The sequence below is a fragment of the Pelecanus crispus genome, chromosome 5 (genome assembly GCF_030463565.1).
Source record: "Pelecanus crispus isolate bPelCri1 chromosome 5, bPelCri1.pri, whole genome shotgun sequence".
Taxonomy (NCBI): Eukaryota; Metazoa; Chordata; class Aves; order Pelecaniformes; family Pelecanidae; genus Pelecanus; species Pelecanus crispus.
This window is the reverse complement of record NC_134647.1, coordinates 33,235,863-33,365,297: the sequence shown is the minus strand read 5'-3', so window position 1 is coordinate 33,365,297 and position 129,435 is coordinate 33,235,863. Positions and strand designations below refer to the sequence as shown.

At 38.6% G+C, this 129,435-nt stretch overlaps 4 protein-coding genes across 6 annotated transcripts; 1 reads left to right on the top strand and 3 right to left on the bottom strand.

Moving 5' to 3' along the window:
- Window positions 1-31,914: 31,914 nt before the first annotated feature.
- Window positions 31,915-51,150, top strand: CCDC150 (coiled-coil domain containing 150). The gene is made up of 23 exons (XM_075711451.1): window positions 31,915-32,060; window positions 32,355-32,572; window positions 32,663-32,841; window positions 33,428-33,496; window positions 33,740-33,856; window positions 35,304-35,433; window positions 37,039-37,082; window positions 37,948-38,040; window positions 39,012-39,119; window positions 39,660-39,781; window positions 39,970-40,147; window positions 40,492-40,560; window positions 41,085-41,177; window positions 42,402-42,485; window positions 45,683-45,852; window positions 46,246-46,339; window positions 46,988-47,157; window positions 47,852-47,978; window positions 48,583-48,765; window positions 49,342-49,410; window positions 49,490-49,651; window positions 49,987-50,073; window positions 51,067-51,150. Exons 1-23 carry the CDS (start codon window positions 31,915-31,917, stop codon window positions 51,148-51,150), a joined length of 2,796 nt encoding a protein of 931 aa, XP_075567566.1.
- A 6,220-nt stretch (window positions 51,151-57,370) lies between these two features.
- On the bottom strand, window positions 57,371-78,335 carry GTF3C3 (general transcription factor IIIC subunit 3). Its single transcript, XM_075710205.1, has 18 exons — window positions 78,192-78,335; window positions 77,043-77,145; window positions 74,354-74,550; window positions 73,811-73,934; window positions 73,105-73,296; window positions 72,691-72,856; window positions 71,484-71,631; window positions 69,662-69,734; window positions 67,362-67,465; window positions 66,564-66,735; window positions 65,900-66,102; window positions 65,186-65,287; window positions 64,143-64,278; window positions 63,231-63,468; window positions 62,680-62,870; window positions 61,895-62,019; window positions 58,928-59,080; window positions 57,371-57,996 (listed from the first exon to the last, which is right to left on the bottom strand). The coding sequence occupies exons 1-18, from the start codon at window positions 78,309-78,311 to the stop codon at window positions 57,874-57,876; spliced, it is 2,670 nt and encodes an 889-aa protein (XP_075566320.1). The 5' UTR covers window positions 78,312-78,335; the 3' UTR covers window positions 57,371-57,873.
- Window positions 78,336-80,570: 2,235 nt separating this feature from the next.
- Window positions 80,571-82,468, bottom strand: C5H2orf66 (chromosome 5 C2orf66 homolog). Its single transcript, XM_009477944.2, has 3 exons — window positions 82,426-82,468; window positions 81,700-81,844; window positions 80,571-80,753 (listed from the first exon to the last, which is right to left on the bottom strand). Exons 2-3 carry the CDS (start codon window positions 81,820-81,822, stop codon window positions 80,571-80,573), a joined length of 306 nt encoding a protein of 101 aa, XP_009476219.1. The 5' UTR covers window positions 81,823-81,844; window positions 82,426-82,468.
- Window positions 82,469-92,871: 10,403 nt separating this feature from the next.
- Window positions 92,872-115,891, bottom strand: PGAP1 (post-GPI attachment to proteins inositol deacylase 1). Of its 3 annotated transcripts, none has more exons than XM_075710877.1 (24): window positions 115,750-115,891; window positions 114,520-114,680; window positions 112,878-112,930; window positions 112,633-112,699; window positions 111,074-111,179; window positions 109,256-109,311; window positions 109,092-109,175; window positions 107,274-107,323; window positions 105,824-105,875; window positions 105,488-105,562; window positions 104,596-104,671; window positions 104,239-104,312; window positions 104,104-104,155; window positions 103,316-103,382; window positions 102,335-102,443; window positions 101,935-101,973; window positions 100,764-100,857; window positions 100,055-100,145; window positions 99,636-99,833; window positions 97,622-97,764; window positions 96,584-96,610; window positions 94,327-94,543; window positions 93,867-93,971; window positions 92,872-93,010 (listed from the first exon to the last, which is right to left on the bottom strand). In XM_075710877.1, the coding sequence occupies exons 1-24, from the start codon at window positions 115,874-115,876 to the stop codon at window positions 92,872-92,874; spliced, it is 2,262 nt and encodes a 753-aa protein (XP_075566992.1). In that variant the 5' UTR covers window positions 115,877-115,891. The 3 variants fall into 3 exon arrangements, with proteins under 3 accessions (XP_075566992.1, XP_075566990.1, XP_075566991.1); XM_075710875.1 differs by lacking the exon at window positions 96,584-96,610 and adding an exon at window positions 95,827-95,877 and having other exon boundaries at window positions 94,327-94,550; window positions 97,632-97,764; XM_075710876.1 differs by lacking the exon at window positions 96,584-96,610 and having other exon boundaries at window positions 94,327-94,589; window positions 97,632-97,764.
- Between the last annotated feature and the right edge of the window lie 13,544 nt (window positions 115,892-129,435).

The following is a 129,435-nucleotide window of genomic DNA, read 5'->3' as shown; positions in this document are numbered from 1 at the left end:
TTAACACCCACCTCAATACCATAAACAAACAAAAAACACCCACCCAAATTCAATTACGGAAAATAAGGGTAAGATTTTAAACCTGCAATTAGTCCACCTCTTAGAACATCAAGTCTGACAATTTGACTTTATTTACCTATTTATTATAAAGACGTGCATAAACCAACTCCAGAAAAAACAGCTTTCCATAATTTGCAATATTCAGTACGTTTCACACAATGCCTAAGGAGAAAAGAAAACCCTCCCTCTCTCATAAAAATAGCCTGCATCTTTGGTATCAGGAACAAAACACATCTAAACTGTTCAGTCTAACTAAATGTGTGACACTGAAACTAAGGCAAGAAGTGGAAATTGTTGGAATTCCGTGGAACATTAAGGAGCATGACAATTTACAGCTGCTGAGCAGCAGCACCCTGGTGTTTACAGTGGCCCTCTACATTAGCCAACAGTTTCATAATGAAAAATATCAGTCTGTCACACTTAACAGCCCAACATAACACATACTTATCCAAGTTCAGAGCAAGTTCATAATACACACTTACTCAGGCTAATAGAATGTGTTTCTAAACGTTGAGCTAGGTCTAAGTCATATTTTGCTGGAAGTTATTTCATTCTAAGAAAGTCAAAACACCTTTTAGGAAATGAAACAGTGAAGCGGTGTCGTATCTACACACAGAGATTATTATTAGGCGAACATTTGAGACAAGAATGCCATGTAAGACAATCATGAAGTCTTAACATTTATTCTAGTTCTGATACTTAGGTACACATGCTTATAAGATCCTACCAGCATTTTGGGAAGACCTGGACATCACTCAACATGGCATTATTTAAATATAAGAAGCTAGTTGTTATATGAAATAATATATGTGTGTGTGTGTGGTTTTTTTTTATACAGACACACAAATATGAAACAACAATATGCAATAAACTTTCTAAAGTATTGCTTTCTCATAAGTGACAGTGGCTTCTTGTTTTTCTCTAGGTAAAAAGCATGTAATTGGAGCTTTTTCTTATTCAAAAACATGCAGCAGCATCTTTATGGCTACATCTGCACTCGTATGCAGAACAGGCCAGGAAACAAATGCTGAAGCCATGCAGTACAGCACACATGCTAAATGCTCTTCTCTCACAAAATGGGGCTGTCTTATACATAGTCCATTTTGGCATAGCCCCTGGTCCATGGCTTTCCCTGAACTGTGCCTCGCTTGGGCTGCTGACACTGGCCAAAACCATGCCAAGGAGCCCACTAACAATTAAACAGTGCCACAATCCTGGGACAGCATTAAGTTCAGGCTCTAAGCCCACTCACACAGCAGGTACAGCCATAGTGTTACTGACCCCAATGAAAGTTTTGCAAGTCTCAGAGAGCCCACCACAGTTACATTCGTAATCTTCCTATTTTCCTGTGCAATACAAGTATTTGGGAAATTATTTTCCTTGACAATATTTATGTTCATGAAGACAATGTAGACATTTTTATTAGAGCAGTGAATCAAGAAGAATAAATTATGGTTTTTATGTAGCTATAACTAAATTCTGAAGAGATAAGTTTACAATCTCTACTCTTGATATTTCTAGTGGACTAGAAGTAAGAATCCTAGACTCCAGAATCGTTTAGGTTGTAGAAGACCTTTAAGATCATCCAGTCCAACCATTAACCTAACATTACCAAGTCCATCACTAAACCAATTAAGGGTAGAGTAATAATTAATTTCATCTTTCCTGGCTTGGTGGCTGGATTATTTTTTAATGAAAGTAAAAACTAGGAATCATTAAGGTTGGAAAGGACCTCTAAGATCATCAGTCCAACCATCAACCCAACACCACCAGGCCCACTAAATCATGTACCAGACTGCCACATCTACACGTTTTTTGAACACTTCCAGGGATGGTGACTCCACCACCTCTCTGGGCAGCCTGTTCCAATGCTTGACCACTCTTTCTGTGAAGAAATTTCTCCTGATATCCAATCTAAACCTCCCCTGACACAACTTGAGCCCACTTCCTCTTGTCCTATCACTAACTACTTGGGAGAAGAGACCAACACCCTCCTCACTACAACCTCCTTTCAGGTAGTTGTAGAGAGCGATAAGGTCTCCCCTCAGCCTCCTCTTCTCCAGGCTAAACAACCCCAGTTCCCTCAGCTGCTCCTCATAAGACCTGTGCTCTAGACCCTTCACCAGCTTTATTGCCCTTCTCTGAACACGCTCCAGCAACTCAATGTCCTTCTTGTACTGAGGGGCCCAAAACTGGACACAGTATTCAAGGTGTGGCCTTACCAGCGCTGAGTACAGGGGGACAATCACCTCCCTGCTCCTGCTGGCCACACTATTCCTGACACAAGCCAGGATGCTGTTGGCCTTCTTGGCTACCTGGGCACACTGCTGGCTCATGTTCAGCCGGCTGTCAACCAACACCCCCAGGTCCTTTTCCACCGGGCAGCTTTCCAGCCACTCTTCCCCAAGCCTGTAGCGTTGCATGGGGTTGTTGTGACTCAAGTGCAGGACCCAGCACTTGGCCTTGTTGAACTGTATGAGTACAGTTGGCCTCAGCCCATCGATCCAGCCTGTCCAGGTCCCTCTGCAGGGCCATCCTACCCTCCAGCAGATTGACACTCCCACCCAGTTTGGTGTCATCTGCAAACTTACTGAGGGCGCACTCAATCCCTTCATCCAGATCGTTGATAAAGGTATTAAACAAGACTGGCGCCAAAACTGAGCCCTGGGGAACACCTCTTGTGACTGGTCACCAACCAGATTTAACTCCATTCACCAGAAGTCTCTAGGCTCGGCCACCCAGCCAGTTTTTTACCCAGCGAAGAGTACACCTGCCTAAGCCATGAACCGCCAGCTTCCGTGGGAGAATGCTGTGGGAGACAGTGTCAAAGGCTTTAGTGAAGTCCAGGTAGATGACATCCACAGCCTTTCCCACATCTACTAGGCAGGTTACCAGATCATAGAAGATCAGGTTGGTCAAGCAGGACCTGCCTTTCATGAACCCATGCTGGCTGGGCCTGATCCCCTGATTGACCTGCACATGCCTGTTGAGCGTACTCAAGATGAACAGCACCATAATCTTAAGAAATAACTCTTTTTATCAAACTCCCAGCTCAAAACAGATTCAAATCTGTAATCTAGCAGAAGAACAACAAGATCAACCAAGCAGATTAGCTGTTTTTAAAATGCATCTTAACTAAAGAAAACACACAGCTTAACAAGCACACCTTTTGAAGCTAGAACATTGTAGCCTAGCACTATGAAGCTCACATGCTCTTGAGAGAACGAAGTTAAGGAATCACACAAAGATGGCCATATGCCTTTTTGTGACAATCAGGACCCAAAGGGAGTTGCTAGTTTTGGAATTTTTTATTGCTATTTTGCCAATACTCAGCATCTGTAATATCTAATTTGGTGAACCCCTTGATATGGGGCACCTAGTGAATAATCACTTTTGAGAGTTTTTTCAGCAGGATCCTCACAGACCTCGCTGCTTCCCACCAGGCTGGGGCTGATCCACTCCACCCACGGTAAGGTGCTATGGCTTCAGCTGTCATATTCATTCCTGGCAAACTCTTCTTTCTTACTGTGGTTACTCTATCTGACAAGGATCAGTCAATGTTTTCCTTTTTTAAAGATGCTGCTGGTCATTCCTGGAAGAAAATGAATTTTACTGTTGCATGCTTTGGGCTCATCTAATTACAATACTAGCCTTCAGGGAATTTTTAAACTAATGACATTGTGTTTGTCAAGCACATAAACTTTTAATCTGATTTTTCACGTGGATCCTAGCCAATGGATCCTGGCCACCACAGCACTTAACAAAACACATTTGACTGTTCTCCATGCAACATTTAGATAGGCTTATTATCGAAATGGTCATTTTTGTTACCTAATATCTTTCTCTGGCGGTCAACACAAGGCATATAGGCATATTGACAATGTTATTAAAGTTTTTATGACTAAAAGTCCACAAGTCAAATCATGTGTGTGCATATACAGCTTCACAAATGAACAGAGGCACTTCAAAGGAAAGATCCTCTTTCAAAATTTTCTTTTTGTCTTTCAAACACAATTATCTATTTTTTTTTCAAAACTGCATATTTCAGGGCAAATTTACTAAACAAATTATGAAATACAAGTATTATTGTCTATTAAGCAACTGGTATCAGCATACCAGTCCTCCCCAATCATAAAAAAAATACAGTTGTGACACAAAACTGTGTAAATGTAACATCACACAAAATACTAGCACAATCAAGATAGTAGTCATAACTGTCTACATCCAAACCAGATTTAGCCTCAGTCACTTTCAATTTTCTCCCAGTACTACAGGGTATCATGAAAAGAAGGAACAGGTCTCCACACATGAGACGGAGAAATATGAAGGTTATGACTCGCCATCTGCCTCAAAATCTAAATTCATACATCCTGTCAGCAGAACTTGGAAACCTAACACCAACATTATTAAAACAAATAATAGGATACCTAGGTGTTAGAAGGGATGACTGCAACACGTACAGTTGTAACATGAGTGACTACATCTTGAACTAACATTCCAGGGCTTGCGTTTCCAATTCACAATCTGACTGCAGTCTTTTATCACTACTATTCAGAAGTTTTAACAAGATGCTCGGAAGACAGCATGCAACTACTCTGCTACTTTCACCAAGTATGCAGTCAATTTTAAGAAAAGACACAGGTTTGAAGCACTGTCTACATTTCTGTAAAAAATATTAAAAAAAAAATTAAAAATGTTACTTGAACTCTTCTACAAGTGCTACAGTATCTTAGGATCACATCGTACTTGGCATCTCATCCCATAGAGGTGCCCTTGTAACATGTGTCCACACTGCACAAAGCTTTATCACCTTTGTTGATCAGATTGCCAGAGAAATGGGCATTTTCAACCTTTTCTTCAGTATCACTGATATTCCAACTGATCACAAACAGGCTGCCATGGAGGAACATCACAGAGGCCCTGTATCACTGTCTGTATGAACTGTGCACAGTTCACTTCAATTTCAATGGAAATTATGTGGAACTTTTCTTAGATACTAAACTCAAATATCAAAATAATTTGTAACAATAATAGTTAATCCCATTCTCATGTCTCAAAGGGCCCTGATATGATTAGGTAAACACCTCATATACCACCATTAGCTTCAATGTGCCAAAACACAGGCTCACAAGGTACGTCTCCCTTCCTTTTAGGTTGGAGGACTTCTTTCAGTTCCATCTCTTGGGCAACAAAATTCATACACTTCCTACTGGTGAGTGAGTAACTTCAGCCTCTCCCCCTTTGCAATACAACCAAAACATCAGCAATGGATGATGTGAAGACAAAGGCTATGACCGTGCCATGCATGATGACAGCAGAATCAAACAAAACTGGCTCAGCTACTTAGAGCATCCCATATTATGAAAGGCAGCATTGCTGGATATGCTCTCAAACAAGAGGTTTTAAACATGCTACTTAAAATTAAGCACATATTTACATCTCATTTTCAATGATTAAGTAAAATTACCCAAATAGGTGTTTTGTCACCATCTCCCTCGTATCAGTACACATTAGCCAATGCAGTAAATGCAATAGCCTAAGCATCCTGTTTCTGCCTGACTGAAGGAGAGTTTTTGAAAAAACAAAATACTGAGTTGGATTAAAAAAAGAAAAAATGGAAAAGGAATTACACTTAATTATTCAAGAATGTAATCTGCAGATCGAGTCCCATATGCAGAAACCCCCCTATTTTGCAGCATATCGGAGCTTTAGCTGCAGTTAAAGAATGTTGGCATGTAAAGGGGGCAGGGGGGGAAGTTAATTTTTTTCTCAGTTAGGCATTACTATTTAATCTTATAAAGGGGGCAACACAAAATTCATTCTATTTCTTCTCAGAAAATCTGAGAAAATAGTATATTGTTTCTGGCTGGCAGCCACTGTACTATCATAGGGCTTCTTAAAGGTGCAACATCATGAATTCTACGAGGTTTGAAAAAGCACTGGAAGTGTAAAACAAACAGAAATGTCCATTAGCTAAACTGACTTCAAAAATAAATAGCAAGATAGTAAATAGGTCATTAAGGAAGGCAGAGGGTCCTTGCAGAGACTGGCAAATGCTCCAAGCAAAACCAATTCCATAGTGCCAACAAGACTGACAGATACTCCAGAACTTTGCACCGGCATCACCAGAAGGCTGTTTATAAAGACAGATGAATGGAAGGAAGGCTTTTCAACTACAATTCTGTGAAGTTAAACTACTATTAAGCATAACTTTAAAAAATGGTCTCCAGTCAACCATATGAGCTCCATGCAATCTCAGAGCCTGTTTTAAGGTGGTGTCTTTAAAGTCCAGCATAAGATATAAATAAGGACAGAAAGATACACACACGCAGACTAGCGTCCAACATCTGCTGTGGTATCTCCAGCTGACGTGAAAGCATCCACATTTTTGGAAATTTAGAGGCTGAACAGCTGCAGTGATTGAAAGGCAGCATTAGGTTTGTTCCTTTCATATGCTAATAATGACATCATACCTTATGGCCGACGCTGCAATCACACACTATCCACTTATAAGGAAATTTTTTCAAAGGAGTCTAAGAACTGGGCAAGCTGCTCACCTGCATATAAGAAGTTGTTTCTTTAATCCATCCACGACACAGATTTCTTTCTGTTCCTTAGTGCTGTGAATAATTACTACTGAAATATTTGTAACGGTCTGACTTTTTTTAAAAAGTATAACAAATAATATAATTCTTGGGGGAAGAAGAAAAAAGATCGACAGAAGTTTCTGAGCATACAGGAAGCAGCCCTGGACATTTATGAAGGGAAGCAAGGTAAGGCCCCTGCTGGGATTTCAGGTACAGGAGAGATTCAGGGCTGAATCTCTTACAAACATTCCAATGCAATGTAGTGTAGTGCAAAGACTCCTTCACGCAGCATCGGGGGCGGGGGGGGAATGTTATAAACACTCTCTCCATGCTCCTGACACATATACAGCAACAAAATAAGAGATAATGAATTATGTAATTATTACTGCCTACATACACCACACTCCCTGTATTTTGACATCATACAGCCCAAAAAAGAATTTTTAATTTTTTTTTTTAAAATACCCTCATGGTTTGTAGTGATGGGCACAGAAAAGGTTAAGAGAAAACAACCCAAGTGTATCTAGGGAAGAAAAAGGGGGAGGCAAAAAAAAAAAAAAAAAACCAGACCCCCCCACATCAACAAACAATCCACAGAATGGTGAGAACATGAATATAAGCCTGTTTCCCCCCCCCACCGTCATTGTGCTGTATTTCGTGCTCACAAGTATAGAAACACGCATTAAATACCACGGTTTTGCAACAAAACAACACGCTTGGAATCTGCAGTGATCTTTCTTCCCCACCACGGACACTGCTACATAAAACCTGGAGAACAGCCTTACGCATAAATAAATAAATAGACTAAATGGCAAGGGGAAGAAGAGCGGAGGAAATAAACGCGGCGCGCAAAGTGCTGAACGCATTCTCCAGGCAGGAAACGAGTTATAATTAAATGGCCCAAAAGCGATTAAAATACAGCCACGGGGAGCCCTGCGGGGCTCGGCGGCAGCGCGCCGCCCCAGCCTCCCGCATGACGGGGCACCGGGCGGCCGCGGGAGCGAGGGAGCGGAGCCCGGCGCGGGGGCAGCGGGCCCGCCCCGAGCCCCGGGGGTGCCGCGGGCGGGGGCCGGGGGGCCCGCACCTGCCGCGGCACCGGCGCCGCCCGCAGAAAGCCCCGCGCCGGCCCCGCCGCGGCCCGGCCCCCGCGGCGCGCCGCCGCCCCGGCCGCCCCTCGGGCTCAGCCGCGTCCCTCGCCCCCGCGGGCGGCTCCCGCCGGCACCGGGCGGCCCCGCGGCCGCGGCGGCGCCCACTCACCTCGCTGAGGCGCGCACTGCGGCTCCGCGCCCCGCGGCGGGCTCCGGGGGAGGGCGGCTCCCGCGCCGCGCCGCTGCGGAGCCGGGCGGCGGCCGGAGTCACCCCGTCCTTGCGGCAGGCGGCTCCCGCCGGTGGCGGCGGCGGCCCCTCCGCGCCCACGGCGGGGCGAGCGCCTCCCCGCGCAGGGGCGCCCGCGCCGCCCCCCGCCCCCGCGCCGCCTCAGCGCCGGGGCCGGGCCCCCCGCCCCTTCGCCGGCCTCCGCCTCCGCCCCGCCATCTCGCCCTCGATCGCCCACAGCCGCGGCAGCACGGGGCCGGGGCCGGGGCCCCGCGGGCCTGGGCGGCGCCGGGGGCGGGTAGCTCTCCGCGGGCAAACAAAGCCGCCCGCCCCCGGCGACGGCGAGGCAGGGGGACGCAGCCGCCCCGCCGGCGGAGGGGGGCCGCGGGGATCCCGCCAGGCCGCGGCCCGCCAGCCGGCCGGGCTCCGTGCGGGAGCGGGCTGCGGCGCCCAGCGCTGCGGGGGAGCCCGCTCCCCACCGAGACCCGCCCGGCGAGCCCCGGCCCGCGCACCCAAAATAGGTAAATCCGGTCAGGCTGGCGAGGAGCCTTCCCCGTGCGGCTCCGGGGGGAGGTGGTCCTGCAGCTGCTGCATCTTAAGCGCGGTTTACGGAAAGCACCACTGAAGCGGTGCTTTGAACTGCCGGTTGCTTTTTTCACTTCACGTACAGTTGTCAGCACTGACAATTACCGGTGTCATCAACGTGAATTCAAAGCCAGCCTTTATCATTTTCCCAGTGTCAATTATCCTGTCTATTTGAAAGCAGTTAGGTGCAATCAGCTCTACATTTCCTACTTTTTCGGCAATTTCACTTGTGCTTTGTTCATCGCGATGAATTCAGGAATGTTTTCATAGGAAAATGCGGTGACAAAAAATGTAAATGGCATGAAAACTTAAAATGCACACAATGATTATCAGAGAACCAGAGATGTGAAACACTGCAGAATCACAGCCCAACAAAAACACAGTCATGCCGATAACAGAAAAAAATGGGCACGTTAGACTTACTCTTACATGATCCAAGTCCTGGATGTTACTATGAGGCAACACCTCATGCTTTGTTTTCTTTTCTGAGTCACATGAAGGAAAAACCTTCCCACAAGCAAGGAGCGCATCACTCCTAATTCCTTTGCATTCTACATCTGTTTTCTAAATTATACATATATATCTACCAATATATGGGCTACTGAGTGGGTTTCTGTAGACGCTGTCCCTCCAGAAGAACCAGCTGACAACTATATTAAATTAATGTACGTCAAGATACAAAATATATTTTTTTTATAGCTTATAGCATATTCTCAACGCCCTGGGCTTGAAATCCTTGTTGTATTGAAGCCCACGGCACTTTTGTCTTGGGCTTCAATAGAAGGAGGGAATTCGCTGTTCAGCCCTTCTGTACGATAGCAGACAAACTGCTCCAGATACGAGCGTACGTGGCTGTATGCCAAAGTAGGTCAAGCTATGAAAGTCATTAACACTCTTCCATCTATGTGCCGCTTTAAAACTTTGTTTCGGTCCTTTCCGGTGGATTGCACATGTATTGGCACTTACAGTGTAGTTTAAACATGCTTAGTGCACAAATGATCAGGGTGCAACTGATTAGTCTTACACAAATTTTCCCTGACTCCTTATACTTAAGAGAGTACTACTCTGATGTATCATTGCAATAAATCTGTTTGGATTTACATTAAAGGCTCAGATTTGGATGGTCATATATAGGTTAGTGGTGATTTGGGCATTCTTAGATACATCTCTCTCTTCAGCGGTACCTTGATTTTGCATTGATAATATAATGCCTATTTTACTTTCTGAAACAAGATGAAAAGAGAAAAAAGGATGTGTAATGCCAAGAGTTTCATAACATTTATAATTATTTGTGCTTTGTTTTTGGTTATCGTGACATTTTTATGATAAGATGAGAAACTGAGAAAATGAAAACCGTTAGCTAATGAATTATTCTCAGTGGATTTGCAAGCTGTAAAAGCCCTTCGACAGTGTGACACGAGTGCAGACTGTCTTTAAGTTAAGACTTCTCATCTGTCAAATTAAAAAAACTACATAAATCACACACTGGATTTTCATGTTTCTCTCCCTTAAAATGGATTTTGAGAATGTTCTTGCACCCATACTAGAAAAATCCTATTTCCACTGAGCAAAAATGTTAATTCATATGCATCTTTAAATCCCCTTGACTTCCCCCCAAACACAAATGGCAGCAATCACAACAATAGTAAAATATAAAGTATTTGTAGAAATTCAGCACTACTGCTTTCCAGTAATTACAAACCTGTTGATTCCTATGCTTATATTTCTGATATATTCACATGTATGTGATGCTACCAGGCATAATTCTTTATTAACAGTTCCTGTGTCTTTGGTATGTTTTAGGATTCTTTTCTACTTTCCCCAGATGTAACTCTGGCTGTAACTGAATAGAGTTGGGTCCACACTAGAAAATAAGCACATTTCATAGAGGACTTGCTACTTCTGTCTTTATGGGTGCTTACACACCTACAGACACTATGCTAATAAGGAACAGGCTAACTTTTCAGAGCCATGCACTGAGGCAACGGGCAGTTAACCTTCAACAGACTCAAAAATAAGAAAACCAGCCTGTTTTGCTGGAGCAAACAGCTTTCTTTTCTCCTCTTTCCAACTCTATTGCTTCCCCCCCCCCCCCCACCTGGATCCATCTCATCTCTCCTTTGCCAAAAAGTTAATATGAAAGAAACCAATGTGACAGAAACTCATGCAAAATCAGCTTTGCCCAAGTGGGTATTCCCACTGTCTTCACCAGGGCTCTAATAACATTCTGTAACAAAAATGTGCAGTGTACAATGCATGGCAGCACCTTTCCAGACTGAGAAATATCTTTTTAAAGTTAAGTTACAGTGTAGCTGAGGCAAAGCTATTATTGGGTGAAAGTTGGCAAAATTATATTACTCTCACCTAGAGATTAAGACCTAAAAATAGCTGAAGTAGTTCTAGAATACTCAAACTTCCAAAGAATGTTTGTGTTATGTTCTTGGAAAAGGTTTCACTGGAGAAAAAACAATTTTCAGTCATTCCCAGAAGTTATTTAGGAAAAAAACTGCAAAATGCTATGAACCGTAAAAATCTTTTACCATAAAAATAAATTAGACATTCAAAATTTCTAATTAATGCCCTTAAAGTTCTGTATATGATGAGAACCTATGACATACTGACATAAGGATGCACCCTCTATAAAAGGGACTTTCAGCTGCTGTAACTTTGGACATTGGTAACTTAACAGAAGAGGACATATACTTAACACAGTTCATTAGACATTAGCATCAAAAAGCAATATACATTTTGCCTGGCAGTGTTACTTAATTCCCACACAAATACTTAAGAGACGAGTACAGAAAAAGCAAAATACAACTTTTCAGCAAACAGTAAATAAAGAAAATAAAGCAGTATTCCAGTACTTCCCATCTCCTTTCTCTTCCTTTTGGTTATCATTCAGAGCAAACAAAGAAGGACTGGATGAATTATTACTGAAGGTCATCATCTAGCACCGTCTGATCAGCAGTAGAGTGTATAAAGAACAATGGCCTTTGAGAGGGTAACTTTCCTATACAACAGCTAGAAGCATTAAAAGACAAGAAATGCCGTTCTATATTATATGAAGAGTTCATATTTTCCCAGCAATTCAATTCTCTGCAAGACAATGGGCCAAGCTCAATACCCAAAATTAGAGTCTCTTTGCCATGACCGTTAAAAAGCCAAACATAAAAAGGCTAAAAGGATCAACTGGAAGAACATTCACATGGGATGGAAATGTAATGTTTCACAAGACTTCTGGACAGATTACTGTGCAGCAGGTGAAAGTATTTATTGAAAGAATCACCCTAGGTGCCAAAATCTGCAGGACATATTCTCTGGCCTGTCCTGCCTCTTTTGTACCGCACAAAAGACTTAATGAGAGTGAAAACCATCTGCAGCTCCCCAGCTGGGGATTTTTGTGATATAAAAGAGTCCCTGAGTGACTGTGGAGTTGTCCACCCCGTGGGAGGCCGCACGCCCCTGTGATCTGAGCAGAGAGAGGGGAGGGCACAGTGAGGGAGAGCACGCCTGGGGTTTGCTGCTCCAGCCGCCTGCAGCTGGTCCATGGGCCCTCGGGAGCTGTCGCCATCTGGTACTGTCTGGTGCCAGAGCAGGCATTTATCCAGCCAGAGAGCCAAGGAGCTTCACAGCAGCTCTCCGTCCTTCTGGTGTACAGAGAAGAGACCCACTGCCCCGGGCCATCTGGGCTAATCTGGTTAGAGCTCAAATCTGCAGACCCTAATCTGGCAAAACTCCCATGGATATCTCTGAGCGCTTACCTGAGTTGGCCTTCTGGTCTTGGGCCTAGACGAACATCAATACATAAAGCAAATAAACACCTGGCCAAGCTTTGATTTAGAAAAAATTAAACCATTAATGAGAAGTATATTAATTGCAAATAATAAAGCAGTCTCCTACCAATAACATTTTATGAAATTATGGAAACAGTTCTTGGGTACAGAAATGAAATCTGCTGCAATTCCTAATGCTTCCAGAGAGTAACTGAAATGTTCATGAAGTTCACTGAGTTGGGGTTAAAGTTATGGTGATAAAAGCAATTTTCAGTTTCTGTTGGCCCTTGAGGAGATTTAACTTTAGAACTGTACCCTTAGGAAAGTAACAGAGGATTAGATCCATACATACTGCATCCGAAGTCATACTGAAATGTCGCTTGTAAAACACACTTTCACAATCTTGCTATTTGACTTATAACCGTGTCAGTCAAATCTGCAGAGAAAGCCTGCAGTATATGTAGGCTGTATCGAGGTAGTACGTTACAGTATCAATGGATCATGCTTTTGTAAAATCAGGAAGCTTCCATAACTGAAGAAAATGAACACATTGTTTTGGGATATTCTTGCTGAAGCAAGTAAAACGAATCTGTGGGGAAAGAGTCCATGCTGAGAAGACAATATAAAGATTGTGAAGTTATCAAGACATTAGTGAGGCTGAAAAGAGGATCACCAATCTGTATTAGAACTCTGGAGAATTTAAAGAGCTGTACTGACAGTAGTGGAACAATTCCTGGTTTTCCCCAGTGAAGGGAGAGCAAAAGAGGCTCAGGCAGGTGGCACAGAACTGCCGCATCACTAATATCACTAGGATTCAAACCCCAGAGTATTTAGCTGGTACCCTTCTTCACCTTAGTTTACACCTCTCTAGACCATAACAATAGTTATTTGAATTACATAATAGTCTCTTTAGAAGTCTTACCACTTCCCACAACAGCAACAATTACCACGTAGATGCATTTAGTAAGCAAATACAGCAGATATTAACTGAGCGAGCTATACTACCAATGAATTTTCTTTAAATGATTTGAAGAAAGCAGTAATTTCTTTGGCAACCAGGCAGCAGGTTACCCTAATGACATTAATTCCTTCTGCATCCTACATAGGATTGAATGTGGAATTAGCAGAGCTGGACAATGCTCCTGCAGCTGTTGCAGAAATAATGTACTTGTCACTGTAAGTAGAAGCTTCTCTTCAGGGGACACTTGTGCTTCACTGCTTTTTATCAAACAGGGTAACACGAATATACATTTCACTAACAGGCTTGATCAGCAATGGAAACTCATCTTATCGTGAACTGAGAGAGAACTGTCAAAGACTTGAGCCACATTTATCCTGCACAGAACAAACAAACATTAATACTAGAAAAATAAAGCCACTCTGAAAGCCTGAAGAATCAACAAAGAAGCTTTTTGCCTGTGTCTAATCCAGCTAAACCTTCTTAAACTCCCATTCAAAATAGATACTTGACATGATTTCCATCCACAATAGCTTTCTTACCCATTTTATCTTCTTGCATTTATGAAAGGACTATATGTTTATATTTAAGAATCCACAGAGTCCTCTAAAGTACAGATACTGTTATTTTGGCTAAGAATTCAACTCAGAATGGTGCAAATTACTAGAGCTTTACCTTCCACAACACTTCTGCCAATTTCATAGATAGCAGATTTTCTTTCAGTGACTGCATAATATACAAATGATGGTGACCTTAAAGCCAGTGTTCAGTCAGTTTCCTGTGTAGAAGCACCACCATAACCATACCTAGTACCTTTACAAAGATAACTGCAAAATCCTAACAGCCATGAATATAATCTCACTCCCTGTTGAGGCTCAAAGCAAAAGAAAGAGCTTGTATTTTGATATATTTACCTTGTTCTTACTGCAAGGTGTTATACAACTTCAATGTTAATTTGCACCTGGCATTTTTTCCTTGGCATCACATGGAAAGACAGCAGAGGCAAACCATTAGTTCGTAACAATGGCAACATACATTCCATGAGAATATAAATCTAACTTACTCTATTTTTTTAATATAGTGTAAGCTATCTGACCACCCTGAAATGTTGCAGCCTATCCATTCCTAATATATATTAATTTAACAGCAGCCCACTGGGCAGCTCTACTGTGTGAGTCAACACTTTTGTTCATAAATCAAACATTCAGAAAACAAACATGGCAGTAGACAGAGGTCTGTAGGTGTAACTCTCTCTTAGAAAGTTTACATAAAATGTAATATAAATAACTTTTTTAAACATGTTCCTCTGCCTTATAAAAGAAAGGTTTTACCCAAAATTCTTACTCAGATTTCCAACATCTGTTGTATGTATTACAAAAAAATTAAGCAAACAAAAAATTAGATTTTTGAGGCTTATAGATTCTGAATACCTAGACCTGGTGATGTGGTGGTGTAGCAACCAGTTTGACCAAGAATGTGGTCCTCAGCTGAACAACACATAAAAATAAGGGCTTCAAACTAAAGCCACAATGAGGCATATTAACATGCCACAAAGTGCTTGTGCATTAAACATGCACTTAAATCCAAACACAAACTTAACTGCTTAACTGAAGAGGGACAAATTTAAACACGCACTTCAAGTTAAGCCAAACATCAACAGGCAAAAACATTGCATGTATCTGTGAAAAACAGTCCCATTCAAAATTTAAAAACTGCTCAGGAGAAGTGTGATGACACACATACAGAAGAAATTATAGCAGCAAAGACCATTAGAGGAAGCAACAATATTAGAAATCTTCACATTGACAAAGAACAGTAAACATATATTTGGGTTTACAGAGTAAATAAAAATACAGTACAGAGCGTAGGAAATAAGGCCCAAATAAGAACTCCAGAGCGATCAACAGTACAGCTAACTACTGAGCCTTGTACCCAAATCACTGTCTGTGTTATCTGTAGAAACAAGAGTGGTAGTGTATACTGCTGCACATTGCTGAATATGCATGAACTCTTGTTCATGTAATCTGCATACTGGAGACTAGACCTGAAGCCCTGCAGGTGCTTTGGAAGAGCAGAGCCAAGAAGAACAGGAGTTCTTGAGACAAACATTAAAAACTCAAAGATAAGAAAAAATAGTTAGAGTAAGACCAGTCCAGAGTATCGCTGCACGAACGCTCTAAAAACTGAAGCATGGAGAAAATAAATCTCTACAAGTATTTACAGTTTTAAATATTCTGATACGCAGATGACACACTGCAAGGATATCTGGAGTGAAGTTTGAACAGATCAAATCCCCTCTTATCCTGGCGTATTTGGATCAGGAATACCCATCAGGTTTCAGCTAAGCTTACATCACTGTATTAGGCAACCATTTAAATCCCATGCAAAATTTTGGGCTGGTATGTGATTTCAGAGCAAGAATCCAAACTACCACATGGCAATTATTCCAGGAGTACTGAAACCACATACAAGCTTTTCTCTCACTGATGAATGTGGGTTTGGTTTTATAGCAACGTTACTAAGTTGAGGTAGGCAGCACACTGTTCTACATTTGTGGCCTCGCCTACTGTGCTTTATACAAAAACTAAAATGTTGTCTGTCTTCTTTATTCTACAGTGGAATGCACATGGCATATCATTCTTGCCATGTCAACACCCCTCTGTTGGTTTTGGTTGACAGGCACAAGCCTTAGTTTTGTGTTTTACCACAACAGATGTTTGAACAAGGCAACTTTAGAGACTTCACGCACACTCCATTTATCCAAACTTTGTAATAAAGACCCACTTCCTAATCTCTGAAGCAAAGTACCGAACCGTGTATTATGAAACTTGGATTTATACATTGACAGGCTGAAAGTACGGACACAACAACACTGCCGGTGTACTACACAATGACAGGTATCCAGATTTCCATAGTAAGGTTTTGCCTGATGATGGACTGATGGCATCATGCACTTGCAACCTGTAGGAGCTATCCTCCATTGCCTCTATTCTCCATCTTGTATGAAATGCTACCTCCCATTTTTTAGTGAAGTCTGAATGTGTTGTACAGATTGTAACTATAGATTTTTAAAGCAAGACTGCATCAAGTGCTATCATTATTCTACGAAGAATAATCCTGCAATGCCAGAGTGCAGTCTACACATGCAAAAATTTATCTCACCCTACGGACTCTAGTTCAGGGGACAAAGATGCCATTACTTGACAACAGATACTGGAGACATTTGATCATGTGAGCTAGGCTATGTAAGTGATCTGGTTATTACATGACCAGATTACTGCAAGGTGAGTATTCTGCAAGGTGAATATTTGTACCTGGATTTTACCAGTGAATAGGAAAAGGACTCTAAATTCTGAAAAGTCTGTTCTAATCAGATTTGAATAGCACACTTAATTCTAAGCTAATGCATCTTATTAAGCATGAGTGGAATTAATTTCCTAGTGAAAAGCTGAATGCAACAGGAAAAAAAAAGGGAATAAATGCTACTTAGTTTAGCCTTGATGGCTAATTCATGGTACTTCACTATGCTATTATCAAAGGTGTCTGAATAACTTCAGTAAAGTGCTATAATATATTACTGCAGAAAACATCATCTCCACATAATATTCCTATGAATAATGAATGCTATTTAGGCATCAAGCCACCGCTTTCACATGAAGTTATAACATTACTTCCACAAAGACAGGTGTGACATTCTGAGAAAAACAAAATATTCCAGGTAATATAACTATTTCAGAATCATTATGATTACAACTTGGTATATTTTGGAGAATATCATTAGCGTATATTTGTTAAACCTCTTAATTTGCCTCAAATTACACATGATTTGGAGAAGCTTGCTGAAGCTAGTATTTATTTCGGGTATTGGGTCTATTTTTTTTCTGAGAAGTGCTAGGTTGACACATGAACAGAAAGTGGCAGGAAAAGAAATATTGTTTCTCCCACAGCAAGCACACTAATATAAAGCTTAAAAATGAAGCAGCAGCAGCACATTTGTGCTTAGACCTTTGAACTGCACCATATGGTTGACGCTCAATTAAGCAAAGATTTATCAGTCCCTGACTGGAATGTGTCCAGGACTCGCTATTTTCTCAAATCTTTGAACCAGAGGACTAGAATTGAACAGACAATTTTCTGGACTCACACAAGATACCATACACTTTCAAATCTTTGAATGAAATGAGGAAAATTTAATGTATATTTTCTTGGGTATGCATGTCTAGATTTTAGAATGAAAATATACTGGTGCTGTAAAAGCTACAAAAAGGCGGTTCATGTTACAGCTTTAGCCAAGTTAACATCTCACCACCATCAAAAAGGTGAGGTCCAAATCCCTACCAATTCTCCTCAAGCAGTCCCATCGCTCACTTTACATCTGCTTTAGCAACGACCAAATTGCATGGCAAAGAATGTTCTATTCACTACAATGACAGAGTACCAACCCAGTAAGACTGTGTATTTTATTGCTGAGTTAGCAAATTGAGTGTGTTCACCATGCAGTCCGAGCGGCACAAGATCTGGTATGACAGACAGGTTATCCCATGAATGGGAAAAGAGCAAGGGAGAAGGGAATGAGACAACTTCTATTTGAAAGCACAACATTGTTATTTTGACTTCTAATGTAAACATTAACTGTTTTCTACTCCCTGGACACTTTGCTTCTGCTTTTAGCTGTATGCTTTGTAAGTTCATTTACATCACACCCAAGTGCAGCACTAAATTCATGAACAACAAAGTCCATGACTTCAAGTCTAAAAGTGCTAGGAGTGGAATAAGAAATAAGAACTTCAGAATTAATCCAGCAGGAATTTTATCCAAGTGAGTACTGGAGAGGATATCAAGATATGGAACGTAAAATGTTGTGACTGCACAGGAAAAGATGTAACTTTTTAACTCAAGATTGTATATTTCATTTATTTGATAATGGACCCAAACACAGATATAATATTAGACTGAAGTTGGTCATGATTTTTTTCCATCAGATTATTTGAGGCATTAGAAATGTAACAAGAAAGTTGTTTACAGTGAAAATCCTAACCCAAAATTTGGCAATAATGAAGTCAGTCAAACTTTTATGTTAAATTGTAAAAGCTTAATTTTAAATTCCATGTAAGACTCTATGGTTAAATTCTGCTTTTATAGACAGATGGTAGGTTTCTTTCTTTGCTTGTTTATTATAAATGTACTTGAGTGCATCTATTCAGTTCACTGAAAAAAACCGAAAACATAATTTGCAATATTTTAATCCACAAGGCTTAATTCCTTTGCAATCGCCATTTCAATGTAACAACAGATTTCACTGTCACTATTGCTACAAAGGGATTAAACTTTCCCTGTTGATTTTGTATACTGGGGAAAAAAAATGTAATTGAAGGGTTCAATTGGTTTTGTTTGAAGTTTTTTGTTTATTTGTTTTTCCTTTTCATAAGTGTCACCTCATCATGGCAATTCATATTTTCATAAATGTTGGAATATTCTTCTACTATAATAAGACTATAAAATATTGCTGTAGCCCTGTTTTTCCATGTCACCAGTTTACTGAAACCTCATGGAATAGTAAATAACTTCTAACATAGCAAGTGTAATGTGGGAATGAATAATACTACTTAAAACCAACTTCAACTGTAAATTTACTAGCCGCACTATCGAAAAAGTATATTTACAGCATTTAGGTGTTCACCTAGTTTACAGAATAATACTGGTGCTTTGCGAATCATGGCTATTCTATTTCCATGACCTTTCTCAATGTGCTCCATTAAACTCTTTGATCAGAAAAGATGATCTTTCTTGATTTGACAGATTAATGCAAACTTTATTACCTTAACAGAGGGGCTCGACAAAAACTTGACTGCTGCTCTAGCATTAAGTGTTTTTAGCATTATTATTATTTTACACACACAGTATGGTTCAATAAAGAAGCTTCAATTACTTTGGCAAAACATAGCCTTTCTACACTGATAAGACACTGTAGGAGACTGCTAGACACGTTCTTAGCTAGCTGTACATTAAGGGACAAATGGAGATAATAAGTGATTTAGCTGGAGTTATTCACAGAACAGCACCTTAGATGGAACCCAAGAATTCTGATATCAGATTTGCAATTAGCATACATTGATATGAAATATCTGACATTATATGAGCACCTGGCCACCAAGTTCTAGTTTTCCGTTCTACAGCACAAAGCTACATGCTTTCTATAGTCTGTTTGCACTGTGTACATTTAGAGTTTTCCTAATTTTTTTCAAATTTATTGGAAAGGATGGGAAGGAATAGAGAGACGTCATCTAGTACACTGCTTCCAAACCTTTTTTAAAATCCAAGGACCAGATAGTACTTTGAGGAAAAAAAATCAATGGAAAATATTGTCTTCTTTTTTTGGTGGGAAGGCATGTGATAAACATTCAGCATTTAGGCAAAAGAAGTTGTACTAAATTAAAATGTTACCATATGTACCATCTTCATTTAAAATATTAATTAGAAAAATTATAATTATGTGGCCTAATTCCTGACTTTGCCTGTCAGAAGTCAATGACACACAGCTGCTAACTCACACAAAAATGTACTTGTATGAGGTTTTATTTTGCTTGTTGTAACTGCCATTCTTTACACATGATGAGGTCATCATCTCTTGTGTAGGACACCACCAGGGTCTGTGGACCATGGATTTACTCATATAGGTCTAGTCCATCCTTCTGCCCTAAGGTAGACTGAATTATGATTGAACCACTTCTGAGATATTGTAGACAGGACATCGGACTAAATGATCAGAACCACAAAATTATCTTTTGCCACAAATTCTATAAAGAATAGTGATTACCCTGAAAATGCACAGGGAGATTACGGCATATTATACACTTTCGGTGTACATAGTTATGAATTCTGATTACAAAATATAATGGACAAAAAATCTGTCCTAGTAAACTCAGCTAGTAAGTGCTACAGACTTCAGTAAAAGCCAACATTTCATTCAGCCTGTATTTTCTATGATTCAGTAATTTTGACCCTACAGGTAAGAATCTGTGCTCATTGCATCCTGCAGCCTATCAGTTACTGAAAGATATTCCAACTGTGCGGTATTTTTTTAAATGGTCTGAGACTGCCCTGTTGAATGTACTTGTACATTCCTTCCATAATCATACAAATCTTTGGAAGTGGCCAGAAGAGTCACTTACAAAGTCTCCAGTGCTAGAGTACTTATCTGTGTTATTAAAAAAATCAGGAGAAAAACATCAAATTCTGTGTGGTGTGAGCAGGCTGTCAAAGGTCAACGTTAGCAGAAGAATTTTAATGTTCTCTTTAAATAAATAGTATTTATTCATCAATACTTTTTTTGAGCAGGAACCAGGATGTTGTCTGCAGTTTGACGTAGAGAGTTAAGAACATAAAATCTGTCAGCATTTAAGGAAACAAGGTCTGAAGGGAGAAATAGTATTTTATAAAGCAGTATTTAGGGCAATTGCATTTTAAAATAATTAAATACTGCACCATTGGAAGTACAGAAAACCCCAAATTGTTTGTAAATGCAGTTAAGCCTTTTAATCAGACCATCACCTTTTCATAAGTACATCAACAAAAATAACAGCCAGTAGAGAAAAAGAAAACAATTCATATTAGAATATTGCTTCGATAGATTAACTTCAAGATTTTCAAAACAATAAGCAGAGTGAGACATTTTGCTGAATGTATTAAGTTTTGAATATAAATTAAACTCTGCTACTCAAGATAGCTGCATTAATATATGTTACTGATGCAAGTTGTTTTAAGAGGTGACAGACCAGATTCGATTCTCTGGTGTGGAACTGGTATTTTGCACTGCGCTCCAGTGTACTCCATTAGACCCACAAGGATCCCCATGTAAAATGGCTGCTAACAGTGTAGGTTATGCTCCTCTCCTTTTTCCCTGCTGCGGGCATAAATCCAGGCTCAAATCCCCCAGTCCTGTGGTTCAGTCCCCACAGGACCACTATAAATTTCAAGCAGATAAATGACACACTCCCTTCCACTGATGAATGAATTCTGTACAAACTGGACACAAGAATTTGAAGTGAAAAAAGGCAAGCTGTATTCTCCTTTTGTGCATGCACGGTTTACAGCATGTGTCAGTCTGCAACTCCCAGAATTTGGGCCATGCTCACCAAAGCCATGCAGGAGTCTGTGGTTATTCACACAAAAATAGCACAGCACTTCAAAGAGTGCACAATGCAGGTTTAGTATATAATAAGGCAAAATCCCTCCCAAAATATATGCTGGCCTTTGATTATATTCAAAAGAAAATGTTCCTCGTAAGGATTGCATAAACAATTCCTGAACTCAAATATAAAATGTTAATTAAAATTTAATGTATCCTGTGTGATGCTTTTGTTTTCTGTGCATCTCTGGTTTAAATCAGAGGCTAGTAATCTTACTATAAGATGGGGCTCTCCTACTTTGTTGTTTACTTGTTCTGAAGGAGAAGTCGTTCTTCCAGTAACAAACTGAAAATACAACATTTACCTCTCTTATCGTGTCAGTGTCTTACCCTTAGAGACTCTTGTACTTCAAAAATAGGCCAGCAGATACATTAAGCTTACGTCACTGGCATCAAGGCAAGAGGCAAACCCTTACTCAGAATTTAATTCTATTTTATAAAAAGCACTTAAATAGGATTTACAGCTTTCAATTTTTTAATTTAAAAATAGGAAAAAAGTATTACTAACAGCATTGCTATTGATTTAACAACTGAAACTTGTGATATTACATATTGGGATTGGAGATTTTCAGCCAGGTAGCCAGAATGTATAGAAAGTCATAATATGGAAAACAATAAAAGCTATTATAAGTCTTTTTGCATTCTTAGAATGGTTTTCTTAGATTAAAAATCAACATTTCCACTGCCAGCTCCTAAAGCATGAGAAAAGACAGAACTCTACAAAGAACAGAATTTTTCTTTCATTTTCACAAAATTTATGCAATTGTTTCACACTGTGTTGAATTACACAGATGTAAATAAGGAATGTTACTGTTTGTAGGAGTACTACTGAGAATCTGTTTAAAATGGATTCAAACACCTAGCAGAATTCACTGTACTCTGCTTACATTAAATATTGCTTCTCAGCAGGAGTGTAGGTCACTTCCATAATCTAAGTGTACCAAATGTTCTGGTATGATTTAATTTCATTTCAGTGAAAGAGTGCAAAGAGTGACAATTGAAATAATGACAAACATTTCTGTCATTGCAGGACTATCATGTTTCACAGTTTTAGATGTTATTTAGACTTGTCATATATCTTTATATCTGTTGAAATTTATGCATTAACTTGTCATGTACAATGACACTTTGATTACACTTCAATTCTGTATTCTTTCAGTTCAGTGCCTGAAAAGGGGATATTTGTCTCTGAAAGGTAAAAAGGAAAGAATATCTAGTGCCACATTAGGTTTTTAATGCTAAACCCCTGAAGATATGGAGCTGGTCTGATAAGCTGATATGAACTAATTAATTATTCTACTCCCACATCTCAGAGTGAAACAGGAATGATATCAAAGAAGTTCTTGCAAACTAACATTTTTTATTATCTTTTACAACAGTGGCCACACTGAGTTCTTGCTGGGCTTTTGCTTTTCTAATTTCCTCCCTGCATGACCTAACAAGATCCCTGTACTCTTCCTGAGTTGCCCACCCCTTCTTCCAACGGCGGTAGACTCTCCTTTTTTCCCCGAGTCCCCGCAAAAGCTCCCTGTTCAGCCAGGCTAGTCGTCTTCCCTGCCGGTTGGTCTTACGGCACACGGGGACAGCCCGCTCCTGTGCCCTTAAGACTTCCTTCTTGAAGAAGGCCCAGCCTTCCTGGACCCCTTTGCCTTTCAGGACTGTCTCCCAAGGGACTTTCCCAACCAGCATCCTGAACAGGCCAAAGTCTGCCCTCCGGAAGTCCATGGTAACAGTTTTGCTGCCCCTCCTTCTTGTCCTTCTAATTTCTTAGTACTGTACACAGAAGCTAAAAATGATAAATTGTTGCACTTTGGCTAATAACTTCTTGCTGAAGTAAACCTGAGTGCCATAAAAACATTCTTTATTTAAAGCAATATGACTTTTACATACTCCTAAAGGAGCAGATGCCATCTCATATTTTGCAGACTTCTCAGAGAGGAGTTGGAAAGCAAATTGACATATTTTCCAGATATTGATTGTCCCATGGTCTAGTGCTCTACAGCCTGTTTCCTGATTTCCAAAAGTGAGAGTTCTGATTCAGAATCAATATACCACTTCAATTGCCATCTTATCAGACCCTTCTTCAAGTGAATTAATAGAATACAGATAAAATGCCAGTTACTTTACAAGTGTTCCACACTGCTCATATATGTGTTTACACACTAGAAATACTAATATTATCTATTGGAATATTCATTAAGATAAAGTTTGAGAAGAATATTATTTATTCTGTCCACAAAGTTGTCTAGAAAAGACTGACAAATAGTTTTGCATCCTCTCTTTTTTAGAGAATGTGAACCTTCATAGCCAGAAAATTGTACATGATATATATACATCATGTTCATTTTTTAATTACTGAAATTGTAAGACATTGAAAGGAAAACCAAAGCAGAAGAAGCAGACTTTGGGTAGGGTAGAGTAGCAACCCCACACCTCCTGGCTGGGTGGCTGGATCATTTATAATGAAAGTAAAAACTAGGAATCACTAAGATTGGAAAGGACCTCTAAGATCATCAGTCCAATCATCAACCCAACACCACCATGCCCACTAAACCATGTCCCAAAGTGCCACGTCTACCTGTTTTTTTGAACACTTCCAGGGATGGTGACTCCACCACCTCTCTGGGCAGCCTATTTCAATGCTTGACTACCCTTTACGTGAAGAAATTTTTCCTAATATCCAATCTAATCTAATTTAACTAGAGACTTCTTATGTGCCTACCAAGTAAAGACAGAATACAGCTGCAGCACTTGTATTTATATTTCAAATGTTTCTGACAGTGTTCTGAACTACAGGTACTGGGATTTACTGTAAAGATAAACTACATGTGAGAATCAATCAGATCTGTATTTATACACATCCAAAGTTCAAGAATTTTTTTTGTTCAAAACTTTCAGTCTGGGCTCAACAGCACAGAAGAAAAACAGTATTCTAGGAGAAAGCAATAGGACGGAAAAGAATAGTACCTAATAACTCAGTGTGTCCTATCAAAAAGTGGGAAGACTTAGTTAAATAACAACTTAGATACAAATTTATTACTGTATTTTCTGCATATATGTATATACACACACACATACAGACAGAATCATCTCCTTGCATGTTTCTTATTAAAGACATTAGTCTTCATACAAAATCTGATTATTTTAGTTTATTTGGTCCTAGTGTCTACATCCTTGAACTCATCATTCTCAGTGTGACATCATCATCCGTCATTCTAAAGGTGCTAATGGTATTACACAGTAACTCAGACAGGGAAACAAACAGAAGAAATTTAAATTACTCATACCAATCTGAATTCTGTTTTCATAGACTCAAAGAATCATAGAATCATTTAGGTTGGAAAAGACCTTTAAGATCATCAAGTGCAACCATTAACCTAACATTACCAAGTCCATCACTAAACCAATTAAGGGTAGAGTAATAATTAATTTCACGTTTCCTGGCTTGGTGGCTGGATTATTTTTTTAATGAAAGTAAAAACTAGGAATCATTAAGGTTGGAAAGGACCTCTAAGATCATCAGTCCAACCATCAACCCAACACCACCAGGCCTACTAAACCATGTCCCAGAGTGCCACGTCTACACGTTTTTTGAACACTTCCAGGGATGGTGACTCCACCACCTCTCTCGGCAGCCTGTTCCAATGCTTGACCACTCTTTCCATGAAGAAATTTCTCCTGATACCCAATCTAAACCTCCCCTGACACAACTTGAGGCCATTTCCTCTTGTCCTACCACTAATGTCTTGGGAGAAGAGATCAATACCCACCTCACTACAACCTCCTTTCAGGTAGCTATAGAGAGTGATAAGGACTCCCCTCAGCCTCCTCTTCTCCAGACTAAACAATCCCTGTTCCTTCAGCTGCTCCTCATAAGACCTGTGCTCTAGACCCTTCACCAGCTTTATTGCCCTTCTCTGAACACGCTCCAGCACCTCAATGTCCTTCTTGTACTGAGGGGCCCAAAACTGGACACAGGGTTCAAGGGGCGGCCTCGCCAGTGCTGAGTACAGGGGGACAATCACCTCCCTGCTCCTGCTGGCTACACTATTCCTGACACAAGCCAGGATGCTGTTGGCCTTCTTGGCCACCTGGGCACACTGCTGGCTCATGTTCAGCCGGCTGTCCACCAACACCCCCAGGTCCTTTTTGGCCAGGCAGCTTTCCAGCCACTCTTCCCCAAGCCTGTAGCGCTGCATGGGGTAGTTGTGACCCAAGTGCAGGACCCGGCACTTGGCCTTGTTGAACCTCATACAGTTGGCCTCAGCCCATCGGTCCAGCCTGTCCAGGTCCCTCTGCAGGGCCATCCTACCCTCCAGCAGATTGACACTCCCACCCAGTTTGGTGTCATCTGCAAACTTACTGAGGGCGCACTCAATCCCTTCATCCAGATCGTTGATAAAGATATTAAACAAGACTGGTGCCAAAACTGAGCCCTGGGGAACACCGCTTGTGACCGGTCACCAACTGGATTTAACTGCATTCACCACAACTCCCTGGGCTTGACCACCCAACCAGTTTTTTACCCACCAAGAGTACACCTGCCTAAGCCATGAGCCGCCAGCTTCCCTAGGAGAATGCTGTGGGACATGGTGTCAAAGGCTTTACTAAAGTTTCACAAAACTGATCTTAGTAACAAGAAAATTATTCAAGGAAGAGCAATGAAACACTGGTAACCACCTAACGTTTTTTTTTTTCATGATATACACAAATTATCTCTTGGACATCATGAATGGAATTTGGTTGCTTACAGAGACTTGTCTGGTGGCATTTTAGACAACCTCAAGTATCCCAGCTGGCTTCCTTTGGCTTGGGACCCCTTATATTTTGCATGACATCTGTTAGCCTTGTGAGAATATCTTCAGTGGACTGCAGTATCTAAACTGGCACTAGACTTCTATGTTTAGGCACCTCAAAGCCTAATCTATACTCCATTTTGCTTTGGTCTACACTGTATAAAATAAATCAGAGTATTAGCACTGTATATGAATTTTACACTGCTGTAAAAATGACAAGATAAGCAGGAAACAGAAAGACAAAAGTGGTCTTCTGCTGATTAATAATTTAATACAATAGCATCTTCAATGAAATGTTAACTTTATGTTCACTGGTTTGCATAAACATTCTTATACCATACTCGCAAAAAAAGATTCATTCTGTCAGCAGTACTGATTTAACACTCAAGCTGGATATCTAAGGATTCTGTTATTGTCTACCTACATTGTTGACTATTATCCCTCCTTGTCTGAGACAAACTGTCAAACTGAAGAAATATTGTGTTAGCTCACTACAAAAAAGGGGAGGAGGGGAAAAGGATAGCAGATCAGAGGCAGGTAAGCAGAGAGAGAGAGAAACAGAACATTGTTCTTTATCTGGTATACAAAATAAGGATTATCAATACCAGCAGCATAATGAGGAAAAAATATGTTATATAGAATTCTTATAATGCTATATTATTATGTAACATATCTAATAATATACTTACTGTAAGACTATATAGCAGCTAATAACACTAAGCCAGGGATGATCTTTTCATGACACTCTACTCAAAAGTTGGTCTCCAGCTTTCCTAAAGATCTGACAGGTTGCTACAAAGAACAGATGGATGCAAACGGACTGGGCAGCACAAAGTACAGAATTACTGCCAGTAAACCACCACAGTGGTAGAAATATACTGATAACCTGAATTCTTACCAAGTTTTGCAGACATAACAGTGTAGGAGAGTTTTAAGGATGGATCAAAGAACAGTGCTTTCAGCATGCTTATGTTGCTACCCTTCTAAGTGTGCAAGTGATGAAAATAAAAAAAAAAAACCCACAAAACCACACATATGCTTGTATGAGAATTAAATTAAAGCATGCTGGAGTCCAGCAGCATGGGCCAAGCAAAGTCAGGAGTTAGTATCTCATTAATGATAAAACATACCAGACAGGATGAAGAAAAATCATGAAGGGTTCTGAAGAGGAAATGTTCAGCTAATAATTTCTACAGCTTGTATCTGATGCAATAAAAAAGAGCAATTTAGAAGAAGGGGACAAACTAATCGAAGCAACACTCAAGGAAAGCAGACTTACAGCAGTGATAGAGTTGAGGCTCTTACTCCTACAAAGTACCTTTCTTTGTGGAATGCTAACTTGGACAAACTGATCCAATTTAGCAGATTTGATTTATCCCACCTCTCAATTCAAACTTGCAAGTTCCATCTACTCCATTCTCTTGTACCATCCAAGGAATTAAAAATAGAGACCTTTGTACTAGTGTTTGCTTTCTGATCTACCTTCATACCAAAGTGTTCGGCATAAGCAAGTAATTGAGTGAGATGAAAAGAATTCCAAAGACAAGCACTGCAGAAGTGCTGGCAGCTCAGACTCCACCTTGAACAAAGACTTCAGTTCTGCCACAAAACAGTAGAAGGAATTAAAGAAAGATCAACAAAACTATGAAGAAGGAAAGTATTTTACATATGCTGGAATAAAACTTTGTCAACTAATGACAGTTGTAGTACATAATTATCTTTAAATACATGGCAAATCAAAGTAGAAATGAAAAGAAATTATCAGAATAGTAAAAAGGCTATAACTAAAAGAAATGCCATTACAAGGAAGGAAAATGTAACAGAACCTTTAAGCAGTGAGCTCTATTGGAACACGGAAAAACCTCCCAGGGAAAGCCCCGTTGCCTGACAAACTCAAAATCAGACTGAAAAGCTGATTGGAGACAATAAACAAAAATTAATTGGAGCCATAAAACTGCTGAAATAATGAAAACATTATATGAATTACCCCAGTTTTTTTAAAATATATAATTTACATGAAATTTTTACTGAGATATGTGAGCTGCTATACATGTCACACGAAGCACAGGTGTTTTGGTAAGAAACAAAAGTACACTTGTGCTCTTAACCACAAACCAAAATGTTCTTCTATCCCATTTTAGCTTGGAACTTTGTGCAGCAATGATGATTCCACCAGGCATGTATGTAGGTGGCAAACTATGCAGGAAATGATAGTGATGTGAAGAGAAAAGTAGGTGGTCTGTTATCATGATGCACTTGCCTGCTCCATCTCCTATTGCCATATGAATGATATTAAAAATAAAAGAAAATATCATTTTTAGGTTATTTTGAAGACTCCTGTGAAACTGTTGGGCAGGATATTTGAAGCAGAAAAGGACATCAAATTGTTTAACTTCAGCTTTAAACACACAGTTCTTTGATCACAGTCATCTTCTTAAAAGTCTCCTATGGAAAACATGCTACAGACAGTTTGATGTATACGTTTTTTATATGAAGTTACTCTTACTGAACTACACACCAACTTCTGAAAGTAAAATAAAGGATGTGAATAAAAAGCTCGGATCAATCAGTTCTTTTAATGCAAACTAAATTAAGAATCGCGTTTGATCTGTTTGTTTCAAAATTTATACAGCGCCTTCAGAATTAACTATCTGTCAAATATTGTTACCCTACCCCAGCTCATGAAAGGAGCTCTGAAGTGTGGTTTCCATTTGACCTACATATCAGTTGCTCTTTTATGTTCTCACTTCCTATATATACTTGTCTACTGCATAAACTAGGCATCCCTATATTGCCATTGTATCAATATCCTCTGATTAAACTGCCTAAATACAACACCAGTAGTTACTGAGAAACTATACGATAAAAACAATGTTACTTTTAATATTCCATGTTGTCCTGGTTTTGGCTGGAACAGAGTTAATTTTCTTCCTAGCAGCAGGCATAGCGCTGTGTTTTGGATTTAGGATGAGAAGAATGTTGATAACACACTGATGTTTTAGTTGTTGCCAAGTACTGCTTATGCTAGTCAAGGACTTTTCAGCTTCCCATGCTCTGCCAGGTGCACAAGAAACTGGGAGGGGGCACAGCCAGAATAGTTGATCCAAACTGACCAAAGGGCTATTCCATACCATATGACATCATGCTCAGTATATAAACTGGGGGGGGGGTTGGCCGGGGAGCCGTGATCGCTGCTCGGGAACTGTCTGGGTATCGGTCGGCGGGTGGTGAGCAATTGCATTGTGCATCAATTACTTTGTATATTATTATTATCATTATAATATTGTTGTTATTATTATCATTACGATTTTACTTATTTCAATTATTAAACTGTTCTTATCTCAACCCAGGAGTGTTTCTCACTCTTACTCCTCCGATTCTCTCCCCCATCCCATCGGGGCAGGGGGAGTGAGCGAGCGGCTGCGTGGTGCTTAGTTGCTGGCTGGGGCTAAACCACCACACACGTTATTTAGGCATCTCTTCCTTAGGTGAGAAGCTTAGGAGTTATTAATTTATAATTTTTTAATTTCCTTTTTCCCTAGTGATCTTTATATTCCCTCACATCCCACGTTTCTTCACAAGCCTCCTGGCAAGAACCCCCAGGCAAAGGCTTCCTGGATCAAATTCTCAAGCAGAGCAATGACATCTTTACATCAGCCGAAGATCTTTTTATTACATACATGTTACTGATCAAATGCAGCGTTGGCCTGTCTGCAGTGTCACTCTTTGCTCAGAAAAGCTGCAACTTTTCCTCCAAAATAAAACAGTCATGCCAAAAGATCCTTAAATCAAAACAGTTAATGTCATGAACAGAATGCAAAATTTTCAGCATTAATGGATAGCCACCAGCTACAGTTGCACACATTATAAAGTGTGTGGTCACCATGTTTAGATGTTCCAATAAATATAGTTCCTCTCTGCTGCCATCTACAGATAGATTTCAAATTTTTTAAAAATCTACTTTTCACTTCCAGATATGTATTTAATAATAGGCTCTCAACATGCCCTACAAACCACTTCACCCCAAACACTCAAGAGTATTACCTCAGCATATTAGAAGCCTCAGGCAAAGCTGACCCCAAGTGATAGGTCGTCAAAAGGCATTTAGATGTTGTCACGCTGCACGCTGAGTGATGCCGGATCCTGTACAAAATCCTCAGCTGGGAATTAGGTGCTCATGTTCCCTGTTCAATGCACGGGAAGAGTTAAGTCATACATAGATGTCCCTCAGAAACCGGATGAGCTGCCAAAAGTGAAAAGAAGATTCTAAATCTCTAGTATGGGTATCTTAAACACTTTTGCTTGAGGCCCCAGAATATCTAACGGTTAATGGTTGCAGCATTGTTATTTGATGCCCGCTTCAGACACCACGTTTCCAGTTTCCCAGCTCTATGTTCTAACTAGGAGGCTACGAAGTCAGGTTCCCTCTCTGCATAAAAATGAAACTCGGTAGACCAAAGTGGTACATTTTTTAAAACCTGACACCTCAGATGCACAGTGGAGACAGCATAACTCAGTAAGATCGCTGATCCGTATTAAATGACTGCCTGCCCATTAAGTATAAAATACTATGCTTGCTTAGGGCCCAAAGTGAGCATGTCATTTGATACGCAGCAAATTGACCATGTATAAAAAGAGCTGTTAGCCTACAGCTTAGCATGCTCCTGCGGTGCATCCTCCCTATGGAGGTTTGAGCCTACACACCCTGCAAGCTGATTTTAACCCCCTTCAAACGCTAAAATACTTCAGTGTGGTGTTGTAAAACATGCCTCACTGGGCGCTACCTAAGCATGAGAATAAAGCGGCACGTAATTCACGCGGCCCTCCTGCAGTGCTTCGCAGGCACGGGCGCCGCAGCCGCCGCGCATCCCCGGCCCCGCCGCTCCGTGAGAGGAGCGCGCCCGGCTGCGCGCCCCCGCCCGAGGCCCGGGCCCAGCGGGGCTCCGCGCTCCGCCCGGCCGCTCTCCTCGGGGCCCGGCCGGGGGGCGAGGGCCGGCACAGCGCTGCCCGGGGGCAGCGGCCCTGCCGCCTCTGCACGCGGCGCGAAGGGGCGATGGCAGGAGAGAGGCGGGGCAGGAGAGGGCCCCGCGGCCGGTCCGTGCGCGACGGGCAGCCGGCGCCGCGGAGGTGCGAGGCGGGGTGTGAGCGGCGCGGAGGGAAGGAAGAGAGGAGAAGCAGAATCTCCTGTGGCAATCCCAGGACCCCGCTCACCAGCAGCGGCGGCTCAGGCGCACCCTGACACCGGAGGGTGAGGCCGGCCCGCCACCTCAGGCACTTCGCCTGAACCGCCGCCCCGCGGAAAGGCAAAGGGGGGGACTACGGCTCCCAGCATGCCCTGGCGCGCAGCCTCCGGGCCGCCGTGTCCCAGGTTCTGGACCGCCGCCGCCGCCGCCGATCTCGGCGCGCATGCGGGGTGGGCTGCGTGGGGAGCGGGTGGGTGTGAAGGGGACGGGGCGCCGTGGCGGGGGGCTGGGCTGGCCCGGCCGCGGTGCGGGGGTGTGGAGGGGGGTGAGGCGGGCCGGGGTGCGGGGAGGGGGCGGCCGGCGGGCGAGCGAGGTGCCCCAGGCCCGGGGCGGCCGCCGTGTGCGGGGTGCCTCAGCCATGGCCGGTGCGGGTCCCCGCAGGGCGGGAGCAGGAGGCCGCCGGAGCGGCAATGGCCAGGCCCACCGTTGTGCCCACGAGCGTCAGGGCGACGGCGCCGGAGGCCTTCATGGTGCTCCACCTGAGGATGAGGGTGGTGGAGGAGCAAACCAGCGCACTGGTGCGAGACCTGGAGGCGCTCGGCGTCGATGGGCAGAGGTAGGGAGAAAGCAGGGGTAAGGTTTTTTCCTTCTTAGAGAGCTCACGCTTTTCTTGATTTTTTTTTTTCTCATCTTGTTCCTCTTTGCACCTATTTGCCATGCTTTGCTCTCCTCTCCCTGTGGGAGTTGGTACTGGCAGAGTCAGCCAGAATGGGCTACAGCAACCTGGGGTCACAGGAAACCTTGCAGCTCTATGAAAAGTGGTTTCTAGTGTAATCGCATCTGTAATGCATACGTGCAATGTCAGGTAGGTATGCATACATAGAGTAGGTCAGTCTTTTCTCCTTTTCAGCCTCGATGGTTTCCACTCAAAGACCTCAGAAACACCTGCTAGTCACCCAGCCATTAGCCCTGTGCAAGCCAGGGTAGCATTTGTGGGAGAAAATACACTGTGGAAAAACTGTGAAACGCTGGTGAATCGAATGTGTCGGTTAGAGAGTGTTGTACAGACACTGAAATTAAACATCTTCCGGCTGCAGACAGAAAAGGAACTGAATCCAAAGCATGCAGGTAGTAAAGTTTTTTTACCACTTCGTTCTTCATTGTCCCTCCATATGCTTTTTCTGTCAATGAAAGTTTTTTGCCTTTTCCTTGTGGCAGCCCAGTTGGAGCAGCGCCTGAATACAATCCATGAGGAGCATTTGCAAGAAATGAAGATTGTACAACAAGAAGCAATGAAGTTGCGCCAACACCTAAGTGATGTGAAAGAGGCTGAAGAAAAGGCAAAAGAAGAAGTTCAGAGGCTGAGTACTGCTCTGGAGATTACAACTGCATCCAAGGTACAAAAGATTATGATCTTAGTATAGTTTCAAGTACTAACAGACTTGGTTTTAAGTATGTTCATCTCTGACATAGTTAAACAAAAAGCATACTCAGCTGAAAAAAGGAGTTTATGATATATTGTTGGCAGTAAGAGCAAACACTTGATAATGAGAATCTGTGTTTCCATCGATTAAAAAAAAATTACATAGCAAATTAAGAATAAAAATATTTGAGATTTGTAATTATCTCATCTTCGTGACCTAAGTTCATCCTAGCTTTCATGTGTAGAGTTCTCAATAGCTTTTTGTTTTTTCCAGGAACTTACATTTCTCTGGTATTTCAGTCTTACACTTCTATTACTATCTCCCCTGAAGAGAACTTCAATGGAGTATGTCACTCAATCTCATTAATTGTATTAAAGAATGCGTTGCTTCTTACTGCTTGCACTCTTATATTCAGTGCCTCAGAACAGAGATCATCAGACTGGGGGTAGAAATCAAGTTCTAGGTGTTAGCATGGCAGTTGCATTTTATAATACCTATTGCTTTTGCAGCAGTTATGAACATGAAAGGATAAAAAATCTGTTCCTTTCATCTTCTTTAGATGGATGTAGTGATTGCAGCTGAGGAACTGAGGAACACAAAACAGAAAATTAGCTGTACACTTCAGGAGGTAAGTACAACAGCAAGGAGCTTAGTCGGAGGCTGAATTTGCCAAGTAGTATTTAAAGATTTGAAGAAGATAATCCTTAAATGCTAGTCTGGGTGCGATTTTGGAATGTGCATAACCCAAAGGAACCTGCCAGCCATGCTCATAACTAAATACCTAGACAGAACATCTTTCATATATGATCTTGAAGTATTTTTTTCAATCTGTTTAATTAGACCTGGGTCAGGAATTGTTTATTTTTTCTAGCTAACAGAACAGCTGTCCCAGGAGATCAGCCTGCGGGAGTCTTTGGAGGAATCCCAAGCAACTGTGATGTGTCATGTACAGGACATGGAAACAACAGTAGAAGCAGAACGGAAGCAGGTTGGAGAAACTTTCAGTCTTTTGTATCTGTTTTCATTTTCTCATCTGGGAGGAAGAACAAGAACTTGAATGTCATTCCTAGAAACCAGTTAAAACTGTAACTACAACATTTTGTACAAATGTTGATCAGAAGAGATCATGTAGTCAAACTTCCTGCTCAGACTAGGAGTATCACAAACACTGGATTGGGGCAGTGGTGGATTTGCCTAACAGAGTTCAAGGACTGTAATTCCATGGCTGCTTTAGGTATTTTTATAGTGCTGCAGTAATGTTCCAGTTAAGGTTTTTTTTCTAGCATCCAATCTGAACGTCCCAAGCTTAAATTTGGGACCATTGCCCCTTCTTAAATCATTTAGTGCAACTGAAAAGAGTTTGACTTTATAATCTTTGTAACTACCTCTCAGATTTGTGGGCCACAACTAGATCCTACCTTAACCTCTTCTTCACCAGGCTAACCAAGCCTCTTTATAATTGAGGTACTGATAAATAGGTAGAAAATGCAATTTCTGAAAAATATTCTGTTGAGATCTTAAACCTTCTGGGAGTAAGAATGTTTTCTCCATTAATTGCCATGATGACAAAGCTAGATTTTTGTTCTCAGATGTATTCATATTATCTAGCTATTTTAGAGTGTGGGGAGAGGCCATAGTTCATGGTCAAAATGAACTGGCTTACACATAATTCAAATAAAACCAATTCCTCTCTCTGCATGCATACACACACACAAGCCACATGCAGTCACTCTAATGCTTCTGAATTCATAGCAATAGTTTAGTAAGGATAAAAGAAAGTGAATAGCAAAGTATCAAAACTTGAATAACTAAGGTTTTGGTTTTTTTTTTTTCAATTTTTTTGATGATCAAGGTCTCTGTTCCTGAAACACACGAAGTTCTGTTAGAAATTACTAGATTTTTTTCCTACATGCCTGTTATCATCTTTATGTTCTTCTACAGCAAAAGTGGAAAAATGATGGACACTTTATTGAACTATATGTATTATACATCATGTGAGAAGCAAAGGCTTAGTTTAATTCATTTATCACTTTCTGACAGGTATAGTTGACCCTGTGGTATATTCCCTAGTTAGCATTAAAACAAAAAAAACCTTGCAAAACGGCACGGGACAGACTTGTTAAGTGCCTTGAGTATTGCATTCAGCTTCATCTTTTATAGCTTGACCTTTTCTGCAATTTTTAATTGTGCAAACTTGTTAGATTCTGCCTGTTGTGTAAAGATGATTATAAGCACACATACACTGCGTTACATACAGAAATTGAGTTGCTTGCCATAAAAGTCTTCTGCATAAGATTGGGGCAAGCAGAAAGAGAGGAGAAGCTGATCAGGAGGCTATATCTCTTTGTTGGATCAACTTTTCAGGCTCTGAAGTTTGCTTACATTTGCCTGACTGAATTCTGCATCTTAAAGAATAATCTGTGATATCATTGCAGGTACAGATACTACAGCAGGACTGCCAAGAGTTGCGTAAAGATGTCCAGCTAGCCCAAGTGAGGCTGCAAGAGGAGGAGGAAAGAACTGCCCAACTGGAGCAACAGTGCACACAACTGAAAGCTGAGCTGGGTATGACAGTGCATTCTTGTTACATCTTTTTAGCCCTTCTCTCGCTGCTTCCACAGTGAGAGGAAACAAACACCGAGGGCCTCCAAACCTGTGGCAGGTGTATCAGTCAACAGGAATGGAGGGCAGCTTAAGAGGTGATGAAATATCAAATGCCTTTAGTTTGCATGTGATGTTTCTAAAGCCTCTTCTTACCTAGAGGAAACTGACAACAGTGGTGATCAGGGTAATGAATACACAACAAGAGTACAAAAAGATTCCATCAGCATAAATTATTTTCAGAGGAGACGTCATCTAGCAAGTAAGCATTAACACATGGTTCCTGAACTGATGTGCAAATAGAATGCCCATTGCTATTGAGTCTTTTTGCAGCTGATTAAAAAAATGCGCTCTATTAAACATCAGTATAAGGACAAGCATTTTGGTTAAGCCTGTAGTTCGTCTCATTTAGATGCCCAGTCTGCTGATGTGAAAGTAGCTGCTTATAAGGGAGCTAAGTGGCATTTAATGCACTCCTGGGTAGGAGGAAGCTCCATATTGTCAAAATTAAAGGTATGTGTTCCTAACCTAAAGTCTGTTCCTCATTCCCAAATAACTCGCAGTAACCATGCCTAAATCCTAGCATAATTATTGTTCTTGTGATCCTTCCCTCAGGACCTATTTCAGATTTCTAGCTACTCCTTTTACAGAAGTGTTCCTGTTTCTCATATGGCTTGCTTGTTACTCTGCAAATCACACATGTGATAATCAACCCACAGCTCACAAAAGGCAGTCAATATTTCTGTGTAAGGCATGGCAAGAGGAGAGAAACTTGTCATGTTGTGGCAGAGTTGGCTGAATGGGGGAGAGTGGTGGCAGAAGTCTTTCCTTCAGAACAAATCCATATGCAAATGACAAATTTAAATGAGACATACAAATTTTCCTTACTTCTGTATCAAATGATCCTGCTGATCAAGGCTTTTTCCCTTTGTTAATTGAAGGAACTTTTGAGTGATCCTTTGATGGTACGTTGGATGTCATAATATTTTGGATAGATTTCCCTCCCTACCCTGCTCGTGCTCAGTTGTCTCTAGTTGTCTTCCTTTTTTTCCAGTATGTTGTACAGCACAGCAGAATAAGAGGCTAGCTGTTATAGGCAGATTGATTCAAATTCCAACAACAATGATTCTACTTTTAGATCTGTGTGGTTTAAGAAGGGATCGAACTATTGTTCTTGTCAATGCACAAAAGCTTGTGAAGTTGCATATAGGCTGTGGGTTATAGACAGGACAAACCCTTACATGCTGGACAGCTGAAGAAGAAACTTAGGGTTATTTGATTTGCTTAAGCAGTCACCGAAGTGGTATGTGTAGGAGATTGGCATGATGGCATGCTTAATTTTAAAATTAAATAAATTACAGTTAATCTATGGAATCAATTTTAAAAAGCAATTTTGCTGAAATATTGAAATTAAAGAAAAGTGGTAAAGAACAACACATTTGTAGAAGTCTTGCCTGTTTGTGGCAAATTCAGTAACTTAGCTAAACTCAAACATTAAATCAAAGTGTCACCTTTTAAAATTCCCAAACAGATAACAAAGCATGTCCTGACATTCTTTTCTATTTTTAGACTCCAGGAACTGTATCATTTCCCAGCTTGGTGAAGAAGCAAAAGTAAGTTGTAAACAAGTATTGGTGAGGAACATAGCTAAATAAAGATCAAAACAGCCTATATGGGGCCTTTCAAATGTACCACACTTAAGAGGCAGAATTTTTATGTGGACAAATGCCAAAAGCAACCAAGGCTACTAACAATTGAATGTCTTATTTTATTATTTCACCAGTTTGGGGTTGCCATATGTATTTTTTGAAAGATTAACTTTTGTATTCTACTGAAATATCAAAACAGTGATATGAATGCCTTCCTTGGAAAGCTGGAACTGACCACGAAACACAGTTGTGGTAGCACATCTATTGCATACAAAGGAGACAAATAGATGGGTTGGTGATTAATACTACAGAAAAATCAGAACCTTGGTCAGCTGGGTACTAAATGGGCAAAGAGGTATGCGTACTGCCTATGTAGGGACTGTATGTGCTGTCTGAAGTCTTCTCTGAAAGAGTAAGTTTCAGCGAAGATGAGGTGGAAGTTGGCTTAGACATGGAGTCTCACAGTGCTGGCAAAGGATTCCTTCAATCGTGAATTGTACCACTTCTGACAGGGAGATCTTTAAGTTCAGAAGTATTGAGATTAATTATAGTGGAGACTAATAAGTTTGAGCTCAGAAGGATATGAAGTCACCCTCAACTTTCAAAGCTACGTTAGAGTGGGTAGCACTTTGGTTATTATTTCAAGGTATATTTTGGAAAGAGGCTTGTACTATAGGAGCCATGTCTGGTGCTTGCAAGAGCGCATAGCCATGCGACAATAGCTTAAACGATATAGGCAAGTATGAAACAGACTTGATATTTGTGAAGTGCCTGGCTAAGTGACATTTAATTTTTTTCTCAGTTGACGTTCTGTTTTATTGCTCCTTAGAATGCACAGCTGTCCTTTAGCAAACAATGCAAAGAGAACCTGCAACTTCAGTCTAAAATGACCGCCCTGCGAGAAACAGCAGAGAAAGTACAGGTAATGAGAACAGCTACTCTTGCTTTTAAAATGGAAATAAGAGTATAACAAAGCAAGTCATTACAGTGAGAAATGATTATACATTTACTGGGAAGCCTCAAATGCAGGTCAGGAGACAAAGTTTAGCGCCCTCAGGTAATGTGGGCTAATGAACAACTTCCAGTGAAGGAATTCAATCACTAGCCTAGATAACTGTTCCAGATTTCCCAGCCTTAAGGCTAGAAAGGTTTCTTTCCAACATTTATTTTGAATCAGCTTTTTTTTGAAAGTGTCTTCTTCAGGGGCCAGGACATGCAGAACTACTGCTGCTCCCTCTTCTATCTACCCTTGAAGTAGTACATTTATATTCCTTTGCACCTTTAGATTCTACATGAATGTGTTTCTATTAATGAGTCAAATATGGAGTACCTGCTTGGCTAAAATTTCCTCTGCCTTTTGGGGCAAAAGGTTGACCTCAGTACATTCCAAAAAAATTTATTTATTCTACTTTCCCTCTTTTTAGAACATATTTTACAAAACATTATTCTATTCTCCTCCCCCCAACAGATACTTGTTTATTAGGCAGTGTTCACTGGTAATGGAATTTGGATATGTCTTTCACAGAAAGTTCCATTTTTCTTTGGTTATCTACAATAATTCAACTATGAAATTAGTAGGGGTCCGTTTTCAATTTTTGCCTTCTTTGCCTTAGAAACATTACTTTTTTCTGGACTTGTGATTATGTTTGATTGGTAGTTTAAACTATGTTCTCTTTTTTCCCATTACTGTCAACTTTCAACACCTTGGAATAAGTCTACCATAAAGTGGGGCTACCTGAACAAATTTTTTTTTTGACACTTTCTACCTAAAATAGGTTTTTCCACACCTGCAAGAGATTTTTAAAAAGTTTCTGACAGCCTACTATGCAGAAAAAAAACCCCTAAAACCCTGACAACATGTTTGTCATCCTCTTCCTCCTCCTATCTAACCAGGTCCTTAATGACCACTTAAGCCAGCAATGCTCAGAGCTCAGCACCACACTCCAAAGTGTTGCCATGGAGAATGCTAAACTCCTTTCAGATCATCAGACCATGCTTAAGGTATGTAGCCTACTATTATAGTCCAAGAAAGTTGTCTGCATCTCAGACATTAGACAACAGACTAATTCCTAATGCTGATAATCTGTAGGAATACAGTAAAATACTTTACATATAGCAATGGAAGTTCTATAAAAGAAGTGATAAAAAAGTGTTAGTGTCCTTCTTTGGCAAAGCCTTATCTTCAGTACAGAAAAGAGTCATCTGTCATGGGGAAAGACTGTAAATATGATAATACTATTTACAGAAACATCCTGTAACAACCACTGAGAAAGAGGAATGTAGGAATTGATGGACATTGTAAGTACTGTAAATGGGGAAGCTGAGTGGAAGTCATAAGGATCTGAGATTAAATACGTATATAAAAGCTAGGTAAGGTGAACTCAGCTTTGACACCCTATTCAAGAAGCAGCACACCACAATATGCAGAACTACAGGGATGATGCAGGAGCTTAGTGGCAAATTAACAGCTTTGTAAATTAATTACTCATCCCTCATCATTCTGATGCTAGTGTTATTGCCTGGGTAATTTTTCCCCTTTAGGCAGAACAAGAAAAGACTCGTAAGCTGCAAGAGCAAGACTCGCTTCTGAATGCTGCCCATGCCAACGTTCTCAGAGAGCTGCAGAGTGTGCAGCATGAGAGGGCTCAGCTTCAAAGAGAGCTGTGAGGAGTTTTCTCATCTGCAGCTTCTGTGTCCCCTTCTCCGCTGCATTCTCACCACCTTGATTTCTGCTTCTCTAGCACTTGTTACTTATTAACACAGAAGGGCCAGTTTGGTATTTAATATGGAGGCCATCTTCTGTCCTTCTGTTGTGCTAGAACTCCAGCTTGGCTATTTTGTCTTTCTTTAGGGAGGCCTTGCATATAGAGCATGGGAAGTACAGGCAGAAAGCAAGCCTTGCTGAGGAGGCAGCAACCACACAGAGACAGGTTTTGGAATGTACTGTTGCTAGACTGAAAGGTGAACTTGAGACAGCTTTGCAAGAGAAAGGATCTCTGCTGGCAGAAAAGGAAGATCTTCAACAGGAGGTACAGAAAACTTGGTTTAAAGCTGTATTCTTGAAGGCTGCTTTTGGGCTCATATCACTAGAGTTCTTATTTACATACCAGTTTTGCTTTCAGAACGATTATTTTTTGATATTGCAGTGGCAAGTGTGACACACTCTCCCCTTTCCTACTATGCTTATATTTTGACTTGTAATGACTCCTCTCTGAAGCATGAAAAGAGAGAGAAGACAGGGCAGCTTTGCAGATATTATTTCTGAACTTCAGAGTTGACTTGCAACCTTCAGATCAACTGTTCTGAAGATATGTAGTATTTCTATGAATCTGGACGTTTTCATGTGACAACAATTTCACATTTCTTTTGGCAGATAAGGACAACAGCAAATGAAACAATACAGGAAAGGAATAAATTGGAAGTAGAAAAAACAGAGAATGAGGTATCTTGCAATATATATGGCTGTTCTTTAAATATAGTATTGTCTGTCTTCTAAGTTTTTCCTTTCATTTTGCTTACTCTTGCTTAACTAAATTATTTCTAAATAATGTGATATTTACCATATCCATATTGTTCACTTTGCTGTTTGATATTTTTCTTGTCTATGTGGATGTGTCCTTTGGAGCAGCAACCCTACTGCCTCCAACACAAGATCGTATTTGTAGTAATAAGTTTGTTATGCTACTGTAGCAAATGCTATAGCATGCTTGTAGCTGTTTTACCTGTGTAACTTCTTTGCATATGCATAGCCTGGAAAAGGAAAGGTAGCATTTATGGTACAAATGAGAAATTCCTTGGTGTTGTGACTGAAGTCAGCATGATTCTTTCACTGTTGCATAATTGCTCTCCGAAACAGGAGATACTATACCTAATCCATATGTAGTGCTGAGGTTTTGTGATATTCATGTATTGTGACTGGAAATCTTGAAGTGGTACGTTTATAGAGTTGGATTTTCTTGTTCATAGCTAGAAATGGTTTCAATGAAACTCACTTTGCAAACACTAGAGGAAGAGAACAAGAGGCTATTGGATCATTTGGCTGCACTGGTACATGAGCAGGTAAGCCACTAATAAAGTAGATAACTGATGACCTGACTGATAAGTAACTATAGCAGGAATCAAGGTGCTCTTTGATGTAATCTGTGTTTTATGGAGAATGGCTGATCAAATTAAGGAATCAAAAAGGGGGAAAAAACGAAAACAAAAGGGTAAGGTATCTCAAATGTTACTCCATCTTTTTAGATGTCTGTGTGGGATGAGCTAAGAGGACTATATAGAGCTTCAGATATTGGATATTTAGGTATGTCACTAAAAACCTATGACTCCATTCCATTTTCTAGTACAGGTACACAGCTTGTATATCTGTACATATATATTCAGCTTGTGTACATTGGGAAGGTATTAACAGTTTTATGCCCTTTGTGGACAAATTTGCACTTGGGACCTCATTCCCATTTTTAACTTATTCCCATTCAATTATTTCTCACTACTCTCAGTCACCTGGATCAGGATACTTGACCAGTTCCATAAAGTTGAGTAAAAGCTTAGTAATACTGTGCTACCAGTGCTTTTACCATTGGATTTTTTTTTTTTTTACAGTGTTGTATGTAATGACCAGTTGTATACGTTGGAGATCCTAAGAAACACTTAACTGCTGATAAGGTCCTAACATCACGATACTAAAGGAGAATTAACTAAAATGGTTTTTGAATGTTTCTTATTTGATAATCAAAGTTACATTTCTACAGCAGTTAGTCTCTAACATTTGCATATCTTTTTTCTACTTAACACAGAACTCCTTTGGCAGTCATCAGTTAAAAAATATGAATCAATAGAGCATTGAGAACCTTAAAAAGTTGTCCAATTTTTAATTTTTTTGCATTCTTTACTGTCTTTCTAAGTTATATTAATTCTGTGTATGCCTTTGCATTCCTCTAGTTATTTTTGCTTCTCTGTTCCCAGTTGTCAAAGACTTCTTTCATCTCTCCATTACTGTTGCCTGTGCTTCTAGGACAGTGGCCTCCTTGTGGCCATGTAGAAGGTTGTACCCATTTGAGCAGTTCTTCCTAGAGGTTAAGCTGTCTTGAAGGAATTTATGCCATTTGGATATTTTTGTATTTTTTTAAAATCTGTTATAGCGTTTCGCCTAATTGAAAACGTACACATGAAGCAACAGAGGAAGGTTAAAATACTCGGGGAGAAACAGGACATTGAGCACCTTTTTTGTTGCTTTTTGCCTTGTTTTTTCCTATGGAATGGTGACATCTGCTCTTTTTTCCTCAGTATGCCCAGCAGCAGGTGCAGCAGGTACTGGCAGATTTGACTGACAGTAAGAATAAACTGACTCGTGACAAAGGAAAACTTCAGGTACCTCTCAGCATCCTATTTGTCAGCTCAAAAGGGAAACTCATTTTTTAATGTTCATCTAACATAAGGTTGTTTAGCTCTTCATACTTAACTTAAAGGGAAGTGCTTATTTATTTTCTCTGCTTAATTTATTTGTGTGGTATCAAGCTGTTCTGGTTTCAGCTGGTATAGAGTTAATTTTCTTCCTAGTAGCTGGCATAGTGCTGCGTTTTGGATTTAGTATGAGAATAATGTTGATAACACACTGACATTTTATTTGTTGCTAAGTACTGCTTACACTAGTCAAGGACTTCTCAGCTTCCCATGCTCTGCCAGGTGCACAAGAAACTGGGAGGGGACATAGCCAGGACAGCTGACCCAAACCAACTAAAGGGCTGTTCCATACCATATGACATCATGCTCAGTATATAAACAGGGGGGAGTTGGTTGGGGGGCAGTGATCACTGCTCAGGGACTGACTGGATATCGGTCGGCAGGTGGTGAGCAATTGCATTGTTCATCACTTGCTTTGTATATTCTTTTATCATTATTATTATTTTCTCTTCCTCTGCTGTCCTAGTAAACTGCCTTTATCTCAATCCATGGGTTTGGGGTTTTTTTGTTTCTGATTCTCTCCCCCATCCCACTGTGGGGGGGAGGGTGAGCGAGCAGCTATGTGGTGCTTAGTTGCCAGCTAGGGTTAAACCATGACACAAGCACATATACTAAGAGAGTACTGTATCAAAATCATCTTAGATCCTGCTTATACTGCCTTTGGATGACAGGATGCTGTTGATGTAGCATCTCTAGGGTTTGTGCTAATTAGGTTGCTTAATGTGTGAAAATAGTAGAATAGCTAAGAACCACCAGGGGGCATTAAAACAAAATATATGGGTAGAAAATTGGTTGAAAGATTAGAAATGTGGAAAACTTTATAAAAAATACAAATTAATAAGGAGGGAGGCAAACCATGGTGGTAAGCAAAAATAAACAGCATAGGTAAGCTTTCTTAAGCAGAAGTTAGCTAGACAGTAAATGAGGTGCTGAAAGTAAAGCTTTTACTTCAGTGTGACCTATGTCAGAGTTTGGGACAGTGGTGCAAAGATTCCTGAGTTTCTTTTAAAAACAGCACAGAACGTGTAGTGATTATTAGAGAGCAAGAAAGCTACATTTATGCTATAGTCCTAGGTCTGATGCTAGTGACAGAAGTGACCAAGACATCGTACTTAGATTAAAACACGGTGAATTCTGATCTGGAATTATTTCTATGGAAGGATAAGTTAGAAGCAATTCACTTGCTGCTTCTCCTACTATTGGGACTCGGGGAAAAGAAAACATCTACTCTGGGCAGAGAGACATTGTAACATCACTCTGCTTCTGTGTTCCAGATTAAGATAATGCTTTTCCGTTTCTGCACTAGAAGAAAGCTGAGCTATTTTGCCACATCTCTCAAGACTGAAGTGCAGACACTGGAGGAAGAGCTGTAGATGCATGTTTAGATAATAGTGAGCTTTGCAAGTGCATTGCATAGAGACTAAATACACTTGGGTGAAACAGAACTTTGAGAACTTCTTACCCCTCAGAATAAGGGTCAGAATAACTAATGCTTACATAGCCATTAGAAATCAGATTCAATGCACTTTTTGCTGAAGAACAGAGCACGCATTTGGTGTTAACTGTAGCATTCTAGTCTGCAGCTGGAAGTAGAACCCAATTTCATCAAAACAAACATGAGAACTATGGAAGCTTAGCTGAACAGAGCTGTTTTTTGTGCAAGTTGATTGCATGTATTCAGGCTAGAACACACACAGTTTACAGGATTATAAAGATAGTCCTCAGGATTTTTTATTATTTCCCAGTAAGAGAACAAATAGTTGCAGATAATACTTGTGTAGCTATATTGCTGGGAAGCAGATAGTTATTCTGCTTCAGTCTGTTTGCTCAGTCTAAATAGACAGAAGTACAGAGAAGAGGTGTGTTAACCTGGGCAGTGAAACCAAGCTTGTAGGTGTAAGACTGTGAAGTGGACTCTGCTCTGTCCTGAGTTTGCTATTCCAAGCTCTTAAGTTCAGGTAACTGCATTGAGACTTCTGTTCACAAGCAAGAATGAACTCATAACAGTAAATGCTCTTTACAGCCTCCCCTTGTTTCTCAGATACCAAAGAAATCTTGTAATCATTTTGAGTTGGAAAACTAAAGAAACAAAAGTGATAAACTGTCAATCATATCTGTAACATCCATCAATCTAGAAATTAGACAGAAGATGTAACCACATTTAGGACACCTCCCTGGAAGTTCTGTTTCCAGAAAGCAAAATGAATCAAAGTTTCTCTTGTACTTTATTCTCCATCATAGAGGATGGTCCATCAGGTAGTCAAAGGCAATTGGATATTATGTTGATGATTGGAATCCATGATCTGAATGCTTTCAGATTTTGAGAAAGTTAAAACACTCAGTTCCATTGGTTTGCAGATACAGAGAACTAGCTGTAGAAAGGTCTCACAGTGGGAGCAGACCAGAGCGCTGCTCAGAACCAGGGGACTGTGCTGGCCCTGTGGAGCTGTGACAACAGCTAACATCACAGACTTCTAATGAAGTTCCAGTCAGCACTGTGTCTTGCTGCTGCTGAGATACAGAGGGAAGTCACATTACTTTGGATAATGTGCTGTGAGAAGTATCACAGAAGGGAGCTTAAATATATTCCTGAAGTAATGCAGACTTAGGAATAAGATGTAGCATGTAATTCTGCTCCAGTGAATAGATGTTTTGGAGAGTATTTTTTCAGTTTCGCAAGAAATGGCTGAAAATTAACAGGGACCAAAACCTGTGAGTGTTTTTTGTTTGAAAGAGATGCAGGTGAAAACTTAAGTAAGCAACATTAGAATCAACAACTAGAATCAACTAGAATCAACTGGTTTTGACTAAAAACCCAGCTTCATGCATCTATGGCCCTTCCTGAAGCCTGTGTGCCAAGAGTTCAGAAGCATTGGAACTATCAGTTAACACACCCACAAAAAACCCCCAAGAACACCACCACACACTCAGCTTGGGCTTAAACCAGGGGTAGAATTAGAGGAAGCTATTTCCATGTTCAGAACCATTGCATACTCTTGGCACTGCTGCAAACATGCAGCTTACTTATAAAAGAATCCTTTAATAAAACTCTAATAGATGACTGATTTTCCTGCTCCTTTTCCTAATGATTTCTTGTACTGCAGATGGCAAACCTGCAGCACCAACTGGATGCAGCAAAGGATTACAACAATAAGGTGACAGCCATGCTGGAGCATATGTTAGCTTCTCATAACAAGATGAAAGCAGCTCTGGATGTGGTACAAACTGAGCTGGGACACAAGGACACTGAAATCAGCAACCTCAGAAAAGACAAGTAAGTGAAACTGATACTGTTTCTGTGGTCTGTCAGCAGTGTGGTGAAGACAGATACAGTGGAAGAGCGGCATCTTCCCCGTGGTTCTGGCTAATAAGCTATAGAACAAGTTTGTTTGAAAAGTTTCCTATATCCTTTCCTGCAACACTGAAACATACTTAGTACTAGTGAACCAAGTACACCAAGTACCTGTAGCTAACTCTGCAAGCTTGGCAGGCCTTGTGCCTCTTGTGGAAAGTATGTAGAAAACAATTTAAATTTAACTTCAGTGACAGGCAAAACTTAATATGGCTAAGGTAGAGAACCAAACTGTGAGATGGTCACCACTTCAGAAGAGATATGCACAAATTGACCTAATGCATGATTGTTTTTTAATCCCATTTCTGTTTTCAGGACCCAGACTCAGCAGAAAATGCAGAGGTTAGAAACAGAATTGGAACATTGCCAAGCCAAACTGGTTGCCATGGGAAGGCAACAGAGCAGCCAGGTAGAGACCGCATTTTTCCCGTAGTAACAGCCACCACTGTATTTTTGGTGTTGAGCCAAGTATCTTTTCTTTTCCTGAATACAATACGGTGCGAAACATTCACATGAATCAAGGCAAAAACATTCTATCAACTTTTGGCCGTGGAGCAGGAAAATCGTTATCCAAGTGTTGAAGGAGGCAAGCCTCTCCTCTCTAAAGAAAAATGCCTTGGCACAGGTGAAGGTTTTACAGTCTGCAGCTGGATACATAATATGAACAGAGATTTTGGAAGTTTATATAGCCTTTATTTTTTTTCTTGTTAGAATGGAGGGGAGAAGAGTCCAAGGAATTGCTTTCATCTGTCCTCATAATACTTAGTTTCAAAAGGATTACCTCACAACCCAAACACACTCTTTATTGGCAAAGAACATTTTTTTCCCAAGAATTCATGGCTAGACAAGTTGTTCTGATCCTTCTGACTAACCCAGTCAGTGGATTGGCATTGTAAGGATTCCCATCTAGATGCCTGTGCTTAGGACATTTGTAATCAGACAGTTGGTGAACACACTTACTTCCTGTAAGTTGATACTGACTGGGAAGGAAAAAAATACTCCTTTCTAAGCTTTCTCATTTGGGTAAGTATAAATCTGATTTGTTGTTACTGCACAGGTGGAATCACTTTGTAAGGCACTAGAAAGTGCTAGAACAGACAACAAGAAACTTGTTCTTCGTTTGGAAGAAGTTCTGCAGGTCAATAATACCCTGCAGAGCAAGCTGATCCAAACCCAATATGAACTGAAAAGTAAAGAAACTGAGCATCAACAGCTGATGGTCTGCAGGTAACACCAGATCCATGATACTATACTTGAGGAGAAACATTTTGCACTAGCATCAGAGCTTTATGGCTTTACTCATCTATCAATATCAGCATTGACTGTATGCTGAGCCAGCAGCAGGATAAAGATAGATTCATGCAAAGCTATAGAAATGGGCTCTTTCACTCATTCCCATAATGACGCTTTAACCTACTCTGCTGTACTGAGGAACTGCTTACCCAGGGTCACTATGGTACTTCTTACAAACAGCTTTTCTGTGTGGATAGCAGATAGCACTTCCACTTTGAAGTGGCCTGCAGTAGCTATAGCAAGGAGAGCACAGGATAGCTGTTTAAATTTCACACCTAAAACTGAACGCTTCTAAGTAAAACCTTAAACTTAAGTGTAGGGGCAGTCTGAATTTCCTCATTATCCTTTGTCTAAACAGGCTTAGCCATTTAATTTTCTGAAGAAAAGTAAGTTGTCCTGAAATGTTTTTTCAAAAAAGTCTATTTACCTTGTATAGCTATTTTGAACCTCCTTTTAAATAAATGGAATATGAAATATTAGAAAACACATTCCAATCTTTAAACAACAGTGGTGCAGAGTATATCCAAGACAAAAGTGTTTACTATGGAATTGTCTTTTCTATTTGTGCGTTTAGAAAGTAAAGCATATTAAATATAAACATAACTGAATTTGTTTCTTCTCTTTAAAGGGAACGATTAATGGAAAAAGCCAGGACTGAGGAAAAGATGTATGCTGAACATTTAGAGTCTTTGAAGAAGCAGTTTCAAACTGAACAAGAGGCTTCCAGGAAAGCTGCCTGTCAAGAATCTGCTAAGGTGAGAAGGGATAGAATTAAAAGATTTCAGTGAATGATTTCCAGAGAAAGAGGTCTGCTTTACAGTTTTCCAACAGAACAAGAGCAACTGATGACAAGTATTTGTCTCCTTTTCCATTCATCATGGAGTTGTCCCTCACTTGTATACAACAAACAGAATTTTGTCATGTGGTGGACAGACGTTTTAGTGGCCACACATAGTGATGTCTGTACTCTCTTCACTTTTGCAAGTACCACTCTCTATCCCCTAACACTATATACCTCATTGTACATAAGATCTAGACATTAATATCAGTCATTCCAGTGACTTCAAAAGGATAATCTGGGGTTGTATAGCAACCTCCAGGGATAAAATACTGGTTTGGAGGTCTGCTTTGTTTCTTGGGGGCTGGATCGTAAAGGTCAGCATAACCTTAGTATTACTCAGATCCCAGCATTCACTTTTTTCCCTTTGTTAGAAGGGTATTAAAGAAAAGTCAGAACACCAGATGCTGTAGCACACTTCAGATACAGCAAATCAGTTGGGTGTGCTGCTTATTAATTGTTGTATAGAATGAACTAATTCTTAGAGTTAGTGTGAACTCACTTTTTCCTCTTTCCCCTAGGTAAAGAAATCCCTTGAAGAATCCTCCTCCAAATTGGCTGAAGTTTCCCGTGCTAACAGGGAGCTACGGCAGAAAGTAATAGAGCTGGAAAAGTCTTCATCCAGTTACAGGGAAAAACTAAAAAGCCAAAGAGCTCAAGTCAGACAATGCCTGGCCTATAAAGCTAACACAGAAAGGGTAAAAGTATGCACACATTTTTCAATAAAGATAGATGTCCTACTTGAAAATTCCTTTTTCCTCCTACTGAGTAGGACTGCTGTTGATCCTTTGCAGCAGAGCTAGACTTGAAAATAAAACTAAGTCTGGACTTGGATTCTGAACAGAAGATGAATAGATTGATAGCAGCTACAGTAATTGTGTGGCTTCTCCTGTCATCCCTCCCCCCCATATTAAGTACAATGCCAGAGTCCCATCTCCCCATGAGACTTTTATAGTTGCATTTCTCCTCTTTATTATTTTGTGGATACAGTCTATTTAATTATTGATTGGGCCAAATGTTGCTTGTGTAGTGATTAGTCCCTTTCCATCCTTTATAGCCGTAGAATTTACAGTTCAACTGGTACCTGATCCTAAATGAGAATCTAGACTCTGCCACCGCCTTGTTCCCCTTTCCCTAGCGGGGCACAGGTTCTCTTAACTTCAGTCTCATAGGGCAAGATATAAGGACGCAGTGCGCAGACATCTGCAGAAATAGTTCCCACATAACAGCCAATGAGCCTGAAAAATTCCTGAACTTTTGTTTCTCTCAACAATTTCCAGGAGACTGAATCTGAGCTGAAGAAAATGGAAGCAATAAAAGAGGAGTATCAGAAGAAGAATTATAAACAAGTGAGCTTTCTTGACCAGTTTCTTGAAGAGACCGATCTGCTAAAATGTTGCTGGAATTTCATTCTTCTGTTGTCTTCAGTCACAGGACATCCAGAAATTTGTGTCAGAGTTGAAAAGTGTGCAGAGCGAGATGCAAGTGTTGTTGAAAAACCAACATGAAGTGCAAGTGCAGCACAGGCAGCTGGAGACCCAGCTGGAAGCAGAGAGAAGACAAAGGGAGCAGCTAGAAAATGAATGTCAGGTAAAGCAGTAAGAGCATGAAAAAATGGCGAGACAGCCATGGAAGGGTTTTTGTGCAAAATCTATGGGTTTGTAGAAGAGGTGGTAGAAAGACTTTATGGACTCAGTCAAAAGATATTCCTATAAATATTACTGTGTCTGCTCCAGAAAGCCTGAGTAACTCCTTAGTAGACTTTCAGTACATATCTGACTTTAGAGAGAGACAGGGTTTTTTTAAGTGATAGAACTCTAAGCTATTTACAATAAAGATTGGAGAGTCCTTCTGTTGTATTGCAATTTTTTTGTGCCATGAAAAAACTGTATAGAAATTAATGTTACTTTTTTTTTTCTACCTAGAAACTGGAAAAAACAGTCAAACATCTGAAGAAATATAAAGAGGAGACAGAAAAGAAACTGAAGGAAGCCAGCATAGAGTCAGAACAGGTGAGACTAGTTAGCATTAGAATAATAATTCATTGAAAGTAACAAGAGAGTATTTCAGCATATGCACCAAGTAACCCTTTCAATCTCACATATACATATCTGGTGAAGAGTGAGGTGCATCCTTGGCCTTTTCAACTTTTTTTTCTTTTTTTAATTTAAAGTTCTTCTCTTTTCTGTGAATCACTTCAATTTAGTGGGGCTTGTAAGAAGAGGTTTTGTCCCACACAGCCTATCATTTTTATCAGGCTTGAGATATCTTGTGTTAACCAACCAAACCAAAGTGTTGCGGCCAAGTAAATTGCCCCCCTGAGCTGCTCTTGTGTCACTCTATATGTGACATCACGCAAAATCACATTTCCCACCCTCCACCCCCACCCCAAGAAGTCATTTGTCCTTGCATCACCTCAGCCTTGCACTACTGTACCACAATATCCAAATTATTATAACTTGTATGGGTTACTCCAGTAGTTTGGGGTGAAAGTCTAGGGGTTTAGATATTTTATAGGGTATTAACCAGCATGAAGTAAAATAAAAAAAGTAACAGAGGTGCCCCAGCCTGAGGTCTTACATGCCGCTTATGAGTCCAAGTACTGTTCTGTGATTAGAAAGAGATCTTAATAGCAAGAGAGTATTTCTACAGCATTATTCTGGTAAAGTTAGTCTTCCTCAGTCTTTCTCAAAACTTTGTGGTACTCTGCATCTATTTCCCTCCACCCCCACCTTCTTCCCAATGCCTCTGTATTTTATGCTGTGTTGGAGACCAGTGTTGACTTCATTACCCCCTAACAGAGGGGCAACTTTGTAGCGAGGACCTCTCTGATGCATCCTTTTCACAGCAATGGAAGAGAGCATCATGGAGAGCTCCTACCCCTACATACAGGAGAAAGATTTGAGTTGTATGCTGTTCTGCCCCTTCTTGCACAGAGCTCAAAAAACGAACACAACGTGCATTAACTGTTCTCTCTGCAGTTCTAATTACACTGTCTTGCTTAGATCACAACTAGCCTAGAAGCAGCTCACCGTTGGTTCAAATCTAAGTTTGACAGCCTGCAGCTAGAAGTTGTGAAAAACCACTAGCCAAAGAACCCTGAAGAGAGCAGCTTCAAAAAGGAGGTAAAGCAAGCAAGCACATTCATTTCAAAGGGGGAAGCAAAAAAAATAGTTGGGGGCAGTTTTGGTAGCTCATTATCAGTCAGGATTTCAGTTTCCTGAACTTTCTTTTGTAGTTCCTTACACAGGGGTGGAAAACAGACCCCTCTTCTAGTTTAGTTTGTTTCCTCCTCTTTTGCCAAAGGACGTATTTAAGCAGAAAAGAATATTACAGGTACAAGATAGTTTCAAGGGTCTGTTTCTGTACTTGGAAAAGTTCTGTTGCATGTACTTCATGTTTTGTTGATGCTCATTAACCAAATGCTTGTCTGGAAGCTAACAGTATATTTCCATCTCTGCATTCACCTCCATTTCAGTGGTTCTCCTTCCCCTCCTCCATACCTTTTCCAGATACCCTTTCAACAGCCACACTTACCTTGTCTGTGTAGATGCATCAGCCTTCTCCATAATTGATAGTTCTTATATAGCTGTGTAATTAGCTTTTTAGAGATGTATGTAGTAAACTGCTAAAACTTTAATCTCTTCTTTAGTAATGACAAAGGTTCCCCACCAGTCATCAGCTTCATAAAACATTGCATCTTTTCCCAGGAGAAAAAGCAAGAAGAGCTTCCCACTCACAACACTCCCTGGGCAGCAGGGCAAGGACCCAACGCCTCCAGCTCACCATCAGGAAGGCCCACGTGAGCTGGGCAGGAAATGAGCTCACTTGACTGGGTGATTCCCAGCCCAGGGAGAGCATCACCTGCCACCAGGAGACTCCCTGCTAGCACCCAGGTGCTGGAAGAATTGGGAATTTTACTTGATCTGCCATAGTTAGATAGGTCTGCATCACTGAGGCGGTCTTGCAAATCACAGGTGCTCACAGGGCACCCATATATAGGAGACCTAGGAATGCTTGTTTAAATCATAAACTCTGATTTAACTCATACCTCTCACCTTGGCTTTTTGACTCAGGTGCTTTGCATTGTGAGGCTGATACTAACAAAACTAGTATTTATAGCAAAACGATTATTCTTTATCATTACTGTAAACTATGTGCTGTTGATATGCTACATCTTTGCTTTCATCACTTGTCTTTTACCAGCTTTAGACTATGGCCTGGCAGGTGCTACCAAAACAAATCTCAGACTGGTTTGCAGAGGGTTCAGGCGAATTACTGGAGACCGAGTCATGTGTCTGTGGCTGGATGCTGACGTGACTGGGACAGGGAAGAACTGGCAGGACTGGCTGCTTCTAATGTAGATGATATGTGGGTCATGAGAGAACATAAGCCTTGGGCTATTTTAGGAGCATATAAGGAATTCATTAGGTGTGTGATGTTACACCACACATCATCTTACCTTCGTAAGAATTAGTGGAATTTGTTCAACCTATCCTACTGTGGAACAACGCACTGGGGAAGGAGTAGTTGAAGCAGATGACTTATGTCATAGTATGTTAAAGATGATTATAACATGGACAGTTTTCATGCTTGTTTAACTGAGGCTTAACTCATCTTTGTCATGGCTTACTCTTCCACATGGTTTCAATACAACCTAGCTTTGGTACAGGTGGTGTTGCACTCTGATCTGCTTTAACAGAGCTGTTTGCAAACTCCTCTGTGATCAATAGTACTATTTATTTCTGTGGGATCTATACATGTTATTTGCAATACTTGTTTAGTTTAGTGGGGAGGGAAGTCTTGCATACCTCTGGAGCCTAGTTGTAGCCCAAGGACATACTGGAATTGGTTCATTCTGCTCCTCCAGAAATTTGGTCCTAGACTATAACTTATGTGATAGGACTCTGGACTAATTCATGGTGACCTGAGCCTCTCCTCCTTGAAGCAAATGGCTGCTCTAAGGAACAAGGGGTGGCTGAGCATGCTATTAAAGCTAATGCACACCTGAGCTTCATTAAATTGTGCTGCTTAGAAGCAGGCCTATGCAACATGGCTTTAGGTTTGTCCCAGTCAAGCTGGTTCCTTCAGAAATCAATTGGCATCTATGCCACACCTGCTCCGTAAAGCTGCTTAGGTGGCTTAGCGTAAGCTGTGCTTCTACCTCCACAGTGCCCTCAGGCAAACAGCAGTCAAAACAGTAATCTAGTTTTGCTTGCTATGACCTCATGCTGTAGAGTAATCACAGCTGGAAAAAAAAAAAAAAACAACCCAGTCTTCTCAAATAGCACTTACCATTTAACACTTTTGTTTATATTGAATGCTTACGTAGGTTGTCTAACAAGGGACAAATTATTGTGACCTTTGCCTGTGCAAAAAAGACAAAGCATATGGCAGCTGCATTTGTATGAACTGCACATTGGCAGGGCAGCAGCACCAACCACCTCTTCTGTTTTCCCTCTGCGGGAGTTTTTTTTAACCAACATCTGGTATACCTCAAAGGCTGGTTCTTCACCCCTTCCTTGTTCCAGAATCCCCTGCTCTCTCTAGGGACATGCATCTACAGTTACCTCGTGTATTGAATGCAAAGTCTGATTATATGGCTGTGGCCATTAAACTTGGTACTTATATTTGCATAGTGACAGCCTATTCCAGGTTGAACACAGCCTGTTGCTTCTTCTAAACCTGTCTGGGGTTTAGGGTGGAAAGCAGTAAGATACGGTGTAATTGTGAAGGATTACTGTAACCCAGTGCCTTTTAACTTCAGCACTACCTTAAGTTTTGGCTATGCTTTGCTTTAGCAAGTGATGCAGCTCAGTGGGTCACATGCAGAATGAAAGAGCTGGTCTGGATGCGTTTTGGATTTTTTTTTTTTTTTTTTTTTTTTTTTTTACTTCAGATTTGCTCTAGTCTGATCCTGCTGACTGAATGTTCATAGCAACTGGAGCACTTCTGGAAGCCATCTTCTAACTTGCTTTTGTTTAAAAGGAAACGAGTTTGTCTGCTCAGAGCCTGCCCTGCAATGTGAACCACAGCATGGGGAGTGACAGCTCACCCATTCAAAATATCAGAAGTACACAGTGGACAAAACTTGTTATTTTCTTTAAACATAGTAATTTCAATAACACTGTAGTAATCTAACACTGCTGCCACCAGCAGGATCAATAATTGAGGTCTACGTTGTCAGCCTTTCCCTGGGCTGGGTAGCTGCTGAGCCTCTCTTATAGTTACAGTAATATTAGCAGTATGGAAAATTGATTTTTAAAAGCAGTGAAAAATTTGGTGGTGGTTTGTTCCACCCCCCACACCCCCCCCCGCCAATCTGTGGCCTTCAGCAGATGTGAATGGCAAACAGCTTTCTACACTTGTCAATGCTAGTATCCGATAAGCACAACAGAAAAGGTATGACTCAGTTTTTAAGGTAATCAGCAGATGCTTTTATGAGCAGCCTTTAATATGCCTTGAGTTAGTGTTTTATATAAAATAGCTCTTCAGCAATAAACAGCTAACAAAATTATCGTGGTTAAACCAAGTAGTTTGACAATATATGTCGTGTGTTTGACTGAAACTGTTAGTAGTTCTTAGTGAGGCTTGAGGACTATTCCCAACATGCTGACAGGTGAGGCTGGCATTGATTTAAGTATTCTTTCCCTCTTAATCTCTTGCTCTCAGTGATTTATGAAACCTGTCCCAAAATTGCAGTGGCTGGATTTCAAGCTTTTCCTGCCTTGCTCTTTGTTTCCACAATTCAAGGTCAGGTTGGACGGGGCTCTGAGCAATGTGATCTAGTTGAAGATGTCCCTGCTCACTGCAGGGGTGGTTGGACGAGATGATATTCAAAGGTCCCTTCCAACCCAAACAATTCTATGATTCCATGGTTTTACATTTCAGTAAAATAGTCCTTACTGTGAAGAATTAGGAAAGGTGCTGGCTTCATCTCCCCTAGTGTTATGTTCTTGTGAGCATCCTTAAAACAAGCTACAGCCAAGTAAGCCTAAACATGAATATAGCACATGCCAAAATAAATCCCATACGGATGCTCATACCCTGAGAAATACTTGTTTTAAACTCACAATCCCCTGTGTATCCTCCATCCCTTACATAAAGTAAAATGAATTGTGCAGTACAAGTTCACAACTTAAGTGTTTGAAAAAATTCCAAAGTAAAGGCACTTTATTAGCAGTATTGCAAGTGAAACGTGGTTTAAAACTTACCCGATTCTGTATTGGACAGTACAGCTGTGGCTGTATACTTAAAGCCTAGATTAGCATACGTACTTTCTGTACGCATCTCATGTTCTGTGCTTTACTCTTCTTTAAGCAGGTCAGTTCCCATGGGCTGTGCCTGTTTAAACTTCTTTTCTTTTTATTGGGGAACTCACATTCCTACAGCGTCTATTTTGTCTCTTGCTCTGTCTGAAGTCTTGGCTAATCCGTTACTGCTGCACCATTACAATATAACATATTTGTAATATTGTGTAAAAGTGAAATCTAAGTAAGACTGTTTATCTCGTAACCATAAATGGAAGTTGGATATAGCTAAGGAAAAATTGAAGTTCTGTATTCATACCCTTTTTTTCCCACAAGCATTTGAGAAAGCTTTAGATAAACTGGCATTGAGACAAGTAGTATCTCTTCCTTCCAGATGCTCAAAATTGTTTAGAACATCCTTTCAGAACACTGTTTGCTGGCAGTATGAATTTTCCAGTCCATATTGCCTGGGTTTAATTAAATGCAAGTTTCTGTTATTTGGTGCTTAAAAACAAGTTACAAAGCAGTTTCAAAGTCATCAGCATTCAGATTGTATTTTTCCTTTCTATTTGTGTGAATGCTAAAGATTCATACCTTCTAGGTTTAAAAACTAAACTACTTCAGAATTCTAGCAGCAGTAGGGATCAGAAATAAAGTAATTAATAGTAATGTCTTGATGTTGGTCAATTTTTAAGACAATTCTTAAAATAATCCCACAACCTTCCTCTATATCAAGTCTGTTTAAAAGAATGCACAAGCAAGGATTCTGAGTATTTCATTCAGTTTTGGAGAAGAATAATGCAAAGGGAATCTGCGTACTGGATCTCTGGCTTCTGTTTTCTAAGCATTTATTCTGTGTTGAGGGCTGTATTTCCTGGGACCTGATAAACTTTTTGCATATGAAGGGACAGGGGTCATTCGCTGCAAGAAGAAAAAAAATTAATGGGGTTACAAGACGTGAAAAGCTCAATAAAGAGCAAGGAAAGCTTCAACAGAAGAATTTTTACTCCAAGATGATGCAACAACAGTATGCTTGTACATACAGTGTGAACACACAGCAAACAGTTGGCTATCATGTCAAAACCAGCGATAAGGTATCACAAAGAATGAGAAATGAAATGGAGGTAAGGGAATCAGTCTCACCCTTCTTCTGCAGCTTCTGAATACCCCAGGCTAACATAACTAAAATGGCTATTTAATTTATAGTTCCGCAAACCTGGCACGGAACTTGTATTTAGCACTGCTGCCAAGTACTATTTCCAAGTAAAACATGCTGTCCTTCTGTGAGTTAGTGAGGCTTTCTTGGTGTTTGTCTCTTACCTTTGTATTCTCACTATGGCCCAGCATATCTCTAGTGAAGTGGGCATGCAATATATTGTAATTTAATGTTTGATTTGAGATAAAATTGCCTTACCTTTAAAATTAGTCTAGGCAATTCCACAAAACTTGTTTCTTAATCATTGATTGCAACTGTGTGAAATGATTACAGAACACAAATACCTATAAAAGTGGGATGAAAGCAAATAGCAGTAGTTAGCTGTGGTACCGTAAGTAACAAGAGTGCTTGCGAGGCAACAGCATGGTTTGTTTTCTGTTCAGCAAACCACCTGGCTGAAAAATATTTTTCAGCCTTATTTTGCTGTAGTGCATAACATACAGCCATTTCTATATATTACATATAACTATATACTCTTTTTTATTTATGATCAAGCATTGCATCCTGCTTCTGTTGCTGGGTTGGAAGCAGCACGCTTCTACCATCATATGCTACTGTTCAAATGTCAGAAATAATTAAAAACCCAGACCATTTGCAATGTATGTTAAATAATACACTGTATGACATTATTATATTAATTTTTGCTATAAGCTATTCAGTAGGAAATATGTTTGCCGAGAATGAGTAATCATTAACCTCAGAATTTTTATTAACAAGTTCAGAAGAAGAACAAAGGTCACACTGATTTCAGTAAAACAGAAATCAATCTCCTTCAAGTAAAACAGCTGCTAGGAATACAAAATTCTAGAAAATTCTGAATACTTCAAAGATCTTGAAATACTGAGTGAGTTCTCCATCCTCTAGGGATTAGTATGAGCCCATTTCTTCTATATTATAGTAATTTAATGCTGCACATTAAAAAAACTCTCATCACCAGTGAATATGGCTTCTTGAACAACCTCACTGGTAACTAGTTGTAATATTGCACATTGTAAATTTTCTCAAAAAAAAAAAAAAAAAAACCAACAACCAACCAACAAACCACCCTGGGCTTCAGCTTTCACTGTTTGATTCTATATACAAGACTGAGTATCAGATTGCAGAGCAATGCATCAAAGGAGAAGAGCTAGTAACAGACACACTTGAGCACTGTACTCAGAACAGTTTCCATCCATATGGGATACAGTTAAAATGTCAGAAGTAGAAAAGGTCCGTAAAGCTGTATACAGCACAAGCCATGTCTCTGACCATCTACAGAAAAAGTTGTACATAACACCAGTTTCTCCAGCACTGCATAATGCAAAGGTTAATACAAAGAGTATCAATGCCACCTGCCACAAACCTCATCATACAACTGCGTAGGTATACAACATCTTTTGAGCCATTCTCGTATTTCCGCTGCTCTGATAAATTAGTGACAAGTTAAAGGCAGTATCTCTTCTCAAGTCTGTCTGATCGGTTTCTATTCCCTGTAAAAATAACAATTAAAGTTATCTCCATGCAAAAATTGTATAAAACTTGAAACATGAGTAGCAACTACAGTGGAATCAAATCACATATTCATGGTTTATATAGGCTTTCAGCTGTATAGAAACAAAAGAAGTAGTATTCCTTGTGCCCTCCCTCTTCAATGAGTCTCCACATGTTGTTAATTGCCAGTGTTGTATAATTACATACTCAAAACATTAACTGTAAATTAGATAGCCAGCTCCTAAACTAGGAAAGTACTATCTTAATTTGTCTTTGTATGCAAAGTATTTGTTTCTACAAACAGAATGGGGATCCTGCCCGTATCTTTGACATGGTCGCAAGATTGCTGCTTTGAACTCCCAGTGCTAACCCCCACACTTCTCACTTTACCAACCCTTCCCCTTTTCTAAACACCCCTGTAATTTTTCTACCTACCTGTGCCAAAGCTAGACAAAAACTTTCTCTCAGACCAGACGTGTAAATGTATGACACATCAATTAGGATGATCTTAATACAGATCAATTAGAGCAAAACCATGGCTCAGATGCATTTAGGCATTCTTAATACTGGTTCATGTTGCTCCAGAATGTTCTTTTATAGCATGGGTGAGTATATAGAACTTCCAGTTATAATTTATTGCATGTAATATATATAAAGTTCAGCTACTTATTCAGGTAAAGTTGTTTAGCAACCCTTTTTGCTGCTACTTCAGCCTATTAGTAAATCCTTCAAAATTCATAAATCTTTGAAATTAACACATTGCTTAAATAGGTGACAATCAGATTTGGGCTTCCAATGACAAGGAATTACAATACAAATTAAAGGAAACTCAACTACACAGATTTTATGTACCTATTTTAACTAAGGCTGAGAAATTCTTAACGTTGACCTGACTTTATTCTCTGTACATAACTTACAAAGACACAGTACCTCCAAGGTGAGAGGAGGAAGTTCAAGTACTTTTTGGTAATAGTGGATTGCCAGGTGCAGTAATCCCAGCTGGTGAAGGCCACGGCCAAGGTTGTAGAAAGACTCTTGACATGGTCCACGCAGGTCCAAGTACCGGTGAAGGAAGGAGAATCCCTGCACACATATTAAGCACATTTGTGAATCTTCCCTTTAAGAAGATGGCAGTAAAATATGCTGGAGAACAGGTCTTTAAATGTAACTATTTAAATTTTTGATCTCCGCTTCCCCACAAAACTATGCAAGTTGAAGGTAAAAAAGTCACATTCAATTGTTGAGACTTAAAAAATGTGCTCTGTCAGTCTCACTGCCATTGATAACAATGGGTAGATCTTTTTAATAAATTGAACACACAATTATTTAGTATAGTGACTTGCAGCACTAGCTTGCTAAATATGTAAGTGTGTATATAAGTTAAGTATATATATCTAAAGTACATATAAATACATGTTTGTGTTTATGTAATATACACACAGATAAGACTGGTTCATGTTCAGAAGAGCTGACCACCTTAAAAAACATGCAGCCAAAAGGACAGGCTAGAGCAAGATCTTACTTTTCTTAAAAAACACTTTAAAAGATAACCCTCCCCCACTTATTTCTTTTTTTTTTTGAATAGGAAAAACCAACCCCAAACCTTCATTCCCTTTCGTTCACTCTTTGCCTTGGATAGCAGCAAGAAATGGTTTAATTCTACAACTTTTCAGAATTCTACAAGATTCTGAACTCCATGAAGTACATATCAAAGTATTATTTCTGGAATGCAAGCATATCCTTTTCTTGATCTTGTGCTCCATATAAATGTTTACTCCAATACCAGTTATCAGGGAAATTATCGGTATGTAATTTTATACAGTGGCCAAAAATAAACATCACTGAATAAGGGCATGAAAAAATCCATACACCCTAAGCAGTAGGCAAGAATTCATGTCCCTTATTGAAGCCAGTGGATGTTTCACTGCCAAGTCTCCAGCAGAATTTGAAAGGAAACTCATACCCAGCAATGCTTTAACAAATTTAAAGTCAACGCACTCTGTTACACTATGTCATATTTTTCTTTTAGTTTAAAATTAAAGTATTTTTATATTAACATGTTTTATTAACATGTATTAACATATTAAATATTAACATATTTAAACTATATGACTAGCAGAATCCCAGGTGTACATAATTTCGTTGCCAACCGTAGTCTGAATACCCGCTCCTCCTATGTGGCACGCTGTGGTTCAGAGGAGCAGGACCCACAGGTACTCTGCACCTATTTGGGTGCTGATGTCCCAGAAGATGCAAAATGGGGCAATGCATAAAGTGACAGTGACCAGGCACCAGTGGGACAAACTAGTCTCATTTATACACTGCCAGGCTGTAAAGCGAGAGAAGTGATTTGTTTCTCATCTGTAGGATGTCGCTGCCTACCAGCTTGGTGTGTTACGGACTCTTCATGACTCAAGGTTTGTATGATGCTGTAAGGATGAACGGCATTAGAGCAGAGCTACCTCCCATACAGAACAAAGGGAAAGACAAAGAGGCATACAGTATTATTTTGCATTAAAATGCAGTGTTTCATTTGCCACTGAAAGAGCCCTGGGGGAAACAGGAGGGACAGATAAGAGAGGTGAATTCAGAAGGGAGAAATTGAGCACAAAACTTTTTCATCCTCTCCCATGCATTTCATTTTGTTACCGCTTTGGAATGTGATGATTCTGTTGTAAATAGAGGACTTTCTTTCTAGGACCATGTTGGTAATCAGAGAAGATGCCTCCTTCAACATGAGGAATTAGTTCAGACACAAGCAGCTAATGGTCATAATTTAGGTCACCAGTATGTCACTGTGGCTGAACTATTAACCTCCTACAATAGGAGCAAGAGAGGATGTAAAAACACCAAGTACAGTAAGCAAGAAATGAGAGGAGAGAAAGCAGGGAACCGTACCACCCGAGGGTAACATAAATAGGACATTGTTCAAGTACATTACAAAAGGAGAACACAGGAGCCCATATAAGAAAGGCAGGCTGATTACAGAAAGAAGTGGAAAAAAAAAAATTAAAATTACGCCAAAGTTTGCAAGTTCAAAATGTCTCTTAAATTGGATACCGACATAACTGGTCTTGTTTTAGAGTAGCTGAGGACCTATAGCTTTTGTCAAAATCAGTGCAAGCTACAGTTTTTCAGCAATTTCAGAAGTCATGAGAGCTCAGGATCCTCACCATATTCTGCTGACTCTGAGCTCAGTGGCCACAGGAATTAAAAGGCATTTCAAGTTAATGAAAATACTTGGTGGAGAGTAGAGGAAATTACTTTCAAGATTCTGTTTGGGAATAATCAGACTGTGGTTTGTAACTGGATCTGGCAGATGAAAGAAAAATGTGAATAAGGAAGCTGAAAAATTGAGGGTAGCCTAAACTGGAGTTTACAAGATCTTTACAAAGAGAGCTCTAAGAGGCACCTAAAAGGGGGAAGAGAAAAACAAGACAGGGAAAAAGGCCCACTTTCTAAGCCTGTAAAGTTTGCTTCCACAATGCAATTTATGAGACATGTCTACGAAGGGCATGTAGCACAGATTGTACTCTATAGTTCTTCTTCAGAGCAAGACAGGGCAAGAAGGAAAATTTGGAAGAAAATCCAGATTACAGCCATCAAGACTGAAATTAGTCGTATTTTCACAAACAGCTGGCAGCTGCTAACATCTATGTGAGTAATCATTGTATACACACAGCAGAAGCAGCTACATTTAACTAAAAGGAGAGGAGATGCAGACGGGTATAACTACAGTTCAAAAGCACGCTCATCTGTGTTCATGTTTCGCCACGTCCCTCCTTTGAAATGCCATATTAATTATAAGTTATTTAAACAGAGTATATTGTAGCCATAACTGTCTGCAAGATACAAAGCCAGGAAACACTATAGGTAAAAATAATCACACTAACTCACCTGTACTAGAAGAGCATGCCTTTTCAACACGTATTTCTGAGAAGCCATGTGGATGAAAGTCAAGCCAATACAAAGACTATACAGAGGTTCATCTGGATTTGCACGAAAGGCTTGCACATACTGTCCTAAAAGCAAATAACTGAATCAGGATGTTTGTTGTGAAAAGCATTCCTTACAAATTAAAGGGCAAAAAAAGAAAATCTTCAAATTAGAAATGTGAACTAAGAAAAGAAACAGTTTAATATACCTACATCAAAATACGCAGGAAAAAACATGAAAGAGAATCTTATGTTTTCCTTGGATTCTGAAGGAAAAATGCAAACTGTGATGTGAGCAGAAAAGACTCAGACACAGAAGGCAAACAAGGTCCTTGCTGGGATTTATATACTGGAGGCCACGCATCTGAAGTGTGACATTTGGAGGGCTTGACTGAAAGCAGTAGGTTTACTTCAAAGGCCTGCTTAAAATGTCCAACCAACTTGATTTGCTGTTTCAATTGCTCTGTTTCTGCCCTTATTTTTTATTATCATTAGCCTTCAATTATCTTTGCAGGTTGGTTATATCTGCAATGTGTGCTCAACTTCAAACATACCAGCTTAATTTTTATTAGCAAAACTCTTTAGCGATGCTTTGATTTGTGTACAAAATAATATAAAGCACCAGACTAACACTGTGAAGTCACCTATAATCTTCTCATGTATGAAAAAAATTACTTTAATAAATCTTCCTCTGGAAAAAACATTCACTTGTTACATTTGTTAATATTAGAACATTAATGACATTACCAAGAGCATGCTTGAAACTGCCAGATACAAACGCATTATGCCCGTTTAGGACACACAATGCATGATTATCGGGATTTTTCAGCATTAAGCGGAGACAAAAGCGATGGTGACGGACATCCTGAGATTGCATAGTAACTTGATTGAATATGTTCCATAGCTGAGGTTTATTGACATTTTCCATTACCATGATTCTACAGAATGAAAAGTATACAAGAAATTAGTAAATGCTATAGGAAATACTGTATCTGCAATAGAACCTCAACAGTTTAGGGAAGGTAACGAAGAAGAGACACTCAAGGTCAGTGACTGAGGCAAAGTTGAGAGTGAAAGAGAGAACCAGCAGCTCTGGCCAAATCAACCAACCTACTCCATCATGCATTTTTCTGAATCAAAGGCTATCAGAAAGCTCCTCTAGTTTCAATAGCCTCATCTGTTTTAGCAAAAGCTGGAAAGCATCAGCCTGCCTCCTTTAGCGATATTTTCAGCAGTATGACTACAGCCTCAGTGGCAGCAATTAAAAGAGAGATTGCTCTACCTTCTCAGTACCCCACCTGATATAGTTGTATGCTTTTCTGAAGTTCTTGTCCAGAATTGCAGCAGAGAGCCCAAAGTATTCCAGCTCCTTGCGCTTTTGTCTATCATCATAAAATGAATAATATTCCAATGAGGAATCCACCAGTAGCTCTGCCTCCTTGTACCGGGAGAGGTCACACAAGGAATAAATAGCCTTCAGGAGGAGGTTCCACCAGTCATCTTTTGTCAGAACACTCGTGAGAACAGCAAAAATTGCTAAAAATATTGAAGTCAGTAAGTTGAGAAAATTAAAACAAGAGAGCTAAACTCTTTAAAAAAAAAAAAAGGTGCATACGTCAAACCGATCTTTTCAAAAACATGTCAGCATTAACAGGTAAAATAAAGATAAACTATTTACTTTTTTCAGTTTAAGTGCAGTTTGCAAAACACCAGCAAAAAAACAGTCAAAACTTGGGAACAGATGGCAAGAAAGACGCACAGTTCAAGTTGTAAATGTACTACATGACTGCATTAAAGTTACTCTTCGTAATCTACCAAAGAGTGCTTTAAGAATGTGTAGTCTGGCTCAACCAAATCTCGGCCAGTTAAAAAAAATCACACCACTTTTAAAACATGTGTTTCTATTACGTTCTAGAAACACATTTACGTATTACGCTTGCATGTATTATATTTGCATTGAGGAGAATGTCGGACCATCTGATCTCTAGAGGTCCTTCTCAATCTGAATTATTCTGTAATCTTACTATTTTTCTCTGAGGATTGTCCCCTTAAGTTATATTATCTTCATTTTTACAGCCTTCTTTGCCCTAGAAATAAAACAATGTTAACATGAACTGCATGGATTTAGCGTGCAAAATAGTAACGTTTATTTCATCTTTCAAAACTACGGAGTTCACCTTGTTGCTTTGTTTTTAATAAATGTTTGTTACCTTTCGCATCGCAATTTGCTGTCTCTTGGTCATCATTGTCAGAGATTTTATCCCTTGACACCTTAATAAGATAGAGGTGTCTCTCTCCAGATTTGGAACTAGATATCAAACACACCTGAGCTCTGCTCATTGCTACCTAGAAACAGATTTAAGGGCAGCATTTCAGATTAATACATCCTATGAGAACGGCAGCTTTATGGCCAATCCATCTTGCTCACATTGCATGCCAAAACAGTCTGCAACTTCCAAATGCCACAATAGCACGAGACCATGAGAGAGAACATTCCCAAGAGGAGTCTTATCTCTGCATTGCCTCATGCTCCAGTGCAAACTGGGCTATGTAAAAAAGAAATATACAAACTCTTAAATGACTTAAAAGACTTTTCCTGGGATTGGAACATCCCTGTGTATATTGAAATCAAAACTATTTGCATAGAGGCATACCAAGAACAATGCCTTTCTGTATCAGTTTCGGAACTATGTGGATAGTCAGCTATTCAACCAGTGTAATACAATAGCAATGGCTCTGACCAGATGGGTAAAACTGAGGTCTAAATAGTCCACTCTCTCACTCCCTATTTAAAAACAAACGAAAAACAATTAACACAAACCAACCACCACTGTATTTACTGGCTAAACAAATTCTTCTTTGGTCATTTTATCACAAGAAAATATTAAAAAAAAAAATTAAGAAATTCAAGAGAAAATTGTTGAAATAGAAGCCAGTATCTTCTCTTCAAGAAAACACTGCTGACTGCTAAAAAGGTAAGCAGCTTTAGATTCAGTGTGTTCTATGTACGCTGAGAAACATGAAGTTGAAGTCACTGTATTAAGAATTATACACATAAGTGGTGCTCTGTTCTGAACACTACAGGCAGGAACACCAGTAGAACGGGCTTCCTGCAAGATTATTATCTAACAAAATTATGAAACCATTTGCACATAAAAACCACTAGCTTTCCTCCTGAGTTTGTTTGTCGCTTGTCTTAACCCAACTCACAGCTGCCCAATTTCTTAAAGTGTAGCTGGAAAGACTGGCTTACCTTCAACAGCATTGCCAGCATCGTAAGTAAAGTGTCTATGTATCCATACATTTTGCCTTGGGAATACAACAGGGTCGAACGATGGAGGAGTAGCTTTAATTCCTAGATAATATTGAACATTATTATTCAACTTCTTGCACAGAGAGTGAGTTTATAAAACAAACAATTTTGACTCAATACAGTACTAATGGGATTGTAAAAGCTTCCAGAAAGCTGTAAGAATCTTAGCAGCAGCGGGTAAGATCTCCCTAAACTGCCCTACAGTAGTTACTGTTTCAAATGCTCAAAGTTCAGAGGAATTTGGCATAACTCTTACCTATAGCAAAGGTGCTGCTGGAGAGGGGATATAGAACCTTTGCCACGCCATCAGTTACAATCAATAGAGGCCAAATCATGTGGCTAGTATGCAGCAACTACTGATCAACTGGATGCAAAGTGATTGGGCATCAAGACTGGTTCTCGGTGGCCAAGAGCTTGTCCATCACACAAAAGTAATCAGGTGGGGCAGGGGAAATACTGATAAAATGGTCAGGAGAAAGAGCCACAAGGACTCATCCCTGATACTCTGTAATGAATCATTTGCTGTGCTCTGACGGCTCACCATGCCATAGGTAAGTCTCAGTCCCTGGTCCTATACAGTCGACATCTTTGACCACCACCATAGCTTGGCAGAATAATATATCCTAAACTGGAAGCGCAGAAGACTTTACCTACCTGCTGAGCAGCGTTAGCGTCCTGAGCCAGCGTATCTGGATCATACATTGGCTCCAGAGCCTCCAGAGCCTTTTCAGGTCGGCCCAGCTGCTGCTGAAGTGTTGAAAGTGAGATTCTTGCATCCAGATGCAATGGAGCAAGATCAACAACTTTGGCATAGCTCTCTGCGGCGCGCTCCATGTGTCCCAAAGCCTTCAAGCACTCTAGAAATGCCATAAACAACACAATACACTTAAATGGCAGAAAAAGAAGATTTCAAAGCTTGCAAAACAGTTAACATATTTTTCAGATACTTTTTCAGTTAAAACCACCCAAAACACATATTATTAAACTGAAAATATTCAGAAATATGTACTGATGCATCCACAGTTTCACTTAAAGCATCACCAGTTGACACAGGATGGAATGCAGAAGAGGTGCTGTTTCATTCACATGAAAATAAAGTATTTTTAGATGAAGTAAATTTCAATCTATATGAAGAACAAGAAAATGCTCCATGAAAGGGTTGTCATAATAAACTCCAATTATAGTTTTGCAAATACCAATTATCATTCAACATGTGAATCTAAAATTCCAGTGATCTTAGATAAAGGTCCCTGGAAATGCTCTGCATTGTATTATCATCTCTCAGTACCACGTGTTCAGCAGTCCTGCTTCCTCTCACCCGCGTGCCGAAGCCAGACAACAGCCAAGTTGTATCGTTCTGAACAGACAAGGGAACTCAAGAGAGGCAGTGCCGAGTTGTATTCTCCAACATCCAGAAATGCCTCTGCGACATCCAAATACAAGTCACCCATTTCTTCTGGATTTTGTTCCACCAGAGCGGTCAAAAGAGGCTTTAAAAAAACCACACAAAACACTAAAAGCACAAGTAACCAACAAGAACATTTCTTTAAGATACAGTTATTGGAAGCTTACATGTTTATGCTATGATTTTTATTCTATTTGCATGCTGAACTACACTTCCTTTATTTAAATGTTAGTTTAAAAGTGAAAAATAAAGACCGGAATTTCAGAATTCCTGAAAAAGACACATTTTTCTTTTCTAGACATTTCACATCCTAGCCATCCATACATTTCACATCCAGTGGGTGAAAGTGCCCATCAGTGAGGAGGGCTCTTTATGAAAGACCAGTCTTCAGATTTAGTAGGGCTTTAGAACAAAGTGAAGATGTGTTCCTTAGTGTTCAATAACTTTGCAATGTGGTCCTGGGCCTGCCACAGCACACAGGCTGTGATTTACTGTGCTTTAGTAATACTTCCACTGGAGGCATAATTTATAAGGACAAAAATAGTATTTCTGCTGTTACAGGTTTGCTAGGTTTCTCTCTTGGAGTGGGAGGGAAGCAAAAAGAATCTCTGTAGCTCTCTCAATGACCTCAGTCATAGGAAGACAGGAAAAATTACTTGCTTTGGTAATTTATTAGAACATCCCCCAACTTCTGAGTTGGTCTCTACTTACATTGAGGGGCTCTAGGATGTTCAAGTGAACCAAGCACACCATCAGCTTGACCGTGATGTCTATGGGAACGCCCTCAGGTATGCAGCAGCTGACCTTCTCCACAGCTGTGAGAAGATAAAGAACTTCTTTCTGAACCCATAGGCTTTAACAAGCACTTCACAAGCTCCACATCCCCTCCAGGCCATGTTCAGCTCCAATGAAGAAAACATATTCTCACTGACTCTAGCAAACATTAGGGTAGGCCTGCCCTCTCCCTTTCTTCTGTATCTTTCCCAATAGTCGGAACAACTTCTTCCTACTGTCTCTGATGCTAATAACTTCATCTGAAGTATCAAGTGCTGTCAGTCTGCATCAGCTTCAACAGTAGGATCCCGCAGGATGTGCTTAGAGCCTTTGCCTTCTTAAGATGTGCCTGCTTCATAAAGCTTTCCTTTAGCACTTTATGCACCTGTACCCTCTTCTCCTTGTTTTCTGAAGGAAATACCCTGTTATTAAGCTATTTGTTCTTATTAAGCTAAGTCCTGTGTATCAGGGATCTGGCTGTATACATGGTTAAACACAGTTAACTACAGAACTTGATATAACACATAGACAGAATGCAACCTGATGGCAACGCAAACATGAGACAAAGTAGTTACACATGACAACGCTAGCAAATTACAGGTCATACAGTAAAACTCCGTTATTATATTTCCTTCACATGCAGTCATGACACCTCCTTAACTACCCTGTTTAAGCTCTCCTTCACCTTAATTCTTACACCAGACATTCAAAGGGTGATTGCTATAAACTGAGAAAACTGTGATTTCCAAAATAAGGCTTCCCTATTACCTTCTACATTCACATCCAATTACTGCACATCACAACATGCAGATTAATTCATCATTCTCTAACATCTTAATGCCCAGCATGAGAGTAACTGTTCACCTACCGATACATTCTTACAAAATGAAAAATTTTCTTTTCAAAGTGCGTAAGCCCTGGGAGAATGCTTTTGGCTTTGGTGGCTGGCTGGGTTAGAAGTAAGTTCTGAGTAAGGAAGACAGTACGCAAGAAACCTTTTCTGGATCAAGCCCTATTTCTCTCCTGTTAGAAATCTTTCCCAATTTTTACATGATTATAACCGTTTCCAGAGCATATGATCAGTTCATAGACTTGTATGAAATTCAAAAATTAAATTACTTACCTGCAGCGCTGGATTCAGCAACTGGATGACTTTGGTTGTCAGTCACTGCCTCCTGGCTTTCCTGAGTTTCTACCACTGCCCCTGCATCTTTTTAAAAAGATTAAAAGATTACCCTAGTAGTACCAGCTAAGCCAAAAGTTACTTGATTTTGAATCCATATGTGATTGGTAGCTTACTCTGAAAAGTGGACTTTTTTTTGGGCGGGGGAAGGACAGCAGAGCAGGAAGCATTCAAAAAAGTTATAAAGCAACAGAGGGCAGGGAACCAAGCTCTTGGGTAGCTTAGAAGCTTTGTCTTACGAAATTACACACCCCAGCTAACTTGGCAACACTGTGTTTTAATTCCTAGACTCATTATAGTTTTGCTGCTTATAAATTATCTGTTAAAAGTCTCTATAAGGACAGTTGTTCATTGATCAACTGTATTTTTACCTGGTCCATTAAAGCAAGAAGGATCAGATCAACAGAACTATCTTATACTACATTGGGTTTGGACTGGATTGCTGAAACAACCAACCAGTTTAATCATAGAACAGACTGTCTGCTTACGGAGTTGGCATGCTGTGATCATTCCACAGCCCAAACAAACATTTTCAGACTTCAGCAATGACTTTCATGAAGCAGGTTTCTCAAAGATGACCTACTTTATTCAATTACAAGCTAATATCCCTAGATTTCTATGCACCAAAACATTTAAATGTGTTATAACAGAAGTAGGATTGATGAAGAATATTATTCCCAGGTCAAAGGTTGATATTCTTGAGGACAGATGCCACTAAACTTATCTAATTTTTTTTCAGAAGCTATTTAGTTGGCAGAAATAACTGGCCTGATATGAACACTCTGAGGAATGTTTAGAACTTTAAAAGGCCTCCAGTTGCCTGGAGAGCAGTCCTTATCCTTAATGAGTCAGCAGGGCTAATTGGACATCAGAGTAACTCCTTATAGAAGGCTGAGGTCATGCCATGTAACTCATTAAAAACACTGAAAATTTCAAAAGAGAAAAGCCTGTCAACATGCATCAAAATATACCCACGAGTTGAAAAGGTAATGGAAAGAAAAATGTCATACTAGACGAACAGCAGGGTCATACTAACCGCTTGTTAGCTACTTACCTTTTTCCTCTTCGGTTGGATTTTTTTCTGATACTTTCTTCTCAAGTACAATTCCTGCAAAATCTGTAATAACCTAAAACAGACAAGTAACTCGGATCGTTTTAAAGATTTAAAGGACATACGGAGTAACCAGCCCACACAACAGTTGTTTTAGACATCACAAAAGTTACCAGAAGAAAAGCTGCGTTCATTTCACATGGGGTTAGTTGACTAATTGAGTTTGATCACCTTATGTCTTTGTCCACTATTTTTGGACTACTTAGATGATCCAGTCAGCATCTCTTTAGCAAATACAACAGTTACTTTCATCATGACTAGAAAAGTCTTTAACCTTTACAGCTTCTTTTTAATGCCTTTTGGAAGACTGAAAGAGAAAGCAAAGCACCAGGTAAACAGCTAAGCTCTCCACAGAGCCTTCCAAAGTGCTCCAAGGATTCCTCAGCCTAATACTTTGCAAGGAAACCATATGGTTTGTCTCAGTTAAAAGAAATAATTAAATAAAATTCACAGCTACATACGGACATTTTACAACAGCCCTGGTCATACACATCATGACCTCAATAAAACTAGTATAATTCAACAGAACAACTAGTTAAAAAAAAAAAAGAAACCAAAGACAGACAATTCAAGACATTCACTTGCCAATGGGGAGCTGCGAGGGGGGAAATGCACAAGTGTTAAGGACCACTGGTCTAAGACCCAATGCAGTTTGGTATTTTGTTCAGGAATTGAAAAGTAAATATTTAAGTCACTACTGTTGCCAAAACAAGAGTGATAAGCACAGAGTACATGGTCCTTAGAGGAACATACCAGACGATCGTATTAAGATAGCTATTTTTTAAAGGCTCAGTTTACCAGCTCAAATACAGTTTCAGCTACCCAGGAAGAAGAAACACCATCACAGGAACAGGCCCAAGGAGAACCATCAAGAAGAAACAGGGGAACAGTTCTGCAACTGCATACTACATTAATAAATCTGGCAGCTAAATAACTGTGTACATAAAATTGACAGTTTGATTTTTTAAATGGGAAGAAGTACAGAGAAGGGTCAGAGGAATTGTTTGCAGGCTCATGATGCTTTGCGCTGACAGAGAGAGAACTAAATAAAATCTTAAGGAGGAAAGAAAAAGGAGATAATTTACTATCAGCAAATAAGAACGTTCACAAAGAGGAAGTCCCAACTAATAGTGTCTCTTCAGCCTATCTTGGAAAGTACAACAATGGCCAGACACTATCCTCTCAAAGCCAGACCAAATCAACTCGGAGACATGCCTCAAAAGTGAAGGTTAAAAACTGCTAGAACAAATTGGGAACAGATAAGCAATCTTCACCAATTCCTGATGCCTTAAGAGTCAAGATGTATTATCTTTCTGGAATGTGTGCTTGATGCTTAATGCATAAATTATTAGTCCTAACACAAGTATGCCAGTTAAAGCACAACAGTCTGCAATTGAACTATTAGACCATTCAGTGTCACCCTTTTAACCTTCAACCTAGAGAATGACCTTTGCTGGTAGTACTCACAAAACCACCTTGTAGGTCTTCGCTGGCTAAGATTATGGCAATTGTAGAGAAGGAGAGGAAGCATCCCAAAATTTTAAACCTGGAACAGCATACATGTCTATCAGGCCCCAACTTATTAAATCAAGCCATTACCTTCAATGTTAATTACTACAGAACTAATAGCAAGCAATCTGTATCTGATCAGCTCTATCACTATAGAAACATGACCACATTTAAGCACTACAGGAATATAAACTGTCTATCCTGACTGGCAAAGAGGTCCTGAACGTGATACAGAAATGCATTTAATTCTCCATACCGCCAATGCTTTGTCATACTGTTTGGAAGAAATATATAGTTCAGCTGCGATGTTAACATCTTCCATGGAGACAAGGCTCTGGTGTTTAGTAAAGGCTTCTTCTATTATCTCAATAGCTGAGGTCACATCATTGGCTTCATAATAGCTCCTGTAAAACACAGATATGAGATACTAAGTATTTGAGATAACTGACAGTATGTGCTTTGAACACTAACAAAAGGATTTTCATACTTCTTTTATTTTTGCCTATTAACAAATATTTTCATCAGCAAGAGCAAGTTACAAAAGACAGTGAGAAAGGGGGTGTTTTTTCTTTCCTTACAACTGTTAACAATTTTCATGTATTTCAAGTAATTACCATTTTTTGCTCCCCTGTATGTTAGGACATTACCGGAGTTTTCATCACAATATCCCCCACCTCAAGCCAGGTATCAATGTATCAACATTAACCTGGTTTCAGAAAAACCTTCAATAATAATATTGTTACAATACACGTCCTTGCATTTTTTTTTGCTGCATTTCACAACCACGAAGATCAAAAGACTTAAACTGTTTTGGAACAGGCCAATAACAGCTTTCTACAAGTTATGTATGAGAAAGCTGAGATATAAAGTAGTTAACCAACTTACTAAAAACTACGGTAAGAGAGCTACACACTTTAACCCCAAGCCTTCTCGGTGTCAGGCAAGCTTTATGACTTGATCTGCTCTCATCAGCAGGGAAGGGGAGGAAGCAGATTTCTACTTGCTCCAGAAACGAATCACAAATGACATATAAGCTATATTCTGTTGCAGGTTGTTTGTATTTCAGGTTGAATAGTTTGTTTCATTCAGATTTGCTGGCAATAAGTTTCCAGGTCTCTAGCGATATTATATAGATCAAAAATGTACTGCATTTGTATATAATTGTATAGTATTAGCATTTTTCCAGTAATCAGCATTTGCATTTTATTCTCTTACTGTAAGAGAACGCAACACCTCAAAGATGATGCATTGATACTACACAGGATAACTCCCACATGTCAGGCTTTGGAAACATCACAATAGTTGGCGGGGTGCATGCTTGTGTGGGTGTCACACCCAGCAAAAACACCTGCATTCCTTGATTTCAGCGACATATCCAGCCTGAATTAGCTGCAGAGCTTATTAATATCAGCTTTTGAGAAAATCTGGAAAACCTAATCACAATATTTTTAAATCCAACTTACTTTGCCATGTCTCTAGCCAGTTGCATAAAGCGCTCTCCATCAGAGGGAGAGAGGAGATTCAAAATACGCCTGTAGCCATCCATAGCCATCTTATGTTCCCCCAACTGTTCATACAGGCTTGATCTCTCCCACAGATAACGCACATTGGTTGGGTCATATTTCAGAGCTACAAGAAAAAGCATATTAGTAGCCTGGTTTAGTAAAAGGCAACAATGGATTTCACATTCATTTCCCAGAGTAGATGAATCTTAACAGACATGCACAAGGTTTTTGTAATCTTTTACCAAAGTCTGGACAGAGGTACCAGAATCTTAGCAAACTGCAGCAAGCTAAATTAGAAAGCAGAAGAAAACAAAATGATTGCCATTAGCACCTAACATTTATTTTAAACTTTTTAAATGGTTGTTACGCTACCTTTTGTGTAGCAAAAAACAGCCTGTTTAATATTGTCCTGTTCCAGTGACATTTCTGCGAGTCTAACCCATTCCTCAGTATCACTAGGATTTAAGTGAGCTGCAATCAGTTCAAACTGTAATGACTTCTCCATATCACCCTGGTCTTCATAGATCATGGCAAGAGTGGAAAATGGCTCATGAGCAAGAGGAGCTGTGAAAAGACAAAAAGAATGATTAAGAACTATTGTTTTAAAACCACCTTAAAAACAAGTAACTTGCCTTTCTGCAAACAACAAATACCAGAATTACACAAAACATCAACATTGCTCTGCTTAAATTCAGAAAAAAACTTGCAGACAAGCTTCCAATTCCTTTTTTATAAATTATTAAACAGCCTGACTGTATCTAACAACAACCATTTATAGCATTATTCTACATTGTAAGTCATGCTGATGTTTATACCTTGGTTCTACAAAGACAATAAAAGCAAACTGTGTAAACCTAAGCAAAGGCCCAGGCCTCTGCAGAATTAGGGTGCTAGTTTCTTTCTATAAGCAAAACAATAAAGAAAATGCACTACATATTTTTAACTCCACACTATTTATACAGTGCCTTTCCTTGTACTGAGTATTTTCATCATCAGTGAAGCCACACTGAATTTTCCTGATGCATACAGCAATTTCACCACATCCATAAAGCCAAGAAGTTTTACCATTCTAACATACCTTGTCGAATGATTTCCATGCACATCAGAATAGCCTCCTCACGTTCTCCTCGAGCAAACCTGATATTGGCCTCTCCCATCAGACCCCTTAAGGCACGAGGCAGTTTGCTGCGAGGTCTTTTCTCCTAAATGGAAAAGGAATATTATTTCTACCAAGGATTCAGTTGTGCCCAAATTCAGGAGACATCAGTCACACTTGTGCTTAACACTACCTAATAACAAGTTATTTAAGTACTTGCAATATTAAAATGACTGACCAAAATATTTGCTAATTTTCATAACCGACAGATAACTCTGATATCTAATACAAACACAATCCAGACACTGGAAAAACTGACTTCATTATTTTTGAAAGTTTTCAAACAGTAATCTACAGTAATTTTTTAAAAAACAAGGACAGGCGACATCAGCATAAGCAGAAGTATCCTACATGAAATTATTTTCAGGCAAGTTTCTTGGCAAGTAGCTAAAACCACACAAACTGGCATTTATGCACTGTGCTTCAGAAGATACAGGGAAGTTACATGAAAGTTTAAATACTTGCTTTCATCATTTTCTTGGTCTCTCGATTAAGCACCATCTCCAACACAAAAACATCTCCAGCTGTGGGTTGCTCAGTAGTTTCTTCTTCCTCTTCTTCTTCTTCCTCTTCCTCTTCGTCCTCCTCCTCCTCTTCATTTTCCCCAAGCATGGACGCAAAGACCCGATGAACAGATTTACTGACGCCATCTGAAGTTTCTCCTGGTTGAGAAGAAGCAAAAAAGGTTTATGACATAATCAAGAGTACACACTGCTTATCAGGACAAGTGCAGAGAAAACGGAATTCTTCATAATTAGTAGCCCACTTGAAACAGCTGTTCTGAAAGAAAAAGGCCTGCAGAAATGCAGAAAAACTACTAACAACCTCTTTGGTTTTAAAACTGCGTTATTCATCACCAGTGCTCAGTATACCCCAGCCTCTAACATTTTTTTGTGTATCTGAAATGAAAGCATGGAGGAACACACAGAACAAAGCGACAGTTTATTCAACATTTTTCTCAATCCATACAAGAGAAGCATATTAAGCAATTTTCAAGCACTGAACTGATTGGATGGAATAAAGCTTTTCAGCTGAAGAGGCTAAGTGAGCAGACAATTATACTAAACAGTAATGCAGCAACCAATTATTAGAAGTAATTTAAAACAAGATCTTGCAACCCTTCTATCCATGACAGTAAGTACCTTTTAACATGTGTAAATGCAAAATCCAGATTATTTACATTTCTCCAGAAAAAGAAACAACAAAATTCTTTAAGATAAATAAGAATATGATGCTATATATCCAAAATAAATATGCTTAAAGCATATAATTTTTAAAATTTTCACATTTTTTAATCACAACTTTTCATTACTAAGTTAACCCAGGGTTATAACTGCCCACAAGTGTGTATCTATGCAAAATACCAAAATATGTAGCGTTCAAAGGTTTCACCTGGGCGATTGGCCATCTAAAGATTTGATAAAAGAATAACCACAACATCATGCTGCGACTGAAAAATAAGTCTATTGTGTATTGCCTATATACAAGAGGGAATTGGGTACTACACCTGAGGTTGGGGGGGGTGTATTTTTTTTTCTGGCTTGGATATATTTGGTTGTTTTTATTCTGACTTTGATATTAAGCATCTAAAAAGCAAGACTTTTCTTTCCCCCATCTGAAAAAAATTAATTATTAATTTAATTTCCCTTATATTTCAGCCTCCTTGGCTGCAGGAATCATCTGAAGATTGTAGCAGATTAGCTCTGAAGATTCGTGTATCAAAAGTGGTTTTAATAATGACCTTTTCTAACATTTTTCTTCTGAATATCCTAAGTCTGATGCTAATAGCAACTCTTGAAATAGTGATAAATATTATTAATGCTTCCTTGATTCTGACAGCTCTTGAGACTTCTGTGTTCTCTGTAGCAAGAGCAGAAGTAACACTCATACAAATCTATCAGGATATGTTTTTTCTTAGATAAAGATGACGTGCATGAAAAAAATATGTAACAGACTGGGTGGAATACAGAGCAGAAAAGAGCAGCTTGGAAGTATTTCAGAGACATCAGCAAAAAGAAGGGGCCAATAAGGAACCACAGATATCTGGCTCCAACCATACACCAGTGTACATTTCCTGTCCTTCTAGGATAAGATCTGGCCATACTTTCAAAATTGAGGCACCAACGACACACATTTTAGGTGAGACAATTTAAGGCCTATTTTTGAAATTTAAGAGAAAATGATAAAAAAACCCAAACAGAATGATGAGAATTGGCAGTGAAAATAGCGAGAGGAGACTAAGAAACAACACAGACCAAAAATTGCACTTTGCTATCTCACAGCACTGGCAATCCCACAAGAATATGCCCCGACTGGTGCATGGAGTACAGCTTCTGAAGAGAAGGTGTCTGAAACAGACTACAGCACTCTAAATCCCAAGCTCAAATCCAGAACCTGAGGCACGGGATCCACAAGGACTGATACAAACTAAAGAGAGAAGTGCTGCTCCTACCACTTCCTGCAAGTCCTTTCACTAGGTAGGAATCTCAAGGAAGTTAAGCTTATTTTGCTAAGGCACCTAAGGAGATATTACCATCCCAGTAACTGCACAAAGCAAGCCAGCCAGGGAATCTGTAACTAGGAATATCCAGCAGAAAATAAGGAGAGAAATAAATGCACACATTCTAAACAGGCAAAGGATAACTGAGCAGGAGAAAAAACACAAAGAAAGAGGAAAAAAAGAAACTCTTTTTAGCTATTTTATTTCCCTTTGGATGACAACGGAAGAAGTCAACACTCACACAGTGAGAATCAAATATTCTGAAACATTCAAGTCTCAGCAAAAGATTAGCAAAAACAAAACAGACACAAGACTTTTTGAGGTAGGTTAAAAACCTCAAATTATTTGTAACTTTAGAGAGAGTAAATAATTGAGACCACATGGTTAAGAAGCCAGGAGGGAAAAAATGGAGGGTTTCCCAGAAAAAGATGGCCAACTGGCCAGATGCAGCCCCTTAAAAACACTGAACAAAGTTAAAACCCTGGCTATGACTTGGAACATCCTACAAAGACATACGTTCTAACAATGTGCTTCAACACCCACAGGTTCAAAAGAAACTGCCAGGTATTTATAAGAAGTCAGCTATCAAAAAGCAAATGCTTTCAAGGACCTTTTAAATACATTCTTCACTGAAATTATTAAATTAACATTTACCATCAGTTTCATCCTGACTTGTGGATTTCCCGGATGCTTTTCTGGATGAAGATGGAGCCTCTACATCTTCGGTGTTTTCCTCAGCAGATGCATTTTCGCCATCCTACGCACACCACCAACATTAGTTATCAGCTTTATAACATGACTCATTCCTATTTCCCTCAATATTTACAATTAGCATTTAGACCACAGGCTTCCAGCTTTTGTACTGCTAGTGAAATAAGCGATACATTTTTGAATGAACGAAACCCAGCATTACTTGCTTTCAAGACATTTATACTCTTATCAACGTGAGGCGACTCGGATGGTGACTGTTCACGTTACTTTTGACTGAAGAGACTAGTCCACTGCTTATTTGGCATTACAGTGAGGTAAGATGACACGGTTGACTGTACTAAAAAAAAAATGCTACAAATGCGTGACAAATCCTTTTAGAAGCCTGCTTTTTTAAACACAAAATGAAATACCAAAATAGCACTTGTTAATCCAGTAAGAAGGCTGCCCTAGGATATCACTTGGCCTTCCATGACAGCTGAGTTCTGCTGAATTTGCTCTCTGAAGACCAGGAAATACAGAAATTCAGTTGCGTTTTGAGATAAAGACGGCAAGGTTAAAGTTAACTAGAACGCTCTAATTGAGCATACAGAACTTCTCATAATACCTCCATATGCTTACTTTTAGATACAAAGCTGTGTCTCCCTGTATTTATGGCTGCCAAGAAGCCACAATGATTACCAAAAGGAGTCAAACTGGATCTCTTCCTTAGATCTCTACACAGAAAATGGTGGGGGAGCAGCAGCAGGATACATTGGATGATTTTATATCAACACCTGCTTCTGCTCATTGCTCCAGCCTAAAGAAGAGATTATGGTGCCTGAAGGTAACTGCCACTAGCTTTCGCCAGTGTACACTCCCTTGCGCAACTTGCTCTACCAGTACCTATTGACCCTTACAAATTAAAGTTAGTTTCTTAGCATTTTTGCACAGAAAGTAACAATTACGTAGACACGCACACTATCTGAGCACAGCAGCACCTAACGTGAGCCGCCCCACACAAAAGAGAGGAAGCCACGCTGCTGCTGAAGCGGTCCGGGCCCTGGCAGGTGCTGCCACAGCGGGAGCGGGAGCGGCCGGGCCGGGCCGTGGGGCCGTCAGGAGGGCCGGACTCACCTTCTCGCGGCTCTTGCGCTCCTCCCGCCGCCGCTCGAACTCCTCGAAGGAGATCTTCCCCTCCAGGTAATCGATCAGCTCCGGGCTGAAGCCCGACATCGCGCCGGCAGCGCCCAGGAGAGCGGGAGCAGCCGCAGGGGAACCTCATTCAGGGCCGGACGCTGGTCCCTCCCGTTATGGCGCCCGCCCCGCCCCGCGCCCTCACGCAGGAGTTCCGGCCCGCCACGGCCCGGCCCGGCGCTGCTGCTTTGGGGCGGGGGAAGCGTGGCCCCTGGGGAGCGGGCAGCCGGTGTGCTTTGGGCTGGAGGGGCTCCGGAGCCCGGGGGGCCGCGGGGAGCCGCCGCCGCTGCGCTCGCTGCCTCGGAGGGGCCAACGGCGTGAGGGTACGAGGCGTGAGGGAAGCTCCTCTGTTACCGACCTCACCGCAGACGTTGGCTTATCGTTTATTTCCCCAGAAACGGGTGTTATTTTTACATGAGAAGGGGTTCTTAGCTCCATAGACGTATACAGTCACCGTGCAGATGACTTACGGACTGGGGCATGGCTGTGAGGGGCTGGGGGTGAGGGAGAAGCAGCCATGGGGCCCCTGGGGCAGGCATCCCTGCCAGCGCAGGTGTTTCCCCCTTCGCTTCAGTGTCCCAAGAAACTAGAAGACTTTTGATAAAAGAGTGTCTGAAAAACTGCTGCAAAACACCTTATGACGTCTAGTTGTAATAAATCGAAAGGTAACGTTTATTTACCGATTCTGAACAAAGACACTTAGCAGTAGTTAAAAGCACTCTTGTTGCACTCCTCATTTATTCATGTTTAAACAAACACAATTCTGCTAGGTAATTGTAGCAGCCAAACATCACGCATTTGTCAATAGGCAGCAAATGTGCTAATTACAGCATGACATCAGATTCCATAGGTAAAAAGTCTTGATAGTGAGGAAAGTTTTAAATTGTCAGGCAACAGCTAAAAAGTCAAAGCAGTAATATTTTGTTGTGAAGGTTACCACTTCGCATGAAGTTCAAAAGTTAATGCCTGAAAACGAGAAAAAAAAAAAGAAAAAAGGATGAGAGACAAACACAGAAATATTTCTATGCAACCAGGGTACGATCCAAACCAAGACCTGCTAACAGTGGCTGAAATACCCCAACTGAGCGCAGCAGACCTCTACTTCCAGAAAACTGTTCTGAACAGTGAAAAGAACTACCATCATCATCCTGAATTATGCAGGACAAATTACTTCCACCAGTCATTTTCTCACTGCTGCTGTAACTTACAGTAGAGCTACAGCACCCCTTCTGAAGTCGCTTTTCATTTAATTGTCATGCACAATACTCATTGTGTGGTGCAGGGTTTTTTTTTTTCCTGATACAAAATCTTGGCAAAAAGACAACTCGGTATTAAAATTTGAGTGCAGTCTTCATTATGATTCATGATAGTAAGAATAATGGAGCTGTGCTTTTGATTACAAAAAGATATGTGGTTAAGCAGGCAGAGAGCAGGACAGAGCTAGAAATCCTAAGCTGAATGAGTATTACAAATTAATCTCTTTTAAGATATTGAGTAAATTGCCAAAATGCTTAGATTCAAATTTTACTGAAATCTTCAACTACTTGTAAAATGGGAGAAAACAATTATTTACCTTTCCTCAGAATTTCCAGTATTCACTGACACTCAAAATGAGATATAAAAGGATTTATTTGTTACAGAGTATGGTTATGCATAGCTAAAATTGATGAGAAGTACCTGCTGTATATTGAGGCTGAATTTATTAATAATGCAAGCTTGACCCATTTCAATTTCATTTCATATTTATGGAAAGATGTGAATAAGTTTACAATCCTTTTATCAACCTTCAATTTTAGTGGTAGAAATAAGGAAAACAGCATGAATGGACAAAGATGTAAAAGATAATGTATGCTTTGTTAGTGCAGTATCTTATGTCTAAATTAATTTTTTTAGTATACATATATCACAGGAAACCGTTAGTCTCAATTTATAAGTTTACGGATACCAATTACTTAAATAAAACCTGCATTCTCTATTTTCCGTACATTTTCAGAATTCTTCTCCACATGAAAAAGGGGAGAAAAAGAAGAAAGAAAAAAAAAGTATGATCTATATAGGTCTGCAGAAGCACCATGTGTTCTTTTACCAAAGTAGTAAATACCTCAATAAATCTTTACCTCAACAATTTTAAACCAACTTCAGGCAAGAGTTAAAGTACTACATTTTTAATTTCTTCTGAAAGAGAAGTTGTTTTTATACTTCAGTCAGAAGCAAGAATCACTTGAATCCAAATCTTTCACTTGGTTACATGTACATTAGAGGGAAAGGCATCCTCTTTTACCTTGTCAGCAGCATCATTCAGCCTTTGAAATAATTTGGAAAAGAATTTTTCCTTTCTTCATAATCTGCAAATGCAGAAGCAATAGGATCTGAGTAGAACATGACAGGCCTTGGTCCTTCATTGTTCATAGCGAAAGTAGCTGGGAACTTTCTGAGATCAAGACCCCTGCCCGAAAAATAAGCCTGGAGCGTTCTGAAAAACTGAACATATTGCATATGTGAAAATAAAGCATGCCCAACAGAGATTAATTATTTCTACTGGCACAAAGTAGATGTAATGTTTGTTCCTATGTGGGATGAACTGCTGTATTTTGATCACAAACTGGTACAATATAGGTAATATAATTCAGACATGTCCACTCCGTCCATGATTTCTACACCTTACGTGGTGTCGAAAGACCACCAACTGCTTACTGAGCATCTATGCTCCCCACTGAACCACAGAGGATTCAGGCTGTATCCCTTATAAAAAAGGCACAGCAAAACCCTTGCTGAGAGCAAACGGTACAGTTCTGTTACACATTTCTCTAAGAGAAATGGTCTCTAAGACTTAGTAACAGCGGACATTTGATTTGAACTGGTTTCTTAGCTTAAAAGTAAAAATTAATGCTTCTTAAAACAGTGAGGAAAAATTGTGGGAAAATGATTTCTTTTTCCCCCCTTCACAAATTCCTTAAAAGATCTTGCAAATGTTCTCTTAATGATACTTTCTTAGCTCCAATTAACTTCCAGATCTTTAGCCACTATTCACAATATGTCAGATGCAAACTTATTTGTACTTCCAGAAGATGACACAACATGCAATCAACAGAGTACACATTTGAGAAAAACATAATCATTCATCTTCTGTTTCATAAAATGAGTGGTTGTATAATCAAAATACATTTTTAAAAACTAAAGCTGCTGGATCGAGATACAAGGAAGTGTTATGCGCTACTGCACACTGAGAATGTCTCTTCAGTTAAGGCGTACATCTTGACTGAAGAGTGCTCATCCAGTTGTGGTTATTGACTCTACAAAGTGCAGTTACTAACACTACATTTAATGGGCCCCTCTTACCTTTAAATTTAGAAGATAAAAATTCTCAAGATGGAAAACAAAAAACCCACACAAAACTTAGGCTATCTTTCTTGCAGCATTTCCTTACCAGGTCTCTGTTTCTAGGGTTGTCTAGGGGTTTCCATTTTTCTTCTGGTTGGAAAGGAGCACCCTTTGCCAATCCTCTCACCGCCAATACTGTATATAAACCCAGGAGCACCACTTTCCACATGTTGGAGAGATGAACAGACTATCTGTAAGGACAACGAACCAGCTCCTTAAGTCCTACAGAGCTGTCACTGGTAACAAATAGAGCAAGCATGACAATCCAGTGGAGTGCTGAAAATAATTTATTCACAGCAAGGAAAATCTGCCTACTGCAGATTACCTCCATGTGCTATCAACTTTTTTTTTTGTTTTCCTAGTACTAATGTACTAGGAAGAACAAATTATTCTAAAGAAGTGTTTCCCATACCAAAGCAGTTTCTAGACACTGGATTCTCTTTTTGAGAGGGACTAGTATGACATTCAACACAAAATATTTACATTTGTAAATTTACATTTGTTATTACATAGAGCCATTTTCATTGGCCGATTAGTTACAGCATCAGATCTTTGTGTGCTCCAAGGAGAATGCAAAAATATGGCTTGAGATCCAGATAGCTCGATTTTTAAGACTGCATGAAATGAAAGTGCACTATATAGATTAATAAGTGCAAAAATAATATAGCCTGGTATAATATACTAGAGACCCATTTCACAACTTGATTCAAGGGGGGGTAAAAAAAAAAGAGGAAATAATTCTCCCTTTCACGTTCTTTAAAGTAAAGCTTACCCGTGAATTTGGCTCTGGCTTGCCCCTTCTTGGTTATTCTCCTTGTAATCTGTGAACAAACTGATCTCTGCACTTATATTTCTAGTGGACTGTAGGTGGGTGTCAATGACGTTAGCAGGAGTTCAAAAATACAGTAATGATTCCATTTCCATCCATGACATAAAGACCCTTGAGAATTTCATCCTTAATACTCTTAAGACCTGTTGCTATCGAACAGTGCAGTGCAAATTCCTCTTCCCTAAGCCGTATTGCAGAAAATTGGTGGTAAGCATATAATAAGTTTAAAACAATGCCCAGCAGAGATAGCAGAGCTGTACCAAAATATTACTTTTAATTAAAAGTAATTAGCCATATCTCTAGAATGGTGACTAACAGATAATTACAGCTGGTTGAATGGTTTTCAAGCAAGATGAGATACGGATCATTCTCTTGATGCTGGAGAGAAAGAGAGAAGTAAGGTCTGTTTCAAGATCCAAAATCATAACCTTTTATGGGAAGCATTGCTTTCCTACCCTGATTTTATCAGCAGTCAATATCCTCCTGTCAGACTAGAAACTACGACAAAGACTGCGAGGAGGACTATGCTAATTTATCTTGGCCTTATTTCATAGCATTCTTCATCTCAAAGCTGCTCAAATTTTTTGCTTATAATTTCATTATACTCTTCTCTCCACTATTTAGATGATACTTTAGTTAGTACCACATAAAATACATCTCTAAATAGACATGTTAAAAATAAAGATTTGTGGCCATTATCTTACTCCCAATTATAGATGTTTATTTCTGACTAGAAGTTTTACATCTTTCTTTGGTTTAAATTTTGAAAGCAAACCAAAAACCTAACACCACCCTTCCAAGCAGGCAAAGTTGTGGACATCCAAACGTCATCAGCAACACGGTAAACAAAATCCTAGCAATGTTATTTTCATGACTGTAGTAACACATAAAAATACAAGTCAACTTATCCAGCTTGTATATTGTTCTACAGACTTGGAATAAAAAAAGTACACACACACAAAGAAAATCCATCAAAACGCACCAATTACTTTTCATAATAGACAACTTCCAGATAGTAGACTCATCAAGAACCAGAACAGCAGTAGCAATAGAAGAGCTTGTAAAAAGGCAGACCCCAATGTAAGGGAACTTTCTTTGTTGATTTTCTAGGTAGATACGTATTTCTAGTTTTGTGTATAATTTACCTTCTAAATCAACCAAAATTAGAAATATGTTCCTCTAAAGGAAATGACAGGAAGGGGGAAAGGCTTGATTTACAGTTCAGGATTAGATTTTAATTCGTTACTTAGCTTATTAAAAAAAAAAAAAAAAGGCCAGAACAGCAGGCAGTTTTCTGCCTCCCCCCCACCCCTTCCTTTATTAATTTCATTTATTTAGAAAGAAAAAAAATGGGGGATATGCAGTATATTAAGCTAGTAAAACATAGCAAAGTCATCTGTAAATTTGAAACAAGTTTTATTACTGTAGGAGTTTAGGCAGTTGTGTTGGCTGATGAAGTATGCAGATATGCAAGAGATTCAATTAGCATATATTTTCTGTAAACTCTCTTAAAAAAAAAAAACCCAACAAAACCTAGAAACTTGTATTGTTGTTTCCTGAGCTAAAATTTTTTGAGAAACTGTTTGACCTAAAAGTCTGTTTAGATTTAGTGCTCATTTTAATGCGGGTTTTTTGGTGGTGTTTTTTTTTAAAAGATAATTTCATTATAGCTCCTTCCTTCAGTGAAAGTCAAATATAAGCAGAACACATTCATATTAAAATACTATTAGTATAGTTACACTGATTGGACAAAATTGCATCCTCCTTTGAGAACAGTAGCTAGTTTAACAAATGCTTTCCAAGCCAGATGTCACTGTGCTGCCTTTTTAATGCAACCAGATTTAAGCACTAGGTTTTCTTCACAAATTATGTATATAGACACACATCTTCAGTAAATCAAATCTTTTGAAAGTGGCTATACTAATTATATAGCCCTTATGGCACAGTAATATTCATGTATGTTTGAATTAAATTGCACTGAAGCTGAAAATGCTCATAGCATTGCTTGTTCAGTTGCATGCAAGTTACTTCAAAAAGATAAAAAAATCTTGTTCTAGAAAAAAAGGCAAATTTTAAATGAGTTAGTTTAACTGAGAACAAGTTTTATACACATGATGCTCTATGTAAACTATATTATTCACCAAACATTTTCCATTTTATTGCATTTCCAATTCATGATAGCAAGGCAAATATAACAGCCTAAGGTGCATGAGTTAAGATATTGAGACAAGCTTCATTAGGTATGATCTTTATTACATTCTACTCGAGATGTGAAAAAAAGTATCTGTTAAAGTACTGCTCTAACCACAATGCTTTTGTTCACTGTTTTTATTTTCTGCTTAGAATCCCAAGTATTACAAGTTAGGAGGAAAAGCACCAAACTGCTCCACGTGAGTACCTGAGCAAAGACTAAAGGCAAACGCTCATCATGACACTCATTAGCGTGCTTGTACAACAGAAGTGCAGGTAACATTCACAGCACTCTACAGAGTATGACTGGTAAGTGGCACTTTTTGTGAATTACAACCATTTGTATTAATGCAACCATGTTAGAACACCATACAAAAGTATCCAGAAGTGTTTATTTAGCAGAGCATACGCTATACAGTGTACTCTAAGTCATGCACACTTAGGTAAAAAAAAGACAAATAAAAAAATGTGAAGTATACACTGCAGACAGGAAAACCATCAAACAAAATACAAACATCCCAGAGTAGCTCCCACTCAAGTTACCCTCAACTTCAACAAAAAAGTACCAGTACCTAAAAGCATAGTTTTTAAAGAGTCCAAGATTTCATCTTTCAGCGATTTCAACATTAGCTGAAGATACCTGTTCTTCAAGGTTTTCTCAGCATCTCACAAGATGAGGACTTTGCCAAAGCTTATCACGCATTGCATGATCTGTATCTGAGAATTCAGTTATACGTATTTTAATAAGCACAATAGTTTATTATAGCATTATTCAAATATTTATAGATAAGACCCTGTCAGCATCTCTAGAAACCTGTAACTATTAAGAGTTGGCTCCACTGACAACACCCAATTTACACTATCTATAGAAGAACTGAAAATCGAGGAAGAGTTAAAAACATTGTAAGACAGGTTGCTTGTGAAGCAATAGATTTTTCCAAAAATTACATATATGTTCTTCAAAAAGTTTTAAGTCCTCTTAAAACCAAAGAAACAATAGCCCCCTCCCTCCCCGCCAATTACCCAAACCAGGTATTTTGGCCAACATTATTCTGTCTTTGTGCTTGGAAAAACAATTAAAAAGTAAGGAGGAAATCAAGTTACTAGGCCTAGGTTACACAGTTTTTCTAGACTAATCATCATATATAAAGACCTTAAAGGTAGTTCTGCCCTCTCAATGATTTTAATACTAGAATATTCCTGTAGCTATGGAATCAACAATGGCTAGGGTTACTGAAGCACCACCATCACAAAAGAAAGAAGAGAAAGGTAGGTGACCAGAACGAGAGTTTTAGAAGTCCTAAACTAACATACAGAAGAAAGTAGCAGGGAAGACACAAAAATGGCATGTTATCTGTTGTGCCACAGCATCAGCAGCATTGTGGCAGCCAGGTTCAAGTTAGCCCTCAATAAAAGAAGGTTAATAACTTTGATTTGTACTGTTTCAAATAATTACTGTGATCAGCTGACATGCAGTCATTTTGTGTGCGTATCTAAGCATCCACAGTCCAATGATAAGCTTTGAGATGGCATCTATTCAAGATTCAGTGTTACACAGTACTAATACTGGGGGGCGGGGGGGAAGTCAGAATTTGGGGGATTTGTTCAAAACATACAAAGAATCCTGTAGAGACACATAAGGAAAGCCAGTGGTGGCTTTTCCTGAGCACTTTATACTAAAAAATATACATAAGAAATCCTTCTACTATATCAAAATAAGATTTTAAGATCTTGACTCTTTCTGGTTTTCTTTAATGAATTGAGAGGAAAAGAATGATAACCCCCGCAAAAAAAAAAAAAAAAAAAAAAAAAACCAACCAAAAAACCCCCAAAAAAACCCCACAAAAAAAAACCCCCAAAAAACCCCCAAACAAACAAAAACCCAAACCAAAAAAACCACATTTCAGGGTTTTATATATGAATATTTTTCCTAAAAAATGAAATTTGTTATTCAAAACTTCTAGAGCTTTAACACAACTAACCCCATCCCAGTCTAGTTTTCTTCTCACACTGGCGTAAATATTGATACTCAATGGCTTAAATACAGTATTTTGCTAACACTACAATTTGAGGATTTTTTTATTTTGAAGAAACTAAAGAACAAAGTTTTTAAAAATAATTTGACACAGACTGCAAAATTGAGACAGATTTCTGTTCAAAGTTGAAACACATATCTGTGACTAGTTTTCCTTCATTATTTTTCTTTTTGTCACAATAGAAAGACTTGAGAAATTAAGGTCAGCTAAAGCTTTCTGACTTTGGTTGGTGTGATTCCAAACCACAAATATACTGTATTTATCATAAATCTTCACTTCTGTAAATGTAGTAAAAGGGGGTCAAAATAATTTTTTTAAAAGTATTTTCCCCAAATCAAGTTTCAGTATGATCCACACAAATATTTTTGGTCAACTTCAAAAATCAAATATAAGGCTACAGAAGTCCACAGGCTACAGTTATTTGAGTGTATTCATTTACTGGTTTAAGGCACAGTATTTTTTTTTTCCTCTAGAAAGCTACAAGTTTAAAGTCACAGTGAGGAATTTCACATTTCAGTTTTGGTCTGGCACTCTAATTATATATGTCACATCTACTACTAGTAGACTTCTGTAAAATATTTCAGTTGTCAGGTGCTGCAGTCTCAAATACTGTTTTCACACTCAAAGTGACATAAGTGGAAAATACTGAAGCCTGAATTGATTCCAAAATAGTGCATTTAGCATTTTATAAAACTTGCACAACACACTTGCATGTTTGATACTTAACATATATACCCTGAAATTATTTATAGTTGGAAGGAAAAAGGTCTTTGCCGGTATTTCAACAAACATGCAAAACTTCAAGCCAAGCATAACTGTGTATGGAAGGGGAACCGTAATGATGTGTCACAAAATAACACGTCTGTGTGCCATTCCTGACTTTTATAGACACAAAATTAGCTCTGATACCACACAGATTCCTACATAATCTAGACCAAAACCTGCCAATAACTGTAGAGAGGCCATGCTTACAAGATTTGTTTATGACAGCATGAGTAGCAAAATCTGCTTGCATTTAAGAATGCCAAATGAGACCCTAAATCTTAAGGAAAATTAAAGGCAAAACATCACAGCTTTGACTCAGGTTTTCATGCTACAAGGTAATAAGCACGTATTTGAGGCAGTTACATGCTTAGATACCTGAAAAATTGAGGTGCTGGGCAGATTTGCTTAAGTAAGAGCTATAGAATTTTCTCCTTCAATGCTTAAAATTTGTTTTTAAAAGCAGTAATGTTTATTAACAAGATGAAAGTTACAGATTTCATTTAAGCTTTAAGATAAATGAGCTGATTAAAAGCTTTGAATACATTCTTCTGTAGATAAGAACATACATCAGAAAACATAATGTTTGTAAAAGGTTTTCAAATAAACTTTTCAAGATTTTAAGGATTCTATTATGAATACTAGCTCAAAGTTCTAGATCAAAAAAAAAGCTAGAAAAACTGTTTTACTTTAACATAAAAATGAATCTGGTTTCAATTGTCATTCATTGGCACACATTTCCAGAGGTATACAAGAGCAGCATGTAGCTTTGGTGACAGAAGTATGTGTCCCCTAAAGGAATGGTGATGAAAGTTTTAAAACCTTTTACAGTACAGTGCTAAGTGCTTATAAAAGCTAGCTTGATTATCTCCCAGAAAAAAAGAGATGTAAAAAGTCAAAGTTGTAAATTGTGACTTTCATCACGAAATGGAAAATAAGCATTAAGAATTTAGTCTGTTTTACAGCTAACAATTTTCTAGTAGCTTAGTGACTTGAAACTGCAGCACAATTATTGTACAGACACTAACTGCTTCCAAAGACATTTTCAGTAACTCAGAGTATTGAAGGTCTGTAAATGGCTGGTTTTTTTCTCAGTATAAATAAGACAAAAATCTAAACATACTCATCACCATATTGAAGTAAACTTGATCAAATGAAAGCTTCTCAAATGTTTCCGTTTATTCACAGGCACATAATCAACTTTATTCTGTCCTGTCAAAACTTAGAAGCAGATGTATCAGATTTCAGAAAAAAGTCAAGTAACAAGTTCATAATCTTGTTACTGGCAAACACATGGAAAATTAAGACTGTATCAAATAACAATGTATGCAACAATGCTTTTGGGGTTTTTTAAGTATCAATACATTTTATTTTTTTTAAACACTGACTTTAAAGATAGCCCAATTAGGTTATAGTGGAAGAGCTCACTTAGACATACAGGCAGTCTCTATGTCTTCTGCAATGTATTACTACTACACTGTTTAGGGTTTTGTTGTGTTATTTGTTTGTTTTAAAACTTAGCAAATTAATATTTTGGTATTAATTGCTACATGTATCAGCTCACTCAAAACCAAAATCAGAGCAGAACTCTAAACATTAGAAATATTAACTTAAATTCCAGTTACTGCAATTTTTTTTTGAAACAAAACAAGCAAAAAGAAACCCCAACCAAAACCCAAAAAACCCAACCCCCCTTTTAACAGGATGCCAAAACATGACATACTGCAACCACCTTTTAAATCAAACACTGAAAATATACCTCTGGACAACATTCATTCATTCAGTTTCAAGGTACATTTGGTAATCCCAGTTAAGAGGTAACATTTTTCCTTACCAGACAAATATAGATCTTTTATGAACTGTTAGCTACAGGTGTAGCTATTATGATTGCAGCATGATAAGACTTTGAGGAACACATGTTTGATCATATCAACCACAAAAGCTTATAGACTTCAAGAGCAATTCAGGGTTATGGAGATGTCACTGAAATATTCTCATTAAATCTCCCCCTGCCAAAGAAAGATTCTGCTGCACATATATGCTGTACCTAAAATTAGTGACATTTGGTAGTCTAGGTCCTTACCCTGTTTTTTATTTCTTTTCTGATAGGTTATAAAAAATATTAGAAAAGAGCCACACAAATAGTTCTTATTTTGAATGCATCCTGAGGTACAAGCCAAAAAAACAGTGGCTTAATCTCAACCTAAATGCTTGATTATGTGGCATAATCTCCACCTAAATGTGGTGAACATCCACATGGATGACGAACAGTGATTTTGCAAAATTAATACCTCAACTTCTGAAAAAGAAGAGAACAACAGAATTTGGGTATGCATGCTAATAGAAATCTTCCCTTATAGAGCAGAGGTCTAATCCATTACAAGTTAATTTGCGTCTTGATCTTCTCCCACACAGTCTAGATAATCTAAAATTTGAAGAATAAACTGGAATTTTAATTTATTTAAAGGTACTAAGAGATATTACAATATATTTGCCAAAAGCTGTTTCATAAATGAAGCCTACTCATAACAAAGGATATTTCAGTAATATTTACACACAATTAAACGTATTTATGTTGGGTTAGCCTATGGTTTCTGCTGAGATTATAATTGTTAACGGTGTCAGAACTAGAGATTGACATACCAGAAGCCTCTTCTCCAAAAGTAACAACAAACAATCATTGTATTTTACCTGAAAAACAATTTTAGACTGTTATAAAATCTTGTCCTTTTCAGAATGGCAAGTAGGATAGTTCATCCTCTCTTAGAATAGGATGAATTGTTCTCTGGACTTGTTCTAATCCTATCCCCCTCCATCGATTATACAGAAAATCTAGTTGGGATTAGACACCTAATCTCTCAAACAGATGAAGTTACACAGTCCACAATCACTACAAAATCCAGACGCACATTTTTGAGGACAGTTTTCATCTAGCAAATGACACAGAATGCCTATAAATCCAAAGTAGCAGTTAAGACTTCCCCTCCTTCCCCCAGTGAAGGTAAACCATCTCTGGAAAAAGGGAGCATTGAGGGAGATGCGATAAATTCTCTCATCTGGGATCTCAGACTCAGGATTATATCTATTCCTACCTCCAACGTGAAAATCAGGTAGGAATCCATGCAAGATTCTGTAACTCATTCCATGAAGAGTGATAACAACTATCAATACAATTCCCAGCTTTAAAAATATCATTAAGTGAAAAAATTGGTGTTAATTCTATGCTGCTGCAATTCAGTAGGTTTCCCATTGTGGCAGATTTTGGAAGCTATCAAAGCTACTACATGCAGAGACTGTTTGCTCCCCTTATTCTGATTATTATTTTATTCCACCAACAGCTCCAATAAATGGATCTGTGCATAAAGAGCCCATTAAGATGGCAAAACAAAACCGGAAGTACAGTAGTAAGCCAAAAGGACCATGAAGGCCAAGGAAAATTATCTTCCAGAGAAATGAGATTCTGCACATTTCACAGACTGCCTTTTACCAGCCCCAGTACAGTTCTGCCACCATCTTTCATTCACAGCCATTTGAAAGTAGAAAAACTGCTCTATTCTTCTATGTCTGAACAGCAATTTTTAGGTTAAACCAACTGGTGGATTTAGCTACAAGTATATTTAGACACACAAATTATCTTATATACGTATACTGTAGCATACATTTGATTAGAAAGTATCAAGGTATAATCTGTTCAAATAATTTTTCTGATTTACAAACACTATGTATAATCTAACCTTTTTTAAAAAAGGTTAAGACTAGAATACCAGCACATAGATTACTATTAACAGTGAGAGTGTTTTGGTTAACTCTAATAGCGTTACTCGGTTAAAGCAGTTTTAATGACTTACTGATAACTTGAACTGCTGACTTAGATATAAGTGGACAAAACACGTGCTTACTTCACATTTGTCCTTCACTTCAGAAAGTCACGGTGTGAATTAAGACTTTCCAGCCAGCTCAAATTAATTGACCCTAACAACACGCTACAACTAACTGAGGCACTTTAGGCAAGATTAATGAGATGTGATAAAATTAATGGGTCAGGCTGGCTGTACTACTATATCAAAAATATACTTGACTGACTGTGGGTAGCAGATTTCCTCTTATTATTTGTACGATTGAGCTGGTCTAGTATTTCCATATGAAGATAACAGGTATCTCAGAGCAGAGACAGCTAACACAGAAGCAAGTAGTAGGCTCATCTCTACACAGAATCAATACATCATTTTAACCTAATGGCTACTGAGATTTCTTCTGTTGGCAAAACACATACCCAGGGGACAGAATTCCTTACACATAGATATTTTAGGCTTTATTATAAATGGCAGTCACTGTAGCATCTAGGCACTAAGATAATACTTTATACAGAGCTAATAATTATGGTCAGTATTTCCCACTATTACTAAGAGTTTGTCCATGTGAAGAAGTTAGCACTGTATGGCAGGGCATGAATTTACAGTGTTGTAACTATTCCATATTAATATCATGTATAGACATTTATTATGAGACTGCTGATTCTCCATTTACAATACGAAAAGAAACCTGCCTTGTCTACTTGGAAACAGTGCAGTAGAGCAACTGCACTGTAGCCTCACCATACCTCAATGTTTGCTAGCTTCTACATATGGACAAGGTCCAAGGAGAAGTTTCAGAACTGACAAAATTGCAGAGAAAACTGACAATGTTTTAAAACAACATTAGAGCAAATTGTTTATGAATCTGCTGGTATCCTTCCTGAATAGAAAGCTACAAAGAATACTGTTGTTTTCTCACTCTCACAAAAAGTAAAAATGTGTAAGACTTTCAATAATCTCACAAATGTTCAACTCATACCGATTGAACAAATGATTCGATAGAAATAACAGTTCTATATAAGCAGTACATTCTAGTTTGTCTAGACACAACTGTGGCAGCTTTTAAACATAGCATAAAATGATTAAAAGTATACTTGGCTGTGTAGTTTTTGTGACGGTCACAGTGTGCTTGAAATGTATTGAATTTTAACCAGCATAATTTAGACCTGCAAGAGATGCAAGTTCGTAACACGCACTGTATGGCAAGGTGAGTAAAAAAAGTCTGTTTCAGCAAAGTATAGTGAAATATCAAAGTGTCTACAAGGCAAACAGAGTATTGAGATGTTACACTGACATGATTTACATGCTTACACACACACGCAGTTAATTCACTTAATTTTCACAGTCAGGAAATAAACACCATTGAAAGCTTTCTAAACAACATGAACAGAACCACGAACTTTTCATGAAGTATTCACAGTTCTGTCCTCTTTCACACATAATGTAAACTGATGATGATATTAATCTAGGCATTTCTTTGTTGAAATTTGCCCCATCTCCAGTGTTAAGTTTCTAGGCTGCAGTGTTCTTCCTGCGTATAACGAACGTTACACAATACAACACAGCACATGTAGAAGAAGAGAAAAGGTTACAAAGTATGGTACTTTGTATAAATGCATTTGTCCAAAGGCCAACATTGCAACAGACAAAGGGAGTGGAACTTTGGCTGCGATCTTCAAGAGTTTACTGTAAGAATATAAAGAAAAAATTGCCATTTTTATAGCCGTACATGCAGAAGGTACGCAAATACCATATTTCACTTTCTTTTGAAAAATAATTTATAGATTTCAAGGCTTTGTTCATTTTTAAAACAGAACAAATAGGTCTATTGGGCAATAATAATTGACGTATAAGCAAGAGCAATTATTCAAAAAGGCTAATAAAACAACATTTAAAAATATTCTATTAATTTAGAAATAAGTTCTCTGTAACAAAGAAAGATTTAATGGTTTAGATCATTTGAGTTAACACTGGTCAAGAGGATAAACTATACTGGTTATAATTCATTGTCTTTCATGAGGCACTGACTAATTTTATATCTGAACAAGAAATACTCTACCATTCAGCAAAATCAAGTGCTCAAAACTTCTTAATCCAGTAGGAAGCACATTACATTACCACAAGCGTGCCCATAAGGGGGAGTTACAAGAACATAAATATAATGGTTTAGAATTCACTTTTCCTTGTAACTTCCCTATAATAATTGCTAAACATAATAGGATTCTGTAACATTTGGAAGGATTCAATGAATTATGAATGAAGAAGTCACAGTTAAAGAAGTCTTTATGCAACTGATTGTTTAGATCGCAAATACTTCATTTAAGTCCCTGTGGTAAATACACATGATTTTCTCCGCTTAGCTGAACTACAGGTAATTTGCATGCATTTTACCTAGTCTTTAAGATTTAACCATATGAGTTAATGAATCTGTATGTAGGCTGAACAATTACATGTCTGTGCAGCATAAATTAAGTTTTACCACACAAACAGAAGTAGTAAGAAAGAAGCAGGAAAACAAAAACTGGAGATAAGGCTACAATACCTTGATTTCACTTCAGAAGTACTTGAATTCATGAGAATTTCTAAAATGCATACGATGACAATAGCTGTAGATCTACATGGATCAGGATCAAGTCTAACATTGTACCTGCAAAGAAATGGTTTAAAAAGCATGTTACTTCTAAACTAGGCAACCAAATAAAATCCAAGTGGGGAACAAGCATATGCTGATAACAACAAACATACATGAAATGTATATGGCATCACAGCCTGGTTTTAAATTCTTTCTGAATCATTACTTTCTTCAGTATATCACTGAATCACTTAACACCTACTTATACCATAACATAAACCAGATTGCACAGAAAAAACTATTATAATTAACAGAAGTCTTTAATACTATAAGGCAGCTAATAATGTAAAGAGTCAAACATTTGCAATTTTTATTATCTTCAAAGGTTGATATTTTTTTCTTCCGCTTCACTGGCAATTTAAGAAGTTACCTGAGATTTTTTAACCAATAAATTAAAGATGGCAAGTTGAGCAGCACAATCCATGTGAATAAATTGAGAATTGTAACATGCATCTTCAGACTGTTAACGGCTTCAGCAGTTGTTGTACTATTGGAAACAGATTGTGTTGCTTCTGAAATACTGTCCATTGAACTCTGGTTTTTGACTGCGTGTATACTGGAGTTCTGTGAAGTTTCTTTTGAGTGGTCTGAATCCTGAAAATAAAAGACAGAAGTCACAAAAACATGCACAGGCTTGTAAGAACCCATGCTGGGGGAGGAGGAAGGAGAAACTATCGTAACAGTATCATACCAGCTCTGATTTAAGAAGAAAATTTGCAATTTATATCTCAAAAAGCCATCAAAAGCAAAGTTCAATAGTTCAATTTTAAAGCATCTAGATTTAACCAGAAATTTCTCATACACTACTAGTTTATATGCCTTTGAAAGAAAAGAATGGAGAGCGGAGATGCCCTGACACCAATAAGAAATGGAGTTCCTGGAAGGAGGAAGAAGAGAATAAAAGGAGTAATAAAGCATGTGGGTGAAAATCACAGATGATCATTCAAGGAAAAAGACACAGGAGGTAATGCAACTGGGAGTAAAATATTAGCAGTAGGAATAAATAACAAAGATAAACTAATGAGTTGGCAGATGCTAACATGCAATGACAGTAAAAAAAACCCAAACCCAAAATGAAACAAAACAAAATTATATGGAGATGAAAGAAGAGAAGGAGAGGATTTAAAAATAAACACACAAAACACACTCAAAGAAACCCAAAGAAAACTGTCAACAACTTTTTCTGGAAGATTGCTTTTTAAACTATATTCTATGTTTGCAAAAAAGAACAGGTAGTTGTTATATGCTTGTACCCACACCTGCTTACATCTTCAATCCTATACCTTAAAGTAACTGAAAAAGAAACAAAGTTCACAATGCATGAAACCCAATGCTTCTTCACTCCTTTTTAAACAGCTCCCAATTTACTGCAGTCTCAGTCCATATCCACCTAATACATCATATTTGTCATATCCTGATTTAAAAAAACCCTAAACTCCACCAACTACCTATCTGGAAAAAATATTTGTCTGTAGTATAGATTATTACCTAGAAATTAATTTTTTTTTTTTTTTTCTCCAAGACAAGGCATGGATAATCAAATACCAAAATTTAGACAAAACCTGTTGTTCCGTAGGTATTCAGAGACTAAATTTTCTTCTTAGAGACTAAATTTTCTTCTTAAAAGTACTTCAGACAAGTTCACACTGCAGTGATCTTGAACAGTGAATGCAACAGTCATATGTGATGGAACAGGCTACTCATGTCCCGGCTTTTCTTTCACATCATGCACACAGTAAGTAAACTACAGCCATCCAGTCATCACAGCACAACCTAATACTACCAAGGCAAGATGGTAACAATTCATAATGGATAGGTTTGCCAAAAATTTTTGGTCACAGTTTTGAACAGAAGCAGGAAACAGACTTACCCCATTGAGCATGTTTTGTTCTGCTCTGACATTCACATGCAGTTTTATAACCTGTAAGACAGTTCAGCTTTGTTAGTAATGTTTCTTCACACAAAAGCTGTAACATAGAAGAAAAAAAAAAATGTGGAGCTAATAATTTTTTTTTGCCCTTTTTATAGCTAGATGGTTCTAGGGCCCCAATGGAGCTGCAGTGCAAGAACTCCCTCTGCCTTTTTTATCAGCAGCATCCAAAGTACTCTCTTTAAGGAAAGATTTCCAAGCACAGAAAGAAAACTTACGCTGCTCTGCTTTCTCCCCTTCCACTGTGCTCAACCAAGATTACAGAGTAGAAAATCCGCATATTCCTCAACTCCTCCTGCTAATTCAGCCCTACTTCACTTTCTGCAGAAACCCAGAAACAGGCCACATCGGAAAAGTCCCATGTCAGCGATTTTACTGTAGAAGGGGGAGTAATGTCAGCATGGGAGTGTCCTTCACAGGGTAACTTTATGTCACAGGGAGTTCAATTAGAGATAGTGCTGTTCCTCAGGCTGTGCTTTCAGCTGCCGCCTACCTGCTTCAGACCACCTGTAAGCTGCTCTGCTTTGTGCCCCTACTCCCAGATGCATGCTCCAATGCTTCCCTAGTAGCTAAGTGTCCTGGTTTCAGCCGGGATAGAGTTAATTTTCTTCCTAGTAGCAAGCACAGTGCTGTGTTTTGGATTTAATAGGAGCAGAATGTTGATAACACACTGATGTTTTTAGTTGTTGCTGAGTACTGCTTATGCTAGTCAAGGACTTTTCAGCTTCCCATGCTCTGCCAGGTACACAAGAAACTGGGAGGGGGCACAGGCACAATAGTTGATCCAAACTGCCCAAAGGGCTATTCCATACCACATAACGTCATGCTCAGTATATAAACTGGGGGGGGTTGGCCGGGGAGCAGCAATCGCTGCTCGGGAACTGTCTGGGTATCGGTCGTCAGGTGGTGAGCAATTGCATTGTGCATCACTTGCTTTGTATATTATTACTATTATTATTATATTGTTATTATTATTATTTTACTTTATTTTATTTCAATTATTAAACTGTTCTTATCTCAACCCAGGAGTGTTTCTCACTCTTACTCCTCCGATTCTCTCCCCCATCCCATCGGGGTAGGGGGAGTGAGCGAGCGGCTGCGTGGTGCTTAGTTGCTGGCTGGGGCTAAACCACGACACTAAGTATAGTAGCTGATTTAGCAGCTATATAACCATAGGGTGAATCAGATAAGTAGATGCTCTGATGCAAGGAAGACCATGGAAACTGAATGGCAGGGACTAAATATGGATCTTTGTGGCACTAACCAAGGGATCAGATTAGACATACAATAAGACTATCCTAATTCTACAACATATTCACCCTCCTTCCTTTTACTCCATAAAGATTTGTGAAAAGTCTTTAAAGATCGAAAGTATTCTACAGAACATTCCAAGTCCTCCCTTCGCTAAAGCTTCTCTTCAAGGGAGCTATTAGTCTTTGATTTTATAACATTACCTATCCATAAGTTAAAAACTGCAATTATATACATTATTGTAGCAGACACATGGGACTGTACATTTCTTTGGAAGAAGCGTTATCAAAAGAAGAAAAATAATCCTAAAAATTACAAGACTGTGAGAGTCTGATAAGTTAAAAAAAAAGACCTATTTCAAGTTTCCAAATAATAACATTTCTTTTAAGTATGCAAAATGGTAATCTGTATTTTTGCTTTTAACATAGGGTTAATTCAAAGCATACAAAATTTTGAATTCAGTTATAAATTAAAAACGTTTAGCCTTTCAGTACCTTAAACAAATACTGAAGATAAATAATGAATACAGCAAATGCACCGCAAGTGGTCCAGCTAACCAAAGCAAGGGATAACACCCTGCAGAGTCTTCTGGGTGTAATCAACTTATCTTTTTGAAGTACAGTAGGTCTAAAAAAAACCAAAGAAACAAAAAACTGCTGTTATACTTTTGTATAACATCCGACCTACAAAGATCAAAGAATAATTCTGTTTCATGAATGACTGAAAAGAATAAATTGTTCCTGAATATTGGTTAAACACTGGAAAAATAGTTAGACAAATTTTAACATATATACCAACTACTACATAAGCTACTATGCAAGAAAAACTTCCTTATCAAATGAACTAACGAAACAATCTTACACCTTCTAGAATATTATGTCTGTAAGTAATGTATTATTTTTACTTCATTTGGGCAACATAAAGCATATGCTAGTGAATATAAAACATTTGATAATGCTAGCTGTAGATCTGCATCAGTCACTAAGTTCTTCTGTTCAGCCCAAGAAAACAAGTATCTTATTACTGCACAGCTGCACTTTCACAAAAGTGATTCCTACTACAAATGTTAATGCACTGCAGTGTTCCATGATAGTATAGCAGTTTACAATAAGTCTCCAAGAGATTAATTCTGTGGCAAACATTCTTCCCAGGCAGGAATTTCTGCTTGTTCACAGTCTGAGACACACAGAAAAGCTTATTTTAAGTTTCTGGACTCTACGTCATACAACTAAGAGACAAGTATGAATCTGAAATGACAAAGATGAGCTGAGGAAGTATGACAATGAGGGAATGCAGTGGAAGGAAGTGCAACAGAACTACGAAAAAGTCTGTACTTCTTGGGTATTCATGGGATATTCCAGTATTAAAGCAGACATTGGAAACAGAAAAAGCATTATTTGGAAAATACAATTTTAAAAGCCTTTGCAACAAATACTGAAAATAACCACAAAAAGAAGGCTAGCTGACAAGAACAAAAAATTCCACAGACAGCTAGTGGCAAATTCTTTGCTGCTGGCCATATCAGATCATTTCAGAACACTGAGCAAAAGTCAGGTAAATACTGTCTACTTTAGAGAAATTTATAGAAAATAAATGGGGGGGGGGGGGGGGGGGTGTTCCAAGAAATTCAGGAGTAGATCAAAAACTGTGTAAAGTAATAGAACTGTGTGAGGCAGTAGAATTTCTAAATGAACCAGCTGACTTACAGGTAGACACACAAAATCTTATTTTCCTGCTTCTGCCCAAAACATTCTCGGGGTTTGCAAGAAATCAAAAGCTTTAATGAAAAGAGTACGAATTGAGCTAAAACCCTTAAAAATTTAGTAAGAGTAGTTTCAAAACTTAGAAGTTCATCACTTCATCACTTAAAACTAATACTGAAGCATCTACTGTAATTTATAAACAAGATGGCTGAGAAGAAATAGTCAACACCACACCTATTATTTGGCAGAATAAGAGCAGAAGTGCTAGTGATGAAAAAAGAAAGAGTTCATTTAGCAGATATTTTCTGAGTAAAGAGCATCCCAACCAACTTCCTGGAGACAGAGAGTTGGCTCAGATCTAGCTGAGGACTGTTATCAGTGTCAGAACAGTCGAACCATTAAAATAGCTAAGGATGTTATCCAATTTACTAAATTCTTTCAAAATCTTTTTATCTTCCTTGCTTTTTTAAAACCCACTTGCATATTTGAATATTCATTTGTACAAGCAAAAACATTCCAGTGTTCTTAGACATGATCTATAAAATTCATCAGTCTTGTAGAGTGAAATGAACATCCAAGAAGTTTTTATTTTACAAACCTGCTTGTACTCTTTAATGCAGTTTATCCAGTATGAATAATGAGGAATGGACTGCAATGCTTATAGTCCCTTCTCTAAATGGATACATTCATTTTTTGAGCTGCTGAAAAGGGAATAGTTCATTTGTTTTCTTTTTCCCAACAAGCTTCCCTCAAAAACAAACTGAAAACCTTTATAACAACATAATGTTGTTTTACCTAATCAGAGTTAGCCACAATGAAGAGAAGAGTCTCAGAGATGTAGAGAAAAATACTCCACTCCAGTAGGCAATGCCTGTCCCAAAAAGAAATAGAATCAGGGACACAAGGGGGAACCATGCATCCCGACTACTCAGTACAGCAGCATCCACCTCTGGCAGCGACAGTGACTCCCATATCTCTCTAAACCAGTTAAACCTGCCAAAAACATGAAAGCAGTATTACTTATCCCTTCCAATTGCCATTACAGTAAGATATCTATCAACTATTCCTCCTACTACAGCCTTTCAAACAAAATCACAGTCAGGCATTCACAGTGACTACAGACAAAATAATATTCCTCCCCACCAATAGTTTTACTGAAACTTCCGGTTTGGAAACTGCTTTAAATAAATAAATAAACAAACATGCAAACTCACCCCTGCAGAAACACAACAATGTTTATAAGAGGTTCTACTTTGTAGGGTTTAGCTGTCCTAACTAGTTCAAGGGAAAAGTCTGAGCACTGGCCTAGAATCAAGAACAGAAAGCATCTACAGTTATTATTCTGTCATGAACTTTAATAAAGAAGATCCACAACAAAAAGTACATTCAGACAAAGGTTTGAAAGTTTACTTTAAAACAAGATAACCGTGTCTTATAACAGTACTGCAAGTCAACATATTTCATCATCAAGGCCCTTATTCACTGGATCACTCATACTAGGTAATATGACACAAGAGCTTCTAGAGAGATTGTTACAACCACCACCTAAGTTTAAAGAAAAATGCATTTTGTCTGAAGACATGTCTAAAAGTGAGTCTGCAAATATCATCTTCATGCAAGAAATAAAGTGTTTTGTGCATATTAACAATATATTTTAAACTTACATGTATTTTTAAGTAGACTTCTATTAATTCTAAAATATTGTGCAATACCTATAATTTGCAAACAAGGGACTGCACACTAAAATAATAAGGAAATATTCTTCCACAACACAATTGTGGAGAACTACCAACAAACAAAAACCAAAACTGAAGAGCATGGATCCAAGTACTTGCACAAGTTCAATGATACTTAGCTTAAAAAATTCACAAGTAGTTAGTCTTTCAACAGTTGTGACAGGAAAAAAATTTTCTAGAAAGCTACCTGTTGATATCAATGTGCTCAATTGTCCTCCATAAGTAAGAAGAATATTAGAAACAATATAGACAGGAAGAGCGCCAGCATGGAATCTTATTATCTGAAAGACAAGGATAACTTTTAATTTATATATAAAAGAATATATTAAAAAAAACCACACACACAAAAGTATTATCATGAAGCCAGCCTGATAATGTGATTAGAAAATCTTTCTTAAAAGATTGAAACAGTTTGTCATTTTGATGCGTAAGTATTTGATAACCACCACTAGCAATTAATGTTATATATGGAAAATACTCGGATCTCTCAAACGACTAATCAAACATGTCCTGATAAATGACCAAATTATAAATTAATGCTTTTTTTCCAGTCAAGACAAATATTAAAAGAATACAGTAGCACATTAATGGTGTTTCAGTAAAGTAAATTAAAAAATTAGAAGTACAAGGCCACTTTCCAAGGAAAACCTGCATATAGTTACACATACTTTGGGGCAAAGACTTTTCGGAAGCAATTTCATGAATGTTTTAATTGGCTTCCACTGCCCCAAGTCAGGATTAACATACAAATAGCACATAAATTCTTCTAAAATATTAAAATGAAAAATCCTTGATATAAATGCATACATTCAAATAGAGAAACTTGCCAGTAATATTCCAGCACTACACTTAGGTGCTTGTGAATTAATTACTTTTTAGAATCAGAAAACTGCAGATGGCTACACTGTTTTTACTGATACCAGTGTCGAAACGTATTCTTCATTGATATCCAAAGAAAATTTGTTGAAAAGGATCTACTTAGACTTTTTTCCCCTAACTTTTAGTTGATGCCAAATGTGTTTTGAAGTTTTAACACTACTGACTCATCAGGCAAGACAGTGACCTACAGTCTCATCCCTTTACAGATATTCAGCTAACCACAAAGCCAAATGTCAACATTTACATTAGCTCTTTAGAGCTAGAGTGCTTTTCTACTCCTCTGAACACTGAGGCCTGACATTTATCTGGATACGATGCCTTGCCAGGTGACAAGGTTTTAAATGATCATTGAATAGTGTTTCTCTTGGCATCAAGAAGGAATTTCAAGTGCCATAGTAGGGAAGGGAGGAAGGGAAAGCTTCTATAGATGCTACTGACATAAAAAAAAAAACCAATCTAGTACTAGAAGGTTTTCTTACTTGCCCAAGAACCTGTAGAAGTGACGTCTTCAGAATTACCTTGATAAAAGAAGAAATAGTTTGTTGTTTTATACAACGGTAAGCATAAGTACAAAATACTTCTATTTTTAAGAAGCCAACAGGTATTAGATTACAGCAATCCCATAACTAAAATGTACAACAGCTTACTACTGACTTTTTAAAAACAAATGCTTTAAAGTTTTTCTTAGAAATGAGAGGCCAACTTTCAATATTACTCCAGCTGTTGCAAAATAATTGTAACATGTACAACATTTACAAAAAGGCGAAACAGCCTTTGCTTACTATTTATTTTGATTAATTAGCTAGTTTTAAAAGACTGAATTATGCAAAAATTATACAGCAAAGCAAAGTAGCTATGAAATAAATTTGTATTACTCACTTCATACTGACAGTCTGAAGAAGAGTAAATATTTAACTCTGGAACCCTGCTGTCATTTTGAGGCTGAGCAATATGCAGTTTTGCAGAAATCTCAGTAAAAGATGGAACTCTGAAAGAGCAACTTAATTGGTAATTGTCCTTATAATCACAAAAAGCCAAACATGCCTTAGTCTTCAACAACTGCACATAAAGCAGATCTAGTACACCAAGTGTCACCACAAGCTATGAGCTAAATGGTAAAATGAACTTGTTTATCCTATCACAAAGAATAACGTAATGCATAACATTCCCAGTCCGCTGTAGTCTGAACTATCAAGGGGCATGGTACAAATGAAAACAGACAAGTTTAGCATTAGCATACACACTGCCTCACCAAACATGTAAATATGCTGAGTGACAAGAATAGGAAGGACAGATTCTCAAGAATACAATTCAGTTTCCTGCAAGTATTATGTTGTCAGAAAATATGGGGGTGGGGGGGTGGATAGGGAGGTATCCTTAAGACCTCTAAAATAAACAGGGAAGACAGTTTTCCAACCATCTAAAATAAAGTCAGATTGTTCAACTGCAATTCATGAGTGACGCATATTTCAAGCCATATAATTTGATTTTGTCAGGACTATGCTGCTGAAGCAACTTAGGGCTGCTGCATGATCCAAACCCTGGGTTACGAGAAGAAGCCAGTATCCAGAGCTGCCTCCGTTCCCCCACTCCTGAAATGGTCAAAGATTATGCTGAGAATTTCAAACCAGCAAATCTGACTTCCTTTTTGAGAAAATTAGTGAGGACTATTAAACAATTAGTAGATATTCTTATTCTGAGGAAAAGTCAAAACAACTTTGTCAACAAGGGCAGAAAGGTAAATGAGGAAGCCAAACACTTAAGACTGGAGAAGTTGTCTCATATCAGAAATATTACCACAACAGGTTGCAAACATTCTTCAAAAACATATCAAGAAGTTATAATTGTTAAAGTTCTTACTTCGCTACAGTTATTGAGTCTTCATGTGACCAGGGTATATGAAGTCTGTAAACACTAGGTTTTCTTTCTGAAATTGAAGAGAATTAAAAAAATATAAAATTAATTAAGAACAAGATGTGGCAACTGCCTCCGAAAACTGAAATGCAAGTAAAACAAAGGTGGCATATAGATCACTATACAGAATCACTGGGCTTGCAGTTACATTGCAACTGACATTGCAATGCAGATCAGTGCAGTTAGCGTTAAACAAAAATGACATTTTTTTGTCTCATGCTGTTACAGAACAAGACAGTGAGACATCAATGTTTAAAGGCAGGACAGTTATAAGGAAACTTCTGGTTTTCAATACAAAGCTGTAACCTCAAGCTAATAAATCCATCACTTTTCTTTTTTTTAAGCAAAGTACTTTAGCATCCCATTCTGTTTAGGCTTATGTAGCTCAACATTCAAATTTGAGTCCCACAATTAGCAAATAAAAATCCTAGCCAAATGTGCTATTCTTGAGAAACACTTTCAACATAATGCAGAATCCTGCTGAAAGTTCAACTTCCCTTTGCTGGGAAGTAAGAAAAACAAACATATGAGGACTAATTCCACATTTTCTTTGAGCTATCCTTCTTAAGAAAAAGTGGAAAGCGAGAGATATTAGCAAAGATATTTGAACAGATTATAACAGTACTGCCTAAACCCCATTGCATGAGAGGACTTTTGTTTCCACCAGCTTCAGTCTTGAGAATTTTCAACAAGCTTTGTTTTATAAATGTATACTTTAGAAGACTTACATTTACCTTTGAGTGACTGGCAGTGGCTCTCTATATAAATTTTGAAAGCTTGATATATCTAGAACATTAAAAAAAAAAAAAATTACTCACATTCTCCATACAGTGGTTACATTAGCTTAAAAAATTAGGTAGTATTCTTACTTGGTTAAAGTGCTGGAGCTGTACATTGTAAACTAAGCCAGTTGAATTTAATAGAATTTTGCTTGAAGAAAGTCCTGTAAAGGACGTATTATTTTCACATATTAGATAAAATTAATTGAGAACTCACTACATCTTCAGATTTTTTTTTTCCAGGAGACTTATGTGCTTCTATGTCTGTTACTCAAAAACCCCATATTTCTTATTTCTTTGTCTGTTACTAACAAAAACAGTACTACTTTAGTAAAAACAAACCCCCAAAAAACTCCTGACCATTGGAATTTTTAGGCAAATTTATTATCCAAATATTAGTAACATTAGTTTTCCATTTTTCTTACAGAAGTTATATGCTATACTTACCAAATGAGAAAAGATGTGTTACAGGAAGCTGTACTGTTCTGGAATCTTCTTTGAAGAATTCACAGCCCAAAGTATACTGCAATTCAGGATATTAAATACAGATCTAAACTGAGCACAAGACTATAAACCCTTTGCACAGGCTCAGGCAGAGTCCAGGACACAAATACTGAAAAGCCACCTCTCCACACTCCACTGATAGGGACTTGCAGCTAGTTTGTTCCTGTACACAGCAGTACAAGTTTGGGTAGCTTAAGCATGACTGCCAGATTACTCTAGCTCTCGCCTATTTGCAACAGCCTTCAAAAGGCTATTCAAACAGCTGAGAATGACTAGAATCCAGCTCACATCCCTCCTCAGGTACATTCTTCTTTGGAGGGAGTGTTGGAGAGGAGAGTGACTTGTCCAAACTCTGGATACAATTTCCTAAGCAAAAAGAACCTTTAGTTTGTCTCCTGAGGTTTAATCATTCAAAAGCAAAGCAAAGTATCCAGCAGGTATGAGTTGTATCATCTCTAATAAGTATTTAGTTCACTTAAAAATTATTTTCCATTCCATTGTAAATCCAGCATTTGTTTACTTTTTAAAAGCAGTTTAAAAGCAGTTTAAAAGCAGAACCTCCAACAAGAACTCTAAGAACTGGTTTGAGAACTGTTGCTTTGTGTGTTTCAAGTACTATTCATGCCTTGCATTTGGTATTTTATCAAATGAAAATGTTTCTGAACTTACAGAAGATCACAAAGTTACCTTCAAACCACACTGAATTGTACATCTATGGTTTCTCAAAATAACTTAGCACGTTTAATATACTTCCTTTTCCTTCCATCATAGCATCTGAAAGCTATGAACACATTAAGCAAGCAATTTCTACATTTCTTTTTTTTTTTTTTTTTACCTTATTGCCAGCTGTGGGTGGTACCTGAATGACAATGTGGGACAAAGGATAGTCCTGAAGTTTCAGTATTACAACCTTAAAACATAAACAAACAAACGAGAGAGAGAGAGAGAAAGGAAAAAAGGAAAAAAAAAAAAAAAACAAACCATAAAAGCCATTACTGAACATAACCCTTAGCTTGCCCCTTGCCAGTTCCCAGATGCCCACCTCTCATACCCCTTCCTCTGGAATACAACTGCATGTTCCAATGCTGTAAACAGAACAGATCCTTCTCCCATGATGTGCAACAACCCCACAAAGCACCTCTTCCTCCTACAAGTTATGTACAATACTTACCTTGGTGGTTGGAAGTAACTCAGCTCTCCAGGATAAATCAGTAGCTTCCAGGCTGTAAAAATTCATGCACATTAAAGGATGAGCATATTCATTATGTAGGCACTACATTATGACAGTGGATAACATACCAGCTTTTCTCTTTCTCTATATGGATCCACATGATTTTTAAACTGAGAACAAGTTTGGGTCTACTGCAGTTAGCTACCACAGCAATTTATCAAATTATAAGCATTTCAGATACTGCAAATCTTGTTTTTGCAAACACAAGTTAAGCAAATCTCTAACTTTGTCATACACAAAACATTCAGCAGTTATTAGCCATGCAACTTCAGACACATAATGAAAACTTAATAAGCTAAAACAGCACTGGCATTGAATTAACATACAGTTTTATTAGCATCTTTTAAACACCCAAAGTACCACTTTTTCCTATGGCAACATCTAAAACATACCATATAAAACAAAGATGTTGTTAGCTGCTTGCAGAGCTTGCAGCAGTTCTAAAATGTGTGTACTTATGTTAACACACCGAACTGCAACACATTCATTCAGTAATTTTAAGTTATGATTTTTAGAATACCAGGATACTGCTGTTTCTCTGAGTAGTGTTACATGACCTCAGGACAGTCCACAGCAAAAACACTATTATTAGATGAGGTTTTAGGCAGCAGTCCTGAACTAGACTAACCTGCACTTGATGCTCATCAAAGGTTATACAAAGGAGTAACAGCCAACTTCTCCTTGGATCAGGAAAAAGTAATTATGACATCTGGCTATCAGCTGGAGGCAAGGCTCTGTGGCTATACACCTCAACACAGATCCCAGAACACATAAATATGATGCTAGCTCAATTCCGCCTGGAAGCTTTCCCTAATCTGAAGGGTAGATTGAATTTTACTTTGAGCTTACTTTGCAAATGTAAACTAAGCCAGTGTTTTAAATCCATTTTGTAATGATTGTAATGACCTGATTAAAATGGTCACTGAATCACCCACATTTCTACATATTTTTCATATGCCAATAGCAATTTTGGAATAAGAAGATAAAAGAGGTGCTTCAATCCACTCTTCTGAAGGCTTTGAGTGACATTTGATGTCTTCTGTCATAGGATTCTAAAGAGATGCTACAAAACACACGATTTAGGAATCTAGCACAGCATGTAGTGTCCACAAGAGAGCAACAGGAGCAACTTTTCACTGCAATGAAGGTCAAAAATATAGCTTTAAGAAGAAAAAGTACACCTATTTTATTCTGCATTCATGCAGTAATTTTGAGAAAACCTATTCTTTCCTGTTTTCTTGGTGATACAGAAAGCATGAATTATTCACAGTAAGAATTTTACTTTTCATCCTAATCTCTTCCTAAGAAGGAAGATATTTTATATGCTTTAAATTCAAATGTAGTCTTACAAGATCCATTTGAATAAAGAACAGGAACTGTTTATACTCACCACATCGATGAATTACTGTTCCTACAGCCATAAATCCAGCTACTTGTGTCCTGTAAAGTCAATACCATAAAACAGTACATTACCTGTGTGTGAATGTGTTTATAAATATATTAAAAATAGCAATTCTTTACTCCAAACAATGCAGGAGTTAATGCTGCTGATCTCCAAAATTTTGATATGCTAACTGTTTCGGTACACCAGATGTCAGCAACTGTTCTAAAAATCCTCTGATAGCAGAACCTTGGTGCAAATAACTTAGTAAAAAGAGGAACAAACTTCCACCTTCATCTCACACTGTTTTTATTAAGTGTGTCTGCAGCAGCTATCACTATAGTGACAAAACTCACGTAAGGATGTCAAATTCCGAAGTGTAAAAGCAAAGATGATGATAAAAACAGTCTGTCTCAGATTTCCTCAATTATTTATAATGAAAGATATCCACCAACTTTTTTCTTCATTTCACAATGAAGTCAGACTTCTGTGTTAACAGCAAGTGATATCCTCCATTAAAAGTCTGATATCATAACATTGGAATTACAATTACAAGGACGAGAATATGAAACATAAGAGTGAAAGGTGGGGATTTCTAGGAACCATTTTAAACAACTTCCATTTGTCACCTTTTCTAGTTATGAATCAATAGATTTTCTAAAAACAAATACAAGGTTAAGCAAACAGACTTTCATCATTTCTCTTCCAAAAAATATCTGCCTTACATATGATGTAAAATTTAATTTTAGTACAGTTTAATCTTTTCTAACTAAAAAAAAAAGTCTCAGGGTACTATCCTAAGCAGTCAAGGAACACTTTCGATTTTTAATGTTCTGCTGCTCCCCAGCCTTGAGAATGTAAGTGTTCTGAAGCAATAACACCATCATGCAAGTATCTCAGACATTGTTCTGTACCTCCTCCTCTTCAAGCAGTACTAGTCCTGTCTTTAAGGTATTACAAGAAAGGCAAAAGTTACCCTACTAATGCACAACTAAGATCACAAGAAATGAGTAAATATCAAAGGTGCTACTGGGAAGGACAATGAGAAAAGCACCGAGAATATACACTCTTTTTCCACAATGGTGGTATGAACCTCTTTGATAAGGGGAGGAGTGGCAATAGGGACAGACAGGATGGAATGAGAAAGCATCTCAATTTTCTTGCCACTAATCTAAAATACATAATTCTGAAAAGCATATTTATCTATCTCCAGTTTGCCACAAGATTACATTCATTCCTTCAAAAATATTTTTAAAAAAAATTCAAAAACATTTTGGCGGAATTCATGTGTCTTGAGCTAAAAATACAAGATATGCACATTATCGCCTCTCCTCTCAAAAGAGGAGACAACTGAGAAGGTGCTGTTTTCTCATCTGGCTTCCATTCACTTCCACTGCTTAGTGGAAGATCTCTGTAGCCTTTCAGGCTCACTTAAATTTTATTATGGGAAAGCAAACCTACAAACACCCTTCCCAAATTAGAAGTATGGCTGAATCCTGACAGCACTAAAAATAACTTCTTCATTCAAAACCATCAATACAGAACTGCACTAAATTAAAGGAGAAAGTAATCTGGGGCTACCCATAAGGGAGTCAAAAATAAAACATCTGAGGTTCAGGTGGCATTGAAGGTTTCAGATCTTGAACACTAAGTGTGACATGCTAAAACAGGAAGTACATCTAACACAATGTATTAGGCTGCAAATGTAAACGGATGTCAGTAATTTCAACCACTGTTCATTAAACTGTCTTAAAGCTGCAGCAAATCTAAAATAAAAAAATAAAGCTTTATAAACAAATTCCAGACATTAAAGAAGTATTTTCTCACCAACATACTGTTTTCACAGTAAATGTGACTGTATAATTTTCTGTGGCTTGCAAGAGGAAATATGAAATATTTTCCATCAGAATCCTTAAAAGAAAAAAAAATTGCTCATTAGTGGAAAAAAAAAAAAAAGAAAAACACAATGAGGAAAAAAAAATATTACTTACATTGTAAACTGAGTAAGTCCATTTTGAGGCTTTGACTGTAATCCACATGAAAGCTCCTAAAAATAAATATGTTTTTATATGCCACACTGCAGGAACTATTATCCTTGTCCCCAGAATTTTATCTTTTACTTATCACTAAGTTCTTATCTCTTATCTGTAAATGGCCATAAACTTTATAAACTTTAATCAACAATAACATGCAATAGTCACCATCAGTTACACAGGAAACAGCAAAACCCTAGGATCCAATTACTACATATTAATTGTAAAATAAAAACCCTATGAATCTTGAAACAAAGCTCTCAAGGCAACAAAACAAGTAAGAAACTGAATGATACTAACGTAATTACAAGGTAAGTGACTGATTAAAGCTGAGGCAACATTAGAAACAGCCCCAGTCTTTGTTCCTGTCAGCCTTTTAAGAAAACTAATACAGAAACTTCTGTAGAAGCAAGTCAAATAATGAAGTGAACAACACGTACAAGAAAACAGTAGCAGTTTAAAGATATGTCTGGAGAAAAAGAGTAAATGCAATAATGAAGAGATCAGAGGTACAAACAATGCAAACTGTCATGCAAAAAAGGTTAATATCTTTTTTCTGTGTAACTAGAGTAACAAGTTCATCACAGAAATTTAGCTAAGTGTCAAGAGATCACCACAAATAGGAAGATGCAAACATGAAATCCAATTTAAACATATTCCTCCTTATTGCTAAAACCTGACCCAAAAAAAGGCAAACAAACAAACAAAAATTTCAGTTCCACAACCTGTTTGTGCACCTGTTCCAGTGTTTGACCGCCCTCCTGGTGAAATACTTTTTCCTAATATCTAATTGGAATTTCTTTTGTTGTAACTGGACTCTACTGCCTATTGTGTTATCACTGTGCACCTCTGAGAAAAATCTAGCTTCACCTTCTCTCCAGTCTTTCATTAGGTAGTTGAAGACAGCAACAGGATCCCCCTTAGCACTCTCTTTAGGGTGAAAAAACCCAGTTCACTCAGCATCTCTCCCCCATGTCCTATGCCCCAGGAGCTAACCAATTTGGTGGTCCTCTGCTCCATACTCACTTCGGTATATGTCAACACGTAAATGTCTTGTTATACCAGGGTGGCCAAAACTGGACACCAATGTTCAAGCTACCTTAGTACTTCTGCAATAGCTTACACTAAGAAAATTCCTGAAATAAAATGGTTTTCATAAAATGGTTCAGTCCACTTCACCAAAACTAGGAATACAGCTGTGCCCTGCAAAAGTTTTGTTTAGTTTCCAAGATTCCATGCAGTCAAAATTTCTCACCTTTAACTATGCATTCTTAGCAGTTACAAGGAAACCATTAGTGTGCAGTTCGTTTTACCCTGCCATGTCATGAAAAAAAGGAAGTCACTGATGAAGCAGATCTGAATATTCAGGATTTCCATGAGTAGCACAAAACTAACACAATGGCTAACACCCATACTATCCCTCTTGCAAGCATGGGATGCAAGCATAGATGCAAGCATGGGATGCAAGACTCTACCTTTGGCATTCAGCTATTCCAAATTTTTGAGATTGTCTACTGGATACTCTGCTGTAAATATGACTCCTGCTCATCCCCGAGAATCTAAGCCATATAAAAGTCACAGATCTTTGCTCCTACTCATTTTAACCTATTTAGTGCTGAAGCCACACAAAACCTGATAGTTTAGGTCTATAATCCATATATCATCTTAGCAATGTCTGAAGAGGACAAAATGTATTCCAGAAGTTTGTTAGTGAGAAGATTAACTATTAACAAAGGAGTATCATTGAATCCTGTTCAAATGAAAACTCCTGCACACCTGTGAGTTCTGCAAAAGCTTCAGGATTTTCCTCAAATATCTTTGCAGGGTGTCTCACAAAGTGGTGATTCAGTACAGACATTCTCTTCTTTGGATCCTCAGTTATCTAAAAAAAGAGCACATTGTCAATTTTTTTTTTACCAATTTGTGTCATTTACAATCGTCACACGATCATAGCTAGCAATACAGTTTTGGGGATGAGAGGCAGAAGAGATTGTTGGAAGACATGGTACACTTTCTATTCTAAATTCAATAATCTGAACAAATAAGATGCCATCAATAGTCAATCACTGAAATACAGAAAATCTACACGTTATACAGCATAGCTAAAACTTTCAGGAATTTTATATCCTCGCCTACTCTTGATGCAAGGAAATAATTCTATTAAATTGTCTTTATAGCCACATATGCATTCGTCCCGAAAGAACACACTTATACCAGAGTTTAGAAAAAATTCTCACATTTATATTTACTAGTCTGAGTTCACAAATCCAGCTTACTACATCTCGTCTTAATATTTCAAGCATCCAAATAGCTGTAGAGCTACATTGGGATTTGCTTTTGTTTGGGGTTGTTTTTTTTTGTTTGGAGTTTTGTTTTTTTTCCCCCCCAAATCGTATTTCCAGGACTAATTTTTTTCCATTCAGCTTTTCAAAATTGTGGCCATTACAACTGAATTCTGAAGTTTTACCCTCTAGCACACTGCCAGTCAACTCTAGAACAACTGTATCCCCTTTTTGTCTCTCTAAATTACATGTTAAAGGGAGTGCACCTAAAACTAGAGAAGTCTGCCCCAAACAGCCTCAAAAAGAACACCTGGAAGCCTTCCTCTTCTATGTCAGGGGCTCTGCTCTTACATATTTTCAACCTCTTGGACCTCAATCCCAATTCATGTTTAGTGCTGCATAACATTTCAGAAAGAGCAGAGTACAATGAGAGATTTCTCCAACAGTTTTCAAAAAGTAAGATGCAGGATATTTCTTTAGAAACACAATAAATAATGGTAGCTGGAGGTAAACAAATATGCTGGTATTTTACTTGCATTCTATTTTTCTAAGTGCTACGGCAAGAGAACACCACAAATACATGCTGGCCACTATGACGACAACACATGGGGAAGTTCCAGAAGTATTATGTCCAAGTTAAACTATCACAGTTTGTCCACCCTTTGTATACTGGTCAGAAAAGGTGACAGAAACACTGAGAGGTCCCATTCAAAGCTACACAGCTCACAAAATTTGTTTATCCTGGTGCAAGGTCAACTAAACCTGCTGCATTATGGAAGACAAGTTCAGTCTACATCCCAGCTATAAAGCATCAAGCAGTCAATACTAAAACCTGAGTTAACACCTAATTATTTCTGACATGTTGGTCAAACAACACAAAGCCACAGGATTTCTCAGTGACTGATGCAAAACGGCAACAATTTTCTCAGCATGACTTAGAATAATCAAAAAGGAGTTTTCTGTATAATAGGCTGATATTTATCCTGATTAAGCATTCTGGGATGGAAGAAGAAAGCGTAGTGGAGAAATATACAGGAGATCACATATACAAACCTGCCTTGTATTTTCATCTATGAGATCAAAAAAAGCTCTAATGGTAGCCAGGACCAATTCTTTGCACCTAGAAGACAAAATAAGTAAAATTAAATCTAGAAAGGAAATATCCAGGGGAATAAAAGTGGTCAGAAGAGACATCATATATTCAATAATATTATGAAGTTAAATTATTGTATAATGTGTAACATTAGAGAACAGAGGGTTGTACGGCCAGCCAATTAACCTTTGTTCCATTAGCTTACCACACTATGGAGAGATGGTCTGTTGAGGCCCAAGCTCTAGGCACAGCTGAGCTCTGTTTAAGGAAGGAAAAAAGTTAATATTTTGTTAGTATTCAACATTTTAAAATTCTAAGCAAGCCTTTCCCCTCCTTCTATAAGCATATTTGCGCAATTATTAAAAAGAATAGTGTTTATCTTAAGAGTTTCAGGGACTAGGGTACAACAGAATGACTTCTTCAGTCAAAAATCTTACAAGTGCTTAAGCACTTGTAAAACAAAATGACTAAGTTATCTATGTTAGATAGCAGAGACTAATGGTGAAAGGGCAAATAATAGTATGGAGGAAACTTACCAAAAATTTCTTCAAAGACTGCTTCTATGACTAATCTTACTATTTTAATAAGTGATCCTGGCACACAAGAATAGAAGCATGCCGATAAAAACTGCTGCTGAAAAAGCAAGGGCATCCTCAACAGAAAGGAGCATCAGAACACCGCGTAGAAAGAACTGGACAGTCTGAAGCTATTCATTTGCGTAAGTGCATTGCATATATTGATATTATTAGTCCCTAAAATGCAAAAACACCTCCCATAAATGGAGCTCATCACCTAGTTGTACAACCTGATTCAAGTAAGCTATGAACTATTAATACATTACAGCCGGGAAGAAAAAAAACCAAACCAAACAACAAAACAATCCCCAAAACAAAACCTGCAAAGCCCACAAACCAAAAACAACCATGAGAAAGAACTGGTACCACTACACTTGAGATCTCATGCAAAATTCTGGTTGCCAAAACTCAAGAGAAAAGAAAGTAGAGCAGATGCAGAGAACAGTTACTAGGACAAAGGGAATACAGAGTTAATCTTCTTAGCCTAGCAGAATCAGAGCTGAGACTATTTATAGACAGCTTTCTGTATAATGGACAGGGAGGTAAAAACCAAGGGAATGACAAGTATTTCAGATAACATTTCAAGTCAACGTCAGAACAAATGCATTTAAAATCTGACTTGCACAGTAAATACAAGTTGGAAATTACAAATTTTCTTCCCACTGAGGAATGTCTTCCAGCTTCTTCCATGTTGGGAACAAGTTGATGGTGGGGGGATGGAATGACAAACCTAACTGCTTCTATGACGTTGCTTGATTAATTTTGGAAGGAGATAGATGCCTGCAAAAGCAAAAGACTGGACCTGATGATCCAGTAGATTCTTTCTATTCCTAAGTTCTTTGAAAAACAATAAATACAAAAAGAAGGCTTGAAGCCAAAGCTGTCTTTTTATAATCAAACCAGCAGTTTACTCCTGTACTGCACATCTGTCAGTCTCCACATACACATCTCTTGTAAAAACGCAGGAAAATAAAACCTGAGTTCTGAAACTAAAAAGGTGCAAGAAGGTGGTGAGAAGAAACTGTAACAAGTAACAGATGAGTCAAATCCACCCCAAAACACATCCTCTTCCAGTGGACACTCATTTATACTACAACAATTATTTATGGGTTTATAACTGTACACTATCTACTTTGTGTTGTCACTTGTAGGATTTTCGTATTTATACTGTGCTGCACATACAGACTATAATTAGACACCGATGCATGCATTACATAAATAGCTATCTAACATAGCTCCATGCAAAACCAAAAAAATAGTTTGCTTTTTTACCACAACAGATAAGGCACTGTCATGTTGACTCAATCTTGGTAGAAAAGCCAGTCCTGAACGAACTTGGTAATCTCTGAATCCTCCCGCCACAGAAAGGGTAGTTAAATTTCTTAAATCTTGGGCCTTTAGAATCCAATGATTGTTTACAGCTGTATAAAAATCTATAAAATATATTAAAATCAATCACAATTTCCCCATAAGTCTATTGGATATACAAACCAGCTATAGAAACATTTAACTAAAAGTTTCTGTAAGGCCCCCCTAGGGACATTCAAGCTCCAGTTATCATTTTTGATTCATATGAGGAAGGAAAGTTACTGTTTTAATCCCAAGGAGGTAGCAGTTGGGAAAGACAGATACACTTACACTTTCTATATCAGCTAAGCACATATATTGTTTAAGTAGCAAACCACAGATTTATTTTAAGGACAGCCACAGTCCACCAACAGTCAGCAAGGAAGAAGCATTGCATTGCAATCAATTGTAAGAGGGAGAATTAATACAAGCACAATAAATCAAATTCAGCAGCTAAAGATAATCCAGTCCTCTCAGGTGCCACAGAGAATAATGAAAATAAATGTCCATTCCCTTTTCGTCACCAATTCCCTCAACATCTACACGTAGCAGCACAATTATCAGTGAGCACGTATTTCACCAGTATAGTTTAGTCAAATCTAGCTTTTCAAGAAGTGTATAGTACATGCATAATGACTATACTTTATTTTTTATGCCACAGTTACTTACGTGAGCAGAAAATACAATCTGTCTTTTATCTAAATATATATAAAATATATAATTATATCTATATTCAATAGTCTCATCCTCCCAACCTTTGGGCATGACAAACATTAAATTTAGCAACTCTATTTAGGCAATTCATTTGATAAAGAAAGCCATTACAGAGGCCAGGTTTTACAAAAAAGAAAAAATGTCATTTGCTGGAGACCTTACAAATTTAGCAACATGCTCTGCCACTTCCTAAAATTACAAGTTATCGAGAGCTCCAGGCCCTGCACAGAAGCCGAAGTCCACATAATCCATTTTATATGACACCTTACTTTCTCTCAGTATCCTAGTGGTCTCACACAACCACCTGAGTAACAAAGGAATAGATTAATTACAGTAAACAAAACAGCACATTTTGCTGTTGATTTGCAAGAATCTCACCTATCAATGCTTGAGAGGATCAATAAATAAATACAATGTAATTGGATAACCTGCTATACTTACCAGTAAGATACTTGTCTAAAGGCATTACAGGTGCAACATGAGGTGTGGCTTGCGTAATGAGGAGGTTTATAAGTTCGGGCTTAAAATTCTTCAGAGTAAGCAATGCTCTTGCAACAAGACCACCCATGGAATGACCTACTATTGCAACACTGGTCGGTGCAAATTCTCGATCCTTAAGCAAAGAGCAATTAGACACATCAAAAATAGATTTGACATTGAACTATGGTTATCAGTTGTACATTTTTTTTCCCAAAAATTAACTTCTGTCCTCTCAAGGATAATATTAACTAGTATCAACTTGACAAGTTTACAAAATGAATATAAATTTAGTTGCTATCTCAAAAAACATGCTTAACGCCAAGTTTGCAGCTCAAAATGAAATATTATATAGCCTGTGTAAGCATAAGAAACTTCAGTTTATTTTAATTTCTGAGACTTTTAGGGACATAGGCTATCAAAGAACTTTACTAGAGAAAACTGGATGTAAGGTGATGCTATATTAATATTTTAATAAGCTAGGGAAAGTTTACATCTCCACTACCAAAAAAGCATACATTGTGCATGGAAGTATTTACTTAGAAACGTAATATAGAACCTAACACCAAGGCTCTGGGATTGTCACAAGCATTAAAAATCTATTAAAGAGCAGCACTTCTCTATTGCACTATTATCACATTCAATTATTCACACAGATTATAAAGTCTCCCTCCCTTATTCATCACTCTCCAGTTTTCCAGCAGAAAAGGCAGCCCAGAATTCCATTCCAAAATGCAAGTACATTATTCAGCATAAGTCACTACTTACCCTGTACAACTTAAGAATTACTTTTATGCATTCATGCACAAACTTGGTCTGTCGTTGCAGACTACCACCATACAATGCAACCAACTCCTCATTAAAGTTGACACTGAAGAAATTAAAATGATACTTGAAGTCAATATCTTCTGCTTTTCTAAGTGCAATGGAGCCAAGAGAACGTACTAGGAAAAGAAACCACATCAATTAGAACAGTCTAATAGTCACTGCTTAGCACCATCATTAGTAGACAAACACATAAATGTATTATCTATTAAGAAACAAATGTTACCTTAAATCCACTGCTCATCTCAAGTCATTTATAAAAGGGAAAAAAGGATGAAAGACATCCAAAAGCAAATATTCTCTTTTCTAATATGCAATCACACTTGCGTTACAAAAACAGATTTGGACATACATAATCAGAGCAAAAGAATCAGCCAGTCACTGTCAGAACCAAATTGTAAAATGAGAAAAGAAATAATTATTTCTTATTTTTATAAGAATCCCTCTGATTAAAAAAAATACTAATCACATATCATAACAAGAGCTTACAGAAGAATGTGGAAAAGAACAAGCATGCTTAGATGAAAAGAAAGTTTGGAATGAGTTACCAAGAGCTGCATACTATGCTTATGGCAGTTAACCATGCAACTCAGCTTACCACTGACTACAGAGAAATTTTATGTCAAAAAAAAAAAAAAAAAAGATTTGTACAAGATCAAGGATTATGTTCCTCCACTTGAGGGCTGCTCTTCTCATCTCATTTGCACCTTCTTACCACCACCAGGACAAGAAGGCAAAAAGAGCATTCTTGACTTCAACTCTAGAGGCATTGCTACTGCTACGCTTCCCTGAAATTCCTTTGAAGACCATCAGCTCTAGGACAACATTCCCAAATACCACCAAGATATGTATGGGGGATTGGAAAACCAAACCCTTAAGGACACTTTTCCACCTAAAATCTTGAGGGGAAAAAGTGTTCTGTTTACAAGATCTTGCTTCCGACCTGTCTTCTCCATCTAACCCCAGCTGCTATTTAATGTAGCCTTCTGAGTGCAGAATTGTCCCTGAGTTTCCATGGAGACATGGCAGGATGGGAACAGTAACAGCTGCAAATAAAAAAGCATGGTAGAGAAAGAAGAAAATAAAAGACAAAGTCCCAAAAGCAAGTATATAAAATAAATAATGATCGCCAGAAAGGTCTGCCCAAATCAAGCACACAGAATCAAGATTCTTCCAGTGTGCCACAGTTTCAGAGATCTGCAGCCTGCAGAATCCTCCTTCCTGGAACAGTTTGCTATACAAATTAACATATCAAACAAATTTCAGCAAAGCTCTTTAAATGGGAAAACAATATTTATGAAATACTTTGTATGTTCAAACACCCAAACTGATTTTATCAGTATGATGAAAATTGTAAATCTAATTTGTAGTCAGTCATTTCACCAATTCTATCGAAAGCTAATAAGCAATAAGAACATCTTCAAAATGGTTTGAAAAGACCTAAAAAGTATTTAAAAGATCAGGTACCTTATCACAACTTTATATCTTGGAGGTCATGGTAAAAGGCAGAAGAACATTGCCAAAGATCAGAAGGCAAGTGTGTGACAGATTCCTAAATAAAAGTCAGGATCTCAATTCTGCCAATCTCAGGTTCATTCCCAACAATTAAACCACACCACCATCTTTTACTCAAAGTCTCAGTTTTGTAAATTAAGTGGTTCATTTTAGTGCCCACAAAAGATGATGAATTAATGTGTTTCAAAAGTGCCTGTAACACACCAAAATAACAAGCCCAGAAAAGGCGGCAGCAGCACTTCTGTCTTCAGAAAAAATGCTCAGCAAATATGAATATATTTTAAACAAGTATGAAAACAACAATAGCAACACCTTCTCTGCTCATCTAGGTATCAGAATTGAAGTGTGCTACTCCACAATAAATTCTGAACAAAATATGAATTTTCATAAATTCCATAATAAACCAAAAACTATTCTAAGCCGCTGATTAAGGCAGAACAATTTATTTTAACAAAGATTTTGAAAAAATGCATGTATGACTTATTGCCATTAGTGTCCCTAAATTAATTTCTCAAAACAAAGAATAAATATTTAAATATTTACTGATCTTAAGTAGCACACATTATATCCACAGCATGTAGTACTTCTACGCACCTAGTGTAAAGTTTTCTTCATATGCTTCCTTTTGATTCCTAACCTACCCTGAAAGTACCATTTTATTTCCTGCATAGTGATGTACTGCTGTGTTTTTAGAGACAGCATTAATTCACAGATTTGCAATACTTTATACACAATTACAAAAGTCCATATGGCATCCCTCATAATCATTATGTTTGTAATCTTCTTTGGATACTATTGTGCCTGCAAGTCTGTATTGGTTTTCTGAAAGTACGAGTTGGTAAAATATTTTACTTTGTTATAAGCTAAGCGGGTATGTTCTCAAAGAAAAGAACTTTTTTCTCTGAAATCAGATAATTTAATCATCAAGTTCAGTGCAAATATAAGGAAAAATTATCACAGTAAGACATCAGGGTTTAGACTGTGGTGGTTTTCCCCATACATGCACATCAATTTTGCTAACATAGTGTTACTAACTGTTTATTTAACATTTTAGAGAACAAAAACAATGGTCTGAAAAACCCAGCCTGGAAGGAATACCAGATACTTGAATAAACACTTAAACACAACACTTCATGTTCATCAGACTACTAACTTCAGTATTTACAATGGAAAATAAATATGCTTTAAAACTATTACTTCTTTTCATTTGGAGCCTAGAAGCATAAGAGGGAATAACCTGGAAGACAAAAGCAGGCTATATGTGAAGTGGGAAGATGATGCCAAAAAACACCACTACATAAAGAGGTAGGAAATAAGGAAGCTAGAGGGCAAGCCACAAGATGATGCTTATTTCTATAGCATGTAATTACTTCACATCACAGATGGTAGCTTGTTCTCTTCTAATCAAATTCAGTCTTGTTTTATTTGGCATAACTGCACTAAACATTGTTCAAAACCAACTAGATGTTTGCGATCAAAAATACAGCAAGGGTGCAGTGCTGCCATAGTACGGCATAAACCATATTGTTTCTGGCTTTCAAAAGTTAGTGTCCAGAAAAATATTACAGCTCAACTGTTCAGCTGATTTCAAACAAAAATGAAGTCTTTTGACTGCTTGAAATTAACTATGGACTAACAAGGATATCTACACCATAATATGATCAACCATTATGACTCCTGTTGATATTATTTCAAACAGAAAACTTCTTGCCATTAAGTAATGCATAAATATGAGAGCTCTTTGTAACATACCTGTAACTTAGCTAAATGCTTACCTTGTTTGTAACTGCCAGCATTCCCAGGAAGAAAGAGAACTGGAATTCCTGTCAGTAGGAGATTTTTGTTTTCTTCGGCGTAGTTCCCTTCCCCATAGAGATAGAGCTCATATGCTGGGTATCGTCTGGCTGTTTTCTTGGGTAATTTTATTTTCTGTTGCAAAAGTTAAAAAGAAACCAATTACCTTGTTGACATTGTTGCAAACAAGAAAATACAGTGGCTATCCAGTAATTTAAATGATCGGGCTTATGTTTTATGTATTATTTTAAATTACAGTGTAAAGAATACAGAATGAAAAACTGGGTTTTCTTTAAAAAAAATAATTAAAGTATCTTAATGTTTAAGTAGGTATTACTCTGCATAATGACTGGCTGCAGTTACTTCTTCGAAACAGCTATTAACTTCAACTGGCTTTGAAACAAGTTGCAAATGAATGCAATTATGTGTCTTTTAAAGTTGCACATTGGTAAAGTAAACCTAGCCTTATACTTCAGAGGGGAAAAGGGGAGGGGTGGTGGGGGCACACGACGGACCATGACAAAGGCATGTCAAAACCCAACCACTTCTCCCAGAACATGACAATTTGAGAACAGAAACTGGGGCACATGAGTGATCCTAATTATTCCTACTGCACCCGAACAGTTCTGGAATTCTTTCCAATACCATGTAACTCAGAACAAGGATGTGCTACCACACCTGATACCAAAGTTAAATCTCGAGAACAGGGTTCTGTAGGTGACTGTCAGATGACAGCTATTGTGTCAGGGTAAATTACAGATGCAGTGTGAATTCTCTAAGGTGATTTTCATAGAGATGTAACCTGCAATGGGAATTTAAACAATAGTATAAACCACCTTAATATGGTGCATCAGAAAAAACAAACCCATGATATTTTGGGGGCTTATTTTTGTTGTTGTTTTCAGAGTTGGTTATGCGGCCTAGTGACAAACAATCTGGTTTTGTAACAACTCAGGATCCAATTTACATAATCAATTGTCATCTCAAAAAAGGCCATATTTCTTGTATTAAAACAAAGCAGCAAACAACTAACCACCTAACCTATCACATTACTTATTCACAGGATCACGAATTCCCAAAAAGAAAAGAACAAAATATCTTTGAACCTGAGAGTGTGGTGATGATTAAGTCTTAGACCAGTAAGTTATGACTCTTAGAGCCATATGACACTGCTTCAAACCAAATAAGTAGCAAGCAAGAAAACATTTAATTAACTCCTGTATGGAGGTTGGTTGGTTTATAATTTTGAGTTTCTAAGACACAGATTTTTAAAATTTCTATGAATGCAAATACACTTGTTCTAGCATTTGATTACTTATGACAATTCAGAGACAAATAAGATAATTAAAAAATAAATTCATTAAGGTGTAATTTATATTTTAAGGAAACACTACATTTTACAGAATAAGGTCAAAACTAAACTCACTTTTGCATCAGAAGTCTTCTCTAAAGTCTCTCTTAATTGCTTTCTCAAAATAGAAGCATCTCTATTTCAGGTATTTCAGTTGTTTCTCTCAACTGCATCTACAGTGAGGGCGATTTAACTTTAATTCCCTGCCCACACACCCTCTTTCCCTTCTCTTTGTCTCTCCTCAGCTAAAGACTATTTCTCTTCTCTCTTAGCCTTCAAATTGCTTGCCATATTGGTTATCTGCAACCTCTTCTTATGATGCTTGATATATATATTTAAAATGTATACTCTATAATATATGTGAATATATAATATGTTAGATAATATTATACAAATATAATAACAAAACATACATATTAGAAAGAGAGGGAGAGTGTATGTATTGAATTCCTTCACTGCCAACAAAAAAAGGTTAAGGGGCTTCGGTCAGGTCTTAGGTCTTCAGATCATCCTTTCCATGTTCTTTCCCTTTTCTCCATCATCTCACCTTTCCAACTTCACTGACCTCACTGTCCCTTTCTCATTCCTTTCTACTGTTTCTTTTTCAAAGGCTTTCAAAATTCTGTGAAAAAACCCTTAAATTAATCAGTTTCCATTACTAAGCTAGGAGTGCCATCAAGATATGTTTATATGACTTCCTGACAGATCAAATCAACTGTTCTTCCCCAATATCTTCCTCGTTTCATTGTCTTTTCAAAAACTTTTGCAGAACATAAAATTAACCAGCTGCCCTTCTTTAGGTCAATGTCAAAAGCAAAAACCTACACAACCCATGAGAATTGTACTACCAAAATATGGGGGTTTTTGGTAAATCACAGTGCTCAAATATTATAACAAAATGGCAATGCACAACTCCAAAGGAAAACAGACATTTGTGTTCCGTGACAGTGGTTTTAAATTCTGAATTCCCAAGACATTGGTTATATAGTTGGTTGTAATGAACTACAATAACTTTACGATGTCAATGTAGGCTTCATTTTTCACCCTGGTTCCCAAAGAAATTAGGCTTATGTGAAAAAGTCCTCATCACTAACCTCTGAATCTCTTACCAAGCTTAACTGAACAGGACAAGGGTAGGTTAAATTTAAATACTACAATTTTACAACTCGCACAAAAAAAGATGGCTAAGTACAAAAAAGAAAAAAAAAATCCAAACCAATACCATTACTTAGTATTAGCTTGACTGTGAGCTAACCCACACTGTTAGACACAAAGAAATGAAACTTCTTATGTTTAATTGCTCTAATAGTTATTTGTTTTGTAATGTGATACCCAACCCAGAAGGGAGGACAAGTACCCTTCACCTGAAATTCCTACCTTGTGGTTTCCTACCAACATCAGCATTACAAAGACATCAAAAATTAAACAAACAACCCTTCCAACAAAAAGTATAATGCCCTAGCAAACCCAGACAAATTCATAATTCTTCCCCCCGCCCAAGTACTGTTTTCCACACAGTAAAAGTGATTATTCAGGGAGCAGAAATTCTCAGAGGCAATACAGCCAGCTGCAACTTGCATCTCCTGCATGGAACTACTGCTTACCCTTAAAGCCTTGCATCTCTTACCAGCACACCACTTGCCTGAAGATGCTTAGACTTTAAGCCCTGACATAATAAGTAAATACAAAAGACATGCAGTGGCAGATGAGAATTTCAGGCAACCACCAATAACATCACACAGATTTTGCTTGTAACTTTCCGTTGGTTGGCTTCAGATTGAAGCTGAAGTAGGTTTTGGCTGCTAGGAAATCTGAAAACTTACTGCGTAGTATTTAAGTATTTATAGCTGCTTAAGCAATTTTGTCTACAGCACTGACAAAACAACCCTTGTAGCTATACGAAGGTTCTCTTTTCTAGGCTAACACGACTACGTCAAGGTTAGCAAACAAAGGTTAATAGATCCAAAAATTAATTTGCTGCTTCATTATTAATTTAGGTACTAAGCTTTTGCTTTAAGATCTTCTTTACTATGCAAGCCAGCCTGCACCCTACTTCAGAACAGAATATTATTTAGAATGCTTCATATTTTTTCCAATGTAGATTATATCCTCGATAATGCTAAATTGTTTAGGAGCCAACAAATTATGCTTTGGGATGCTTTTAATAGGACAGAAAAATCTGTAGTAAGAACTACTATTAAAAAGAGAAATTGTTTTCTAACAACCACATGCAGCATTAGCAGTGAACCTACATACACTCACATATTTACATCCTCCTGCTATTAAGCCATATAATACCGTGTCTGGAAAACAACAGTTCCATCGGCAGTCCTCTCTCTCAAACTGATCCAAGGTTTTCAAAGAGGTCTTCAAAGAGGTTTCTAAAAGGCTTCATTAGCAAAGCGAGAGGGAGTTCAGGCAGGTTTACAAGTTCTCCCATACATTGTAGGACCATGCCACTGAAAAGTGCTCACCAAGAAGACTTTGCGCTACTGTTCACCAGCTTGAGAAATAAAGCATTTGAATCTCACTTACTCACTTTTTTGACACGTTAGTTGCTTCACATTCTATAAAGTCACAAAAAAGACCAAGAAGTACAAGACTTAAGCCCCTTGACACTAATAGCGCTGTGAGTGCTGTCAGAGGACCTGGCCCAGCTTCTTCCCTTGCAAAAGGTCGGATGAGCTTTGGACTGGTTTTAAACCAGGACTAGAGGTAGCTACAGGCATTTACAGGTTAGAACACTGGAAGCTTTTCTATTCGTGTTCTTTTGTACAAGTGGAGTACGAAACACCTCGTTACTTTACGGGGAGACAGCTTTTCCCCTCCGTAGCTATCCAAGGTGCACCATTACCTGATGCGGCCAAAGCAGCGCGTTTCGCCGAACGCGCCGACCTCTCAGGTAAACCAAAGCTGGTTTTGCCCCGCTTACAGCTTGCCGTTCTGCAGAGGCCGCTTCAGGAAGCGGCAAGTTAGCTAACCCAAAAGTTACGGGCGCAGTCGGGAGTCACCGGTGCGGCGGTTCTCCCGCGGCTGAGCCGTTTTCCTTTCCCCATAGCGGGGGAGAGGAGGGAAGCCGGAGGAGCGAAGCCGGAGGAGCGCTGCGCCTCAGACAAGCGACTCCCGGACGCGGCGATGCGGCCGGCGACGCCCCAAGGGCGGCCGGGCGGCGCAGGCCGCCGCCCCCCGCCCAGCGGCGGCGCCCCGGGACCGGCGGGTCCCACCTGTTACACGGCGCCCGCTCCCTCAGCGCCTCCCGCCGCCGCACTCACCAGGTACTCGGGGTACTCGTACATGTAGGTCATGCTGCACCGGTTCTCCTCGTAGAGGAACAGTACGTCCCGCACCCCGAGCAGCACCAGCGCCGCCAGCGCCCCGTAGAACAGCGGCACCAACGCGGGCAGCCGGCGGCCCGCCCGCCCCATCGCGCCCCGCCGCGCCGAGGTGCGGAGCGGAGCGGAGCCCTCCAGCCGCCGCGGGCTCTCCGCGCACACAGGCACGGCGGGGCGGGGAGCGCCACCGCCCGGGAGGCGGGGCGGGCGCCGCAACCTGGCCGCCGCCGGGAGCGGGAGGGCGGCCGCCATTTTGGGAAGGTCGGGAGCTTGGCTGGCCGCCGCTCCGCCAGGCTGGGGAGGGTCCGCCCGCCATGTCGCGGCCGCCGGAGCCATTACGGGGAGGTCAGGAACCTACCTACAGGCTTCCCCAGGCCGGTAGCTTGCCGGGGGAAGGGCGTGTCCGCCATGATAGGGAGGTCAAGCCATCGCCCTGCCGCTGCGGTGCGCCTGCCTAGCCGCGGAAGGGGCCCCGCGCCGGGCTGAGGCCCGTGAAGAGACTCCTTCCCCTCGCCCCCCTCAGCAGGCAGCCGGGCCTCAGGCGACGCCGCCTCTTCGGCGTTTGCGGACTCCAAAATCGCCCCTGAGTGTCAGCGGGCGTAGATTTACCCCCTCCCCGCTGGTAAGGGCCGGGGGTGCCGACGGAGCCGGGCCAGAGCCGCGCCCCGCACACCGCGAGGGCGTACCGCTGGGGAGGGGGGGGGACGGACCGCGCTGCGGTTCACCTTGCCGAAAATAAACCTGCAAACCCCGCTGTTCAGGTGCTTTTACGGTTCCCGGCCTCTTAGCAGTTTAGTCACAACATCCATAAAGTTTCATGCACTCAACACGTAAAAGACGTTGTTATTGGTGGTTGGTGGTGTTTTGGGGTTGGGGGGGAGGGGAGGAAGGTTTTTTTGTTGGTTTTGTTTGTTTGCTTTAATTAAGCACTTTTAACAACTTGCTATCTTTTGCTATCTTTAGGCACTCTGCTTCACTGGGTTTTAGTCTCTGGGACATGCACCGCACCCGGATGCACGACACACCCACGATTGCTGGTGTTGCTCATCAGTGAAAAATAACAGTAAAATATTTAACATCTGACAAAAATGTTACTTTTTTTTTTTTTTTTTTTCAATCTACGGAGGAAGCAATACTAACATCAACTTACTAAGACAAGGGGTAGTTACATATGAGGGAAGTACAAAGTAGAAATACATATAGTCGCATTTTCCTCTTCTTCACTTCACTTCAATACTTAAAGCCTTTCCCCCTCCTTTAAAAGAAACAAAATTTACTCAGTTTTCCAACAGTATTTGTACCATTTTTATTTGTAAAAATAACCATCTGAATGCATTGCAATAGTAGTTTACAGTTAGGGTTCTTCATTACATTAATACAGCATTCAGTAGTTGAAAAAGTTACTAAACTGTGCTTGAGAAGATTCAGGTTGAATTCCAAGTCATTCACTGAATTAAGTCTTTTTCCTTGTTTCATATGTGACATTTACCCAAGTCCTTAAACTTCAATTTACAAAAGCAAACAATACCCACAAAACCCCACTAAAACCATCAAACAATATTTTATATTGTTTATTACAAATGTTATGCAAAATATAACACTGGCACCAGATTTGTATCACCATGGTTTGTAAAGGTATATTGCACATGCTAAAGCATAAAATATAAGACAAAACCTACAAAACATAAGATATTGGCTTTAATATGTAGATCACTGCATAAGAAACGCATAAAATTACATTTTATACACACACTCAGATTGTCACTAGTTTAAAACGCCCTTTCCTATAACACTGACCTAAGGTTTACTTTCTGTGTAATAAGAAAGCATTTTCAGCACTGCAAAAATTATACATTATTCCTATAGAAATTTAGCATATTAATTTTCATTTCAATGCAGGTAGAACATATGAAAAGAAGAAACACTTTATACATTCAAAGAAGGTCTGAAATGAAAATTTACTGGTAATATATTGCTTTTATAACACTCAAACAAAAAAAAAAAAGACGAGTTTCACAAAACATTTCCATAATACACAAATATAAAAAGGCACTCTAATATTTCTTACATGACTAAGAATAAAAATCACAATTTTTTTTAAAATCGTCCTCAAGATACATAACCAAGTTTCTCAACAGTACAATGGATAAACAATTAATTTCATGTGTTTGTTCTAGTTCAATAATCTGGCAGTTGTTTACTGCATGAAAGTACCAAACACATTATGGTGCCCTTTTAGTAGCGGTGAACAGAAATCCCCTGAGCTATTTCACAGCAATTTCAGGCAGTCTGGAGGTTGTAACTCAGTATTTATGAGAGAGACTTGGGACCCCATCCTGCTATGGATTCCACCTGCAGCTGTGGTTAAAATGCCGGATGAAACCATCCTGCTCATACACCTGGGCAGACGTCTGCCCCTCCCCAAATACCCTTTGCTTCGTGCAGACCCGGAAGTCGTCCACGTACTGTAAATTGCAGGATCCAGGGTTAAGTGCAACAATTATGTATGATTAACTCTACTCTTGTAAAAAGTCCGCAGAAAAGCAAGGTGATTATTTACAAGAGTAAAATTATTCTCATGCTTAAATATCTGCCCTAAATTACAAATTTATTTCTACATGTGATAAATTATATTACAGATTAATGTACTAGCATACAAAAAAAAGGGATTCTGGTAACTCACGTGAGACGTGGGATAGGCCAATACTGAGTACTTCCAAGCATCTTGCTCATGACAGTTTTCTTCCTAAATACACCGTCCTCAAAACATGACTTTCCCAATGCCCTTAAGAAGCTAACAAATTATATATTTCTATGATTTTTGGGCTATTGCATACTTACATCACTGTTAGTTTACAGAAAGGTGTTACAGAAAAGTTTAATCAGTAAAGTTTAGATTTGGTTTCTAGAAGGATCAAAGTAATTCAGTAATAACCTATGCTTCTATAATGTTGTATACATCATTAAGAGGCTGCAGTTGTTGCACTATGCAATTACCAGAGTTACGAGGTATTGCAAATATACAGAAATATTTTCAGTAACTCTGTATGGTAGCAAGTAAAAATACTGAATTTTTTTAAATGGCTGCTTAAAATAATACAACATCCTCTTTGTAAAGAGGCCTGGTTTTCTCCTACTGAAGCAACTTCCTGTAGGATAGCATAAGTTTCTGTATTTCAGGGTGAGACTTAGAACTAATCCTGCCAAGAAGCCTATCTATATCTGTGGTTAAGCTAAGATTAAAAGGCTGATCCTGCTGTTAGACAGGTGGTAGCCATTTCCCATTTGTTTATTTGTTTTCAATGCCATCATTCCACATAAAAAAAGAAAAATTTGGGATTTCTATTAATTTCTGAACAGACACCACTGAAAACTTTAACTGCTGATCTCTCCTCTTATTTTCAGTGCTTAAAGTAAGGTGGTTATTGCTATTTGCAACTCCTAAAAGCAAAAACGTTGAGAAAAATCAATCATAAAAATGTTATTCTGTGCTATTTCTGAGGAGAAAACCAGCATTTCAGGTGCTCTGTCTTTCTACTGCAGAAAATACAGAGTGTTCACCTTTAGAGACACTATCCTTGAGATTTTTTGTTGTAAACTTTGGAAATTTGTTAATGTTCAAGGAAACTATTTAATTTTACCTAATGTTCAAGGAAACTATTTAATTTTTGCATGGCAAAATAAACTTAATATATAAACATTTTTCTTAATTAAAGAACTGGAATCTGCCAATAGCTTTTTAACAATTCAGTGGAACACAGCTAAGAACTGCAACTAAAATAAAACCCCTTACTTTTCATTTGCCCTGCCAAAAGCGTGCACTGAGGAAGCTCATCTCATCTCATCTCATCTCATCCTCCCAGCACCGACGTAGGCCTGCAGACAGCCTGAGTGTGAATCACGGGAACTTTACCACCTTGACTCCATGCTGTATTACCTTTTCCCCTCTTTACTGTAGCTGTACGCTGCTCTCTCACTTGTCTAGCAAGAGGCTGGATCCCCTTCTTACGCTCTTAAATGGTGGAAAGTGATCCAGCCTGTGGACTTTATCTTTGCATTCCGTAGAAGATGGGCACTCTCCTGAAATGCATCAGCCCTTCCTTTTTCTACTCAGGCCATCAGTCTTGCCTAGATTCACATTTCATTTTGCATCATGCCAAATAGTATGCACAAATACTAACTAGGAGAACAAGCCATATTATGTTTCCTGGGCATTTGTTTCATTTCAAATAAATATAAACACATTTACATTAAAAGTATATGAACATATTCTTTAGTCTGGAAAATAAAAACCCTGTGGTCAACACATCATCAGTTACAAATGTCAACTTGAAACCTGCGTCATAAAATGTAAAATTCACTCAAGACTACTCATTACCTCAAAAGTTTGTATTTTTATGGTTTAGAAAAACTACTTCATTATGTCACTCACATTTGAAGAAAAAATAAAAGTAGCAAAGTCTTCCATTTAATTACTGAAGCATTTTGGTCCTCTTGGTACAGCTGGTTAGTTCATGATAGCTTTTTGTTTAGGTTTTTTTTTTCTTTTGTTTACAAAGTCTCATTCTTCCTTTTGTACATCTGTTGCAGACGAGGGTCGTGGTCCATTTGACCTAGAAACTTTGGCAGAAGGAGTAAACATATTCACAAAGTTGACATTGCTTTAAAAGCTGGTGACAATAGGCTTTTTTAGCATGGATCTCCGATCCCCTGCACGGTACACTGCTATGTTTTCTGGTGTTTGGTATTTCAACTTTTGGTGTTATGCTTTCATTGCTTTACCCTTGCTCTGTTAATCCCAACACTGGCAAAAGTATGTTAAAATTTGATACA

Bases quoted from the DNA above. Each gene is read 5' to 3' on its own strand.
- CCDC150 (XM_075711451.1), top strand. From the start codon at position 31,915: ATGGCCAGGCCCACCGTTGTGCCCACGAGCGTCAGGGCGACGGCGCCG. The intron at 38,041-39,011 runs GTAATGAGAACA...CTATCTAACCAG, and splicing joins AAACAGCAGAGAAAGTACAG to GTCCTTAATGACCACTTAAG. The intron at 39,120-39,659 runs GTATGTAGCCTA...TTTCCCCTTTAG, and splicing joins ATCATCAGACCATGCTTAAG to GCAGAACAAGAAAAGACTCG.
- GTF3C3 (XM_075710205.1), bottom strand. From the start codon at position 78,311: ATGTCGGGCTTCAGCCCGGAGCTGATCGATTACCTGGAGGGGAAGATC. The intron at 66,103-66,563 runs GTGAGAGGAAGC...TGGCATTTCTAG, and splicing joins TGTCTGGCTTCGGCACGCGG to AGTGCTTGAAGGCTTTGGGA. The intron at 63,469-64,142 runs GTAACAAACATT...CAATATTTTTAG, and splicing joins AGCAAATTGCGATGCGAAAG to CAATTTTTGCTGTTCTCACG.
- C5H2orf66 (XM_009477944.2), bottom strand. From the start codon at position 81,822: ATGTGGAAAGTGGTGCTCCTGGGTTTATATACAGTATTGGCGGTGAGA. The intron at 80,754-81,699 runs GTAAGGAAATGC...CAATATGTTCAG, and splicing joins ACCCTAGAAACAGAGACCTG to TTTTTCAGAACGCTCCAGGC.
- PGAP1 (XM_075710875.1), bottom strand. From the start codon at position 115,876: ATGGGTGGTCTTGTTGCAAGAGCATTGCTTACTCTGAAGAATTTTAAG. The intron at 99,834-100,054 runs GTGAGTTTGCAT...TGTTTTTGGCAG, and splicing joins ATTGTTGTGTTTCTGCAGGG to GTTTAACTGGTTTAGAGAGA. The intron at 93,011-93,866 runs GTATTGTAGCCT...ATATTCTTACAG, and splicing joins ACTTCTGAAGTGAAATCAAG to TAAACTCTTGAAGATCGCAG.